Here is a 144,179-nt window from a genome sequence, read left to right as displayed (position 1 = left end):
TACAAGAATTTCATGGTAAAAAATTAAAGATACCTATAGCAGATAAGAGAATTAAGTTATTTAAACAAAGAGCTAAAAACATTCATTTTGATAAAAAAAATAAAATCTATTACAAGACATTGAGATGGAAGAAGAAGAACACATTGAAGATCAAGAATCTGACCAAGACAAAAAAAAAATACTCTATATCAACATATTGAAGAATCATTAATGCATGCTAGAAGATGCACAAGTTAAGCAGACGTAGATATCATGATATAACATGACTAATAGGTGAAAAGGGTAAAGAAATTATTATATTATAGAAGAACTTATTTCAAATATTATAACAAATTATCTTAAAAAATAGACAATAGTCCAAAAGAAAATAAAACTAAAGGTGTAAATACTATCTTTTTTAAAGTAGGCTTCTAATTACTTTGTAAGACCATGAATAAGGTAATACAAGATAGATTAAAAAAATAAAAAATATAAACATATGTAGATAGAATTTAGAAGTTGATTTTAGTAAAAATTAACTCAAAAAGATAAAATTTGATATCCACAAGATCAATTATCAACATGGGTCGAAATCAGACCCCAGGGTACAAAACTAGACACCTACAGTAACTTTGGGATTTTTTTTGCAAATTAGAGAGTAGAATTTGAAAGCAGACGGGATAGAATTTTTTTGGACATTGATTTTGAGTGATTTGAGTGTGCAATGACTTTGTAAGAGCTTTGCAAAGTTACAATTGTTTTAAATAATTTTAGAATTTGTGAAATAAAAAACATATTATATTTTAAAAAAATTCATGAATTTGATAGTAGATCTTTAGTTCAAATTTTTAAGACTTGTGTAAATAATTGTTTGAAGAATATGTTATAAGTTTGAGCTTAATCAAACGATTGAATTGAAGGTTATTGAATTTTAAGTAGCTTGAGGTCTTGGAAATTGGAAGTTAGGATTTCTAAGATCTTTAGCAATCTACCAGTTTGATTGGAGTGAAATTTATGTACAAAGATAATAGACTTGATTTGATACACATATGTAAAATTTGAGAACTATTAAATAGTTTGAAAAGAAGATATTGGTGTTAGAAATTCAACATTCAGATTGGAGTATAAGACCAGCCAACACCTTATTGGATTTTAGGTTTTTTCTTCTATTTGGTGAGTGTGATTATCTTCAAATATTTTATATTTATTCTTAACTTAGTTTTTAAAAAGCAGATAAAATTTTAAGTAATTTTGATAGTTTAATCAATAAATATTGAGGTTCTAAATTGTACTAAATTTAGATTGAATTGGTTAGATTTTTGTTAAGATTTGATTTAGGATTAGGATTGGATTAAGATTTAAGATTTGATTAAGATTTGGTTAGGATTTAGGATTAGAATAGGATTTAGGATTTGATTTAAAGTTAGCTTAGGATTTAGGATTGGCTTAAGATTAAGGTTTGATTAGGATTTAAAGTCAGATTAGGATTTAGGATTTATTTAAAATTTGTTTAGAATTTGTCTAAGATTTAGTTTAGAATTTAGGATTTATTTAAGATTTGATTTAAGATTTAGGATTTGTCTAGGATTTGATTTAGGATTTAAGATTTATTTAGAGTTTGATTTAGAATTTGAGATTTGCTTAGGATTTAGGATTTGGCCTAAGATTTGACTGAAATCCATTAGGATTTCAATTAGAATTAAATTAGGACGTGATTGAGATTTATTTAATATATATTTGTGATTATTCTAATATTTCTTTAAGATTTCTTTTAAACTCATTTAAGATTTCTTATTGTATCTTTTGTAATTTCTTTAAGATTTTTTTAAAAATTTGATTAGAACTTGGTTAGTATTTTTAAAGATTTAATTAGAGTTATTTAATATTCTATTAGAATTATGATTTTGTTGTTACAATTTCCATTCTACCTTCTATAGCTAGATGCATAGTGGATTCTTGAGCAAGACTTCATATAATACAATAATGTATGAGTTAAGGTTGTGGGTAGTACTACTCAGGCTAAGATTATGTGGTGCATGGTAATTCAATTGTTTGCAATTAGAAGATTTAAGATACTCAATCAACAAATCTAAGTCGAAGCTCTTATGACCAAATTATTGATGAGAGACTTAAAACCATGTTTTGAACCTTAAAAAATATTTTTACAACATAAAGCAAATCACTCAAGGATAATTGGATCAAGACAATGGCCTATAAGCTTACATTGGATTTTACATATAAAAAAGACTCTTCTAGCAGCAACCTTGTTGTAAAAAATAGTGATTCAATCTTAAACAAAAACTCAGACAGACCTACAATAAGTCAATCTAATAATATAAGTCTAAAAATTCCATCAATCTTTATTTCGCAATTCTTTTATCTACAAGTCAAATGGAGAACAATTAAGGTCCAAATTCAACTCGACTTTTGGAACATAGACATTAAATAAAGTATTTGCAATGAAGGATATATGGCAGAAAGACATACAAGATTAGAGGCCTATAGAAGAGCTTGTAGCCAAAACTAGATCAAAATTAATATAAAAATGAAATCCAATTATTAAAGTTAGATTGACGAATTTTGACCTTATCAATGACCAATAACTATAATTCAAAGATTAGATCATGACACAAATATTTGGTCCAATCACCTGAGTTTATTACCTCAAAGACAAAGTGGTTGATCTTGACTTGTAATTAACTACAAGAAATAAGGATTTGAAGAATTCAAAATTAATCATGATATACTAGTTCAACTACCAATAGGTCTACTACAATAAGTCAGAGTCATTTAAATAAGCGGATTAGCAAACACCATAGAAGGCTACAATCTAACAAATTCATTATGGCAAGAATCTAAAATTTGGCTATTTGAGACACAATTAAGTCACAATTTAGGTAGCAGACCTTATTTAGGACCGAAAAGATTGTAAGTAAAAAAAAACTAGGCACCATCAAAAAAAATTATTTCTTTGGATAGACTATCAAACAAGATACTCAATAGGCTTGAGAGAATAATTCAACATAATGTTAGGAATTACACATCTTTGTATTTAAGTGTATCAAAATCAATAGATCAAACAAATAATACAAAGAGTATGGCATTTGTAGCTACCAAGAAAAATATTTGCAATGATTTGGCTAACAATGGTAAGAGGATTACTAGTAGGAAAGTGAAGAAGCATAGCTAGAGAGGATAGTATGTGCAAACTTTATCCATTTGATGAGCTGGAGTTTGCCACGCATGCACTATATGCATATATATAAGTAAAAAAAGCTTAGACTTACTTACAAGCTCTCCAATAATTTACGCACCTCTCTAAGATATATGACACATGGTAGATTGTGCTAATAGAAATTACCAATATTGCAAGTATTAAAGACATTGAAAAATAATCCAAATGAGACTCAAAGAATTCTATGATCTCAACTAATATGGCATGGAAGATTTTGAGATGCAACTTACTATGGAACATCTGGGTTGCCAAATGAGTATAAGAATTCAATTAAAAGTATTTTAACCTTGGAAAAGTTTTGTATAATACATAAAAAATAATTATATGCATGAATGTAGAAATTAGGAATGAAATATTCAAGCATACTCAAAGTGAAGAACGGAAATCAAACATGATTATCAAATTCATGAAGATTTGAATTACAAAAGATATCTTTGCAATAAATAGATTAGAACCCAAATGGTACCTCACTCTATCAAACATATTTCTTCTATTACATCTAGTGATCTACAGCCTATTGATGTCAAAGACTCAACCCTTTCAAATACACCATCACATAGAAAGATAAAGCGTATTCATAAGATAACATGTCTAGAAGCACAAAAGATACAATAGTCATGCAAAATTTGGATGGAGTTATCGACACCTTATTCTAAGAGGTGTGGCTAGAACTAAGAGGTTAGCAACAACTTGAAAATATAACAAAAAAACCATCCCTAGAAGCATCTCACTGCAAAACAAAATAAGATGTGAAAAATAATTTATACTATAACAAGAAGTAGTATCAACAACTGAACCTGACCATGAAGACAACAAGAGAATGGAATATCAAGGGCCAATCCTTGATAGAGGGATGACAATAATACAACTACATATGGACATAAAACAACAAATATAAGATACAAATATTTACATAGAACAAGCAGAGCAAATCATATCACAACAAGTAGCAATACCACCAAGCGAAGACTATGATGGAGAAGAATATTGAGGACCAATCCTTGATCAATCACAACACTATATAGACATAAGATAGCAATAATTGGAGCAACATAGGCAACTGCACTATATAGACATAAGATAGCAACAATTGGAGCAACATAGGCAATTTCTTGCCCAAATCAGCCAAAGACATCCAAAATCTCAACTGATCAGACAATCTAGTTTGTACACTATTGAGTTCTTTAATATAGTATTATAGAATGAAATAGATGATCTACTAGTTGCAGTAGATGCCAACAGCTACAGAAAAGCAGAAATAGAGAATAAGAACACAACAGAAGTCGAACAAAATACAATAGAGATAACAAACCTTGCCACATACACACATGAGGATTTGAAAAGACTACTGCATAGTAGACAAAACATATAGGGTAGTAGGGTGGTCTTCAAGGTCCACATATATTATATGGTGAAGATCATAGAAGATGGACTACAATACTTTAATTTAGGACAGAGGCACCCTAGATAGACAAATGGTAAGAAGTAAAGTATTTTTCTTAAACGATACAGCCGAGGGCCTTGTAAACCAATGATGCAGAACACACACTTGCGTTTTTTCACCTTTTTTTAACCCGACACCCCCACCTTTTGTTTTTCCTTTGCCTGCTTGCGTCTCACCAACTTCTCGATCACTGCATTGCTATTCGATCAGACTATTCGCTCAGGAAACAGCTATGAAAGCAACCACAGCACATGCACTGCATATCCCAACCGTTGGTGTGCTGTTTACAGACGAAGGACTCAGTCATTCACATCTTCACGTCAGTTAACTTCGGGGAGGTCTTACTAACATTTTGATGATTTTATGGAGAAAAGTTTAAAGCAAGTGGTGTGTCCTGCATGTGAATAGTGGCTTACTGGTACCGCTCCTTGTAGAACTTGATGTATTGAGGGCAAATGGGATCGTGAGAGTTCAAATAGAAGCGAGGTACCCAATCCCGAAGCTTCTGAAAGTCCTCCTACTCTGCCTTCAGTTTTGACGAGCTCTTTGTGCCCACATCTCCAACAAGGTCTGTGGCTTTCGTGCCAACCGAAGAGGGCTCCTCATTCGTAACCTGCGGAGGGCGAAACTTCCTTGCTATAAAGCTAGCAAGCGTCAGCTTATGAGGGTTGAAGAGAAGGGTCTCATTGTGGATATCGTGCTTGGATTTTGAAATGGATGCCGGTCAGAAGTGCAATCTCCGTCCCGAGGGGGAGCCCTGTTAAGCGGATCTGTTCAATTCTTCCACCCTCACATCGGATTTTTTGGATCACTTCCAGAACCAGAGCCTGAATTTCCTGTACCCACTTGCTTTGGTGATTCCCAAGTCTAATTCGTATGTCTGCAATCACATCAAGCAAGTAACGCAGCACGGTACCCCTGAAAGCAATGACATAGCGCGGAGCGCTCGCGTTTCGATCAGGGTAAACGCGGTAGTAAACTTCTGCACCAAGTCCAGCGGCTTTAGGAAATCCCACCCTCTTCCAGTGTTGGTTGACATACTTCTCAGCCTCTTCATTTCTATCTGACTCCGACAGCGTAAACAGAATCTATAAGCATCGCACATATCTTCTGTTCATAACTAGGGTCATTTTGATTACAAAATAACCGTCTTGCGCCTCCCGCCGCCATTCTGGTGCAGTGATCGTGGCAAGGCAACGTCAACGCTTGAAAGGCATGATGTTTTTCATTCCTTTTTTTTCTGGCAGGGAGTGCTGAATAATGCAAGTTTTCCATAAGCAAAATGAATTAAAAGGCTCATGTGCAACATAACTAGATTCATAATGGTCATAGGATCTTCGTAGCTCCTATCGTAGATGTCACAAGTAAGAGAATCTGTTGCTAGTCTGCTTCCCATAATGCCAAATCTACTCAGCACAGAGGAGCCCTGCTCAAATTCACTATTAATTAATTTTATTATTAATTAATAATTTATAGTCCTGAGTAAAATTAATTAATAGTGAATTGAATTGTGAAAATTTATTTCTGTGCTGAGTCAAATTAATTAATAGAGAAAAGAAACAGCAGAACAGATGAGAGATGCAAACAATTAACCTTCAATTTAATGAAGAGAAAAAAATCACATCATTTTCACATCTATTGTAGATTCTTTCACACTTTTCTTTTCTTTTCTTTTCTTTTCTCTTTTAATTTCTCTATTCTTTGCAAAGATTTATTACACATGTAGTATAAAGATTAAGGCTCTATTGAACTACGAAAATCAAAGAAAATTATTAATGACTTTAAAAATGCATTAAAGTCTAGCCATTACCTATAATTTTATACTTTACATTTGAAGAACATAAAAGTAGTAATAAATATAATATGGAATTGAAGATCTATAATTTTTTAAAATTATTATCTAATATCATATAATAAATTTTTATTATTTCTTCTAAATAAATAAATCTAAAATATATTACCTTTTATATAAAAGATTTTTTTTAACCACCTAAAATCATTCAAAAATACAAGATTTGATAGAAACTATTTATGATAACAACATATAAGACCTTTATTTGATATTGTAGTAAAACAAACTACTCAATCATCTATAATATGCTATTGGTATTATAAACCAAGGTACAAATTACTTACATGATATAAAAATAGAATTAAAAAAAATACATATAATTTATCTAAATCCTAATGTATTGATTTTTTCTTTCATTTGTTTGCTATATTGATATTGGATTTCTCTAATAATCGTTGGTATTTATAATCTAAAGCTATATTTTATATATCTTAGATTCATAAATTTTCCTATAAATGTTCTTTATATAATTCTTTAATAAATTTTTTTAATAATAATTTTTCTTATTTGATATAAGAAGTTAGAATTCTTAATTGAGATAATGTATTAAATTGGTGAATTTCTAAAAAATAATATAACTTTTTAATTTAAAATAATTCTACTTTTAAACTATTTTTTTTCTTCTACTTAGTCTATTATAAGCTATAAATAATTATTTTTTCATGGATATAATTTTAATGGTTTCTTAAGATTAAATTAAGATCCAATTTGTAATTATTTATAGTTATTAATAAAAAATATTAATTTTTTTAAAAAATATTTTTCTATCAATTTTAATGTCTTCTCTTTTCTTCCATATTATTAAAAAAAAACTTAAATGTTTTATATCTATCAATTGGATATAATATAATTATTTTAAAAAATATTATAAATATATATATAAGAATTTTTATTAATTTAAAAGAAGCATGAGGTAAGCCAATTACTTTAATTCTTTTGTGTTTTAAAAAACTCTTTAAATCCATTATAATCTCTTTGATGAATTTTGGTGATATACACTTGTAACATACATAAGGTATGATTTTTTATTTATTTATCATATAATATAATATATGACAAATTTCAGTCTATTACATTGAAATAATTTAGGATTTTATAGTAGATGAGATAAACGTTAAGGTTGGAGACATTTTTTGAGACTTTTGGAAACTAAAGCATTAAGAAAAAGGGTGGTCCTTCAAAATTAAATGGTTGTAGAAGGTGTTGTTAATCCAAGGCTAAGGTGCTTGTTAAATCCTACAAAAACTACTATAAAGAAAAGTGGTCTTTCACTTTATTCCTAAATATCTTGATAGTAATTGAAATAAGTTCTAAATTAGTAGAATTAATGTTGGGACTTTACATTAATTCTTAAATCTTTGTCAAACTCTGGAATAATCACTCTACAAGAAGAACAACTAAATATTAGTATAATATAAATATTATTAATCAAGAGATTAGCTTCAAGTTTATATCACAGTAAATTTTATAGCTTTGAATACACCATAGAGATTTTAAATGGTGGTAGAGAGAAAATATTAAGTGTGGTTTGATTATATAGAATGAATATACCACAAAATAAGTCTTTCAACATAAGTGGCAGTCTATGCTTAATAATTAATTTCCTATTAAGAAAGAAATCCAAGAAAGAAAATTAATTAAGGATTTCAAAGGTGATATTTAAAAAACATGGAGGCTAATCTTAAGATGTATGAAGGATATCTAAGGCTAGTTCTTTATAGTGTTTATAAAGGTTATTACAAAGAAATAACTTAGGATATTAATAAAGATTATAATACTTGTATTAAATTATATTTTTAATATATAGGTGATAATTAAGGAGTAGTAGATAAATAAAAGGCTATTAAATGCAATAAAATTAGCTCTTTTAAATAGCTATATACAAAAGACATCAAAGATTGTAATTTAGTAAATAATATACTTTATATTTTTCTTCCAATGAACATAGTGATGACATTGGAAGAAATATTAAAAAAAATATACATATATATATATATATATATATATATATATATTCTAAGAAGAATCTTCAAAAAATATGTTTCAAAGCTAAGCTCTAAAAGCCTTTAAATTAAATATGTAGATTAACATCTAAAATTTAATTTATAATTGAAAATACTTAAGCTTATATATTTTTATAAATTAAGAGCTTAAATGTAGAAAAAAAAAAAGATGTTAGCAATTAAAATTAATTGAACATCTTATAATGTAATGTTTTAGGCCTTCATCTTTTATTAAGACATAAACTAAGGTGAATGTGCTAAAAACTTTATTAGAATTTGGCAAAGCTAGAAAGTCCAAAGAAATTAATTTAAAAGATTGATATCTATTGTAATGTCCAGAATCAATATAAAGAAGATAAGATTTTAATCTTAGTGACTTTTTTAAACCATGATTTTTAATGGTAATTATATAAGAAGAAGCAAGAATAGTAATTAATAGAAAATTTGATATGGATTATAATTAAGAAATATTAAGGCAAAAAAATTCTAAAATTTATCCTTATACTAAGAATTAGTCTACATATTTAATTAATCTACATTAAGGAAACACTTAAATGTATAAGGATGAAAATATAATTTTCTTTTCACCGATATAAGAATTTAAAATAAGTTTAAAATAGTTAAGCTATCAAATTAATTTAATAATCTAGAGGGTTCAAACTTTAAAATTTTCTTAAAGAAATTAGCCATATTAATAAAATAATATTTTAAAATAATTATATAAATTTATTTGAAATAAAAAAATGGAGAAATACTATAGGTAGAATGTGATCTAGAAACAAATTTAGTGAAAAGAATAGCTTTTGTTATCAAAAAAAGTTTACACTTCAAAATTGTGTGACTTCTAGATCTTCATAATATTCATTAGAAGCAAAGTTTGATTATTTCACTTACTACATAATATGGATCTATTGATAATAAAAATATATTGAAAGGTTTTTATTAATAAATCTAATTTTGAGTATTTTTTACAAAAACCATTAAGTAATTAGTTTGCTTAAACATCTCTCAAATTACAACTATTTGATGAATATAATCTAGTAAAATTTCATTGATAGGTCTAATCATCTACCTACCACTCATTGGACATAGTAGAATATGTATTCAAATATTCTAGAACATGTATTAGTTTTTAGTACTAAATTTTTTTTTTTAAAAAAAAAACAAAACAAAACAAAATAAAAAAAACAAAAACAAAAACAAAAAAAATAATTATGGCTCTTTTTATAAGAATATTTTCATCCACTCTAGATTCTTAATCTTTTTCTAATTTTTTATAAATAATATATAAATATACAGTGACAAACAAAACCGAGTACAAAATTTGAACACTCATAGTTCATTGATCCTTCCAACTGACACATAAGTCAATTGATAGAATTACTTCTTTATTATGTATATTCATCCAGTCTTCTATATGGATGAAAAATCTCATTATCATTTGAGGTAGGGTTTATGAGAAAAGTGTTGTAGAAGCACATAGATGTGCGTACTCAGTTTTGGTTGCTTCTTCTTGCTGAATTTCGAAATTTTAATGTACACTCCTTGTTGCAAGATTTGAGGGCATTTTTTTTTTGTTGTGTTGCTCTTGTTGTGTACTATCTATAGTGAAAGTTGATTTGTCAATTGTATCTCTATGCCTCGGTTGTGTGAATCATTGAAGCATCAAGCATTGATGCAGCTTAGGAGTGGTGTTTCTACAAGAAAAGTTGCAGACTCACTTGGAATGAGTTAGTCTTCAGTAGCTCATCTGAGGAGGGAGATTAGTGGTGAAATAGAAAAGCAAAGAGGAGGACGTCCAAAGGTTTTAGGAGAGCAAGAGAAGCAACTTGGTGTGCACCTTGTCACTGCTGGTTGTCTCAAAACGGCAAGTGCAGCTGCAAAACAACTTCGAGAAAAAACAAGTAAACACTTCTCAGACATCACCTTGAAGCGTGGTTTGAGAGAAGCTGGTTTGGGTGCTCGTGTGCAACAAAAGAAGCCTCTACTTGCCAAAAGACATGTTCTTGCAAGGTTGAGTTTTGCTCATAAATACAAAAATTGGACCGTTGATGATTGGAGACGGGTTATTTTCAGTGATGAGACAAAGATTAACCTAATCAACTCAGATGGTAGGTCTTGGTGTTGGTTGAGAGAAGGAGAACGACCTGGACCTAAACATGTTAGTCAAACTGTCAAACATGGTGGTGGTTCAATTATGATTTGGGGTTGTATGACTGCTTTTGGGCCGGGTGCTTGGTATTAAATTGAAGGTAGAATGGAGCAACACTTGTACAAAAAAATTTTAGAAACCTACTTGCAAAGTACCACACAAAATTACAACTTAGATCCTACTAAGGTGGTTTTTCAACATGATAATGATCCCAAACATACCGCAAAAAGTGTTCAGTTTTGGCTCTCTTCACAGCCATTTCAGCTCCTTCGATGGCCAGCTCAATCTCCAGATTTGAATCCAATGGAACATTTTTGGGCCCTTCTCAAACAGCATTTAAGCCAAGTCACTCCAAGGCCAAGAGATGTTCAAGAATTGTGGGAGAATGTTTGTAGTATTTACCCTAGTTTTGATGCAAAAGATTGTGAGAAACTATACAAAAGTATGCCAAGAAGGATTTCAGCTGTTTTGGAAGCAAAAGGTTATTGGATTAAATATTGAAGTTTGAAGATTTTCTTTGAACAATACTGAGTACAAGACATAGTTGTTGATTTGACTTTGTAGAAGGATGTTTAGTTATCAATTTGATGTGCAACTTTGTACATGTGTACAAGACTGTGTGTATTATTCCATGTAACTTTCAGATTTATAAAGCAATCATTGAAATTTCTGTAATTGCTCTTGAAAGTTAGCACTTCAGATTTTGTACTCGGTTTTGTTTGTCACTGTATATGCATATATTTAAAAAAAGCCCACATCTTTAATTCTATACTTTTTTTTCTAATATTTTAATGACTTCTAATATTTGGTTGCTTATTAGTAAGTTGCTTACAAAATTTGAAGCAACTATCTGTCATTTATGTCTTTGGGTACGTAAGAATGTTGGATGGATGAAATAAAAACATTAGAGTAGAAGATAACTACAAATTTTGTAAAACTGCCACTGATTACCTATCTATTTTTTATTTCTTATCTTTAGTAATAAGCAAGGAATAAATAAAATTTTGTCTCAAAAATATGCATATTTATTTAAAATTCATTAGAATATTAGTAGAAAATAATTCTGATGCGAACAAAGCTCAGAGAATGCTGAATGGTTTGAGGGGATTCATTGACTAGAAAACTCTTCAAGTTGCGGCACTGCACATGCACACATCGACGGATTGTGGGTACAGCTGCAACATGAAAAATGTGGTTGATTTACAGTGCGCACGCGTTCTATTATTGTGCAACAGATGTTTCTTCCCTAGGGACACGATTCGGTGGTTGAATCTGGAGACCGTTGATACTGCAAATCAGCAGCTAATGATGGCTTGTGATATGCAGAATTGATTTTCATGTAACACCACCATTGTTAGATGATTGTCGCGTCCAAGCCTGAACAGATTAGCTCATCGCGCCCTGGAGGATTCTTTCTGAATAATAGTCGGATGTGGGAAGAGAGACGGTCGAATATCATGCAATGAAGGATGCATTCATCCACTATTTATTGTGCGCAATTTCGGTATTCACCAGGACACCGCTTGAAAAGATCCGTTAAGTAATGCGGTTCAAGGTGAAACTATGAGTAGCCTCATACAAATGGCTGAACCTTACACGGTTGTATATACAAAAGTTAGTCTTATTCACGGCCTTCACGTTGTGCACTATCAGCTCAATACCTCTATGGAACAACACGGAGTTCTACGCGATTCGCATCACTCCAACCCCTGAAGCGATGGGACTTGCGAAATCATGATCTATGCGTAAAATTTCAAAAACCCGAAGCTTATTCACAGAACAATATCCGACCCCTCGCGCCTCTCAACTTGTATATTTTTCACCAGGCAGGAGGCAGATGTCTTTGCCCGCGGCAGCCTTCGAATTCGGGTAAATGGTGACCAGAATACCCTTTCCACCCTCACATCTTTTCGAAGTGATCTTAACCGTCGCCCTGATAGTGATTTTCTTCAGATCAGCCTTTGACACGACGAAAGTAACTCCTTTGATCTCAACATTGAAAAACTGCAGATCCGGATTGAAATTCGCTCCGTCCACTTGCAGTGTTACCTTCCCGTTCCTGTCGATCGTCACACCCGGCCGAAATCTGCACACTGCCGGGCAGAGGCAATTCGGATTATGCACCGGGCATACACAGGGTGCGCAAATGGGAGGCACGAAGACGACGACCTTGCATCCTGAATGGTTGACAACCTCCAGAGCTTGTGAGCTTCCTACCGACAACAACAATAACAGTGCTGCTAGGAATGAGGCCACGAAAACACGACCCCAGTAGGCCATCTCGAACGATGAGCAATGCAAAAGATCAACTGCGAAGTGTCAAACATGGATAACTGCTGCTGGTTATATACAAGAGAGACAAGTGCCACCAGAAAGATCAAAAGCAGTACGTGTGGTGGATAAGACAACATGCATGTCACATGCTATTGGGATCTGGTTCGAACATGCCTGCTGCTTTTTCTATTAATAGTCAAAGTCTGACTCAGCTGCGATATCAAACTCCTGCTGGCAAAGTTTAGGGGACCTGTTACAGCCGACGCTTTCAAATTCTGAGCTCATGCATGGAATTTCTAATTGCAGGGGGTCGAAGAAAAAAGTATTACGACAATATAAGGTGGGACGAACTCAAACTTGGGGATCGTTATGTTAGCCACCAGTACCGCTAAGTCTGCTCTGTACAACCCACGAGAAGCAAGCTCGTGTGCCCCATACCAAACGAATCAAGTTCACATTACAAGCTCCCAGAATAACTAATTGCGATGTTTTTTTTTAAAAAAACTTGAAAGACTTGTCTAGAATATGTCAAATCTAATTAATATGAATGAATTTTTGAAGCTCTTTTGAGAAGCCATATGAGTATACATCCTCTGAAGAATCAGACACATAATTTTGACCACCAGTATTCAATCAAAAACAACCTTAACACAGGATCTGATGTGCTAATTAAAGACGAAATAAAGCTGTAGACTGCGCTCCTTTCACTTGCTACAGGCTCGTGAGAGTTTATCCTCTAGTCCTCTTAGAAGCGGCTCTAGCTAACTTGATCAAGTTTCTCTTTAAATTTGTCAATCCCCTAAAAATTCACCCGTCTGTCTCAAATTCCGAGAATTTAAAACTGTGACGTTCACATTCTTCTGGCATATATCAGACAATGGAGATGTCAGACATGAAAGATGACAAAGTTCTCTTCAAGTTTCTGGAGTTAAATGCTTCTCAGAACAACAATGAGACAATAAGTTTGGCTACCAATTTGAAGGATCAAAACATTGGCCCACCAAGTTTTGTAAGAGTGAAGCGTACCACTTACCGGGGGTAGCACAGACAATTTGTATTAGGACTAGGTGAATCTGAGAATGATCGAAAAACTTGTAATTAATTGTTTAATAAAATGTGTGTACATTGTTTATCCTGTCGAGGAAGGAGCGACTGAAAAGATCGTGCCTCTTCGACAGGGTGCGCCGTTTCACTCTTACTTGACTGTTACAGATGGGTTGGTTACTTGAAATCTAGATTCCAATACGGCCGCTTAACCAAGTCATCCCAAGGGTGGAATTTCTCCTCCAAGCAATGGTAAGTGTTGGGCAAGCTTCTGCCAGAGGAATTTGGTAAAAATATCTGCTCGCATATTGTGGGTAGGACAATACTAGAATGGCACTTTTGGTGAGCTACAAGTTGGCGGATGAAATGATAGCGAATGGAAATGTGTTTCGTCTTCGAGTAAAACTTGGTTGTATCTACTAATGCCAACATGGATTGATTGTCGCAATAAATGAAGGTAGGTTTTTTTAGGGTTTTGGTGCAGTGGAGGTAGTGGAGCAACAGCAAAAGCCGCACAAGTTCAAACATAGTAATTGCTTTGGCAATGTACTCTGCTTAGGTGTTAGACAGAGGGTGGACTTCTGGTCTGCAAAGGCCTAGCTGATGGTGCTGTTATGAGTAGAGATTTTTCATGTCATCAACAATTAAGATCATCTGAATTAGTCATGTGAAAGTTAACTCAGGACAACCTAACTAACTTGAGGTGATCTGATTTTGAAGATTGCTTCTTGATCCTAGACATGAGGCACAATCCTCAAGGCAAGGGGAGTGGATCATGGCAAGAACTCACCAGTTCACCTGATTAGTGATCAGTTTGCTTATTAAGGCAATAGATATAAATTTGGCAGTGGACCATGTGCTCCATGGTAAGAGTTGTAGCATTCATGTAAACATGAGTCCCTTGTATCACCTTTGCTTAATAAAGATAGATTTTAGTTCTTGAGTATGGTCAAGGTATTTAATTGAAAATGATCCTTGTGAAACTTGGGATTATTCATGTATGTTGGATTGCTGGTTAATGGATGGATAAAGTCAAGAGCTGATGAGACCAATGGGATAAGGTTTTCTTTTAAAGTAGTCAATCTCAAATGAGTTCCAAGAAACTAAAATGCATTGCATCTTTGGTTCCATTGACAGGACATAAATTTATCTTTGTCTTGGGAGAGTCAATGATATAGATAGGAATAATTTTGATCTTATAAGGACATCCATAATTAGATGTTGATATCAAACAATGAAAAGAAGTTTGGTCAAGTGTCTAGATGCTTCTCTATAGTGTGGTTTCAAGAAAGCATAGCTTGCATGACTTGGTATTATTAAGATTACAATTGTTTCATTTTAGAGAAAAAAATAGGAAGCAAAGATCTTATTTCTTTTGTATGTTTAAAGTGGTCAAAACTAAAACTTAGTCAATAAAGGATCATAAGGAGTTTGAAAAATCAGAAGAATTAGCATGTGATTTGAAAAGAAAAATAAGTGAAGATTGGCATTAGTTACTTTGTTACATTTGTAATAGAAAATTTACTCCAATAGAAATAACAAACATTAAGTTTATTGGATGTGAAAATTATTTGATAGGTTGGTCATAAGAATCTAATGTTAAGTAGGCTAGTACTTTTCTATCTTACTACCCTTGTTGATGTAAGTAATTTTTAAAGTTTGTGTACCATGTTCCAAGAAAGTTTAAACAACTTTTGAATCAAATTGACTTGAGAACTATAAGATAGTGAAGTAAGAATTCTCTATATAGTGAAATGTTTGGAGTAATAGTAACATATGATAATCTAAGTGACAAGATTAGATACATAATTGTTAAAGCTCATAAAAGGTTACAATCAATAAAGATAAATGATAATATAATAGTAGATAATAAAATACTATTTAAAAAATATAGTGGCAAAATTGAGAATGATGCATAGGACTTAAATCTTTCTTAAAGAAATAGACTATAGTCTAAGTGATGGAATGGATTCTTATTTATGGAATCTACATTTTGACAGATCAAGTTGTAGAAAGTATAGATTGGATATACATGTAGTTTTATAGAGACCTTAGGATAAAAGACATATGATATAATAAAATTAGAAGAAAATACATTTCTAATCAGGCCAAATATAATACTTTGGCATGTAGATTAGAGATAGTCCAATAGATTAGTGTCAAAAATATATTAGTAGAAGAGGATTTAAAATTAGTCTACAACTATGTGATTGAAAATTAGGAAGTTAAGTTTGATGGCTTACAACCACTACATCCAATTGTTAAGTAGCCAAAATTAAACTTTGAAGTATAATTGAAACATTTTAAAATTTGAAAACAATCTCTTAGAAAGAATAGCAAAAAAGTAGTTTATAACTTTGTAAGAAAAGTTGTAGCACCTACATCAATATTAAACAAAAAACAAAGTGTAATAGTGGCAATTCTAGTGTATTATAGGGAGGATCATGAAGATCTTAAATCATATCTCTATGAATTTAAAGGAGCATGTGTGGCAAATCAAGACATGTACAAGGAGTCTTGGTTATTGTTGTTTCTTGATTTTTTAGAATATATAGTTGAAAAGTGGTATAAGAAGTAGACAAAGGCAATTTATCCAAATTAAGGTGAGTTGAAAAAAGAGTTTATCATTGAATTTAAACATATATATATATATATATATATATATATAATATATATATATATATAAATATATATATATATAAATATATATATATATAAATATATATATATATATATAAATATATATATATATAAATATATATATATATAAACCTATTAGGATCCTTAAGTTTAATGATAAAATTACTTCAAGAAAGTGTACATGACTTAAAGTAAAAGAATGTGCAAATTGTAGATAATGTTTAAATGATATATTTTAGGAATCTTTATGATAGAAGTAGATTTTGAGATAGTAGATATGATACGTGTATACTTAGAGATTAATAAATTATTACTTATAAGTTTTATCTATGGACTATTGTCTAGTATTCAAGAGATTGTGTCATTTTAGAAATCAACTATTTCTGATGAATTATTGTAGCTAGCTCAATGTAAAGAAAAAAGTCTTAGAGGTATGATCCAACCTCTTATAATAATCATATCAATATCTCAAATATATTTCTTATCAATATATCCCACCTTAATTCAAATAGAAATACAATAAAAATTCTAAAAGGTTCCAAAGAGACCTTCTTTAATATTTACTATATCTTTAGTTGTATTGATTTTAAAATAGGATTACAACTAGCTCAAGAATGATGTACAAGACTTGAAGTTAAATATTTTATAAAGGCATAGATCAATGAGTAGGGACACAAGATACCATCATAGACCACCTTTGCATATTGAATGTCATAAGTGTGGCCAAAAAGACCACTTACAATATAATTTCACTCTAAAAGAATAAAATGGCCTATCTTTCGATACAAAGAGAAAGTTAGTCAAAATAAACTTGATAGATATTTTTTCCAATAAAAAGACTAAGATCATGGTTACAAAAAGATAAAGAATCAAGACATGGAGTTTCTAAAAAATATAGACACAAAAACTCTCAATCATAAAAAATAAAAATAAAACTTGTAGACTTAGAAGGAAGATCAAAATTCATGACTTGCTATTAATCAAGGAACATCATGAATATTCAAAAGTAGCCATATTAGGCCATTAAAATGCTAATATTATAGTTGGTTAGTTGGTTGAAAAATATCCATTATTCCATAGAGAATTGAGAGCATATATTAGTACTCAAAAGCCAAAAAAAATCAGTGTTGATGATTTCAAACATAAGAGATCTTTAGGCAATCTATATTTATTATAAAAAAATGCCACTATAAATGGATATATAGTGAAGGACTATTTGATAGATGGAGGCACAACAATCAATATGTAGCTAGTTTATAAGAGAAGCAAGATTAAAATTGATCCAACCATCATTGATATGGCTTAAGGTAGTGGATCAAAGAAGTTTTAAATTCTTAGATTTAATTGCCAATCTCCTAATAACCGTAAATAATCTAATTGTTAATATAGAATTTCATGTTTTTGAGATCATTAATTTAAATAAAGGTTATATAATAATATTAAGTTGAACCTAGATAATCAAGATCAAAGTAATTAACTACTGAAAGCTTGGCAAATGAAAATTGGCTAGAGGCATAATTATGTAAATATCAGAGTAATGAAATAGTCTTTTAATAACACCAATTTTGAAGGTAAATTTCACCTCTCAACTCAAATTATAAGATGTCCTTAACTAAAAAATTCTTGTAATTGGTGGTATAAAATAGAAGTAGCAAGAACAAAAGAAGTACAATACAAAATAAGTAAAACAAGTACAATCAAGCAACTGTACACCACAAAACTAGTCATAGTTTATTTATTATATTTTTATCTAATAAAAAATAAAAATAAAAAATATTTTTAATTTTTAATTTTTTTTCAATGGTATAAGAAATATATAAATCTAAATTATTATGAGTAAGTTATGAAGTTTTAAAAATAACAAGTAAATAAATAAAAAAACTAAGTGGAAATATTTTATTTTAGAATAATTTGTTTATAAATTAAGAATTTGAGCCTTACTAAGGCTCACATATAGTGTGTATAGGTTTCTAAAAGATGCCACAAGGCCTTAGTCTTATCTTCTTAATTACTTTCAAGGTGCTACAATCCATATCGGACTTAAGTACTTCTCTTCTTTCAATGACTATATTGTGTTGTTTCTCCTATTTTCTACTAATAAAATCAAATTTTTTGTATTTTTGACTTTACCATGGTATTTAAAAACATCCAATTATCCTAAGAATCTTGCATGGCCTTCAAATCTTGCTCCATTTCTTCATAATGGCTCACAAAGTGGTAAAACTCATTTTTACCAAAGTCTTAAAAATTACTCTAAAACTCCTAAATGAATTTTAAATAAATCCTCAAAAATCTTAAAATAGTTTTATAATAATAATATAAATTTGAGGCTATAATTTTTTATATTGATAAATTTTTATATTAATAAAATTAATTTAAATCCACTATAAATCTTACTTTTTACATAACTAATTAAATTGATATGAGGTTCTTTTTCATGCTTCTTTTAACTATTTACTAATATTTATAGTTTTTTAATAAATAATACATATAGATATAAGGCCAATATAGATATTTATCTTAATATTAATCCTTAATACTCAATAATAAATAAAAATACTAAATAAATTAAGATAATTATCTCTAAGACTTATTGAGACTCCATTTCTATAATTAACATTATAATTTTCTATTTGTTTTACGATTTTTACACTACTCATCATATATTTTGATTTTAAATACTCTAAATATATCTATTTTATTCTAAAATAATTAGTAAATTTATTTAATCACTCACACTAATGACTTGTCTTCTTTAGAAGAATCATCTAATAAATCTAATTGGCCATTATAAAGTTCGAATTATACCACTAGCTCTAGTAAAGAATTCATAGCTTTACTTTAAAGCTAATTGCAACCTTGGCCAAAATGTAAGAAGTAAGACACCTAATTTGATTGGTATGAATTTTGACATAGCTAAAAAAAAACAAGTTTAATTCTTTGGCCAAAGACATCTTCACTTTGTTTATCATTGGCTATTTAGATTTACTTGCTATTAATTTAGAGTTGTATACTATAGAGCTAGAAATAAGAGCCAAGTTAGTTGGAAGCAAATGGAATTAAATAAAATGGCCATTCTTAAATTTGAGCTTAATCAACTTTTGAAAGGAGGATTTATTATTCCAATGAATAATACACAATGGATGTTACTTGTTGTCATTGTGATGAAGCATGGTGGTAAATAGAAAATCTATATATTATAAAGTACTAAATTAAATAATCAAAAAAGATAGAATATCCATTTTTTTATAAATCAATTGCTGAATGGAATTTTGAGGCATGATATGGTATCTTTTTGCAATGATTATGTAGGATATCATCGAGTAGTAATTAAAGAAGAAGACATGTTAAAGACTACATTCACTACTCCTTACAATACATTTGCCTATAAAAGAATGACATTTTATTTGTGCAATGCAAGAAGGATATTTCAATGGATACAAACAAAAATCTTTGCTCTTCTAGTTGGAAAGTTGCTTAGAGTATACTTGAATAATTTTTGAATATACAATCCTATGAGCAAATATGTGGGATAGCTTAGACAAGTTTTTTAAAGGCTTGGCAAACATAAAAGAAGTTTAAGCTGAAATAAAGTATCAATTTGATTATAAAGAAGGAATTCTATTAAGACATATTATTTTTAAAGAAAGAATTCACATCAATGAAGATAAAGACAAGAAGATACTCAAATTCCATGGATATTTGAATTAAGCAAAGGTCCACAAACTCTAGGGAATGATAAACTATAATAAAATATTTATTGATAATTTAATAGGCAAGAAAAGGCCAATAACACACTTATTCTTAACTAAGTTAGATTTTGATTGAAGAAAGGAATGCAAAGATGTACTAGCATATATCAAACAAAATTTGAGTAGAAGATTGATAATATAAAATACCAATTGGACCAAAGCTTTTATCATTAATACCTCTTCTAACACCAATTTGGTGGCTTGTATATTCATCAAAAATAATAAAAAGGGAGAGGAGACATCAAGTATATTATATTAGTTGTGTGCTAAGTTCAATCAAGATATATTAAATAAAATCTAAAAATCTCATGATGTCTTTGTTGTTTACATGGATGAAATTTAAATACTATTTATTGTTAAGAAAAATATTATAAATTTTCAATGCTCCTATGAAGGAATAAAATAATTGATAATAGAAACTTATCCTATAAGTAAGATATCTTGTTTGTTGATAACTTTGTAATAGTTTGATTTAATGATTAAGAGAATAAAAAGATAATGCACTTTATAATCAAAGGTTCTTTTAGAGTTGGCTCAACAACAAAAAATTCATGAGGATAGCTTGTTTAATGATACCAAATGCTACACCTTAGAAGAAATCATATCCAATGCAAAAGTCTTGAGTCAATTCAATGATATAATCTTGTACTAGAAAAATATGGTTTTTTTTTTTGACTCTACAATGCATTTAAGAAGAAAAAAATGATGCTAAAATATGCAATATATTTTGATCAATGACATATTGTATTAAATAAGGTGTGACAAAATCTTACAAAAAATTGTAAGACCTACAAAGACAAAATTAATCCTATAGTAGTATTGTGATGGAACATGTGGAGGGGACTTTATAGAAAATAGCATAGTTAAAAAGATATTCATAGTATGATATTTTTGGCTATAGATATTTTAAGATAATAAAAATCATTGCCAATCTTATTATTTATATCAAACCTATAGTTAGCAATAATTTTTACATACCAAATTTGACCCTATTATGCTAATTGGAGTTTTAAAAAAATAGATAATGGATTTTATGGGACCCTTATCTATCTCCACAAAGCATCATCAATATGTCATTATAGCAATGGATTACTTATCTAAATGGTGTGAGGTGATAGCCGTAAAAAAGTGCATCCATGAGGTATGAACTGACTTCATTTTCAATAAGTTGTGTGTAGATATGGGTGTCTACATGAGATTGTAAATGAAAAAGGCTCCCATTTTATTAATATATTAGTCTCTAATCTACTTCAAAAGATGTCCATTAAATACAAGAGGCCCAACTCTTATTATCTCAGGCTAATGAATTGATTGAGAGAGCAAATGGTATAATATATGATATCATAGCAAAAGTGATATTGGATAAATAAAGATTATAGGATGTTCATGCTGATAAGGCTTTTTAGGCCTATAAAATAGCTTACAAAAACATCACAAGATTTTTTCCATTCTACTTGGCCTTTGGTTTTAAGATCATCATATTCATAAAATTAAAAATTTCATCCATATAGCTTATATTAGCACACAGATTGAAAAAATAAAAGAATTTCAAACTAAGATTATTATAATTGGAAAGGCTCAAAGAAGGACAATAGTAAACAATACTTTCAAATCACATAATTCAATGAAGAAGAAAACTCATACATGATACAAAGTCTAAAGTCATAGAATTTTAAGTCAAAGCCTTAGTTCTATTGATTGATAGATAGTTAATGAAGTAAAAAGAAAAAAAAATTTAAGTCTAATTGGAAAGAATTATTTCAGTTATATACGAAATTTGAGAATGGGACTTATGAACTTATCTCTTTGGATAGATAGAAGATTGATTAACATGTCAATGAATCAAAGCTTAAGATATATTAGCTCCAATTACAACTTTTTTCTGCATAAGTCTTAGGTCTCCAATTCATGACCTATATTTTGGAAGGAGATGTCATAAGTAGAGATTTTTCATCCCATCAGCAATCAAAATTATGTGAATTAGTCATGTAAAAGTTAGTTCAAGATGACTTAACTAACTTAGAATGATTTAATTCTAAAGATTGTTTCTTGATCCTTGAAATGAGGTATGAACTTCATGGCAAGAATTCACCACTTCACCTAATCAATGATTAGCTTGCTTATTAAAATAATAGATATAAATTTAAGATTTCATAATAAAAGTTTTATCATTCAAGTAAATATATATTTTTTGTATTTAATTTTCTTAAAAAAGATAGATTCTCACTATTAAATATAATCAAGGTATTTAATTAAGAATGATTGTTGTAAAACTTGTGATAGTTTATATATGTTGGATCAAAGATTAATAGGTGGATGAAAACAAGAGTTAATGAGATCAATAGATTAAGATTTTTTTTAAAGCAATTAATTCTAAATGAGTATTAAAAAACTAAAACACGTTGCAATGCTATTAAAAAATAGATAGACATAGCCAAACATAGAGTAGCATTCATCAATTTTGTTTACTTAATTGGCATAGCTAAAATTGTGAAGGAAGTATAAAATAAAAAAAGACTTATAATATTTCAAAAAAAACCCACAATACCATGAAGATATCAAAAAGTATATTTATCAACATGTTTATGTATTTGTCTAAGATTATGCATGTATTGGATAAGGATATTGATGGAGAAGGAAATTTTTGAGTGAGTACACAAGCTAGCCTAGTATAATGAATCAATAACATTTGCATAAGAAAACTTAGCATGAAGTAGTTTTTTGGTGGAATTAAAGAAACAATTTGTAATAAAGAAGTATATTCTAAAAGCAATCAAAGTTAAAATTAGCTTAGAATCCAAAAAGCCAAACTTTACAAGTTTTTGTTGAATATAGAGAGCGTAGGTTATTTGCACTGAGATAGTATTAAGATTACAAATTACTTCTAAGCTCAAGAGGTTGTAAACTTCATCAAGGCCAAAAATTGTGCATAAAATTGAATCTTCATTGTGTATAGCAATATAAGATAATTGGCCATAATTAACATATTATTAATATAAAAATTGAGTATTAAAAATATCAAGCCTTTTAATAAGTAGTAAACTTTGCTTGTTATTGTATTTTGTGAAGTTTATTTTGTGAATTTTTATCTTCAATAAATCCTAATAAAAATCTAAATAAATCTTAATTAAATCCTTAAAAAATCTTAATAAAATACTAAATTAATCTTAAATAAATTTTAAATCCTAATCAAATCTTAAATCAAATCTTAATTAAATTCTAAACCAAATTTTAATCATTTTTAATCAAATCTTAACCAAATCCTAATCAAATCCTATAGTAGATTAAAACTTAAAAAACTAATGATTGAATTATTGATATTAATTTAAAATTTGTACAATTGAGCTCGTAACAAGTACAAGAAAAAAGAAATCAATCTCACTTATCAATTGAGAGAAATGTAAGATAATTCATTTTAGTATAGAGTTTATAGTGCCAATATCTCCTTGAATTGTTGAATTGCATTCAAAATTTATACAAGTATTAAAAATCAAGTCTACTATCTACACAAATAATTTTTATTTCAATCTAGCTAGCTGATTGCTAAAGATCTTAAAAACTCTTACTAATCTTTTAACTCCAATTCTTAAGATCTCAATCCACTTGAATTTTAATTACCTTCAACCTAACTATTTCACTAAGATTAGATTTATAACACACATTGAACATAGCCATACTCACAAATTACAAAGTTTCACTTATAGATTTATTATAAAACTTACAAAATTGTCCAAAATGTCAATTCTAAATTATTTCATAGAAACCAAAGTCATCCAAAACAACCACGATTTGGCAAAGCTATTACATTTTCATTTCAAACTTAAATTCTTCAAAATTAATGGTCAAAGAAGCTTAATTATGTTTGCTTTCAAATTCCATTATTTGATTGGCCAAAGGATTTTAAAAACAACATAGATGCTTGGTTTTGTACCTCAAGGTCTGATTTTAACCATGTTTGGCAATCAGTATTGTATTGTGTATGTACTTGATTGAGAATGCACCAAGTGCCTAATTCTAGAAGGTAAGTAGAAATACAAGAATAATTGTACCAAATCTAATAAAATCTTAAATAACCTTAATTAGATCTTAATAATCCTAATCAAACTTTAACCAATCCAAAATAAATTTAAAAGAAGTTATAAAAGAAACACAAAGAAGTTTCAAATTAATCCTAAAGAAAAATAATAAGAAATCTTAAAAATATATATATAAATAATCTTTAAAATAAATTAAAAAAATACTATAAATAATAACCTCTATAAATAATATTGTATAGTAATATGACCATTAGGTGAAAGAAAAAAATATTATAGAAGATCCTAATTAAAAAGATATAATAAAATAATATAAAAAAAAACAAATAGTAAAATCTTATAGTATTAGAATTGTCTTTTATCAAAATGGATTCTACTTACTTTGTAAAACTATAAATAAGTTAAAACAAGGTAGATTAGAAAAATAAAGAATATAAATATATATAAGAGGAAGTGCATGAAGGTTTTTGTAGATTAGATATTTGCAAGACCCTCTATGGATTGAAGTAGTCATCTCATAAGACATTGTTATATTACATAAATTCTACTTGAGAATGTATTAGACTCTTGATTGTGGAAAGAAAAATGGAACTTGGATTAAGACAAATTTAACAACTCTAATAGAATCCTAAAAAAAATTAAATTAAATTATAAAAATATTAATCAATTTTTAATTAAATCCAAAAAGAATTTCAAGAACTTTCAAAAGAAATATAAAAAATCACAAATTAATCTTAATAAAATATATATAATAAAAAAATCTTGTAGAGGTTTAAAAAGTAGAAATTTTAATTGAATTTTAATCAAATTCTAATGTAATCTCCAAAAAATCCTAATGAAATTGTAAACCAATTCCAACCAAACTTTAATGAAATCATAAATTTTAAATAAATCTTAATCAATTCTTAAATAAATCCTAATAATATCCTAAATAAATTTTAAATCCTAATCTTAGGCCAAATGCTATCAAATCCTTAAAAAATCCTAATCAATTCTTAAATAAATTCTAATCAAATTCTAAAAAAATCTTAAACTTTAATTCTTGATCACACCCTAATAAAATCCTAAATCATAAATAATTAAAAAAATCTCAAGTAAATTTTAATTAATTACTATAGCAATTTGAAACCTTAATAAATATTAATTAAACTATAGATCTTAATCAAAATTTCACCTACACTTCTATCAACAAGCAATTAACAATCATACAAAATTTGATAAGAATTTGATTTACCAATTGCAAGAAAAGCTCTTAAAACCTCTTAGTTGTTGACCACCCTCCTTCTTCAACTTGAATGTTGATCTTTCAATACCAATTTCTCCTTGGCAAACCATTCAATTACTCTAATACTTAGATTATGTGTAGATATTTAAGTCTTAATTGCTCTCACTAAATTTCACTTCAATCCAACCAGGAAATATTGCTAAATTTTAGAATCACTCATAGATCCTAAATTTCAAATTTTCGAAACCATAACCTACAAAAACCCTCATGTACTTCAAATTAATCCTTCAATTGATTTTAAATTTTTCATATACATTTAAAAAAATCAAAAAAAAATTATTCAATTTTCACTTATAAATAAACTATGAAACATACAAAATCTTGAAATTTGTAAACTTATTTTTATTTTATAAAATCCAAATCCACCAAGTACGTTATTAACTTTGAAAATACTTCAAAATTTTAATATTAATCCAAATGATATAAAATTAATACTTAAAAAATCTTTTTTCAAGTTTTCTCTCATATTCTACTCTTTGAATTACAAAAGAATCTTATAGTTACTATATTTTTATAATTTTATATCTTAGACTCTAATTTTGATTTAAGTTACAACTAGTCTTCTTTGGGTATCAATTTTTGATAATTTGAGGTAATTTTTACTTTAATCTATTATTAAATACTTTTTTAAATATGCCTATATTAATTTATTTTTTCATTTATTTTGATTTGGCTCATTTATGCTTTTACAAAGTAAGTAGAAATTTCTTCTATAAAAAAGTAGCATTAAGACTTAAGTTTTTACTACCTTCTTATTATTTATCTTTATTTTTTATTATATCTTTCTATTAGGCTCTTCTATAATAACATCTATATTTTTATTTTTCACCATTTAGCTATGTTACTACATGACAGTGTGCCTTCTATAAGACAAAGAAAGAAGTTATCCTCAAAAATCCACATATAGATTTTTTTGTGCAAGACTATGTTGAAAAAAGTCGTCTTCATGTTCATTTGATGAATGTGAAGATCCAATTAAATTGTGATAGTAACTATGAATCAAATCAATTAGATTCTTATAATTGGAGAGAGTATTTTGTGATAATATAAACCTAAAATGTAATTAAATTCAAGAGCCACAAGGCGTATTTTTTAGCAATTCACAAAACTCCTATTATTTAGTTTTAATTTTAAAATCTACTTGCATGTGATTCATTTATAATAAACAAGAAGACTTGTAAATATCAATGTTTAATTAATCACATGGAAATTTAGTTCTTTGACTATGGCGGACTACTATTGAATGATTTCATTACTTTGGTATAGGAGGTAGATTTTAATAGAATAGTAGCCAAGGTAAGGAAAGCACGCTTTATTAAAAAAGAGAAAATTGATAGATATTACAAGCAAAGTGATCATAGATTGTAGAATGGATCATGCAAAAGTTATACACCCTTGTAAATACAAGAAGACTATTGAACTAGCATTTGAAAGAAACCGACCAATGAAGAATCAAAGGCATGAGCATCAAAAAGGTAATTATGAGCATGAGCATCAAAAAGGTAATTATGAGCATGAGCATGAACATGATGCTTCAAGTGTAGCATGAGGGTCAATTCAGTTAGAGACGTGATACATGGCATAGAAAGAGCTTACATTAAATAGAATTATAAATAATATGGCTAATAAAAGAGGTGATTGCATAATATATGGATTTATTAGAAAAGACCTAACATATAAAAGGAGCATTATTTCAACAGTGGCCAAATAAAATATTAGATCATTGGAAGCTAATAAAGAACAAATAGCTTGGAGTGGATTTTGTAAGTAAAAAGACATTATTGGAGAAGTAAGACTAGTAGTTAGAGATTGTGTAATAGTAAGAGCAGTCGGATTAGAGGTGTGTAGTATGAAAAGAAATGCTATTGCCAAAGATGAAGGCAGTGATGGAATGGCTCCAACATACAAAAGTGGTGGTAGGATAGAAAGAGCAAAGAAGAATGACTTACTGAACTAAAAAAAGCTCAGATTGGCTTGAAAGATAATATCATGGAAATGATTGAATAGAACATGAATTTGGCAAGAAGTAGTCTCTTTTTAGAATATAATATCCTTCAAAATAAGAATGGCACTAGTAGTATCTTATTGTACTTTATAGTTCGTATTGATTGGACTATATTAAAAAAAAATACATTACTAGATTTTTCCATAAATTTTGACTCAAAATAGATTAAGAATCTTTGTAAAAAATCAACTTTCAAATACATGAATATGCACTATATCAATTTTTTTTTATTTTTTTATTATTTTTATTTTTTTTATGTCATAATTCAAGTGGTGTGATATGAGAAGGAATTCTTCTTATTGAAAGTTGATTTTGAAATTAAGTTGCACAAATGATTGCTTCGCTCTAATATGATAAATGAGCCTTGTAAAGCACGCACTTGATAGTATTGAGAAGAGTTTGATTTTTACATTTAACAACATTATTTTGGCATGGTATATAAGCTGTGATAGGTTGTCGCATAATTTTGTATGCTATTAAATATTAATCAAACTTGGAATAGAGATACTCTCTTCTTTGATTAAAAAAAAGAATACATATCTTATAATTAGTTTGATTTTCATCCCATGTATGAAAGATTTTGAATATGTGTATATATTTATTTTTTTGATATATGAATTGTAGTACCATGTACCTTAAAAATTATTTATAAATATAATATAGTATTTATAGTTAAATTTTTTTGACATTGCTATATAATTACTCAAATCAAGATGGATTATTTCAAGTTGTTTTAAAATATTTGTAGTCAAATATTTACTATAGAAGCATGTAGAGCAAATATGATGGGATACAATCTTAATATTTCATCCAATGATAGCAGATTTCTCGATGAGTTGCTTAACATGGTCATTACTAGGATAACCAAGTTGACAAAGACAAAAACAGATTTGAAAGGATGGTAGTAGCATGTGACTTGGTAGATATTGTCATGGTCAAATTTAAATTTTTGGAAAGATTAGCCATAATATTCAACTAATTAAGCAAAGTTGAAGCTTCTATTGAATTTTTATTGGTGAATACTAGCTGATTTGATAAGATGGAGGATACTTGTAGTAAAATTGGCGATGGAATAATATATTGACCATAGTGATATTGATAAGGCTAAAAAGTATGAATACCAAGTAGAAATGATAGTTATGATACAACATAAAGAAGAACAATATGTGGTGATTTGTTAGGGACATATTCCTTAGAACTTTCTAGAGAGAAGTTTCCAGAACCTTCTAGAAAACTAGCCTTTGGAACCTTCTAGAAGAGAAGCCTCTGGAACCTTTTAGAGAGAAGTTTCTAGAAGCTTCTAGAAAGGAAGTCTCAAGAACCTTCTAGAAGAGAAGTTTCTAGAAGCTTCTAGAAAAGAATCCCCTGGAACTTTCTAGAAGCTTCCTAGTTAATAGAAGTAGCTCGAGAAGTTTCTAGAACCTTTTAGAAAGGAAGCCTCTGGAACCTTCTAGAAGATTCTTAGTTAATAGAAGTAGCTCGAGAAGCTTCCTAAGTAGGAGTATATATAGGGATCGAGGCTGAAGAGTTCTTCAGTCTCGACAAGACATCTCTTGGAGTTCTAGCTCACCTTTCTGGTGTTGTTCTTGTACTCATCTGTTTAATCTAGTTCTGCCACTTCTTCTTGAACTTCTTGTTAGATTTCAAGTCTGTATTTTGTGTCCATGACAGTTTGTCGAGACTACACTAACTTGAGATATCAGAGCTAGTTCTTTCTTAGTAGAGTGTGGATTACCCCTCTACTTGAAGGTATACTAGCATTTTTTAGAGGTTACGGATTACCCTCCTCTAAACTGATACTTCTTCTGTTACAATATTGGAGTCTTATTCTTCTTGGAGAGAGTGGATTACCCCTCTTCTTGAAATTCTTAAGGCGTTTTATAGGTTGTGGATTACCCTCCTATAAACCAATATTGCCTCTTATAGGGTCATTTTTGTCCTTCTTTTAGAATGGCCGGAGGTCAAGACATTAGTATGACAGAAAGTTCGGAGTCTAAGTTAGATGCTATTATGAATATCCTCGCTACGTTATCACAAAGAACTGTAGAGATTGAAGGAGTGGTGGCAAGGCTTCATAATGATGGAGTATCTGGGATAGCACAATCTAAACTACACCAGCCTCAAATTTCGGCACTTGAAGAAACAACTTTACCTCAGATTCGACAAGAACCACTAGTTCTACAACATAAGGAGCCTCGAGTTAGCCTTCCAGATAAGTTTGATGGAACACGTTCCAAGTTTCAAGGATTCGTCAATCAAATCAGGTTGATAACAGTTTTATAGCCCGAACGATATCCAACGGAGGAGTCACGTATTGGCCTTGTTGGAACCTTACTTACGGGACAAGCTCTATCATGGTTTGCTCCTTTGTTTGAGAAACGATCATCCATATTAAACAACTTCGAAACCTTTTTGGAAGCATTTGCGGAAGCATTTGGTGAACACGATAAGGTTCGATGGGCTACAACAAAGATCTGGTCGCTATGACAAGGGATGCGTTCTACATCAGTCTATGCTTCGGATTTCAGGCAATTAGTATGCGACATCAATTGGGATGAAGAAGCGTTGATGAGTCAATTCTATTGGGGTTTAAGAGATGATGTGAAGGATTTGCTGTTAACTCTTCCTGATCCACGAACGCTCAATGAAGCCATTAGCCAGGCTGTGAAGTGCGATAATTGCCTATTCCAACGTCGCCAAGACCAACGCTCAAGACAACATATAATTCGCCATGCTCCAACTATGTCGGCAAGTGGTGTGAATTTGCATTCAGAGGTGGAAGACATGCAAATTGATGCGGTACGTATCAAATCTCTTACTATAGAAGAAAAAAAAGCGACGTATGAAGGAAAATTTATGCTTGTATTGCGGTGGAGAAGGCCACAAAGTCGGAAACTGCCCCAAAAAGCAAAATCGAGGCATAGTCAAGACTAGGGGAGTATTTGTTCAGGAAAACGAGGATGCCCAGCCACAGTAGGAACCGTGCGGCTGGACAATGAAATATCCCAACAACAATCAGGTTCCTTTCTTTCTGCCCAACCTGCACTTTGTTTTACAATCCCTCTGTTTATCGACCCTCAAAAACTGAGAACCTTAGCACTACTAGACTCAGGAGCATCTGCTTGTTTTTTAGACGAAGAATTTGCAAAGTGTCATAAGATCCCTTTAGTACAAAAATCAAAACCTGTTCATGTTGAGGTCATAGATGGGCGACCTTTATTGTCTGGTAGCATCACCTATGAATCAAAACCTATAGAAGTAACGTTTTAAGACCATAGTAGTCATATTATTTTTAATATTATTAAAACCCCATCAAATCCTATTATTCTTGGTCTTTCTTGGTTGGAAAAACATAATCCATTGATAGATTGGAGGTTGCGGTGTCGTGTTGTAACACGAGTATACAGTGAAAATAAAAAGAAAGGGGAATTTTATTAATATTCAGTTACCTCGAATATTGGGAGCATCAACCAACTCCAGTACAAATATTGAGTGGTCAAGTTCAGTCACTCCGTTACAGTCAGCCGGGGCATACTGAAATGCTCCATTCGATTCCAATAACGGGAGTCAGCAGGAAGAGAAGGACCAATTCACACGATGGATTCGAGGAGCCAATTGGATCCAATTTCGATAATCCAATCCAGGTCTTCTTATCCAATATGAGACCTGAATTGGCCAGTCAACCCAATGCAGTCTAATTACGGAAAATCCAGGTCTTACTACGGGTCTTAGCCAATCTGACGCGAGGACCAATTTGATCCAATTACGGGAACATCCAGGTTACTACGGGCATCTTTCCCAATATAGGACCTGAATTGGTCGGGCGACTCAATGTGGTCCCGATTACGGGGTTCGATTCTGTTTCAGGCTGTCCTGTTCTCTGTGCCATTTCAGGGAACGTTGTTTTCTGTAAATGGATTTCTTAAAGGTAAAAACGGAGGAGAAAGCTTGACGGCGAGAGCCAATTTCGGATCCAAGCTTGAGGTGGGAGCCAATTTCGGATCTAAGACGGAAGATTGAAGAAATTTAGAGGATAAGGTTAGGGGGGGATATAGTTTTGAGGGGGGAGGTTTTTTTTTCGGGGGAATCGGTGGGGAGAGCGAGTTTTCAAGCTTTTGCAAGGTTACCAGTTCGGTTTTTCATTGGAGGTTTTTGAAAGATCAAGGGAATTAGAGAGAGGAGCTTCATGCTTCGGGTCGGGGAAGGAAAGACATAGAATTTGGATTTTTCTTCTTCGTAGAGTTTTGGGAAGACTGAGGCAATCGCTGTTGAAGTCAGTATTGTAATGGTGAATCGGGATTTTTAAATGAAGTGGGTTTGAATACTCTTGACTGTTTTGTAAAATCGAGTTACGTCTGTGATTGAAGGATTAAAGGGATGTCTATAGGATTGAGTATGCGAAGTGAATGAAATTTATTGGGTTAATCTAACAGGACAGTCAGTGGATACAAGATCGTAAGTACAAAGGAGTATTGAAGATTAACAGTTTGGGTTGTTCGGGGTTCTCTGTAACGTCTAAAGACCTATCGGCTGGAAAAAAAAAAAAAAAAAAAAAAAAAAAAAAAGACTTCGACAAGCAGTCGAAGAGCATCCGTATAGATTTACGGTATATTGTTGCAGTCGTTTATATTCCAGCAGTCAAAAACTGATAGACTGCTTGACTATCGGCAAATCTCTATACTACCTTCTACAGCTAGACGCCCGGCGCGTTCTCGAGCAGGAAAGCACGTAATACGACATAAGTGGTGAACCCGACGTGAAAGCTTGAGGTAGAAGGTATTGGATTTCGGTTGATTTTATCTTTATTTTTATGGAAAACGAAAATAAAAATTTTGAAGGATTTTTGGGAGAAGTTTCTGGTGGGGAGTCTTCTAAAGGACAAGGTATGCACATGGATCTATCTATTGCTAGTTTGTTTCAAGCCTTCTCATTGTCAATGCAGCAACAACAAAGCAATGATCGAAAGGAAGCTTTGGCAACCAAAGCATTGCAAGCAGTGGTCAATAAAATTGATCAATTTTATGGGAGGAATATTTCAAGCTATTTAAGATGTTATGTTCGTGAAATGGAATTAAATCGGGTTTCTGAGAAGAAAATGGTTGCACTATTTGGACTTGCCACGATACCGGAGATAAGGGACCACATTACATCGATTACGGATCGTTGTGGGAATTCATGGAAGGATTTTTTTACATGCATTGAAAGACGAATATTTCTTGGAAGATGCTGATCGCGTTACTAAGAAGCTGTTTCTGGAATGGATTGAACGGCCCAATAAGAATTTGCAAGCAACAGAGCTACTAAGGGAATTTGAGAGGCAGTACTCTCAATTATCGAAGGTAGAAAAATTGACATTGGAGCCGAACAAAGTTGATCTATTTCTTCAAGCTGTTGATGGAGAATTGCAAGAGAAATTAGAACCCCTTCTTGAAGACAAAGAAGAAGATGAAGGATTGACAACGAAGTGGAAGAACGTTGAAGATGCGGTGGGGTTGCTTACAAAAAAAGAAAGGAGGAAGGATAGGAGCAATATCTCGAAAACAGTACAAGCACCCAAAGCTCCAGTACGTACAATACCACCGACAATGCCTACAGTTCAACCTTCGACATCCTTGTCAAAGAAAGCAGATATGGGTATGGAAGAAATTATACGAGGAATGCGAGATCTTCAAATCAAATTGGCAAGACTTGAAGAGAATACTTCTATAAATAATTCGAAGAATGTTTTAAAACAAGGATATGTACAAAGATGCATTTGGTGTGATGATGCTTTACACACTAGAAAAGATTGCAATGAATTTAATAATATGATACGGCAAGGAATTATTTACTGGAAAGATGGGAAGATAGCATTGAAAGATAGGGAGGATCTTCTTCAAACCAATTTTGGCAAGGGAGGAATGAGAGCATTGGTTCAAGATTACTTAAAAGAGCATGAAACAATAGTACGAGAAAGTGCAAGTTATGGTGCTAGAGTAGATGATGAAATTGGTGGAAGTACGGAAACTAGTGAGTTTTGGGCTTCTGCCGTTTCTACAATGCAAGAAGGGAAATTACCTCGAGAAGCGTTATTGAGAACTGCAGCTACAATACGAGGAAGAATAGGTTGGGAGGATCCTGTTGAGTCTCTTTCAGTTCATGCATATATTGCTAAGAGCCAACATGAAGCTTTGATGGAAGAAAAAAGACGAGGAAATTTTGATGATACTAGAGAAGGAAATTCTTTTAAGAGGCAAACTCGAGGAGACAAGGCTCGAGAGGCAGCTTCACAAGAATTGCTTGTAAAGTATACCTCAGCATCATTGGGAGAAAAAACAATGGAGACAAAAGATAAGGGCAAATCAATTGCTTATAAGCTACTTTCTGATATTGAAGCGGCAACAAATTTGAAAGGGGTGTTGGAAGAACGTATATTAAACGCTAAGGTGGAATTCACATTGAAAGAAGTCTTGGGAATTGCAAAGAAGGAGTTTCATGATGTTATCATTGACAGCATTAAGCGAAAGAGGCAATTAATGAGCGAAACTGGAATGAGTCATGCTATTGATGCAAGAATATGTAGAGATGAAGAAGAGGTTGATATTGGTTACAAGAAACCAACAAATGAAAAGAATGGGTATAATCAGCGAGTACGTTTCGAAGATTCTAGTGACAAGGAAATGGAAACTTTGAGCCATTATACTCGAAAGCATTGGACAAGGGCAACTACTGAGGTATTGGTGAAGGTAGGAGATATAGAAGAACCAATAGTTGCCTTGGTGGACCATGGTTCTGAAATAAATCTCATGTCTAAAGGTCTTTATAAGAAGCAAAAATGACCAATTGATATGGAACATAGATGGACAATACAAGCAGCTAATAACACACGAGGCGAATTATATGGAGCTTGTCCAGATGTCAAAATTCGGATTGGGGATGTTGCGACGGAGCAACATTTCTTCGTTCAAGATACAACGTCTTATCCGTTGATTTTAGGACAACCTTATATCACGGCAACACAGATGGAAACAAAGGTACTTGACGATGGTTCTGCTTATGCAAGGGTACGGAGCGAAGATGGGAGGAAAGCTGTACAATTTCTAACAGTACCTCTTAACCATGAACGGAATCGAGATAGGTTGAGGGAGAAACCATTGCCAAAGATTCTTGAAGGATTTAAGGATTTTGGGGAGGTACTACTGTAAAGCGAGATTATGGAGGTACAAAAGAGGAGGTACTCTCGCGAGATGAAGGTGCCTTTGATGCGAGTTTTATTGGTATATTGGAGAATGGAAATATTATGTATAAGAAAGTTGATGATTTTAAAAGAAAAGAAAGAAAAAGATTATATGATATTGAAGGACAGTTATGCAAGATAGGTACATTGCAAGATGATGAGAGGATTTTGGGTGTTTATGAAGAAAATGGGCTGGAAGATTCATTGGAATTGATTACATCTATTGGGTTAGGGGATAATGATAAGATTGTTGAGATTCATTCGAGAGAGGTTTATACCATGCTTGAATCTTTTCAAGCACCAGAAGTCACAGTAGAGACGAGATATAAAACGGCAGATAAGAAGGTAAAGCCTGTTGCCGGACCATTACCAGAGGATTCTAAAGAACAAATGGGAGAAGCATCAAAAAAAACAAGTTTAAGAGATCCAATGAGTATTAGACATCAGTTTACTGAAGAGACTTTTGAAGAATTGAAGATTGGTTCTGATGGTTCTTTATTGCCGGAGGAAATTACTTGCTTCAAAAAGATGTTGGCTAAACAAGGTAGATCGTTTGCCTTCGAATCTCATGAAATTGGGTGTGTGGATCCAAATATTATAACACCTATGGTTATCTTCAGTGTACCGCATGTACCTTGGAATCTAAGACAGATTCCAGTACCGAGGGCACATTTACCTAAATTGGTCGAACTATTGAAAGAAAAGATAAAGATGAAAATATTAGAATCTTCATTTGCACCATATTCTAGTCGATGGTTTACGGTACCTAAGAAGAATGGGTCACTACGGTTTATTCAAGATATGCAGCCGGTGAATGCTGTAACTGTCAGGAATGCAGGAATTGGACCTATTGTGGATGAATTTGCTGAGGCGTTTGCTAGAAGGGCGATCTATTCAATGGGTGATTTGTATTCAGGTTATGATCAATTTCAACTTGCCGAAGGAAGTAGAGATATGACAACGATGAGGACACCGCTTGGATTGGTTAGAATGTGCACTCTTCTTCAAGGCGCGACCAACTCGGTTGCGCATATGATGAATGGGATGAATAAGGTATTGAGAGATTTTATTCCGGAAAAGACTATGCCTTTTCTGGATGATGTTCCTATAAAAGGGTGTAGAGAAGGAGATAAGGATGAAACTTTAGATACGAGGGGGTGTCGCAAATATGTTGTTGATCATATACAAGATTGTGAAAAGATTTTAACTCGGCTTGGAGAAGTTCATCTTACATTATCGGGTATGAAGTCCGTATTTGGAGTACGAGAGGTTGTAATTGTTGGACATTTATGCGGATCTTACGGAAGAAAACCAGATCCGACTAAAGTTGATGCAATTGGAAGGATGAAAGAGGATTGTGGTTCTTTAACAGAGGTTTGCAGGTTTTTGGGTGCATGTGTATTTTAGCGAATCTGGATCCCTCATTTTGCTCACATATATGAATCCATTATATGAACTGTTATGCAAGGACTACCGATTTGAATGGAAAGAAAGGCATATTCAGGCAATGTAAAGATTGAAGAAATTATTGATGTCACCTCCAATATTGAGGAAGGTTGATTATAAGTGCAATAAACCAGTGATTCTTACTATAGATGCTAGTCCAATTGCCATTGGATGGGCGGTGGGTCAAAATGATTCGAATGGAAGTAGATTTGCAGTTCGATTTGGGACTAAAGTTTTAAGTATTTGTCAGCGTGCATATTCGCAAGTCAAAAGAGAACTTTGGGGAGTTGTTTCGACTATGAAAGCTCAAAAAGGACTATTTGATTGGGGCAGTAGTAGTAATTGAAACAGATTACTTGCCATTGCTTGGAATGATTATTAACTGTTCAACGCCAGATATTGCAATGTTGAGATGGATTGCTTATATTAAGTCACTAAATCCAGAATTTAAGCATATCACTGGAAAGGACAATTTAGTAGCAGACATGCTATCTCGAGTAAGATACGAGAGGGAGGACAAAATGGTTGAAGACATTGATGATGTCGGATTGAAATTCTATTCAATATCGAATCTCAACAGAGAAGACAAGCTATTTCTTGAAGAATCTTATGAAGGAGAATTATTGGATATTGGTCATTATTTGAATACCTTGTCTAAGCAGGGGAATTGGTCTACAGAAAAATTCAAACAAATAAGAAAAAAAGCATATGGATTTTTACTTCGAGATGGATTCTTATGGAAGAGACCGAAGAAAGGAATTGGGATGCCACAACGAGTGATAGGCAAAAGGGAAGAAAAACTAAAATTATTAAAGGAGTTTCATGATAGTTTATGGACAAGGCATAGAGGAATCTGGGCTACTTTTGCTAAACTCAAGGAACGATATTGGTGGAAAAATATGTATCGAGATGTGCTCTCATTTGTAGAGTCATGTGAAATCTGTCAATCGTATTCTAATATCCGACATCGAGATGGTCTTCATCCTATGTATCCTCTAGCTATTCATTTTAAATGGGTTGTTGATTTGGTTATTATGCCGGTTGGGTTATGGCAGATGAGATATTTGGTTTTAGCTCGTGAAGATTTATCAAATCTAGTAGAAGGAAGAGCATTGAGGACAAAATCTACAGAGGAGATTTGTAGGTTTTTGCTTGAAGATGTCATTTGCCGTTACGGGTGCGTAGGAAAAATCACTGCAGATCGTGGAGAATTGAATGCACAAAAAGCTCATAAGTTCTTTGAAAAATGTGGAGTTAAACTATCACTGACTACTGCTTATAATCCGGAAGGGAATGTGAAAAGCGAACGCGGTCACCCGCCGATTGTGAAAGCATTGGTTAAAGCTTGTAATGGGAAGGTTAAAGAGTGGCCACGGCTTTTGTCATTTGCATTATGGGCTGATCGAACAACACATAGTTCGGTGACAGGATATATGCCAGTAGAACTTATGACAGGTCAAAAACCAATTATGCCGATTGAAGAAAAGGTATTTACTTGGAGTATGCTACCATGGGAAGATGGATTGACAAGAGAAGAACTTCTGGCTATTAGGATTCGATAATTGGAGCAAAGAACGGAAGATGTCCAGATAGCATTGGAAAGGTTAAAAAGAGCAAGGTTACAAAACAAGGCGTGATTCGATAAGCAACATCGATTGAGACCAAAGGCAATCGAGGAAGGTGACTGGGTACTTGTTTATGACAATAGTGTAGATAATCAACATAGTACTTTGTGGAAATTTTCAAAACGTTGGTTTGGACCATATGTTATAACAACTGTTCATGATAATGCGACTTACTCATTACGGGAGTTAGATGGTATAAAATTAAAAATAGCAATTGCAGGGAAGCGAGTAAAAATATTTAAACGAAGATACGCAGAGATGAATATGGAAGACCTTAATGAAGGTACAGAGATTCCGCAGCAAGAAGATGAAAGTGATATGGATAATGAAGGTGACGAAGACGAACTGGACAAAGACTTAGGGGATATATTCTGAATCAAACAGCAATTGGGTAAATTGGTGCATACCGGAAGATGCACAGGTTCAGAGGGGGTGGATGTCGTGTTGTAACACGAGTATACAGTGAAAATAAAAAGAAAGGGGAATTTTATTAATATTCAATTACCTCGAATATTGGGAGCATGAACCAACTCCTGTACAAATACTGAGTGGTCAAGTTCAGTCACTCCGGTACAGTCAGCCGGGGCATACTGAAATGCTCCATTCGATTCCAATAACGGGAGTCAGCAGGAAGAGAAGGACCAATTCACACGACGGGTTCGAGGAGCCAATTGGATCCAATTTCGATAATCCAATCTGGGTCCTCTTATCCAATATGAGACCTGAATTGGCCGGTCAACCCAATGCAGTCTAATTACGGAAAATCCAGGTCTTACTACGGGTCTTAGCCAATCTGACGCGAGGACCAATTTGACCCAATTACGGGAACATCAAGGTTACTATGGGCATCTTTCCCAATATAGGACCTGAATTGGTCGGGCGACTCAATGTGGTCCCGATTATGGGGTTCGATTCTGTTTCACGCTGTCCTGTTCTCTGTGCCATTTCAGGGAACGTTGTTTTCGGTAAATGGATTTCTTAAAGGTAAAAACGGAGGAGAAAGCTTGACGGCGAGAGCCAATTTCGGATCCAAGCTTGAGGTGGGAGCCAATTCCGGATCTAAGAAGGAAGATTGAAGAAATTCAGAGGATAAGGTTAGGGGGGGATATAGTTTTGAGGGGGGAGGTTTTTTTTTCGGGGGAATCGGTGGGGAGAGCGAGTTTTCAAGCTTTTGCAAGGTTACCAGTTCGGTTTTTCATTGGAGGTTTTTGAAAGATCAAGGGAATTAGAGAGAGGAGCTTCATGCTTCGGGTCGGGGAAGGAAAGACATAGAATTTGGATTTTTCTTCTTCGTAGAGTTTTGGGAAGACTGAGGCAATCGCTGTTGAAGTCAGTATTGTAATGGTGAATCGGGATTTTTAAATGAAGTGGGTTTGAATACTCTTGACTGTTTTGTAAAATCGAGTTACGTCTGTGATTGAAGGATTAAAGGGATGTCTATAGGATTGAGTATGCGGAGTGAATGAAATTTATTGGGTTAATCTAACAGGACAGTCAGTGGATACAAGATCGTAAGTACAAAGGGGTATTGAAGATTAACAGTTTGGGTTGTTCGGGGTTCTCTGTAACGTCTAAAGACCTATCGGCTGGAAAAAAAAAAAAAAAAAAAAAAAAAAAAAAAAAAAAAAAAAAAAAAAAAAAAAAAAAAAAAAAAAAAAAAAAAAAAAAGAGACTTCGACAAGCAGTCGAAGAGCATCCGTATAGATTTACAGTACATTGTTGCAGTCATTTATATTCCAGCAGTCAAAAACTGATAGACTGCTTGACTATCGGCAAATCTCCATACTACCTTCTACAGCCAGACGCCCGGCGCGTTCACAAGCAGGAAAGCACGTAATACGACAGCGGAAGATGACTTTTCCTACAAAACCACCCAAAAAAAAACCTAGTAAAAAACCTCGAAAAAAGAAATCCTTATTCATTGGAGCAAGAGCGTTTATAAGATCATCTAAGGAAGGCACTCCATTTTTCATTTATGCGGCTCCAACTACCGAGGAGAAGATCCCAACAGCAAGTATACCGGAGCAATATAAAGATTTTGAAGACGTGTTTCAAAAGAAGAACGCCAACATACTACCGAAACACCGACCATATGATTGTACCATAGACTTGCAAGAAGGAGCACAACCACCTTTTGGCCCAATCTACAATCTATCGCAAACGGAGTTGGCAGAGTTACAAAAGTACATCGACAAAAATCTAGCCAAGAACTTCATTCGTCATTCAAAATCATCAATTGGAGCACCCATCTTATTTGTTAAGAAGAAAAATGGATCATTACGGATGTGTGTGGACTATCGAGGCCTCAACAAGGTAACAAAGAAAAATCGTTACCCATTACCCTTGATTTCTAGTCTCTTAGAACAACTTGGACGTGCAAAGATCTTTACAAAAATTGATCTAAGGGGAGCTTATAATCTCGTACGAATCAAGGAAGGAGATGAGTGGAAGACAGCATTCCGTACAAGGTATGGTCATTTCGAATATAATGTCATGCCTTTTGGTCTTACCAATGCTCCAGCGGTTTTTCAACATATGATGAATGACATCTTTCGAGAACACCTTGATGATTTTGTTGTCATCTACTTGGACGATATTCTAATATTCTCTAAAAATGAGGAAGAGCATGAGGAGCATGTTCGTTTGGTCGTGGAGAAACTACGCAAGCGAGGACTATATGCCAAATTAGAAAAGTGTTTATTTCACCAGACGGAGATGGAATTTTTGGGGTTCATTGCGACTACAGAAGGTTTGAAGATGGACCCCAAAAAAGTAGAAGCAATCATGTCTTGGGAGGTTCCAAAGACGGTTAGAGACGTACAATGCTTTCTTGATTTTGCTAACTTCTATCGGATCTTCATCAAGAATTATTCTCAAGTTACTGCTCCTCTCACTCGATTAACATGCAAGGATAAGTTGGAATGGGGACCTTTAGCGGAGAAGGCGTTTCAAGATTTGAAGACAGCATTTACTACAGCTCCAATTTTGGTACATCCAGACTTTACAAAGGCCTTCTATTTAGAAACTGATGCTTCAGGTTTTGCTTTGGGAGCTGTGCTTTCATAAATGAGTGAAGATAAGAAGCTCCATCCAGTTGCATTCTATTCTCGGAAGTTCTCTGCTGCTGAAATCAATTATGAGATCCACGATAAGGAACTTCTTGCTATAGTGGATTCTTTCGAAGAATGGCGTCACTTTCTTGAAGGAGCTGCACATCCAGTAACCGTATATACGGATCACAAGAATTTGGAATATTTCATGACGGCTCGAGTTTTAAATCGGCGTCAAGCTCGGTGGAATATGTCGCTATCTAGATTCGATTTTGTTATCACTTATCGACCTGGAAGGCAGCAAGGACTATCCGATGCTTTATCAAGGAGATCGTATCTTACACCAAAGGCTGGAGAAGCAGCGTTTGATCAACAATGTACAACGTTATTGAAGCCAGAGAGATTTCAACTTTGTGCTACTATTGTATCATTTGATGCTAACTTCTTAAACCAAGTATGTGCTATGACCATTAAAGATTCAGTAGCCATTGATATCAAGCAACGTACCAATGATGACAAGTTCAAGGTGGAGGGAGATCTTTTATACTTTGAAGAGCGATTGTACATTCCAAAAAGACTAGCACGACTCCGAGTTCTTCAATCTCGCCATGATTTTCTAGCTATGGGACATTTTGGATTAAACAAGACCTTGGAGCTTATTTCTCGAGATTTTTGGTGGCCCCAAATGTGGAAGGATGTGAAAGATTTTGTCTTCTCTTGTGACATCTGTTTAAGATCTAAGAATCCTCGGCATCGCCCTTATGGACTTCTACAGCCATTGCCAATTCCACATCGACCATGGTCTTCAATTTCTATGGACTTCATCACGGACTTGCCATCATCAAACTCATTTGACAGCATCTTTATCGTGGTAGATCGGCTTACGAAGATGGCATACTTTATTCCTTGTAAGAAGACATCGTCCAGTGAAGTCACAGCAAGACTCTTTCTCGATAATGTGTATCGATATCATGGACTATCAGATGATATCATATCAGATCGAGGTACCCAGTTCGTGTCAAAGTTTTGGAGATCTCTCTTTGGGATATTGAAGGTGGATATCAAGCTTTCTTCAGCTTTTCATCCTCAAACTAATGGCCAAACGGAACGGGTGAACCAAGTCTTGGAGCAGTACTTACGATGCAGCATCAACTATCAACAAGACGATTGGACTGCATATCTACTGCTAGCCGAGTTTGCATATAACAACACCCTCCATGCGTCGACTCAACAAACACCATTCTTTTCCAACTATGGGTATCATCCGAAGCTTGATTTATTCAGTCCGTCAACAAATAACAATCCAACAGCTTAAGAATTTGCGAAGCAACTATCAGAGCTTCAAACTATGTTGAATCTTCAATTACAATCCGCTCAAGAATCCTATAAGACGTCTGTAGATAGATTTCGGAATCCAGCACCTACTTTCAAAGTTGGAGACAAAGCCTGGCTTCTTCGATGAAATATCAAGACCAAGCGACCATGTGATAAGTTGGACTATCAAAGATTGGGACCATTTATCATCCAGAAGCAAATTAATCCAGTGGCATACCGGCTGGAGTTACCGGCTTCTATGAAGGTACATCCAGTCTTTCATGTTTCTCTGTTGGAACCTTATCGAGAGTCATCTTTTCTTGGAAGAGTGCAATGTCCGCCACCTAGTATTGAAATCGAGAACCACGAAGAATACGAGGTTGAAAAGGTATTGGATTCACGGCGAAGGTGGGAAAAGTTAGAATATCTTGTTCATTGGTGCGGCTATGACATTAATGAGCGAACGTGGGAGCCAGCTGAAAATCTTGCGAATGCGCCACAAAAGGTACAGGAGTTTCATCAACGACATCCCGATAAACTTAAATCAATTCGATGATAGCTTCTTTCTGAAGCTTGTTCTCCCAACAATATAAGAAAAGAGAAGAGCACCAACAAAATTCATAGTTGATGTAGTTATTTTCTCCAAGATAGATCGTAGTTTGGTCTTTTGATATGGATAGCCAAGAGATAGATACTATGCCAGTCAGAATATCGCAACCGAGTAGCTCACGAAGGCGACCCCGAGATGAAGAACTACATGTATCACGACGACGATGGAGGATACCGAGTAATCGATCACTGGTGATCGTATTTGAGATCGAGCCTACTTACGATGGTCAACCAGAAGGCGTGTTTGCAAGACAATTTCACAATGAGGACATGGAAGTTCATGCTTGGTCAGAAGTCGAAGGCGTGGGCCACTACCATTGGCCTCAAGGGTCGATGAACCACTTGTCTCGTGAACAACAGTTGGGGTTCATAGTAGAAGTTTGAGACAGATCTTCATTTTCTTGCGTTGGTACTGATCAACAACATTGCTTCTCAGAGACCTCGAAGCTAAAGGAGGGGGTGATGTTAGGGACATATTTCTTAGAACTTTCTAGAGAGAAGTTTCTAGAACCTTCTAGAAAACAAGCCTTTAGAATCTTCTAGAAGAGAAGCCTCTGGAACCTTCTAGAAGAGAAGTTTCTAGAAGCTTCTAGAAAGGAATCCCCTGGAACTTTCTAGAAGCTTCTAGAAAGGAATCCCCTGGAACTTTCTAGAAGCTTCCTAGTTAATAGAAGTAGCTCGAGAAGTTTCTAAAAGCTTCTAGAAAGGAAGCCTCTGGAACCTTCTAGAAGCTTCCTAGTTAATAGAAGTAGCTCGAGAAGCTTCCTAAGTAGGAGTATATAAGGATCGAGGCTGAAGAGTTCTTCAGTCTCGACAACACATCTCTTGGAGTTCTAGCTCACCTTTCTGGTATTGTTCTTATACTCATCTGTTTAATCTAGTTCTGCCACTTCTTCTTGAACTTCTTGTTAGATTTCAAGTCTGTATTTTGTGTCCGTGACATGATTTGAGTAGGGGCATTTCAACACCATGGTTGTTGAATGTGGAAGGGAAAGTCGAGCTAATTATCTAATAAGCTTTATCATACACAATGACAAAGAATCTCAATTATGATAGAAGCAATATTGATGAAGACAAATGTGTTGTAGTTGTGCCACTAGGATGGTGGTAGTTATATAAGGAGGTAATTGAAACTATTTTAATGTCAACAATAAGAAACAATAGATAAGTAAAAGAAGATGATGATATAGATAGAAAAATTAAAATAGGCAAAGACCATAGAGCTTTCATTATGTTGGTATGAACCTCCACTCTTTGTTGTTGTACTTTTTTGGATCTAAATTAATAGAGATTGGCTTGAAAAAGATATGAAGAAAAGATAATATTATCTCTTGTAAAGAAATGATAAGTTTGATATTTAATTAAAATACCTCTTTTTTCTAGATTGTAATTACATATTAAGAATAAATTTTTATGTAAATCTAGTATATATATTGTGTTAAAGAGACAAAGTCTTTTATCATTAATTATAGAAATTTCTACTTTTTTTTGTGATAGATGGATAATATTGTCTCCTTACTAAGATAGATCTTATCTTTATTATATAAAAATGATTTATAGTTGATAAATTGTTTTTTTTATCATCAATCAAGTAATGTATATCTCTTGTAATAATAAACCAGTAGATGTCTTTTGTGGTTTGAAGTTTAAGAAAATTTTCCAAGCAAAAGACTTATGTGAAATACACATGAGTATAGAAAGCGGAAGATAATTCTTTAACTTGTTCTTGCTTCTATATTTATTTTTTCTAGTTTCATTTTTTATTTTTGCTAAATTTTTAGCAACTTTGATTTTATTTTTAAAACACTTGGATCCTCTATGTCTCATTTTCTTATAATAGAAGAAAGAAATAGTGGGTTTATTATAAAGTTTTAAAATCTATGGTCTTTTTGGATTGATTTATAACATTGCCATTTGTTCTTTCTTTTGAATTTTAAAAATCTAAAAAGGAGCCTTTTGTGATTATTTTTTTTTATAAGAGGATTGCAAATAATTTTAAAAGTGTTAAAATCTCTATTGTATAAAGTATTTGGATTATAATACTATATTAGAATAGCATAGACTTCATGAAAGCAATGATTTTTATTTGAGAGGATATGATAACTCCTATAGATTAGCATTCTTAAAGAAGATTCTTGAAATTATATATATGTTAGAATATTAAATCTTTGGCTTTCATATTTTGTATGATGAATTTTTCTTGTAGATAGGCTTTAATGATTATGTATGATAGACATGTATATTTATTCTAATATTTACCTATATGATTAAATAAAAGTAGATAAATATAAATTTATTTCATAACATTTTTTAGAAAAGTTTTCTAAAAGCTTCATAGATGTTGCTTTGACTTTGTATGTGTGTGTAATTAATTGGTAGATTAGAAACTTAGTCAACAAATTAACAATGTATTGATAGCTTGCAAAATAAGCTAATTATGTACTACAAATATAGAAAACTTGCCTTGCAATTTAACATACATGTCTTAAAAAGTCAACATGTTTTGAAGGTCCTATAGGACATTGCCACATATCTCTTAATTAAGAGTATATATGGAGGTAAGAGTGAAGCCTTCTTCAATCTTGTCAATGCCTTTCTAGTCCTTAGTCTTATTTCAAGACTTTTTAATCTTCTTGTGTTTGGCAATAGCTATTCTATTTTAATACTAAATCATCTTTGAATAATTTTTTAGTCTTTTTTAGTAATATAAGAGTATATTGAAGTTTTCTTTCTTTCAGATTCATGTCCTTAATAGTTTGATTAGAGTGCATTAATTGTTTTTATCTTATTTTAGAAGTAAGTAGATTATCTCACTTCTATTGTTGTATTTTGAAGATTGTGAATTATCCATCTTTAAAAAAATTATTTAGTTTTCTAACATTGATATTTTTCTTAAGAAGAGAAAATTATTCTTTTTTGTGGAAATTTTCATTTGATATTAGAAATTACAGATAAACTTCCTCTAATTTGACTTGCAGATTTGTTAATTTATTTGAAATAGAAGAAAAAATTATAGATGCTATACTTAACAAAAGTGAGAATAGATTTGCAATAATTGATGATCTTCACAAATTTGTCAACAGTCTTAGGATAAAAAATTTAGGCATTGTAAGTACCAACCACAGAAATACTACTCTTATATCTATAGAAGAAGTTCAAAGTCTATGTCAAGAAGTTGCATAGTTGAAGGAAGCAAGTAAATCAACCTCACAACCAAATTTATGAAGTTTTGCTTCTACAAGTATAATATGGACAAGAATTGATATGCTCAAGAAGTTTGATAGAACAAGATTAAAATTTTGAAGATTTTTGTAATAAGTCAATCTCTACTTAAAATTACATTTCTTCCAATATCCTAATGGATTTATTTAAGTTGGATTCATACATACACTTCTATGTGGAAGTGTTTTCTCATGGTTTATACTTTTGATAGAAAAAGATTTACAACTCTTTTACAATTTGAATTCATTCCTAGAAATTTTTACAACCACATTCAAAGAAAGTGATAGAAAAAGAATAATACACCTCTAACTCTTATTTTTACAACAAGAATCACAATTAGATACCATATATACTACTGAATTCTAAAACCTTACTTACAACATAGATTGAAATGATAAAATCCTTATCAATCAATTTTCATATGAATTAAAGGATAAAGTCAAAGATTTATTATTGACAATGCCAAAAAAAAAATTCTTTAGAATAATTTACTACTAGAGCTATTGCATACAATAATTTCTTGATAGTTTAAATGTTAAATATTTAATTACATTTCTTTGTAGTTTTATCCAAAATTTTATTAGTCAAGTAAAAATACATAAGCCTATTATATCTAAACCTTTACTATTACATGCAAAAGCTTTTATTAATGCAGCAAAAGAAAGATCATCTTTTGCTATATATGATATGCCTATTTTTGATGGTACAAAGATATTAAGTAATATTCTTAGCTAGTACTAAGATTTCTATGATTTTTTCTGAAAAGAAGAATGCAAATATTTTTTTAAAGCATTGATTCTATGATTATTCAATTGATTTGTAAGAAAGAGCTCAACCACTATTTGGACTAATCTATAGCATATCACAAAATGAGTTGGCTATATTCTAGGAATACATTCTTAAAAATTTGGCTAAAAACTTCATATGCTATTCAAAATCTCTAATAAGAACTCCTATCTTATTTGTGAAGAAAAAAGATGGATCTTTATAGATGTGCATAGACTATTAATGACTTTATAAGATCACTATCAAAAATAGACATCTCCTATTTCTACTTTTAGAACTTCTTTATCAACTCAAACAAGCAATGATCTATATAAAAATAGATCTATGAGGAGCATACAATTTAGTATGTACCAAAAAAGTAGATGAATAAAAGACTTCTTTTAAAACTAAGTATGGGCATTTTGAATACAATGTCATACCATTTGGACTCACAAATGCACCAATTGCTTTTTAACATCTCATGTATGATATTTTTTGTGAATTTTTTAATGATTTTATGTTTTTTATTTAGTTAATATTCTAATTTATTCTATGAACATAAAAGAGCATAAATTTCATGTTTGTTCTATATTAAAAAAATTTAAAGATATAAGATTGTATTTTAAGATAAAAAAGTATATATTCTATACTATTCAAGTTGAGTTCTTAGGATACATCATTTTCAATGAAAGGCTTATGATGGATATAAAGAAATTTCAAACTATCATGGATTGGAAGATTTTAAAAATAATTAAAAATATGCAATGTTTTTTGAGATACTTTCAAGTTTAAATTCAAAAATAATATATTTTATTTTGAAGGATAATTATAAATTTTTGAAAGCAAAGTACAATTACATGTTCTTCAAGTTCATTATGATTTTTTAGCAATTAGACATTTTGGATACAACAAGACTTAGGAGCTAATATTGAAAGATTTTTGGTGGCTTCAAATATGAAAGACAAGTAAAGTCTTTGTACAATCATGTGATATTTATTCAAGATTCAAAACTCCTTGTCATTGATCTTATAGACTTTTGTAGCCATTACCTATTCTAAAATAACTATGGTCTTTTATTTCCATGAATTTCATCACAAAATTTCTTATCTTAGTTTTGTATAATTCTATATTTATTGTAGTAGATCCTTTTACTAAGATGGCATATTTAGTATCATTTACAAAATCTATTACAGATAAAAAAAAATATGGCTAAGCTTTTTCTTAATAACACTATTGCTATCATAGATTGTCTAAAGATATTATATCAAATAGAAGGATTTAATTTATATTAAGATTTTAAAGGTAGATATAAAGCTTTCTTTGGAATTTTATTCTCAAATTAATGAGTAAACAAAATAGGAGAATCAAGTTATAAAGTAGTATTTAAAGTATATTATCAATTATCATCAATCTGATTAAACAACTCTTTTGCCATTGGCAAAGTTTGCATATAATAATTTGATACACTCTTCTATTCAATAAATACCTTTTTTTACCAATTATGATTATCATTCACAACTTGATACCTTTGACTTTTCAAAAGTTGATAATCTTGCAGCAAAAGATTTAAAAAATTGTTATTAAAGCTTTATACAACAATGAAGGTGTAATTAAAGGAAGCTCAAGAAGAAAAAAAGATCAATGCAGATACTTATTGCAAGGAAAAACCACAATTTAATATAGATGAGAAGATAAGATTATTTTGCAACAATATCAAGACTACTTGTCCTTGTGACAAGTTGAAATGTCATAGGTTTGAACCTTTTTTTATTTTTAAACAAGTCAATTTTTTTGCTTATCGATTACATCTACTAGAGTTTATGAAGATTCATTTTATATTCTATATGTTTCTTCTTAAGCCATACAAGATAAATATATTAGAAAAAAGTCAAATGCTACATCTTTCTATAGAAGTAGATAATAATCAAGAATTTGAGGTAGAAGAAGTCTTAGATTCAAGACGACATCAAAATAGATTAAAATATCTTATTCATTGGTATAGATATGATATTAGTAAACACACATAAAAGCCAACAAATAATCTTGCAAATGCAATAAAAAATGTTGAAGCTTTTTAACAACAACATCCATCAAAATCAAGTTAAAAAAAACAATAAATCTTTGATATAAAAGAAATAAGATCTATAGATGATAATATTCTACTTTCTACTCTTATTTGTAACTTTTGTATATTTGTGATACTAAAAAGATGGAAAACCAACAACCAACAGATTCAACTAAAAAAAATTACTTATTGACTTATTAGATAAGATTTTGCAATTGTCACAACTTTCAAGACAATGTAATTAAAATAAAGAACTTCAAGAATGATATGTCTTTCTTCAAATAGATAGTAAGATACAACCTGTTTGATATCAAAACCTTGAAAGAGACTCTTGATGGTTGGTGATTTTATTAAAAATAGGAATAATTCTTGATATAATTTCAAATATTTTATTTGAAGGAAGTTAGGAAGGCCTCAACAATAATTAAATAATAGGATAGTCTTTGCACCTTAGTATGAGACATTATTAATGGCTAAAAGGACCTATCAACTATCTCCAAATAGAACAAAGATCAAAGTATGTGACAAACATAATTTATCACAGCTTAGATTTTTTTAAAATATGATAATCACTCTTCATAGAACTCATCTTTAAAAGATGAATAATATCACATATATATATATATATATATATATATATATATATATATATATATATATATTATTTTAATATTTATCTATATAATTAAATAAAAATAGATAAATATAAATTTATTTTATAATATTTTTTAGAAAAGCTTTTTAGAAGCTTCATAGGTGCTCTTTTGATTTTATATGTATTTGTAATTGATTAATAGGTTAAAAACTTAGTCAAAAAGTTAATCATGTATTAATAGTTTATAAAATAAACTCACTATGTAGTAGACATATAGAAATCTTGCTTTGAAAATTAAGATATATATCTTTCAAAGTCAACATATTTTGGAGGTCTTATAGGACATTGCCATGAAGCTCATAATTAAGATTATATATAGAAGCAAGAGTAAAGCCTTCTTCACTCTTATTAATGCCTTTTTAGTCCTTATTCTTGTTTCAAGACTTTCTAATCTTCTTGTCATTAACAATAGGTATTCTAATTTCATACTATATCATCTTTGAGTGATTTTTTTACTCATTTTGAATAACACAAGAGTATATTGAAGTTTTTTTTTCTTTGAGATTCATGTCTTTAACACTATATCACTTACGAAGTATGTATTTTAAGGATCATCTATGCTTCATTGATTGTCTTGAATGCTTTGTCATAAGAAAAAATCAATTTTTTTATACAATTTCAAATTGTTGCTAAAAAAACATGATCTTATTTTTTGATAAGGTTTTTACTTTGAATGGTTAGTGGTGATGTTATTGTATCCACTTTTTGAATTAGTGTTGGTTCTTTTTTCTTTTCTTGAAGCTACATCCTAATTATTATTTATTTCAAACTTTGTCTCAATCTTTTTCTTCCAAATAGAGTATTACAAGCCATCAAATTTGGGATATTTTTTTGTAACAAGGTTGCTTGTAGCTAAATTTCTTTTTAAGAAAAAAAAAATATTTGTTGATGCTCCAACTTTCTATACATAATGTCTTCTATAAATTATCTTTTTTTTTTTCATTTTTATTATTTTTTTGAGTTTTTTTTCAAAAACATTTCTCAAGATTATATTTTAATATCATATTAGGAGTAGGTGAATTTAATAATGATTAAAAAAAATTATTTATTTATTTAATAAAATGTGTGTACATTGTTTATCTTATTAAGGAAGGAATAATTAAAAAGGTCGCTCTTCTTTGGTAGGATGCACCACTTCATACTTTCTTCATCATTACAAATAGATTGGTTATTTGTAATGTGGATTCCAATAATTTGTAACATTCATATGAATAACACTTATGTGATTTTGGAATTAAAAATATGAATACTTATATAAATAAAAGATGAAAATATATAAGATATGAATGGCATTATATATCTAAACATAATAGAAGAATAAATCTAAAGTAATTTGATGAAATTCTTATGCAATTCAAGATCATATTTTCTTTTAAAGTTTTCAAATGCTTAAGATGAAAAATATAACACGAATGGATCTTTGTTCCAATAATTGTTTCAAGGTTATTAATACACTTTCAATGTCTTTGAATCTTTTTCTTTCTACCACCACATCACCCATTTGCATATTATTTATTTTTTAATAGATTCATTGTTGATTGTATTGTCTCTTCCATCAAGCATACATATAATTTTTCCTTCAATAAGTATGGAAGGATTGTTTAGATAAAATTCCAATGAATAATTAATAAACTCATGTACATTCATAGTGGATCCAATTTCACTCTCTATAGATACTAGTTGTTCTAGTAAGGTAGTAACTTCTTCCAAATTTGTCTTATGTATTCCTTCTTGAGATTCTCTATCTTTCATTAATGCCTCCTTTGCCTCTATATTGTCAAAAAGAACCAAAAAAATATGTCTATATTTCCAAAAATTTATGATTCTTGATGTGGGAATTTCAGTACACCAAGTATTCTCTAGCATGGTCACAAATTGATATACATCAATATCTTTGCACTTATTTTCTATAAGAGAATCAACTGCTTGCAGTATTGACCTTTGGAATAATTGAATAATTCTTGCATCTATGGGTTGAAATCTGCCTGGGGTGTTTGGAGGCATGAATTCAAGTCTCCTGTATTGCGAGCGAGTTTCAAGGATCTAGTTTTGGCACCTGAGATCGATTGTCATCGATTGTCGTCTTGCGGCGACCATGCTCACCAACGAGGCGGATAGCCAGGTGCGTGCACATCGTGGTGAGACGTATTTCTCGATCAACTTGGAATGAGAGCGGTTTGACAGGAAGGTATGCGTACAGACTCCATCAGCATTGGCGAGATTCTCGCTTCCAAGCCTCGACGCCGAGCTAAAAAGAGCACCCAGGTGCCAAAAAATCTTCACTTTATCGAATTTGATTCCATGTTTGTGGCACGTAGTGCGCTAAATTGTCATTCATCCGAGTCAAAATGCCGTCGTTACGATAAATGTGTTTGTTTGAACCCAGGTTTCTCTGTGAGGCCATCTTTCATGCAAAAACCGACAGTGTTGGCATCAACAGCGTAATGTGCATGGATGTCCGAGATTTTTCCGAGCTTTATCCAGACAATCGAAGACAAATGTTACAATTATGGTGTAGCTGAAGCAAGTCGACTCGAATAGCAAGATCCCAGCACCATAGCCAACCTCAGATTTCTTGACGTGAGAGCAGGGTTTTGCATGCACCGGTTCCAAGTGAGAGCTGCTGACGTTAACCTTTAGGCGGTATTTATCTTTTATTTTTTATATTTAACTGCTATCTGCTGACAAGCAGATAAAGTGAGTGAAAAAATGAGCTTAAGGTAGGTGGGTCAAGACCGATTTGGACGAACAGGACCTAGACTCTGCCCCTTAGTTCCAAAACCATGCCTTGATTGAATATAGTATTCAGAAGTTTCTGAACCAGTTTCTTTCTTTGCAGTGTTGTTCAAGTTTGTTCTTCACTCCTCAACTCTGTCCACATTTAAGGAGAAAGGAGCATTCTTCTTCAAATTCCAGTTGTATAGCACCCTGCCCCTCTCTCATTTCAACCATGTTTCACTTAGAATTTGTTAACACCTACAAATGATTACCTTAGAAAATCTTTCCTCACTTTTCTATCTTGTTTTTGGTTTCAATTGATCTTGTAATTTGATCTATACCTGTAAATCTATGTTCCACACTTGCAATTCCACATGTTATTTCTATCTTTTATCACACAATTAAGAACTTGTATTAACATGTATACTTATCTTCTTTTTTTTTTTTTGCTCACATGGCTTTGCCCTTTGTGGCTTGTTTGTTTGATCTTCTTAATCTATCACATTTTGGCATAGAGTTTCTTTTGTCATTTCTACATATTCATAACAAACTCACTACATAATTTTAATTTCTTCTATTTTTCTCATCTCTTATTGTGCAACTAAGCATTTGCAATATTATGCCATTGCTTCTCCTTATTTCTCTATGAATGCATTGTTTCATAAGAAGCAAAAAAAAAAATTCTAATTATTGCAAGAAGTATTAATATATTTTAAAATTAAAACTTAGGAAGATTGTTTAGACAATAACAAGCTTTAGACTAAAAATTTGGCATTGAAAGAAAATATCAATATATACTTAAATATTTTTGTGAATTATTTTTATTGATAAAGAACTATTTTGATGAATTTTAAATATATGTAGGTATATATGAGGTAATTTTGATGTTCAAATACAAAGTGTGTATATAATATAATAAAAATAAAGATATAACCATGAAAGCATCATATTTTATAGATATAAATAAAATAAAATCTTTATGCAATAATAATATATGATATTAAAATACTTAAATTAAGATCTATTTAACAAGTTATAGAAAGAAATTAGAAAAAATAACTAAAGAGTAATTATAATAGATAATCATATTTTTTTAATATATTTATTTAAATAAATAGGATTAAGTGGAAGTTAATAATAGATTAAATTATTGATATCTTATTTGAAAACTTCTTAGAAGCTTTATAGACTTAATATATATTTATAAGTAATTGACAAGTTAAAAAATTGGCCAATTAGTTGGCTAAATATTGTACATTATCCACTTTGTATTTTAAGTTGGTCTTATAAGACACATGTCAAAAACTTGCCATACAAATTGTACATGTGTCTTTTTGTCAAGGACAAGAATTCAATGAATGCAAATAAACACGTGAGATGTTTTTCAAAGAAAGATGAAAAATATATATATATATATATATATATATATATATAGAAATTAGAATAGTTGTTGCCAAAAGATAAGAAAATTAGAGATCCTTGAAATTAGACTAGAAGCAAAAAAGAAATTAACAAGAGCGAAGAAGGTCTTACTCTTGCTTTTATATATATTCTCTAATTAGGAACTACATAAAAATGTTTTATAAGACCTCTAACATGTCTCCAACTTATAAGACATGTGTTTAATTTACATGATAAGTTTGCTATATATGAGCCATATCTTCAACTTATACCACAAGTTACCAACATGTACAACATGTGGCTAATTTGTTAGTTAAGTTTGCAATCTATCAATCACTTATAAATACCTATTTAGGAAAATTCATGTTTATAAAGCTTCTAAGAAGTTACTCTATAAGATATTATTAAATTTATTTACTTTTATTAATTCATATTATTTAGGTAATTATTAGAATAAATATGAATACAAGTTATATTATTCCTCTTTTTAGAGACAAGTTCTATAAGAAATAATGATCACATGTTGAGGACGTCTAAGATGCATTAAATTATATTTGTTACATATTCTAATCTTTATTTTTTTTGAAGGTAATTTATAGGATTTCTAAGCCATTAATAGTACTCAATACAAAAAATGAAGACCACTTTGATATTTAATTATTATTCAAATCTTTATAATTTTTTTAAAATAAAATATTTAAAATACTATTATAAGTGGTTTCTATCTTGATTAATATATCCAAACATTAAGAATCTCTTCTAAAATTATAATACCAAATGCATTATATCTTGCCATCTACTCCAAGAAGAACATATCATTTTTTAAAGTCTTTATCTCTATTATGTTGTCGTAAAGGTAGTGATAATTATAATATCTTGTCTACTAATTCTACAAGTAATAGTTATTGAGTTGAATTCACTAGTTATTAATTTTCTATCTTTTCAGTAATACAAAAAAAAAAAAAAAAAAAAAAAAAAACCCACAATCAAAGATAGAAAATAAAATATAAGCTTCTTTGAACCATTTTTTTTATATATAACAAAAAATTGCTTAATTAATTATTTTGATTTTGATGGATGTTATTAATGAAATTCTTTGATTTTTTCTATTTTATTTGTGAGATACTTGGCTAGCTTCTACATGCACTTAGTAGTATCAAATTTATACCAATGAATAAGATATTTCAACCTAAGCTGGTGCCACCTTCAATCTATGATTTCTTCTATCTTAAACTCTTGATTATTTTCTATTTCTATAGGAGGCTGTGGCATTTGTCTTCTTCTAAATAAATCTATTTTCTTGTATGATTCAAAAAAAGACATATAAAATATATGATTGATCTTAGTAGATTCCATTAGATATAATTAAAATGCAACAAGATTAATCTGTTCACAAATAAGAAATGATCTAAGTATATAGTAATCCAACTTGTCATAAGAGTGGCTAATATTGATATTATGACAAAGTAACTATACTTTATTGATAACATAAAATAAATTTTGTTCTTTGCAATAGGTATCTACATTGATTTTTTATCATTCTTGAATTTCTTTTAATTATGCTTTTATTATTATATATAACTCTAATAAATAATTTATTAAATCTTTTATTGTAGGATTATTAACTTTTAAAAATTCAAAGATATTAAGTTATAGATGATAACCATAACTAGCATAAAAAAGTATTTATTGAGTAAAAAAATATAATATGTTATGAAAAAAAATTACCGATAGCAAAAGAGTTATTTCATCAACTTAATAGTAGTTGATGGTATATTACAAATATTAGTCCAAAACTTGATTCACTTGTACATTAGACCATAATAAAAGTAGTATTTAAAAGAGAGTGAAAGTAATGAATTTAAATCATTTTTTATTGTATTCAATACTTCATCATTGGATAGAAGTCTCAAAATAGAATAATACTACCAATTATTAAGTATTGACTTGATGAGGAAACTATTTTGTATAAATTACACATAATATTGAATAAAGCTAAAAATCAACTATAAGAAAGAGACTTGATTTTATAATATTTGAAAGAAATTAATTACAAGAATAAAACTAAAGATATTATATTTTATTTATTAAGAGATTTTATTGTACATGAAAAAATAATGATTGCAAGTTGAACAGTAATAAAAGATGTATTGTGTGGGAGAATAAAATCTAATAATTTTTTTAAAAAAAATCAAAAGTAAGAGACAAAAGAGAGAAGAAGTCTTAAAAAAATAATATAAAGGCTAGTTGGTACTACCATATGGTATCAAAGTCATAAATCTTGAAGAATAAAAATTCAATATACTCTTATTATGAAGGATATGAATCTCAAAGAAAAAAAATCTCAAAGAAAGAAAACTCAATATACTCTTGTGTTACTTTAAAAGATTAGAAAGACACTCAAAGATGGTAATATATTAAATTTGAATAGCTATTACTAAAGATAAGAAGACTACAAAGTCTTGAAACTAGACTAAGGACTAGAAATGTATAGAAAAGAATGAAGAAGGCTTTATTTTTGCCTCCATATATACTCTCTAACTAGAAATTATGTCGTAATATTCTATAAAATCTTTAATATGTGTTGACTTTGGAAGACATGTATCTTAACTTGCAAGACAAGTTTTCTATATATATACCACATAGTTAACTTTTTTCATAAGCTACCAATATATGTGACATGTGATTAACTTATTGATCAAATTTCTAACCTATCAATCAATTAGAAACATGTGTAAATTCAAAACCACATCTATAAAACTTTTAAGAAGCTTCTCTAGAATATGTTATGAAATTAATCTACTTCTCTCTAATCATATAGGTAATTATTGAAGCAAATATATATGTTTGTGATATTATTCTTCCTTTTAAGGATAAGTTTCATAAAGGGCGGCCATCATCTTTCATAAATCTTGTTATTCTTCATCTTAATTTTGATGGATGTTATCAACAAAAAGCTTCAACTCTTTTTGTTGCATTTGCAAGATTCTTTAATAGCTTCTATGTGCATCCACTAATGTCATATCTACATTAATAAATAAGGCATTTCAACTAATTTTGGTGTCACTTTGAATTTAAGACTTCTTCCAATTTGAACTTTTAATTATTATCTACTTTTTTTGAAAGAAGTAATATTTATCTTCTTTTTGAGATATTCAGTCTTATATGGCTTATGAAGAGACACAAAGAATATAGGATTGATCTTCATATACTCCAATAGATGTAATTAATAAGTAATAGGATTGACTTGTTCACAAATAGAAAAAGGTCTAAGTCTACAATAGTTCAACTTTTCATAAGAATAAGTAATCTTCATACTGCAACAAAATAATCATCTCTATCACCTTTGGTAAATTTTGGTTGTTTCTTATGATAAGCATCTATATTGATCTTTTATCATTCTTGAACTTCTTTTAATTGCACCTTCATTTTTGCATGTAACTCTAACAAATAATTTATCAAATCTTCTAACAAAAGATTATCAACTTTTGAAAAGTCAAAAATATCAAATTATAAATGATAACCATAGTTAGTAAAAAAAAATATATTGAATAGAAAAATATAGCAAATTTTTATATATAAATTATCAATGGTAAAAGGATTTTCTAATTATCTTAATGATAGTTGATGGTACATCTAAAATACTACTCTAAAACTTGATTCATCTATTCTATTTGCCTATCAATCTAAAAACAAAAAGCCAAAGAGAGTTTAATATCTATCTTTAAAATCTTAAAGATGTTTCTTCAAAATTTTAATAAAAATTGAGTCTTTTTATTTGATATAATAACTTTGGACAATCTTTAATAGTAATAGATGTTGTTAAAAAAAAACTTATTCATTTTGTCACTTGTAACAGATATTGTACATAATACAAAATATGCCATCTTGATAAAATTATCTACCATTATCTCAGGTAAAATCTTAGATAAAATCTTAGATAAAATTTGATGCATTTATTTTTATAAAAAAATACCTTAAAAAAATCAACGCAATATAAGATTGATGCAAAAGTAAATTCTTTCTTCAAAGCCTCAAACAATGCTTACACTTCTCTATTCTATTTAAGTTTGTCTTTACATCTCAAATAAGTGGAGTTGCAACTTGAAAAAAGTTCTTGATGAAGATGTGTTGTTAGAAAAGAATATAAACTTCATGTTTATTGTGTGTTTCAAAGACTACAACTTGAGAAAAGTTTTTAATAAAGACTAAGAACTAGAAAGGTATTAATAAGAGTAAAGAAAGCTTTCTCTTGTCTTTATATAGATTCTCTAACTAGGACCTATGTGACAATATTTTATAAATCTTTTAACATGTGTTGATTTTGTAAGATCCGTATCTTAATTTAAAAGGCAAGTTTTCTATATGTATGCCACATAGTTAACTTGTTCTATAAGCTATCAATACATGTGATACATGGTTAATTTATTGACTAAGTTTTTAATCTATCAATAAACTACAAATATGTATAAAGTCAAATCTATGTCTATCAAGCTATTACAAAGCTTCTCTAAAAGATGTTATGAAATTAATCTACTTCAATATAATCATATAGATAATTATTCGAATAAATATGTATATTCATGATATATGGCTATAATATCACTAAAAAATTATTAATAGTATAATAAAGAACTTATCTAATTGGTACAAATTAATCCTAATCACAATTTAAAAACAAAAACCTAAAATAATGATGTTTTAAAAAAAGTCCCAACTCAATAATGTCATTGTATTATATTGGATTCTTATTATAATAGCAGAGATGGATGAAAAATATTTTTATAATTTACTCTAAAAGACGGAATTGTATATAACCTTTTGTTTAGAATTATGAAGATGCCTATATATTCTCCCTCCTTCCTTTGATCTCTTCTTAATATTCAATTATCAAGTCTAGAAGGAAGGTTTTGGCAAGTCAAAGAGCAAAGAGATGATCATATTCGACCAACAACAAAAGATATTATCAATAAATAAGTAGAATGACTACCATTGCCAATGCTTAAGTAAAAAAAATAATAATAATCCAAGTTCACTTCTTTTTTAAAGAAACAAAGATTAAAAATAAATAAATAAATAAATAAATAAATACATTGCTAAAAGAGACTAATAAGCGAGGTAAATTTCTAGAATTTGACTTGACTTACAAAGTAGTCACAATCTAAGGTGTATAAAATCTTAGGATGGATGAGCTTTTGGAGTCAAAGAACTTGAGGTATCTTAAGAAATTCGGAGGTGCTATAACCATACAAGAAAGAAACTTGATTAAAATTAGATATTAAATTAAAAGTAGAAAAAAAAAAAAAAAAAAAAAAAAACATGATTATTTTTCATTGTCCTTAACTCTCTCAACTAGCTTAAAAAAACAAGTGTCTTTTTATTATGATTAGAGACAACAAAAAATAGGAGTTGTAATAATAGATTTTTTTTTAATTTAATAAATCAAATCATTGAAGGAATGGTCTAGTGTCATTATTGGATGTATTGGCTTTATAGTTGGCATAATCAAAGAGATCTTGTCAAGGTAAAAAGTAAAATCTACTAAAAAAAAAGGACTTTTAAAGTAAATTAGCATAGAATAGATTCAAAATCACTAAAGAAGTGATGGCCCAATCAAAAATCTTAAATTAAACTTTATTTAATCCAAGATAAAGAAACTAAATCAAACCATTTTAAATACTAAAAATCACAAAGAATCCACGGAAAAATCAGTAGTAAATCAATATTAGAAAATAAGCCAATTAAAAGTAATGAAGAATTTACAACATAATTTATTGTGAGATTTCTATTAGAATGATTTTTACTCTAGAAATTGCCACTTGCTTATACAATTGCAACAAAAAAAGAGTGAAAAATACAAAAGCAAGCACTTCTTCATTATATCAATAATAAATAGACAAAAATAGAAATTATGAAAAAAATTGGAATGATTGCTATAAAATTAAAAAATCACATCAACTTGAGAAGCATCCAAATATTAATAAATTGATTGAGGATTAGCAAAAATATATTAATTAATAAGAAAGTCTATAAAGTTAAAATAGATAATTAGTATAAATTCTTAGGACTTAAAATTTGAGTTTGTTGATAGATGAAAAAGTCTAAATTCAATGCAAAGTTTGTTTTGAAGAACATTTAGCCTAAGACTTTAGAAGACAAGAAAGTAAGAACCAAGCATTGATTACAAAACTTTGCTTGATTTCTTATAGAGTTTATAAAAGAGATGATTATAAAAAAAATAAAAAAAATCTTTGGTATGAGAAATTCAATTTGGAGCAAAACTACAAAGTAGAATCTATTCTTTAGACTAAAATCTACAGATTTAAGAACAAAGAGAGTAGACTCTTGCAATAAAGCAAATACTTGATTATAGGGACCATGATCATGTTTTAAAAAGATTTCTATAATATTTGGAAGAATTAGAAGTATCATTGCATTTAGGATGTAAAGAAAAGAAAAACCGTTGAATTCTTCATTCATGTCTTTAGTCCTAACTATTTCAATTGCATCAACAAGATATGAGTGGCAGTTATCTTTGAAGCTTTAGCAAATATCCAAACAATGAACTAGATAGTGTTGTTTTTTGATACCATCCAACGATATGCCTTTGAGATTAGAAAAACTTGATTCACTTGGATTTGCTTTTTTTTTTTATTTTGTTTATGAAGTATGCAACTTATTATTAACTAACAAAAAAAAACAAATGGTATAGTATGATGCTTTCTAGTACTACAAAATAGCTGAGATTTGAATAGCTAAAGATAAGTCAAATACATATTTAACAAAGAAAAAAGATAAAAAAAAAATTGAAATTATCTTCGATGGATCTTGAATTATCAATTATGAGGCTTGAGTAATAACTTAAAAACTTAATGAAATCTTAACATTCAATAAAGATTCTACTAATAGATTTTGAAATAAATCTCTTATCAAATACTTTTATAAAAATATATTGAATGAATTCATTCATTTAACTTTCTTTATGCAAATCAATTATCAAATCACTATATATTAATTAATTTAGCATAATAAATAAATTAGTCTTTTATTGAATATTTCTTAAAAATATATGGTTGTATAATAATGCTCATAGCATTTCAAATTTAGATTGTATAAAGTAGCTCAAAGCGCTTTTACATAGATTTATATAATGTATATATATGATGAATTTTTGCATTTACTTGTGATGACTCAATAAAATTCAACAAATCATGGGCCTCTATAATACTAACGCTTTGTAGAAAAGAAGTCTTTTTGAACTAATCTAAATTTTTTGCTGAGACATTTTTTATCAACAAAAATTGCAAAGTGTTGATATGTTTTTTTCTTATTATCTTATATCAACACATATTCACTAATTTCAATTTTTTGTTAACTTTTACTATTTTTTCTAATTTTTTTTTAATTACATGTTAGTTTCTTTAATTAATTGTTTAAACTTTTTTTTTAATTACTTACAATACTTATTTTGTAAATTCTTTTTTAATTCTTTATTTATTTCTTTTTTAATAAATAGTTTTATTTATTAATATTATTTTAATTCTTTTTTATTTCTTTTTTTAAAAATATTTACGAATATAATGGAAAAGCAAGAAAAATTAAGATTAAGAGTAGGTTTTAGAATTTAGGATTTGGCATCAATTAAATTAGCAACACCCTAATGTAAATACAAAGTATTCAAACAATCTTTTTGATAACCATAAGCATGTACAAACTCTAATTATTTTGTTACTTTTATTCTTTTGCAACTTATAAATTTTTCTTATAAACCAAAATCCTAGTTAGCGAACTTTAATAAAGCATATTTCTTAATTTGATTGTTTAAATAGTGTAAAATATAGTACACTAATATTGCTATAAGCTTTCTATATTTCTATTTAAATTCAGCCCAATCCAACTTATAAATTGTGTGGAAAGTCAAAATACTATACTAATTTTTCTCGGCTGCCAGCTTGAAAGTTGATAAAGAAGTTTTAGAAGCAATTTCTACTTTTTCAATTATTAATTTTACTTCAAAAAATTGGTTTGTAGTTTGGTCATGAAGGCTTGTAATTAAATGCCAAGTTTTATCTCATTCCAAACTAATAGAGCTTTAGATATTGCAAATCCTAAAATACCTTAGATATGGTATATCTTTGTACTTATGATTAGATATCTCCTATTTGCTCCATTATAATGGCATGGATTTTTATACACATCTAATAAATGCAATTAATTATATGTTTAAGAAATTCCAATAGTAGATGCTCCTCAATATGCATAAATTAGATAAGGAAGCCAGTGTTAATATTATTTTATAAAATCCTAATTGCCAATACAAATACTAAATTTGAATTGCTTATTTAAATTTATTATATAAGCAAAAAAAACATCTCTATTAATTCAAAATTTATTCTAATTCACAACAAATGAATTAATTATGTGATTTTATCTATTGCATTTATTATTAAAATCTTAATTTAAATCACTCTCTAACTTCTTAAAATTAATCCAATTAATGAAATAAAATCTTCACTACAATTCATACTTATAATATGAAGTTATCCACCCACTTTCATGCATTGAGATTTATTTTTTTATTTTTTTATGTATATTATTTTATTTTATTTGCTATTAAAATTCATTCATTAATAAAATTTCATCCAAGAATGAAAACTCATCCTTGAATAATATTTCATCCATAATAAAATTTATCCACAAAATTCATTTGCAATATATAATCATCCTTGTTTAATAATTTCATCCAATTTGGATTCCTTCAACCCTAACCTAACTTCATCCCAACCCTAGCATCCCCTAGTCAATTGTTGTTTAATAGAATCAATTATCTTACGTGGAAATATTCCTTGTACTTGAAGGAATATTTCCACGTAACGATCCTACTTGAAGTTGGTGTTTGTTCCCTATACTCCGACCAAGCAGCTCCTCCCTTCGAAGCTCCACTCCAACAGTTGTTCCTTCTGGATTTGAAAACCTCTATGTCTTGAATATCCTTTTTCCAGCCACCTTTAAGGTTCTATGTTACCACTAACAACACTGATGCCACTCTATATTTCCAAAATATGGAAGCGACTTCATTCAACATCAACCATAAGTTTTGCGCAAGTAATCGTTGAGAAGAGACTGCCACAGAAATTAAGGGAATGTTGATCACCGCTGCTACTTCACAGGAGCAGGACAGATTGCTGCACGCTGTCGGACACAGTGCGGAAGAGGAAAAGAGATCAATTAAAGGAGAGTTTGACCGCAGCTCGCCGACTTGGACCATCCCCAACTCAACAGGTCCTCGACCACGTGATGCCGCACCTCCCACTCTAGTACAGAAAAAACTGGAATTTCTTGTTGCACAGCACTCGCACCCAGCAGCGGCACAAACTGAAGAGCAGCATCAGTTTGTCAACAACCACTACACCTCGCCGCTCCGCAAGAAAAAACTAGACAAAAGAAACCACCGTCGATGCGGCCAGTACCGCTAGACTGAAACAGCCAACGAAGAGAAGCAACACCAACGAGAGACCTTCCGTACTAGAATATTACCACCAACAACAACACACAATCATAACAAAATGGGCAGCACCACCGCTGAAGGAAGAACCTGACGCCGTCGACGGGATCAGCAACGGCAACACCGACACCCGCACACTGCAGCAAGGAATTTGCTTCACCGCAAGAGAGCGCCGCACCACAGCATCTCACTCAGGAGCAGAGAAAATGTAGAAGGAAGCCTCGAATTTTCAGAACTTAGGAACACAGTACCAAGGAAAAAATGAGAGAGAGAGGGAGGAATAAGACTAGGCTGCGCAATTTGCCAGGCCCCGATAGCTCCATCTTTAAAACTCGGATCAACATCCATATTTAGAAAAATCCAGGAAGGTAAGGAAGTCACTTCCTTTTCTCTTTTTTTTTTCTTTTTTTTTTTTTTTTTTTTTTTTTTTCTCCCGTCTTTTCTTTAAGCTTCTTTTTTCTTTTCTCTACTTTTTTGTTTTCTCTTCTTTTTTTTCTTTTCTCTTCCTACTAGTTCTTTACCTTCTCTCAAACATTTTTTCTTTTTCTATTCAACTATTTTTATTCTATTTTATTTGTTAAAAGATATTAATATTTTTTCTTTTTCTTTTTGGATTTTTTAAAATCCAATATTCCTTTGTAATTTTCTATTCTAATAAAAAATCAATGACATTAAAAACTACCATTATTAGACTATAATCTAATATAAGCTAAATTGAGAAAAAAATCTTTTCATCTTAAAAATCCATATTAAGAAATTCAACTATACATTGTATTTTAGTACTTGTATTTATAAAAAAAATTTTCTATTTATTTAAGAGTTCCTTGACTAATTCACTAATTTTGTGATTTTGAACACTATAAGTGCATTTTTTGTATTAAACATACAAATGAATCAATTCCATGACTCACACATTATAAACTCCAATGAAATAAGTCTTTTACTTCTAGAATAAGCTCAAAGTTAGCTTGTCAATCCTTTATGCAAATTTCCAAAAGCCCACACATTTTGCCCTAAGCAACCATTCTACTTATTGAGATTTGATTTTCACTATGATTAAAATGGACATCTTTTAGGTATCAATTTAAATAATTTAAGGATTTTTTTGGTATGATCCTATATTTGGCTTAATTTTATAGTCAATCATATCATTGATTTATCTAATCTACTTTATTTTTACTATTTGAGAGCCATTTTAATGCAATAGAAGCATTTTTATTAAAAAACGCAACCTTGAAGAAAAAATTGCTAACTTCAAACTATAAGATATTGAAAAAAAAAATAAAGTAAAAAGCTTTCATAAAGCCTTCTTTAAATGTCTTGAATTCTTATTAAATTGAGATAATAGAGATATTACCATCGACATGTATTTATTGTAATTATTATCTAGGTAATATAAATAGATAGAAGTAGGTAAAAATAGATTAATTTTATAATATTTTCTAGGAAAGCTTCTTAGAAGCTTCTTAAATGTTGTTTTGATTTTATATGTAATTGTAATTGATTGATAAGTTAGAAACTTGGTTTGTCTAGGATTTGTCTTGGATTTTATTAAGATTTGTGTGAGATTTGATTAGGATTTAATTTTTATAATTTATTTAAAAGTTTAATTGAACTTGATCAATATTTGATTATATTTGTTAAGCCATAATTACAATTTATATATGATTATATTATAATTATTAGATTTTATTATTGTAATTTTTTTATCTTTCACAATTAGGTATCTGATGTTTTTTCAAATAAGACTTCACATAATATGACACCATACAATTCATAGACACAAATTTTGATGTTCCTCAATAGGTCTACTTGCAACATCAAATAAAAATACTACCTCTACAACCAATGATACCTCACTTAAAGAATTTACAATTATGAGCGTTGAATAACCTTCATCAAATATGGCAATAGCTTCAGTTACAAGCTTTGCTTATAACCTAGCTAAATCTTTTTGAATTAAAGGCTTTGTAACTACTTGAGTTCCATCTAACAATAGCATAGGTACTTTCCCTTTCAATATTTTACTAGCCAATAGAAAGATTCCTAGTAGTTTAAATTCTAAAATCAACAATCAACACTAGAAAATACAACCATATTCAACACTTTATATATCAAAATATATACTATATTTTTGATACTAGTATCTTCATCTTGTATTGAACTTGAAATAGAAGGCTATACTACAAAATTAATATCTTATCATGGACATACTCATGTAAGCTAGTAATTACATATACAAATAGGTGGAAGTAAGTAAAAATATATAAAAGTAAGTTAATTCTATAGTATTTAATATGGAAGCTTCCTAAAAGCTTCATAGACGCTGCTTTGACTTCATAGGTGTCTTTAATTGACTTTTTGGATTAGAAACGTTATCAACAAGTTGGCCATGTGCCACACATGTTGTTAGCTTGAAGATCAAGCTAACTATGTGGCCCACACATAGAAAAACTTGCCTTGTAAGTCAAGGCATGTGTCCTACAAAGTCAACACATATTGGAGGTCCTATAGAATGTCACCACATAGCCCCTAATTAGATAGTATATATAGAGACAAGAGTGAAGCCTTCTTCACTCTTGTCAACTCCTTTCTTGCTTCCAGTCTAGTTTCAAGGGTCTCTAGTTTTCTTGTCTTTTGGCCATAGCAATTCCAGTTGCTCTTTCAATATACATACTTGTTTATTTATATTTTGTTATCTTTCTTTGAGTGAAGGCTCACTTGTATGAATTACTTTTTCATCGAGTTCTTGTCCTTGACAGATTGACAAGAGTACACCTCCAATATCAGAGCTTTGTCTAATCTTGATTAAGAGTAGATTACCCCTTTTTTTTGATAAGATATAAGCATATTAGAAGTTGCGGATTACCCTCTTGTAAACTGATATTGTCTTTAGTATTTTCTTTGTTCTCAAATTCTCTCTTCTATTTGTCTTGAGCAATATTAGACATCTTCTCTTTTCTAAGTGTTATCACGGCAGAACTTATTGAAATGAAGAGTGCAATGGCACAAATGCAAGAGCAATTGAGGGAGTTAATACTTGCGATGCATCAACTCAATTTACCACCACAAGGAACAACAAGATTGGCGGGAAGTAAAGATATAGAAATGGTTGGAGCTGCTTCAACATCTGCACCAAATCATATCCTTTCTCCTATAGTGGAACGCCTTTTCAGTGTTAGAGAACCAAGAATTGTCCTACCCGAGAAGTTTGATGGCACCAGATCCAAGTTTCAAGGATTTATCAATCAAGTGTAACTTGTGATTGAACTTCAACCCCAAAGCTATCCAACTCCAGGATCGCAAGTTGGATTCATTGATATGCTTCTTTTAGGTTCAGCACTATCATGGTTTTCATCTTTTCTTGAACGACGAGATCCAATATTGGATAATCTAGAGGCTTTTCTAACGAAGTTTCAATCCATGTATGGAGAACATGATGTAATTCGTGTTGCAATCAATAAGATCTGTATTTTACGACAAGACAATCAATCAATAATATTGTACACTTTATAATTTTGACAACTTATAACTGATATCAAGTAGGATGATGCTGCACTTATTATTCAATTTTTCTACGGATGTTAGGGACATAGTCCTTAGAACCTTCTAGAGACAAGTTTCTAGAACCTTCTAGAAGCAAGTCTCTAGAATCTTCCAGAAGCTTCATAGTTGATAGAAGTTGCTTGAGAAGCTTCTTAAATAGGAGTATATATTAGAATCAAGACTAAAGAGTTCTTCAGTCTCGACAATACATCTCTTGAAGCTCTAGCTCACCTCTTTGGTGTGATTTTTGTATTCATCTGATTAATCTAGTTCTTGCCAGTTCTTCTTGAACTTCTTGTTAGATCTCGAGCCTGTATTTTTGTGTCCATGACAGTTTGTCGAGATTGCACTCACCTCAGATATCAGAGCTAGTTTCTTTGTCGTTAGAGTATGGATTGTCCCTCTGCTTGAAGGTGTACTAGCATTTTAGAGGTTGCGGATTACCCTCTTCTAAATTGATACTTCTTTTGTTATAATATTGGAGTCTTATTCTTCTTGGAGAGAGTGGATTACCCCTTTTCTTGAAGCTCTTAAGGCGTTTTAGATGTTGCGGAGTACCCTCCTCTAAACCAATATTGTCTTCTTATAGAGTCATTTCTGTCCTTTACTTAGAACGGTCGGAGGCCAAGACATTAGTATGACGGAAAGTTCAGAGTCTAAGTTGGATGCTATTATGAATGCCCTTGCTACGTTATTACAAAGAACTATAGAGATTACAGGAGTCGTGGCAAGGCTTCATAATGATGGAGCATCTGGGATGGCACAATCTAGGTTGCACCAGCTTCAAACTTCTACACTTAGAGAAGCAACTTTGCCTCAGGTTCAACAAGCACCGTTGGTTCTACAACATAAGGAGCGCCAAGTTAGCCTTCCGGATAAGTTCGATGGTACGCGTTCCAAGTTTCGAGGATTCGTCAATGAAATCAAGTTGATAATAGTTTTACAGCCTGAATGTTATCTAACGAAGGAGTCACGTATTAAGCTTGTTGGAACCTTATTTATAAGGCAAGCTCTATCATGGTTTGCTCCTTTATTTGAGAAATGATCGTCCATACTAAACAACTTTGAAACCTTTTTGGAGGCATTTATGAAAGCATTTGGTAAATACGACAAGGTTCGATGGACTACAACAAAGATCCAGTCACTACGACAAGAGATGCACTCTATATCAGTCTATGTATCGAATTTTAGGCAATTAGCATGTGACATCAATTGGGACAAAGAAGCATTGATGAATCAATTCTATTGGGATTTAAGGGACGATGTGAAGGATTTGCTATTAACTCTTCTTGATCCACGAACGCTCAACGATGCTATTAGTCAAGCTGTGAAGTCCGATAATCGCCTATTCCAATGTTACCAAGACCAATGCTCAAGACAACATACGGTTCGTTACGCCCCAACTATGTCAGCAAGCAGCATGAATTCACATTCAGAGGTAGAAGACATGCAAATTGATGAGGTACATGTCAAATCGCTTACTCTAGAAGAAAAAAAGCGGCGTATGGAGGAAGGTCTATGCTTATATTGCGGCGAAGAAGGCCACAAAGTTGAAAACTATCCCAAGAAGTAAAATCGACGCATTGTCAGGACCATATGCGCGTTTGTTCAGGAAAACGAAGATGCTTAGCCACAATAAGAACCGTGCAGCTAGACAGTGAAATATCGTAACAACAACTAGGTTCCTTTCTTTTCGCTCAACTTGTCCTTTGTTTTACAATCCCTTTGTTTATTGGCCCTCAGAAATTGAGAACCTTAGCATTATTAGATTGAAGAGCATCTGCTTGTTTCTTAGACAAAGAATTTGCAAAGAGTCATAAGATCCCTTTAGTACAAAAATCCAGACCTATTTACATTGAGGTCATAGATGGGCGACCTTTATTGTCTGGTAGTGTCACCCATGAATCAGAACATATAGAAGAGACGTTTAAGGGCCATAGTAGTCATATTATTTTCAATATTATTAGAACTCCATCAAATCCTATTATTCTTGGTCTTTCCTGGTTGGAAAATCATAACTCATCCATAGATTGGAAGTTGCGGAAGATGACCTTTCCCACAAAACTACCTAAGAGCAAGCCTAGTAGAAAACCCCGCATAGAGAAATCTTTATTCATTAGAGCAAAAACGTTTGTAAGATCATCCAATGAAGGTTTAATGTTTGTCATTTATATGGCTCCAATTACTAGGGAGAAGATCTCGACAGCAAGTATATTAGAGCAATATAAAGATTTTGAAGACGTGTTTCAAAAGAAGAACGTCGACATACTACCGGAACACCGACCATATGATTGTGCCATAGACTTGCAGGAAGGAGCACAACCACCTTTTGGCCCAATCTACAATCTATTGCAGATGGAATTGGCAGAGTTGCGGAAGTACATTGACGAGAATCTAGCCAAGAACTTCATCCGTCATTCAAAATCGTCAATTGGAGCATCCATCTTATTTGTGAAGAAAAAACATGGCTCGTTGAAGATGTGCATAGACTATTGAGGCCTCAACAAGATAACAAAGAAGAATCGTTACCCGTTACCTTTGATTTCTAATCTCTTAGAACAACTTGGATGTGCAAGGATCTTTACAAAAATTGATCGAAGGGGAGCTTACAAGCTCGTATGAATCAAGGAAGGAGATGAGTGGAAGACAGCGTTCCGTACAAGGTATGGCCATTTTGATTATAATGTCATGCCCTTTGGTCTTACCAATACTCCAGTGGTCTTCCAACATATGATGAATGATGTTTTTTGGGAGCACCTTGACGATTTTGTTGTCATCTATTTGGATGATATTTTGATATTCTCCAAAAATAAAAAAGAGCATAAAAAGCACGTTCGTTTGGTCATAGTGAAACTACGCGAGCGAGGACTATATGCCAAGTTGGAGAAGTGTTTATTTCACTAAATAGAGATGGAGTTTTTGGGATTCATTGTGACTACGGAAGGCTTGAAGATAGACCCCAAGAAGGTGGAAGCAATCGTGTCCTGAGAGGTTCCGAAGACGGTTAGAGACGTATAATGCTTTCTTAGCTTTGTTAACTTCTATCAGATCTTCATCAAGAATTACTCTCAAGTTGTTGCTTCTCTTACTTGGTTGACATACAAGGATAAGCTAGAATGGGGACCTCTAGTGGAGAAGGCGTTTCAAGACTTGAAAACGGCATTTACTACGACTCCAATCTTTGTACATCCAGACTTTACAAAGGCCTTCTATTTAGAAACTGATGCTTTGGATTTTGCTTTGGGAGTTGTACTTTCACAAATGGAAGAAGACAAGAAGCTCCATCCGGTTGCATTCTATTCTCGAAAGTTCTCTTTTGCTAAAATATATTATGAGATCTACGATAAGGAACTTCTTGCTATAGTAGATTCTTTCCAAGAATGGCGTCACTTTCTTGAAGGAACTACATGCCCAATGACCATATATACGGATCACAAGAATTTGGAGTATTTTATGTCGACTTGAGTTCTAAATCGATGTCAAGCTCGGTGGAATATGTCGCTATCTAGGTTCAATTTTGTTATCACTTATCGACCTGGAAAGTAGCAAGGACTATCCGATGCATTATCGAGGAGATTATATCTTGTATTAAAGGCTGGAGAATGAGTATTTGATTAACAATGTACGACGTTATTGAAGCTAGAGTAATTTCAGCTTTGTGTTACTATTGTGCCAATTGATGCTGACTTCCTGAACCAGGTACGTGCCGTGACCATTGAAGATTCAGTAGCCATTGATATCAAGCAGCATGCCAATGATGATAAGTTCAAGGTAGAAGGAGATCTTTTATACTTTCAAGAGCGATTGTATATTCCAAAAGGACCAACACGACTCCGAGTTCTTCAATCTCGCCACAATTTTCTAGCTGTAGGATATTTTGGATTCAACAAGACCTTAGAGCTTATTTCTCGAGATTTCTGGTGGCCCCAAATGTGGAAGGATGTGAAAGATTTTGTCCCCTCCTGCAATATTTGTTCAAGATCCAAGAATCCTCGGTAAGCCTTTATGGACTTCTACAGCCATTATCGATTCTATGTCGACTATGGTCTTCAGTTTCCATGGACTTCATCATGGACCTACCATCATGAAACTCATTTGACAGCATCTTTGTCGTAGTAGATTGGCTTACAAAAATGGCACACTTTGTCCTTTGCAAGAAGACATCGTCCAGTAAAGTCATAACAAGGCTCTTTCTCGATAATGTATATCAATATCATGGACTACCAAATGATATCGTATCAGATCAAGGAACCCAATTCATATCAAAGTTTTGGAGATCTTTCTTTTAGATACTGAACGTAGATATCAAGCTTTCTTCAGCTTTTCATCCTCAAATTGACGACCAAACAGAATGGGTGAACGAAGTCTTGGAACAATACTTACGATGCAGCATCAACTATCAGCAAGACGATTGGACCACATATCTACCGCTAGCCGAATTTGCATACAACAACACCCTCCATGCGTCGACCTAATATACACCATTCTTTTCCAACTATGGGTATCATTCGAAGCTTGATTTATTGAGTCCGTCAACAAATAACAATCCAGCAGCTGAAGGATTTGCAAAGCAACTATCAGAGCTTCAAACTACATTGAAGCTTCAATTACAATCCGCTCAAGAATCCTACAAGGCGTCTGTAGATAGATTTTGGAATCAAGCACCTACTTTCAAAATTGGAGATAAAGCATGGCTTCTTTGATGGAATATCAAGACCAAGCGACGATGTGATAAGTTGGACTATTGAAGATTGGTACCATTTACCATCCAGAAGCAAATCAATGTAGTGGCATATCGTCTGGAATTATCGGCTTCTATGAAGGTACATCCAGTCTTTCATATTTCTCTGTTGGAGCCTTATCGAGAGTTGTCTTTTCCTGGAAGAGTGCAATGTCTGCCACTTAGTATTGAGATCAAGAACCATGAGGAATACAAGGTCAAAAAGGTGCTAGATTCACGGTGAAGGTGGGGCAAGTTGGAGTATCTTGTTCATTGGTGCGGCTACGACATTAATGAGCGAACGTGGAAGCCAGTTGAAAATCTCACCAATGCGCTACAAAGGGTATAGGAGTTTCATCAACAACATCCTCATAAACCTAAGCCAGTTCGACGATAGCTTCCTTCTGAAGCTTGCTCACCCAAGAATATAAGAAAGGGGGAGAGCACCACCAAAATTCGTAGTTGATGTAGTTATTTTCTTCAAGAAAAAGTAGAATTTTTTCAGTAGCCATAGTTTGATCTTCTGATATGGATAGTCAAGAGATAGATACAATGCCAGTCAGATTATCTCAACTGATTAGCTCACAAAGGCGACCCCGAGATGAAGAACTGCCTACACCATGACGACAACGGAGGATACCGAATAATCGATCATTGATGATTGTATTGGAGATCGAGCCTACTTATGATGGTCAGCTAGAAGGCATGTTTGCAGGACAATTTCACAATGAGGATACAAAATTTCATGCTTGATTAGAAGTTGAAGGCGTGAGCCACTACTGTTGGTTTCAAGGGTCGATGAACCACTTGCCTCGTGAACAACAGTTGGAGTTCATAGCAGACGTTATGTAACAGATTTTCATTTTCTTGTGTTGGTATTGATTAACAACAACATTGCTTCTCAGAGACCTCGAAGCTAAAGGAGGGGATGATGTTAGGGACATAGTCCTTAGAACCTTCTAGAAACAAGTTTCTAAAACCTTCTAGAAGCAAGTCTCTGGAATCTTCTAGAAGCTTTCTAGTTGATGGAAGTTGCTTGAGAAGCTTTTTAGTTGGTAGAGTATGTTAGGGACATAGTCTTTAGAACCTTCTAGAGACAAGTTTCTAGAACCTTCTAGAAGCAAGTCTCTGGAACCTTCTAGAAGCTTCTTAGTTGGTAGAAGATGTTTGGGACATAGTCCTTAGAACCTTCTAGAGATAAGTTTCTAGAACCTTCTAGAGATAAGTTTCTAGAACCTTCTAGAAGTAAGTCTCTGGAACCTTCTAGAAGCTTTCTAGTTAGTAGAAGTTGCTTGAAAAACTTCCTAAATAGGAGTATATATTGGAATCAAGACTGAAGAGTTCTTCAGTCTCGACAATACATGTCTTGGAGCTCTAGCTCACCTCTTTGGTGTTGTTCTTGTATTCATCTGATTAATCTACTTCTTGCCAGTTCTTCTTGAACTTCTTGTTAGATCTCAAGCCTATATTTTTGTATCCGTGACAACAGATTATAATATGAGGTAAAAAAATTAATGCTCAATTTACCTAATCCTGAAATATTGAGTCAAGCAATTGACTTTGCTGTGAAGTGCGACAATCACCTTTTTGAATTTTGATCTGAGAACCGTACAAGTAGATCTCAACGTTAGTATAATTCAATGGCAACACCAACACCTCTTCAACACATACATTTGGAGTAGAAGATATGCAAATTAATGTAGTACGTTTCAAACCTCTTACTGAGCAAGAAAAGACTTATCGTCATCAAGAAGGATTATGTTTATATTGTGGAGAACCAAAGCATAGTGCTCAACATTGTCCAAAAAAAATGATGCAATCACAAAATGAAGAGTATGATTGTAAAAGAAAACAATATGTCAGAAAACGAGTTTGTTCAACTACAATAGGGACCGTGTGGTTGAAATCTTGGACAACATCTAGTAAAAGTCCTATTCTCTCTTCAGAGCCCTCTCTTTGTTTTACATTAAATATTATTTTAGGACCTAAATATTACAAAACCTCTGCCTTGTTAGATTCAGGAGCCTCGACATATTTCTTAGATGAAGAATTTACTAAAAGACATAGCATATCTTTAGTAAAGAAAACTAAACTTGTTCATGTAGAAGTCATAGATGGTCGTCCATTATCTTCGAGAGATATTACTCACAAAACCCTCCCTATAGAAGTAATAATAGCTTTGTAGTATTTAATATCATTAGATCTCTTTCTAATCCAGTCATTTTAGGTTTATCATGGTTAGAAAAATAAAACCCTCAAATAGATTGGATTTCCTGAACTCTTACTTTCTCTAAAAGTATAACTAACAATGTAGTTAATCAAATAGAGAGTCATAAGTCCAGTTCAATTAAACTCGTATTTATAGGTGTAAAAGCTTTCTTGCATACTGCTATGAAAGAATCTCCATATATTATTTATGCCACACCTGTTTCTATTAGTGGAAAGACTTCAAGTGGCATTCCAATTCAATATCAAGAATTTCAAGATGTATTTGAAAAAAAGAATGCGGATACACTCCCGGAACATCGTCTCTATGATTACTCAATTGACCTTCAAGAAAGAGTACAATCGCTATTTGGACTAATCTACAGTTTATCACAAAATGAGTTGACTAAACTCAAGGAGTATATTGAAGAAAATCTAGCCAAGAATTTCATACGCCATTCTAAATCTCCGATAGGAGCTCCAATTCTATTTGTGAAGAAAAAAGATAGATCATTGTGGATGTGTGTTGATTATCGAGGACTCAACAAGATTACCATTAAGAACAGGTATCCAATACCTTTAATATTTGGACTTCTTGATCAAGTGAATCAAATTAAGATCTATACAAAAATAGATCTCGAAGGAGCATACAATCTAGTACTCATCAAAGAAAGAGATGAATAGAAGACTGTGTTTCGAACTAGGTATGGATATTTTGAATACAATGTCATGCCTTTTGGACTTATAAATGCACCAACAGCTTTTCAACATCTAATGAATGATGTCTTTCGAGAGTTTTTGGACGATTTTGTGGTCTGTTATCTAGACGACATCTTAATCTATTCTAAGAATCTAGAAGAACATGAACTTCATGTTCGTCGTGTGTTACAAAAATTAAGAGATGCAAGACTCTATGCCAAGATAAAAAAGAATGTATTCCATACTACTCAAGTCGATTTCTTAGGTTACATCATTTCAAATGATGGACTTATAATAGATCCTAAGAAAATTCAAACTATTATACATTGAAAGATCTCAAAAATGATAAGAAATGTCCAATGCTTTTTGCTATTGCATCTTCATCAAGGACTTCTCTCGAGTTGCAGCTCCACTTACACGTTTGACTTGTAAAGATAAATTCCAATGGAATCAAGAAGCGGAAGTTGCTTTTGAATCTTTGAAGACAGAGTTTGTTTTTGCACCAATCTTGTATTGTGTTGATTTTTTCAAAGCATTCTTTATAGAAATAGATGAATCAGACTTTGTTCTAGGTACGATTTTATCACAAATGGGAACAGATGACAAACTTCATCCAGTAGCCTTTCATTCAAAAAAATTCTTAGCAGCAGAAAGCAATTATGAGATCCATGACAAAGAACTTCTTGCAATTGTGGATTCTTTTCAAGAATGGCGTCATTATCTAGAAGGCGCTTCTAGTCCAGTCATCATATATATGGATCACAAGAACCTCGAGTATTTTATATCAATACGCGTATTAAATCGTCGTCAAGCTCGTTTGAGTATGTCTTTATCAAGATTCAAATTCATCATCACTTATCAGCCAGGATAACAACAAGGTTTGTCTGATGCCTTGTCTAGACATTCTTATCTTGCACCAAAAGAAGGAGATGCAGCTTTTGAGCAACAAAGAACGGTTCTCTTGAAGTCGGAGTAATTTCATCTTCGAGTAATAAAATCAACATTGAATGTTGATTTAATTTTTCTTAAGCAAGTCCAATTAAGTATGTCTTCAGACCCTCTTGTTCATGATATCAAGAATAATTCTTCTAAATCTCATGATCCCTCTAAATTTGAATTTAAGAACAATCTATTCTATTTCGAAGGATGCTTATATATTCCAAAAGAAGAAGCATGTTTACATATTCTTCAAGCTCGTCACGACTTTTCAGTAGTAGGACATTTTGGATATAATAAGACTTTGGAGCTGATATCCAGGGATTTTTGGTGGCCTCAAATGTGGAAGGCAGTTAAAGATTTTATACAATCATGTGATGTTTGCTCAAGATCAAAAACTCCTCGTCATCGACCTTTTCGACTTCTTCAGCCATTATCCATTCCAGAACAACCATGGTCTTCTATTTCTATGGACTTCATCACGGATCTTCCAATCTCAGGTTCTTATGACTATATTTGTGATAGTAGATTGTTTTACCAAGATGGCACATTTTGTACCATGTACAAAATCTATCACAGGTGAAGAAACAGCTAAGCTCTTTCTTGATAATATCTTTCGCTATCATGGATTATCCAAGGATATTATATCAGATAGGAGAACTCAATTTGTATCAAGATTTTGGTGGACTCTTTTCAAGATTCTAAAAGTAGATATAAAACTAAATTTGACATTCCATCCTCAAACTGATGGACAAACGAAGCGTATTAATCAAGTTTTGGAGCAATATTTAAGATGTACCATTAACTACCAACAAGATGATTGGACAACTCTTTTACCATTGGCAAAGTTTTCTTACAGTAACACGATACATTCTTCTACAAAAAAAATACCTTTCTTTGCTAATTATGGTTATCATCTACGACTTGATATTTTTGACTTTTCAAAAGTTAATAATCCTGTTGCAAAAGATTTAGTGATTCATTTATCAGAGCTACATGCAACGATGAAGGCACAGTTAAAAGAGGCTCAAAAAGAACAAAAGGTCAATGCGGATGTCTATCGAAAGGAACAACCACCATTCCTCTTGGGTGATAAGGTATGGCTACTTCGTCACAATATCAAGACCACTCGTCCTTGTGACAAGTTGGACTATCGAAGGCTGGGACCATTTTCTATTTCTGCACAAATCAATCCAGTTTCATATTCTTTATATCTACTAGAGTCAATGAAAATCCATCCAGTATTCTACGTGTCTCTTCTTGAACCATACAAGACAGTGGACATACCAAGAAGACGACAAGCTCCACCTCCTCCTATACAAGTAGACAATAATGAAGAGTTTGAAGTAGAAGAAGTCTTAGATTCAAGGCGACGTCGAAATAAATTGGAATATCTTGTCTATTGGCATAGATATGATATTAGTAAACGCACATGGGAGCCAATAAAGAATCTTACAAATGCAGCAAAGGCGGTGGAGGCTTTTCATCAATGACATCCATCAAAATCAAGAAAAAAATCTTTTTTATAAAAAAAACAACATCTAGGCAAGATAACATTCTACTTTCAATCCTTGTTTATAGCTTCTTTGTAGTTGTGACGCTTAGGAGATGGAGAACCAACAACAGGTGAATTTGATTCAAGAGCCTTCATTTGCTGACCTGCTAGACGAGACATTACGATTATCACAACCTTCAAGACGATGCAATCAAGATGAAGATCTTCAAGAACAACATGTTCTTCCTCGAATAGATGATGAGATACAATGCGTTTGGTATCACGATTTAGAAAGGGACTCTCGATGTTTGGTGATTTTGCTAGAGATAGGAACAATTCCTGATGGTGTTCCAAATGTCCTATTCAAAGGAAGTTATGAAGGCCTCAACAATGATCAAGTAACTGGGTGCTCTTCCTGTGCTGGTATGGAATACTACCGATGGTTGAGAGGCCCTATCAATCATCTTCAAAGAGAACAAAGATCAGAGTATGTAGCGAATATAATTCGTCGCATCATAGATTTTTTCAACATATGATGACCACTTCTCATGGAACTCATTCATAAAAAGCGGGATAATGTCACGGACATACTCATGTAAGCTAGTAATTACATATACAAATAGCTGGAAGTAAGTAAAAATAGGTAAAAGTAAGTTAATTCTATAGTATTTAATATGGAAGCTTCTTAAAAGCTTCATAGATGCTGCTTTGACTTCATAGGTGTCTTTAATTGATTTTTTGGATTAGAAACGTAGTCAACAAGTTGGCCATGTACCACACATGTTGTTAGCTTAAAGATCAAGCTAATTATGTTGCCCACACATAGAAAAACTTGCCTTATAAGTCAAGGCATGTGTCCTACAAAGTCAACACATATTGGAGGTCCTATAGAACGTTGCCACGTAGCCCCTAATTAGATAGTATATATAGAGACAAGAGTGAAGCCTTCTTCACTCTTGTCAAATCCTTTCTTGCTTCTAGTCTAGTTTCAAGGGTCTCTAGTTTTCTTGTCTTTTGGCAATAGCCATTCTAGTTGCTCTTTCAATATACATACTTGTTTATTTATATTTTGTTATCTTTCTTTGAGTGAAGGCTCACTTGTCTGAATTACTTTTTCATCGAGTTCTTATCCTTGACTTATTTGCAAAGCTAATTAATAAAGGCAATTGCTCATAAATATTAGGATATCCATAATTATTTGGTGTTATAGACATACACATGTAAGCTAGTAATTATGTGTATAAATAGGTAGATGTAAGTAGAAGTAAGTAAAAGTAAGTTAATTCTATAATATCTTCTACAAAAGCTTTCTAGAAGCTTCATAGACATTGCTTTGACTTTATAAGTATCTATAATTGACTTTTTGGATTAGAAAAGTGATCAACAAGTTGGCCATGTGCCACAGATATTGTTAGCTTCAAGACCAAGCTAACTATATGGCCCATACATAGAAAAATTTGCCTTGAAAGTCAAGGCATGTATTCTATAAAGTCAACACATATTGGAGGTCTTATAGAACATGGCCATATAGTCCCTATTTAGATGGTATATATAAAAACAAGAGTGAAGCCATCTTTACTCTTATTAATTCTTTTCTTGCTTCTAGTCTAATTTTAAGAATCTCAAGTTTTCTTGTCTTTTGGCAATAAGCCATTGCAGTTTCTTTTTAATATACATACTTCCTTATTTCTATTTTGTTACTCTTTCTTTGATATAGATTTCATTGGTTTATGCTTCATCTTTTAGTTCATGTCTTTGACAGATTGACAAGAGTAACAAAATAGATTGACTTTCTCAAAGCTAATAATCCTACAGTGGAAGATTTGGCAAATCATTTGTCAAAGCTACATGCAACAATGATGGAGCACTTAAAAGAAGTTTAAGAATAACAAAAGATCAATACAGATGTCTATCAAAAAGAACAACTATCATTCCACATGGGTGACAAGGTATGATTACTTCATTACAATATCAAGACCACTCATCCTTGTGACAAGTTATACTATTGTACGCTTGTACTATTTTCTTTTTCTACTTAAATCAATCTAGTTGTATATCATTTACATGTCACGGACACAGAATACAGAGTTGATATCTACCAGGAAGTTCAAGAAGAACTGGCAAGAAATAGATTAATCAGATGAATACAAGAACAACACCAGAGAGGTGAGCTAGAGCTCCAAGAGATGTGTTGTCGAGATTGAAGAACTCTTCAGCCTCGATTCCAATATATACTCCTATTTAGGAAGCTTCTCAAGTAACTTCTACTAACTAGGAAGCTTCTAGAAGGTTCCAGAGACTTGCTTCTAGAAGGTTCTAGAAACTTATCTCTAGAAGGTTCTAAGGACTATGTCCCAAACATCTTCTATCAACTAAGAAGCTTCTAGAAGATTCCAGAGACTTGCTTCTAGAAGGTTCTAGAAGCTTGTCTCTAGAAGGTTCTAGAAACTTGTCTCTAGAAGGTTCTAAGGACTATGTCCCTAACATCACCCCTTCCTTTAGCTTCGAGGTCTCTGAGAAGCAATGTTGTTATCAATCAGTACCAACGCAAGAAAATGAAGATCTGTCGCATAACGTCTGCTATGAACTCCAACTATTGTTCACGAGGTAAGTGGTTCATCGGCCCTTGAAGCCAACGGTAGTGGCCCACTCTTTCAACTTCTGACCAAGCATGAACTTCCGTGTCCTCATTGTGAAATTGTCCTGCAAATATGCCTTCTGGTTGACCATCGTAAGTAGGGTCGGACTCAAATACAATCACCAGTGATCGGTTACTTGGTATCCTCTGTCGTCGTCGTGGTGCAGGTGGTTCTTCATCTCGGGGTCGCCTTCGTAAACTAGTTGGTTGAGATAATCTGAGTGGCATAGTATCTATCTCTTGGCTATCCATATCAGAAGACCAAACTATGGCTACTGAAAAAATTCTATTTTATCTTGGAGAAAATAACTACATCAACTATGAATTTTGGTGGTACTCTCTCCCTTTCTTATATTCTTGGGTGAACAAGCTTCAGAAAGAAGCTATTGTCGAACCGACTTAGGTTTATGAGGATGTTGTTGATGAAATTCCTGTACCTTTTATGGCGCATTGGTCAGATTTTCAGCTGGCTCCCACGTTCGCTCATTAATGTCATAGCCGCACCAATGAACAAGATACTCCAACTTGTCCCACCTTCACCGAGAATCCAGCACCTTTTCAACCTCGTATTCCTCGTGGTTCTCGATCTCAATACTAGGTGGCGGACAATGCACTCTTCCAGGAAAAGATGACTCTCGATAAGGCTCCAACAAAGAAACATGAAAGATTGGATGTACCTTCATAGAAGCCGGTAATTCCAGACGGTACGCCACTACATTGATTTGCTTTTGGATGATAAATGGTCCCAATCTTCGATAGCCCAACTTATCACATGGTCGCTTGGTCTTGATATTCCGTCGAAGAAGCCATGCTTTATCTCCAATTTTGAAAGTAGGTGCTTGATTCCGAAATCTATCTGCAGACGCCTTGTAGGATTCTTGAGCGGATTGTAATTGAAGCTTCAACGTATTTTGAAGCTCTGATAGTTGTTTCCCAAATCCTTCAGCTGTTGGATTGTTATTTGTTGATGGACTCAATAAATCAAGCTTTGGATGATACCCATAGTTGGAAAAGAATGGTGTGTATTGAGTCGACGCATGGAGGGTGTTGTTATATGCAAACTCGGCTAGTGGTAGATATGTAGTCCAATCGTCTTGCTGATAGTTGATGCTGCATCGTAAGTATTGTTCCATGACTTGGTTCACCCGTTCCGTTTGATCGTCAGTTTGAGGATGAAAAGCTGAAGAAAGCTTGATATCCACCTTCAGTATCTCAAAGAGAGATCTCCAAAACTTCCATACGAACTGGGTTCCTCGATCTGATATGATATCATCTAGTAGTCCATGATATCGATACATATTATCGAGAAAGAGCCTTGCTATGACTTCACTGGACGATGTCTTCTTGCAAAGGACAAAGTGTGCTATTTTTGTAAGCCGATCTACCACGACAAAGATGCTGTCAAATGAGTTCGATGATGGTAGGTCCATGATGAAGTCCATGGAAATTGAAGACCATAGTCGACGTAGAATCGACAATGGCTGTAGGAGTCCATAAAGGCGATGCCGAGGATTCTTGGATCTTGAACAGATGTCGCAGGAGAGGACAAAATCTTTCACATCCTTCCACATTTGGGGCCACCAAAAATCTTGAGAAATAAGCTCCAAGATCTTGTTGAATCCAAAATGTCCCGCAGCTCGAAAATCGTGGCGAGATTGAAGAACTCGAAGTCGTGTTCGTCCTTTTGGGATATATAATCGCTCTTCAAAGTATAAAAGATCATCCTCCACCTTGAACTTGTCGTCATTGGCATGCTGCTTAATATCAATGGCTACTGAATCTTCAATGGTTACGGCATGTACCTGATTCAGGAAGTTAGCATCAATTGGCATAATAGTAGCGCAAAGCTGAAATTGCTCTAGCTTCAACAATGTCGTACATTGTTGATCAAACGCTGCTTCTCCAGCCTTTGGTACAAGATATGATCTCCTCGATAAGGCATCAGATAGTCCTTGCTCCTTTCCAGGTCGATAAGTGATAATAAAATCGAACCTAGATAGCAACATACTCCATCGAGCTTGACGTCGATTTAGAACTCGAGCCGACATAAAATACTCCAAATTCTTGTGATCTGTGTATACGATCACTGGATGTGCAGCTCCTTCAAGAAAGTGACGCCATTCTTGGAAAGAATCCACTATAACAAGAAGTTCCTTATCGTGGATCTCATAATTGATTTCAGCAGCAGAGAATTTTCGAGAATAGAATGCAACCAGATGGAGCTTCTTTTCTTCTCCCATTTGTGAAAGTACAGCTCCCAAAGCAAAATCCGAAGCATCAGTTTCTAAATAGAAGGCCTTTGTAAAGTCTGGATGTACCAAGATTGGAGCCGTAATAAATGCGGTCTTGAGGTTTGGAAATGCCTTCTCTGCTAGAGGTCCCCATTCCAGCTTATCCTTGCATGTCAACCGAGTGAGAGGAGCAGCAACTTGAGAGTAATTCTTGATAAAGATCCGATAGAAGTTAAAAAAACCAAGAAAGTATTGTACGTCTCTAACCGTCTACGGAACCTCCCAAGACACAATTGCTTCCACCTTCTTGGGGTCCATCTTCAAGCCTTTCGTAGTCGCAACAAACCCCAAAAACTCCATCTCTATTTGGTGAAATAAACACTTCTCGAACTTGGCATATAGTCCTCGCTCGCGTAGTTTCTCCAATACCAAACGAACGTATTTTTCATGCTCTTCCTCATTTCTGGAGAATATCAAAATATCATCCAAATAGATGACAACAAAATCATCAAGGTACTCTCGGAAAATATTATTCATCATATGTTGAAAGACCGCTGGAGCATTGGTAAGACCAAATGGCATGACATTATATTCAAAATGGCCATACCTTGTACGGAACGCTGTCTTACACTCATCTCGTTCCTTGATTCGTATGAGGTTGTAGCTCCCCTTAGATCAATTTTTGTAAAGATCCTTGCACATCCAAGTTGTTCTAAGAGACCAGAAATCAAGGGTAACGAGTAACGATTCTTCTTTGTTATCTTGTTGAGGCCTCGATAGTCCATGCACATCCGCAACGAGCCATCTTTCTTCTTCACAAATAAGATGGGTGCTCGAGCTGATGATTTTGAATGACGGATGAAGTTCTTGGCTAGATTCTCGTCGATGTACTTCCGCAACTCTGCCAACTCCATCTGCGATAGATTGTAGATTGGACCAAAAGGCGGTTGTGCTCCTTCCTGTAAGTCTATGGCGCAATCATATGGTCTGTGTTTCGATAGCATGTCGGCATTTTTCTTTTGAAACACGTCTTTAAAATCTTTATATTGCTCCGGTATACTTGCTGTCGAGATCTTCTCCCCGGTAGTTGGAGCCGCATAAATGACAAACGGTGTGCCTCCCTTGGACAATCTTATAAACGCTCTTGCTCCAATAAATAAGGATTTCTCTATTCGGGGTTTTCTACTAGGCTTGCTCTTGGGTGGTTTTGTGGGAAAGGTCATCTTCCGCAACTTCCAATCTATAGATGGGTTATGCTTTTCCAACCAGGAAAGACCAAGAATAACAGGATTTGATGGAGTTCTAATAATATTGAAAATAATATGACTACTATGGTCCTTAAACGTCACTTCTATAGGTTCTGATTCATGGGTGACACTACCAGACAATAAAGGTCGTCCATCTATGACCTCAACGTGAATAGGTTTGGATTTTTGTACTAAAGGGATCTTATGATGCCTTACGAATTCTTCGTCTAAGAAACAAGCAGATGCTCTTGAATGTAATAATGCTAAGGTTCTCAGTTTCTGAGGGCCAATAAACAAAGGGATTGTAAAACAAAGGGCAGGTTGAGCGGAAAGAAAGGAACCTGGTTGTTGTTGCGATATTTCACTGTCCAGCCGCACGGTTCCTATTGTGGCTGGGCATCTTTGTTTTCCTGAATAAACACACCCCTAGTCTTGATAATACGTCGATTTTGCTTCTTGGGGCAGTTTCCAACTTTGTGGCCTTCTTCACCGCAATACAAGCATAGACCTTCCTCCATACGCCGCTTTTTTTCTTTTAGAGTAAGAGATTTGACACGTATCGCATCAATTTGCATGTCTTCTACCTCAGAATGTGAATTCACGCTGCTTGCCAACATAGTTGGGGTGTGGCGAACCGTATGTTGTCTTGAACGTTGGTCTTGGCAACATTGGAATAGGTGATTATACCACTTCACAGCTTGGCTAATAGCTTCGTTGAGCATTTGTGGATCAGGAAGAGTTAACAGCAAATCCTTCACATCGTCCCTTAAATCCCAATAGAATTGATTCATCAACGCTTCTTCATCTCAATTGATGTCGCATACTAATTGCCTGAAGTCCGATGCATAGACTGATGTAGAACGCATCCCTTGTCGTAGTGACAGGATCTTTGTTGTAGCCCATCGAACCTTGTCGTGTTCACCAAATGCTTCCGCAAATGCCTCCAAAAAGGTTTCAAAGTTGTTTAGTATGGACGATCGTTTCTCAAACAAAGGAGCAAACCATGATTGAGCTTGTCCTGTAAGTAAGGTTCCAACAAGTCCAACACATGACTCCTCCGTTGGATAGCATTCGGGCTGTAAAATTGTTATCAACTTGATTTGGTTGATGAATCCTCGAAACTTGGAACGTGTACCATCGAACTTGTCCGGAAGGCTAACTCGGGGTTCCTTATGTTGTAGAACCAACGGTGCTTGTTGAACCTGAGGCAAAGTTGCTTCTCCAAGTGTAGAAGTTTGAAGCTGGTGCAACCTAAATTGTGCCATTCCAGATGCTCCATCATTATGAAGCCTTGCCATGACTCCTTCAATCTCTGCAGTTCTTTGTGATAACGTAGCGAGGGCATTCATGATAGCATCTAACTTGGACTCTGAACTTTCCATCATACTAATGTCTTGGTCCCCGACCATTCTAAGAGAAGGACAGGAATGACTCTACAAGAAGACAATATTGGTTTAGAGGACGGTACTCCACAACCTCTAAAATGCCTTAAGAGCTTCAAGAAAAGGGATAATCCACTCTCTCCAAGAAGAATAAGACTCCAATATTGTAACAAAAGAAGTATCAGTTTAGAGGAGGGTAATCTGCAACCTCTAAAGTACTAGTACACTTCGAAGCAGAGGGGTAATCCACACTCTAACAAAGAAGAAACTAGCTCTGATATCTGAGGTGAGTAAAGTCTCGACAAACTATCACAGACACAGAATACAGACTTGATATCTACCAAGAAGTTCAAGAAGAACTGGCAAGAACTAGATTAATCAGATGAATACAAGAACAACACCAGAGAGGTGAGCTAGAGCTCCAAGAGATGTGTTGTCGAGATTGAAGAACTCTTCAGCCTCGATTCCAATATTTACTCCTATTTAGGAAGCTTCTCAAGCAACTTCTACCAACTAGGAAGCTTCTAGAAGGTTCCAAAGACTTGCTTCTAGAAGGTTTTAGAAACTTATCTCTAGAAGGTTTTAAGGACTATGTCCCAAACATCTTCTACTAACTAAGAAGCTTCTAGAAGGTTCCAGAGACTTGCTTCTAGAAGGTTCTAGAAGCTTGTCTCTAGAAGGTTCTAGAAACTTGTCTCTAGAAGGTTCTAAGGATTATGTCCCTAACATTACACTTACCAGAGTCAATGAAATTCCATCTAATATTCTACATATCTCTTTTTGAACCATGCTAGACACTAGACATACTAAGAAGAAGACAAGCTTCACCTCCTCCTATAGAAGTCGATAATAATGAAGAGTTCAAAGTCAAAGAAGTCTTAGATTCAAGGTAGCACCAAAATAAATTTAAATATCTTGTCCATTAGCGAGGATATGATATTTGTGTATGTACATGGGAGCTAATAAAGAATCTTGTAAATGCAACAAAGGTCGTGGAGGCTTTTCATCGACGACATCCATCAAAATCAAGATAAAAACCTTTTCTATAAAAGAAACAAAATCTAGACAAAATAACATTCTACTTTCAATCTTTGTTTGTAGCTTCTTTGTAGTTGTGATACTAAGAAGATGGAGAATCAACAACCAATAGATTCGACTAAAGAGCCTTTATTTGCTGACTTATCAGATGAGATATTGTAATTGTCACAACCTTTAAGATGACGTAATCAAAATGAAGATCTTCAAGAATAACATGTTTTTTCTTGAATAGATGACAAGATATAATGCATTTGGTATCACAACCTTAGAAGAGACTCCCAATGTTTGGTAATTTTATTAGAGGTAGGAACAATTCTTAATGGTATTTTAAATATTTTATTTAAAGAAAGTTACAAAGGCCTCAATAATAATCAAATAAGAGGGTAGTCTTTTCGTCCTTGTATGAGACATTATCAATGGTTGAGAGGTCCTATCAACCATCTTCAAAGAGAACAAAGATCTGAATATGTAGCAAATATAATTTGTTGCATTATAGATTTTCTCAACATATGAGGACCGCTCTTTGTGGAACTTGTCTCTAGAAGGGAGAATAATATCACGAACATAAACATGTAAGCTAGTAATTACTTGTATAAATAAGTAGATGTAAATAGAAGTAAGTAAAATTGAGTTAATTCTATAATATCTTCTATAGAAGCTTCCTAAAAGCTTCATAGACACTACTTTGACTTTATAGGTATCTATAATTGACTTTTTGGATTAAAAAAGTGATCAACAAGTTGGCCATGTACCATAGATGTTGTTAGCTTCAAGACCAAGCTAACTATATAGCTTAAATATAGAAAAAATTGCCTTAAAAGTCAAGGCATGTATCCTATAAAGTCAACACATATTAGAGGTCTTATAGAATATTGCCACGTAGCTCCTAGTTAGATAGTATATATAAAAACAAGACTGAAGTTCCCTTCACTCTTGTCAATTATTTTCTTGCTTCTAGTCTAGTTTCAAGAATTTCAATTTTTCTTGTCTTTTGGGAATAAGCTATTCTAATTTCTTTTTAATATACGTGTTTTCTTATTTTTATTTTGTTATTCTTTCTTTGACATGGATTTCATTAGTTTATGCATCATCTTTTACTTTATGTCTTTGATATTTGTATAGCTAAACTAAAATTCTAATACTTCACTTGTTATAGGTACCATATTCCTAGTTGTTGTTTAAGCACATGTGGCAATTATAACTATCATTTGTCTCCATGTACCAAACATATAATGTTTTTTGAAGAAAAACTTGTTTCAATTCTAGAAGTCACATGAAATCCAATCATTTGGCTTAATAAGGCCAAATTATTGAATCTCTTTTCTACCTTAGCAATTTTAGCTTCTACTGCCTTTTTCTTATCCAAAACAAGCCATAAGTATGGATATAATATGGAACAATTTTCTTCATTGTAATTAAGCTTACCACAATGAAGTCTTTTCAAGTTGAATTTCAGCCAAGCTACTTGTGGTAGTTGCCATCTTCTTAGGCTTAAAACACACCTACTATCCAATCTATTATGTAAGTAGCATGATATTGATAAAATGCCTTATTACATTTTTTAATTTTAACAAATGATTATATCAATGTTGCCTTGCCATCATAATTGAGAATCTATTTCTCAATCTAAAAGTCTCTTATTAATCTTCGATAAGAAAATCTTAATAAGTTGGTTCTCAGCAAATACACCTTCTAATTCTACTACAAACCAAATCAAATAAGTATACATAATACATGAAGTATCTTTTTATTCATAGTGGAAGTCTTGAATGCATTGCATTTGATTTTGTTTTAAATTTCCATACTTGAGCTCTAAGTGTTTAATAAATATTTGAAGAGGTTCAAATAATGGTACCTCTTTCATTTCAAATAAAAATATCATCATTTCTTGAGCCATATGAAACAAAATAGTTGGAGTATTGATTAAGGAAGTAGCTACATTTTTTTCTCTAGTATCTCTTAAAGATATATCAATTTTTTCTTGGATTGGATCTTCTTCTTTTATTGTAGATATGAAGCTTAAGATATCACCACTTAAGAGGTGAAATAAGCTCTATGTATGCCTTCCAATAACATTCCACTTCATACAGCTCTAATGAGTGTTCCTCACTCCATTTTTCATAAGTTTAGAATACTTCATGCTCCAAGTATTGTGATAAAAGCTCAAAGACATACCACTCATTAAAAGTGGGTGACCTTTGATGCTTCTCCTTCATTAATGTTTGAAATCAAAGTCTCCAATCTAACAAAGAAATGCCCTAAGCTCTTTTTAAGAATCTATCTATTACCATGTCATAAGGATCATCTTTTATCTTATAAAATATATCCACCTTTGACATCCAAAGCCTTTGAATAGTATCTAATGTTGAAACAAGCTAAAAATTCTCATTAGTATCCACATCTAGTTCAAAGTCCTCAATGTAGTCACTATTCAAGTAGACTAGTGAAAGTGATTGATAATATTAACTCCTAATATGCACTATAAAAGAGACTACTTGAATACTTACAACTATTGAAAGGCTAAAAGGACAACATATGCCTGCAAAACCACCAAGATTTATAATTTATTAGCCATCACCTCCAGATCACTATAAGTTCAACAAACCTACAAATAAAAAGATCTTGCCGACCATCAACTCAACCTCATTCCTATAATTCACCTATTAATACAAACTAGTAGAAATATAAAATAAAATAACTACAAAAAATCTCTAAAAAAATATCCAAAAATAAGAAAAGATACTAAAAATAAAATCTAAAAATCGGTACTAGATCTTCATCTTTGACAACACAAAAGCAAAAATCAAAAGTGAACCAATGAAACTAGCATCTGCCTATAATTGATGGTCACAAATCATAGAACATGTGATAATATAAGATAATTGCAATAAAATAAAATATGGAGAAGTGAAAAAAAAATCAAAGCTTATTTAGAAAGTAATTGACATTTAGTGAATGCCACTTCAATGCTCCAAATGACCGCCACTTTAATAATTAAGCATGCTAATAAACTTCTTAGGTCTCTTTTATATAAAATTGACTAAAAAATAATCAAATTCAGACTCCATATGTATTTAGAATGAGTATCTAAACTTGATACTTAAAAATTCTAGACAACATTTTTTTTTTTTTTTTTTTTTTTTTTTTTCCTATAATTTCCTACTAGGTCTATGATTGCGGAACCTTGTGATTTTCATCCTATTATCATAGATTCTTTTAATTGTGGTATCCTATCACTATGGTCTTATGATCGCGATGATTCTTTGACTACAATATCTTATCATTGTGGTCTTATGATTGCAATGTCTTATCATCATGACTTACCTAAGATTATAGATTGATATCTTAAGCCATAAAAGTCAAGAGCTATTGTTAATCCCTGCTAGTTACTGTTTGTTTTTGTTGTTTTTATAGTAATTTGTATCAAATTATTGCATTGTATTTCTTATGCAAAGCGTTATCATGTTATAACATGATTATATAATAAAAATATGATTAAAAATGATTTTTTTAATTAATATTCTATTATATTAATTCAACAAGAATTCATAATATTTTAATAAGGCTTTTATAAAAGTTTCTTAGCCTATTTTCTTGTCTTACTAGCAAGTAGATAAAAGTTAATTAGTAATTTACCTTCTAGGATATAGAAACTCTTTTACTGCCTTAAAAGGCTATAAATTGATAAAATCAAAATAGAAGAAGTAAATGATTAATATGATTGATACTAGAATCAAGTCAAGGGTAGGACTAGGCTAAAAAATCCTTATGATAGGTTAGATTGATACCTGGGGATCAATTATTTGTGAGATAGGGTCGAAATTAGACCTCTAGTCACTAAAACGACTGCCTAGGGCAAAGTAGGAGGCTTTTGTAGATTGGAGACTAGGATTTGATAACAGACTAGATAGGATTTCTATAACCATTATTTTTTTATGATTTGGATTTGTAATGATTTTGTAAGAGCTTTAGAAAGTCAAGTTTATTTTGGATGACTTGGATTTTTGTGAAATAAAATAGGGTTGACGTTTTGGGCGTTTTTGAGAGTTCTATAATAGATCTATAAGTGAAATTTTGTAAGTTAATGGTTATAGTTGTACTTAATATGTGCTATAAATTAGAGCTTGATCAAAAGATTGGATTGAAGGTTATTAAGGTTTTTGTAGGTTATGATCTCAGAATTTAGGATTTTAAAGACTAGTAAAGATTTCTAAGATATCTTGCAATCTATCAGTTGGATTGGAATGAAAGTTAAGTTTTTAGATAGTAGACTTATTTTCCTTTGTATGTAAGAATTTTAAAATTGATTGAATGGTTTGATAAGAAGAAATTGGTACTGAAAATTCAACATTTAGATTGGAGAAGAAGACCAATCCACACCCAAGTACATTTTTGTAATTATCATCCATTTGAAGTTAAGAATATTATCTTATGCTTCAAAAATTTTGAGCTCAATCCAACAGTTGAATTTAAAGAAATTGAATGCTAAAGTTTTGTATTTTTGAAGGATATTAGTTATTACTATTGGATATTAGTTATTACTATTGAAAATTGGTTATTGCTATTCGATATTGGTTATTGCTACTAAATATTGGTTTTTGCTACTGGATATTAATTATTGCTACTAGATATTGGTTATTGCTATTGGATATTGATTATTGCTATTGGAAATTGGTTATTACTATTGGATATTGATTTTTGCTACTGGATATTGGTTATTGCTACTGAAAATTGATTATTGCTATTGGATATTGATTTTTGCTATTGGATATTGGTTATAATTATTAGATATTGATTATTGCTACTGGATATTGGTTTTTGCTACTAATTATTGGCTACTACTACTAGATATTGATTAATGCTATTGGATATTGATTATTGCTATTGGTTATTGGCTACTATTACTAATTATTGATTACTGCTATTGATTATTGGTCACTGTTATTGATTATTGGTTGCTACTATTGATTACTATTACTAAAGCTGATACTATTGATTACTATTACTGTTATTGATTATTTGTTGTTGTAGTTTTTCCTTTATCTTCCATATCCAAGTACCCAGTCCATTCTTAAGCTAAACATGATGTAATATGACAACACTTTGTTAAATAACCTCGACATTGCTTCCAATGCCAAAAATACAAAAATAAAAATTGTTCAAGCTTGATCTTTGTGATTTTGATCTTGCTCTTTTGTACAATTTCAATACATTGTGACTAAATCCTATTTCTTTTAGCAATATTCTTTGTAAGCTTTGTGATCCTCGTCTATACAATAAACTTGTGACCTAGATTTTCCATGAATTGCAACTTCTTGCAACTTTATGCTCCTAGATTGTAACTTGTTATTGTTTAGTGTCGTGACTCTAATTTTGCTTTTATACATGCTATTCTTTATAATCAAACTTCGTGACTTGCATTAGCCACTTTAATTGTATTCAAAAACTCATCGCTACTTTTTAGCACCTCAACTTAGTCTTGCCTCACAATATTTTGCCTTACAAAATCTAGCATTGCAACCTTGCACTTTTGCAACACTACTTTGATCATGTGCTCTAGCACTCTGTATTAATATTTCACATAGTAAATATAGTACCTATATCACACTACATTCTAATAAAGCAGCTCAAGTGGATTTTGGTGCCCAACACAACAATGCTTAGATCTTAGCAGCAAAAATAAATAAAAAAAAAATGGATTTTTTAATTTATTTTTTAAAATTTTAAATCTACTTCATTTTAACTTGCTATACTATAATTTGAAGGAAAAGAAAGATTCTTGTCATGTAAAAGATTAGAAATCTATACCAAACTAAGTCAAGTTATCTCTCACACCACAAAGAAGGAATCCAATAATGCAAGTATGAAAATAAGAGAAATCCTAAAGCTTTACTAAAATGGCTAAAACACCATAGTCAAATAAACCTTTACAATAAGTTCTTTCATTCTCAAAATCACTTGCAAGACAAGAACATTAAGTTAAGGATTTTTTTTCCACTTAAGTACTCAAATCCTAATTGATATGAACAAAGTAAACTAATAAAAAAAACTATCAATGGATGAAAAACCACTAATCAAACTAAACTACGTACATTCAATGGAATTTGGCACCCAATGCCATATCACATGACATTCTAGTTTTACAACAAAAAAATTTGAGAATAAGAAAATTTCACTAGTTTATTAGAAATTTTCCATAAAAAAATATGAATAAACAAGGTTGATCCAAAGATTCATTCAATAAAAACCATTTCAAATATGTTATTGTTATTATATTATGTTTTTAAAATCATTTTCATTACCATAAGTACCTCAAATAAAATCTGACAAGAATTGACCTTGAAAAGTTTTATTCATCACACTCAAATATGTCCACCATTATTATATTAAAAAAAATATATATGAAAAGTTATGATACAATAAAATAAATAAATAAAATAAAACAAAACTTTCCATGCTTTCTAGGACGAAAAATTTGTCAATATAATTTTGTAGAATTAAAACACAAAGAATTGAGAGCATCTGTAGGCCACATTGTTTTATTTTTTTTCTAGAAACTAATCTTCTATTTCTATGCTTTTAATAGGCGGTTCACACGATCGTGATATTTCGCTCGAGCAAGAGTTTATGCCCTGTGACACACTTTTCAAAACGACTGTAGAGGTCAGTGCCACATCCGGGTACTATTCAGGATATAAATCAGGGTATTTGTCTTAGTATACATTGGGATATAAATAGGAATATATATCCGGGCATACGATTCTTTGTTGTCGCCGGACCGCCGCCGGGTCTCACTCGAGAGGAGAGCACAAGTCTCAGGGAGTCCCACGCAGCTCATTGCTTTGGCCCGCCTCATCTCGTCACGAAGAGTCTCCCTGTCAGGGTTTTCATGAGCCTGTATCGTGCGCTCGCTATCAATTTGCTGCATCTCACTCTGCGTAGCACTGGATAGCTTCATTAATACTCGTCAAGGAATGCCGCCGCTGCTTCTCGGTGCCGTTTCCGCCGAGCAGTGGCATTGCGTGCCGACTTTAACTTATACTAACAGTGCCTGCAATTGATCGGTTGCAGCTCAACTTATGACTTAATGCTTCCATGCTGCTTGTTGGGAAGGCTGTTGTAATTAGGTAGTCTTCTGGGTAGATTCTCAATTTTGCACTGCAGGGTATGAAACGAACCATCAAGTCTGATGCAACTGTTTTGTAGTTGATGATGAGTTAGGTCTTCATGTGTATGTAGCTAATCAGAGGAAGGATCGAGAGTGTATGGATTGAGCAGCTAGTAGTTCGGAGATTTTCCATTCAGTGGAGTTGAATTATCTACTAAAAAGGTTAGTTAAGATTCTGTGGAGAGATGGGAGTTCACGGTTTGTGGGAGCTTCTAGCTCCCGTTGGGCGACGAGTTTCCGTGGAGTCTCTTGGAAGTCGAAAGCTTGCTATAGGTGTGTATCCATTATTTTGACTAAATCCCAGACAGTTCGTAGATTGCTTGTAATACTTGACTCTTCGCATTTTAGGGTGCGTGCAATTTGCTGTGAATCTGTCTTTGAATCATATGAAGTAGCAAGACGGTGAATTTCGATCAATTTCTTGAGGGATGATGGATGTGTGGAATGATGATGATGATGATGTGGCTAATTGGAACATTTGCGTGTGGATGCAACAGACGCAAGTATATGGATCATCCAATTTATGAAGGCAATGCGTGATGATCGTGGAGATATGATCCGCAATGCTCACTTGTTGGGGTTCTTCCGCCGAATTTGCAAGCTCCTTTTTCTGCGAGTAAAGCCAGTCTTTGTGTTTGATGGAGGTACTCCTGCTCTGAAGAGGCGGACCGTAATTGCTCGCCGGAGGCAGCGAGAGCAAGCTCAGTCCAGAATTCGGAAGACTGCCGAGAAGCTGCTTTTGAATCATGTGAGCTTGATTGGTCTCTTCCTACCTGGAGATATTTCTTATTTCCTTTAAAAATTGAATAGCCTACATGTCAGGATTTTTTAAGAACCCACGAACTCTTTGCTGGGACTGTATAGTTGCCATTGCACTCCATGGGTTTAGGGTTTATGGCCAGACTAATTTTCATAATTTTAGTTTTGAATCAATATCTCGTCACCAACGCTACACACTCTATCTCTGCTGACATTGCATCATGTCTTGAACAGCTACGGACTAGGAAGTTGGAAGAAATTGCTGGTAGAGGTGGCACGCAGAATAAATCGTCCATGAGGAATAACATCGACAATGGCAATGACGTTGCTGCAGTCGATAGTGGGATGAATGGCACTGAAGGGTTTCCTTCCTCTTCTGGTGCAACTTCACATAGTGATGTGCTTAAGCAGGAAGCTAGTGATGATTTGTAAGTTTCCTCGCTGAGCCTTAAGCAGTATGACTTCCTTCATGCGGCTAACATAGGTGTGACAAAAGTGAAGGAAAATGGAAACGGTAAGTTTATTAACTGAATTTCGATCGTGTGACCTGATAAATGTGTCAGGCTGGTAACTTCAATGATAGGACATAAGAAGGAAGACAATGAGGACACTGAAATACCAGAACATGAAGTGCAAGGACTGAACGGGTGGGACGAGGTTGAGAAACAGGACTTGGATGAGGATGATGAGGAAGAGCTTGTGTACCTTGTAAGTATATTTCTCATCCTTTATATGCTCATGTCGTTTGAATGAAAAAAATCTGTAGCATGAAAAAGAACAATACCGAGACATATTAAACACATGCTCTCCGCACATATCTGAGTTATCTGCTGGCCTTGTCGTTTGTTCACTTGATTTTGGATTGGTTCTTTAGATCCAGAAGATGCAGTAAGAATACTCTTGGCCGACAATTTCGAGTCCTTTGAGCGTGTCGTTTGATATTGGTTACAGGTCAAATCTTTTCTTTCTTAGTTCTTGAATATCTTTGCTGGTATTAGATATGTAGATGATGAATTTTTATTTATTTTATTATAAATAACTTTGTCTAAGCCTCAGATTTACCATTGGCGAGGTTCTTAGATTGGGAACCTTGTTTGGATGTTACAGGGTTCAGTGATACCTCTCAAAACTTTCAAGAGGTAGTTAAGGTCATGTTAATACCATGTCTCATTTGCCGACTGATACAAATGTACGTGATCGTGCAGCCATCAACGGAAGGAAAGTTGGATCCAGAGGTTTTGGCATCTCTGCCTGCTTCAGTGCAGCTGGAACTTTTAGTGCAGGTATGATTAGTTCATATTTGATTGTGTGTATTGGTTGGTGTGATGGTCAAGAATGATACAACTGTGACCGTAGTTGACGAATACGTATTTACAATTACGTTGCCTTAGCTTGAAGTTTGAATGATTCATGGTGATTCATGAGTATTCGCCCACCTTTTCGGTGTCAGTAATTGATTTGTATTTTTCTGCAGATGAGAGAGCAGCTTGTGGCTGAAAATCGACATAAGTTTCAGAAGGTTGCCAAGGTTGAGCATCCATCCCTGTCGCAAAACATTATCTGATTCACAGGAGATATGCTACTTTTAATCTCAAGGATCTAGGTAACCTTCATAGATTGGTACAAATGTCCTGTCTAAGCAGACTTGAGTATTTTCAATTCTAAAGTACAACCGTTCCCGTAGGTTACGTATCACTATTGGTTTTGAGCGGGTTCAATATTTATGCTGCTATTGATATTAGAGATGCAACCTAACACTTGGTTTTGAGAAAATGTGTGCAGGTTCCATCTTCTTTTTCTCAACTACAAATAGATGCTTATTTGAAGACAGTAGCATTTCGCAGAGGAATTCAGGATGCACAAAAAGCTGCTGCTGTAAAGGGTGTGGGAGGTGTACCTGTCACTCGTATTGCATCTGAGACAAATCGGGAGTTCGTCTTCACTACTTCTTATCAAGGAGACAAAACGTAAGCTTTCTGTTTGTATATAGTGCAGGGTGTTTTAGCCATCATAATTTTGAAAGAGCCTTTTTTCCTTCTGTTGATGAGAGGCATGTATTTTAGGATATGTAAGAGGTCGGTTAATATGTGAGTGCGAAAGGATAGAAGTTAACTAATTACGTTTTGGTCAATCAGCCTTCAATGTGCAGGCTAGGTATCACTTTAGTGTAACAAGTCATTTTGTTTATATAACCTGAGTGAGCTTTGTTAATGAGACTATTATGTAGGTTTTTTACTCTGAAGTTTCAACTCATATTGAAGTTGACAGGGCATTGACTGGAGAAGGTGGTGGTAACTCAATACTGACCTCGTTGAAACCTCCTCAACCGAAAGTGCAACCACCTGCATCTACTTCATCGTCACTTCTATGTACCAATTTCACGTACGTTTCTTGAGCATTCAGGTTTAAGGTTGGATAATAACGTGCCGGGAGTTTCTCCTTGTAATTTCTTGTAAAATGTCTCATTCATTAGATTACCGATTGTGGGTACAGTTCTGCTTTGTGCATGCGCGATGAGGATGATTTTCTTTAGCAGCTGTGAATTAGCATAAGATTCAAACCTTTTTTCTATTTAGTATTTGTATCAAGTCTAAGTTATTTTTAGTTTTGAATTTATTCGCGTGCAGGTCACTGCCAATCAATGGAGGAGCATTAAGCACAGATTCGGATGTTATCAAGAATTCAGATAGCACCGTGCAAACATATGTGGACGAAAAAGGGAGGACGCGAGTGAGTAGAGTTCGGGGCATGGGTGTCCTTATGACTAGAGATTTGCAGTGGAATCTCTATCTTATGAAGGATGTGGAGAAGCGGCAAGCACTCGAAGAATTGAAGGATGACAATGTGTCGGCCTTTGCAGAGAGTGCAGTCAATAGTGGAGATGGCGAGGTGTTTCAGAAGCTCATAATGGGAGACAATCCTAGTATTTCCGAGTCTCTCTCAGGAAGGCCTCCCACCAGTCCCGGTGTGCTAGTTCAAGTAGATGCTGATCAATTTATACACGATGACGTATCTGCAGGTGTAGGGCCTAAGGTAGCTTCTAATCCAGATGGTATGCCGCATGTGCCAAGCATCCAAATCACCTTTAACAGCAATGAAGATGACGAGGACGAAGACTTAGATCTATTCAAGAATTTAGTCAGAGATGGACCCCAGGGCTCCCTTGAAAAGCCACTAGTACAGAGCACTGCCTCGGCGCTGGTGCCTGTTGCAGAAGAGAATGACGACGATGACTGTGAATGGGAAGATGGCGATTTACAAGGTGCACAAGAACCTAGTCCTGGTTTGAAGAGTAGCAATGGAGTTCAAGAGCTCGACCATCGTAAAAGCATTCTTTCAGAATCACACATTCAAACTCCAGCTGGAAATATTTTGACTCTTGGCGGTGATAGTGATGCAGAGATGGCCCTTGCAATTCAGCAGAGCTTAGCGGAACATGATAGACTCCGATCTGCTCAACCTGGGGTTTATCCTGACTCTGAAGATACAGGACTGAGTGATGACAGTGACACAGGGGAGAGTGGTGAAAGTGAAGTAGAGTGGGAGGATGGCAGCGGTGCAGTTGCAGTACCAGCAGCTGGGTTTACTGTCGCAGCAGGTCCGGTTCCACTTGCTGCTACATTTATCCTATTTCCAGTGGTTGCGTTGGTCAAACCTTTGCAAATCCGCACGCTTCTTTCGTTACTTCTAAGTTTCTTTTCGACGTTGTTTTATCCTCTCCGTCTTTTTTGTATTGTATGATGTATTGCTTGTGTAGTATGATTGTTGTTTTCCATTGTTTATGGGTCTCTGTTGTGAAGGGGTTATCATGAATGAAGCAAGGAAGCCATGTTTCAGTGCTTTTTCTTTTTCTGAAATTTGTTTTTGGATTTTTCAGGCTTGGGGCTGACTCAAGAGGATATTGAGGTTCAAGAAGCTACACGCCGGAGTTTAAATGATGTGTGGAGAGCGCCCGTGCGGGCTCTCCCTCAGCTAGTCATCCGAGAACCTGTTGAGGGTGGTGCTAAAGCGTCGCCTGGGGGTGTATCCAGAGTTGAAGAGCAGGAGTCTCTTGCCACCGTTGATAAGGGTCTTAATGTAGACTCAGAAGAAGCTCGAATTGCACGAGAGCGGGCGAGGAAGGGAAAGGCTGTTGCTGAAGATCTAATAATTTCATCTCCTGCTGGTGTGATTAGAGCAGCTGCTGAGGTCCGACAGCAATTTCAAGAGATTCCTTCAACGGATGAAACACAAGTCAGTTCCGTTGTCGCATTTAACAACAATCCACGTCAGGACCCATCGAAATATGATGACGAAAAAGAAGAAAAATCCCGTCTGAATAATCTGGCGAATGTGAATGTTGGTGTTGCAGGATTCGCAATTGATGATCTTGTAAACAGAGAAGTTGGTTCTGATCAGAATTTAAAAGCACTACTGAATGGGACAAAGAGCAATGCAGAAATTAGTGTTGATGTTGAAACTGACGTTCCTGAGAATCCTGAAAGAATCGAGAAGGCAGATATCCTTAAAGAAGTGGAGTCAGTGCATGATGCCGTGAACAATTGCCCAAAGGGAAGCTCACCCACGCCCGATCAGCATGATAATTTATCGTCAGGTACTGTTTGTCAATGCTTGCACGCATCCAATTTTGTGTTGGATGTCTAAGAACATTAAGAATAAAGTATTACTGTGAGTTTTCGACATCTTAGAAGTTAAATCGTACATCTGATGTCTTCATACTAGCCATCCTTCAATGCATTGGCCTCTTATATGGACACTGGAGAATGCTTTGGTAAGAGCAGGGTTTTATTTGATTCGAGATTTTGCTGATGCATGTTCTGGATTCACGTAAAATTTTAAGATTCTGCTCCTCATGTGTAGTGGTGGGTTGAATACAGTTGTGAAGCCTAATTTTGCCAAACCCGGCTCAGAAAGTGTGTTACCAATGGAAGAAATGCTGAAAGACGCTGAAGACATGGATCTGGCGAAGGACCGGGAAGAAATGCTGATGCATGAGGCCGGTTTATTGGCAGAGCGTGAGGCACTTTCAAGAGATGAAGCTGAATTGCAGGCTGTATTTGAGAAGGAACAAGAAGAACTACTTGCAGGGATAGATAAAGAACGTGAGCTCCTTCTAGAAGAAGAAGCTGAGCTCCGCGAATTGCAGAAAAAGAACGAGCGCAATGCAGATTCTGTTACTTCGGAGATGTTTGCAGAGTGCCAAGTAAGTAATGACCGCTAAAATTTTCCAAGGGTTCGGGTATGATTAATGAGTGAAAATACTTTGCCTCGAATTAGAACTAGGTCCTTAACTCTTGCTTGTTGCCACACAAGTGTAGTGACATTTATGTATTGTGCAGGAGCTGTTGCAAATGTTTGGGTTGCCTTATGTGATTGCTCCCATGGAAGCAGAAGCACAATGTGCGTTTCTAGATGCAGAGAAGTTAGTTGATGGTGTAGTGACCGATGATGTTGATGTCTTCCTGTTTGGAGGCCGCAATGTGTACAAGAATATCTTCGATGACCGTAAATACGTGGAAACGTACTACATGAAGGTAATATACAATTTTTGATGAATGTTAAAGTCTGCATGCATAGGTTCCATTTCTTCTTATGGTCATGATCGTTGATTTGATTTTGGGTTACTCGTGTTCAGTTGTGCAGCGCAGTTCGTAGTCATTCACTCATGTTAAAACGTGCATTGTCTGGTGGCAGGATGTTGAGACTGAGTTGGGGTTGGATCGAGATAAGCTCATACGAATGGCTCTATTACTTGGAAGTGACTACACGGAAGGCGTCAGGTTGAAATCCTAGTTCAGATAGCTGAATTTGTATTAAAAAAGAAGAGTTGTCGACGAGGTCAACGAAACACACAATTTTATTTTTTACGGTTGCGTGTGAAAGGGAGAGTGAATTTGTGTTGGATTAGGGTTTTATTGTTTACACAGAAAGGTATTGGTGTATCACAATTTTTTATGAGGTTATTATTTTTGACGTCTTTTTGAAGTTCACTAGCAACTCCGTTTAAATTGCTCGCATCTGTGCAGTGGCATTGGCATAGTTAATGCTATCGAGGTAGTTAATGCATTTGACGAGGACGATGGGCTTAAAAACTTCAAAGAGATGGTGGAGTCTGTAGATTTGTCTCTTCTTGAACTTGGAGGTAATGGATTTAAAAGAAAGGGTTCACGGAGCAAAGCTAAGGACAAAAAGGAAAAAGCAGACGATATGGGTGAAGATGATGCCACTAATGAAGCTGCAGAAACCAGCAATGGAGATGATCAGGATGATGCTGCCAGAGAGCTCCGCCAGCAAGCATTTATGGAGAGTCATGTGAGTGGGAAGATCATTAAGCATTGCCCTTTTTTGATGGCTAACAATCATGTTTCCGAGCTGCCCGTTGGTATCTGCTTCAGTATATTTGTAAGTTTCTGCGTTGGAGCAGATTGGCCACTTGTGGAATATATGAAGATGAAACGCTGGTCTCCCGATCCAAGGATAACATCTGATTGTTGCAGAGGGCTGTAAGCAAAAATTGGAAAATCCCAGAATCCTTTCCAAGTGAAGCAGTTGTGGCGGAATATAAAAGTCCTCGTGTAGAGAAATCAAAACAAGGTTTCTCATGGGGTCGACCAGACCTTGAGGCTCTTCGAAAGTAATTCCAGCTTCCCCATTGTGAAAGCGGTTTTTTTAGGGAATATTTTCTTACGAGTATCTGAGACTTACTTTTAGATGGCTTGATTATTATGCTTTCCTATGTTGTGGTATTCAAGGATGGTTTTATTGCTCGCAAGTACAGTTTTTCTTTTATTGCTGAAGTAACTCCATGTTGTATTGCAGGTTTTGTCTTGAGCGGTTTTCTTGGCCCAAAGAGAAAGCAGATGAATTGCTCTTGTCCGTTTTGAAGGAGTATGATCGGCAAGAGGTATTGTTTGTGTTTAGTTCAGAAATTAATGTCGTCTCTGCCCATCTTATGCTTGTAATCTTATACTGCTGTTCGATTCTGCAGACACAACTTCGCATGGATGCCTTCTACGCTTTCAATCAAAGGTTTGCTAAAGTCAGGAGTGCTCGCATTCAAAAGGCCCTTCGGGGAACCACAGGTCGATTATCTAAAGAGTTGGTGGACGTTTCCTCTTTGGATGGTCCCCCTGCTAAGAAACAGAAGCAGAGAAAGGGCTCTAGCAAAAAGTCAGTTGAAAAAATAGCAACCGAACTTGTGGAAGAAGCAGACTTGAACAGTGTGCAAGGAAATATAACAGGTACAACTCAGTCATGAGAATAACCAACTTGAAACTGAGTATTTGAATTTGTGTATGACAACTGCATATCCCTCAATAATCACTAAAGTTGATATGATGTGGATGTTGCAGAAGGCCTCCCAGATTCGGAAGATCTTACTTCAGGTCACGCAAACAGGAGAGGGAGGGGAAGAAGGAATAGAAAGAACAACAAAGAGGCTGTTAAAACAAGGGGAAGGGGAAGAGGAAGAGGAAGTAGAGGAGGTAGAATTTCTGACGTTACTAAAGCAGACGAGGATAGCGCCTCCACTGCTTCTAGTGAAAGTGACCATGACGACACAGTAATCGAGATGAAAACGAAACGAGGCAGACCAAAAAGGAAAGCGGAAGACCAACTTTTGCCAATTCGTAGGGTGAGTAGTACTAATATTTTTGTATTAGTATAATATGAATTCTATGCTCGAGGGTCGGCATTTTTACTTATTCTAATACCGCACAACTGTTTTTATTTTTTTGCAGTCTAGCAGAGCTCGCAAGAATGAAGCTAATTATAATGAGCCAGCAGGTTCTGATGACGCAGCGGATAACCCCGAGAATGAAGATGATGTTTCTACTGGGAGCCAAACTTCGAATCCAAGCAGAGAAGACCACGCTGAAGAGATTATTGATCACCGCAATTTTGTTCAATCCAGTTCTGCTGAATATCAGGCAGGAGCTGGAGCAGGCCACCTTAGGGACGATGGGGACGTCCATAGAGATAGAGAGACGGGAGCTGTTGCAGCTGAAACGGGGAGCGTGCCAACGCCCTCGTATCTTTTTAGTGGCGGAGGTTTCTGTGTACCTGAGGAAGATGTCGTTCCAGGTCTCGAAGGTCATCACGAGCAGAACGACAACATTCAGCCTGAACAGGATGTAACTGAGCCATGTGATCCCAATGAGCTGGTCAGTGGTCAAGTGGATGCGGATATTACGCCAGATTTATCGAATGTAGACCAGGAATTAATCCAGACGGCAACCCAAGTAGCCATTGAAGAAATGCATACTAGTGCGAGCAGTGGATTTCGGGCACTGCCTTTCCTTCGCAGAAAACGGCCTTCGAAGCAACCCTAAGCTATGTTCACACTCAGCTGGTAAGATTTGGCATTCATCACATGGACATGCTTGTGAGTAACAATTCAATATTGGTGTTGGCAGCGTGGGTTTCAGCTCTCATAAATATACATACTTCTTCCAGTGGTTCTGCTTTCAAAGTACCACACTCGCTGACAGTGATACCCGTTGGAGCAGCTTGACTTGCGTAGAAATTGTTGCAACTTCCAAACACGGCTAGAACTGTTATATTGAAATATATTGGACCCTTGTACGTATTTGATTCGTTCATTCGACTACGGTGGACAGAGCGAGTGTGCAGTGGTAATTACTGATACTGACCAGTCATGGCCCCGGTTTATCAAAAGTGTCGGTTGTTTACGATTGAATATTGAATTGTTACTCACAATTCAGTATTGGATGTCACTAGAGTTACCTGTGCTGATGAACTTGGCCTTTGAAAAGGTTTCTCCGATTTATTATCATCTGCAAGGCCCACTTCTGGAATGGGGGAGGATCTCATTACGACTTCATGATTGCTCTCTGAGGCTTATTATTTGACTTGGTTGTGCCACGACCAGTGCTGTGTATTTCTTTGGTAAGAACATTCGTGATATATTGACATTTCCATCATTCTTGAGTCTTACCCTCGTCAACCAAGGTGAAGAAAACGGCTGGAGCGATCTTAACCAAAAAGGAGTTTAGCTTGGTTTGTCGTCACTTGAACTCTTCATTTCGTATTGCTGTAAGAAGTGCGAGGCCGCCACGGGGACCTTCGTGGCTGCCTCCTTGTATGAACAGCGCACGGGCTGGTGCTACTATTGACGTATATCATGGTATTCACTTTTGGCGAGATGTAGCATTTCCTTGCAACTATGCGCACGAGCGTATTTGCAGCTAATCAGAAGGGCATCCAGTAGATTTTTCAGTGCTTAGCATCGAATGCCATTTATGATACAGGGTATCAACACGACGCATTCAGAACAATTCTGACCTCAGGATGAACGAGCAATGTGGTCATTGCGGCACTGACTAGTAATCACCAAACGGGTATGGAAAGCGGCCCTCATGTCAGAAACATTACAGAGAAATCGTTACATCAGTTTAAATTAACATCATTGACTCCCACTCTAGTAACTTAGTCAATTCGCAACTTCTCACGTGGTGGGCCAACTGGAAGAGACTTTCTGTGCAGATGGTGCAGTTGGGCAAGCGGGTCCAAACGATACATGCTATGATCAACGTATGTCAAGCTCTTAATGCTCGCGAAATGCTCATATATGATAGCACCTCTGAAGCTCAGGGGCTCGCCATCGTATAACTCCGTCCACGTTAGAATCTGACAATTATATATCTGGCAACCAAGCAAGCAGTATGGAATCATGGATGCGTTCTTATGCAGCCAGCGTTCCGAAGCACAAGCGGAGAGCACACTATCTTTTCCTTTTTGCACAATGATGTTGAGTTAGTCATACTCGTAGTAATCAATGACCAGAGATAGCGATATGCGTATGCTTAGCTTATTACTCACTAACGACCTAAGACCACAGGCGAAACGATAAGAACTCTGAGTCCTGGATGCCAGAATTTGAAAAATGAGCTTGCCTGGTTTGGGACTATCTCAGTTTGTCGGTGAATACGATTCAGAAAGCATGATTCGTCGCAGCATCCGGAGATATTATGGACTTATGAGTTTGGCCGAAGCACAGCTTTCAATCTCTTTTCATTAATACGATGATAACAAATTTTGTAGGTTGTTCTTTTTTTTAGAATAGAATAGTTAAATCCTACTCTTCTTAATGAAATGGCTACGTTGAACCCTCCAATAAGGTCTAATCCACGACATTACGAAATTCAGTGTGAAAATATACTCGGCAGTTTAGTACTTATCCATTGTATCGTTTGGTTGTCATACAATGTCGCAGGTTACTACCTATCATTTGTCATCTGTATTACAATATTATATGCATATTTTGGTACTTATGAAAATTTTGGTCCGCATTGTCCAATCAACGTGTACACACAGTGAGAACCTAATTGAATACAAACTCAATATGTGTGAACAATTGACTAGGAAAACTTGAGTGCAACAAGATTGCATAGGGACATGGACCATCGAGTAGAAGTACACAATATACGCGTAACATTCTGGTTAAACAGAATTATTTGCATTTGATAATCATCTTATGGTACCAATCCTCATGAAAGCAATTTGCAAAAAAAGTGATAAGGATCCGATTAAATGCAACTTGTCAATACGCAGTGCAAGTGATGGCAGAAGTGGCGATGTGCATCAGAGCGACGCAGATGTGCGGGGCACCGATCGAACAAGTGTGTCATGCATGAGCGCAGAAATGCCCAAATTGAGCAGCACAGCGAAGTCGAGTTGCTGTTGAGGGCCTCACAAGCGGCGGTGAGCTCGAGGGAAGTGACGACCGCCGCTGACGACGATTCTACACTTCACTCTACGTCTTGATTTGCCGTTTAGGTCCTCCTGTAATCGCTCGGATCGAAATGTCGGCATCCTTCTTGAAGTCCACCGAATATCCGGAAGGATTCCACCTTGAATTCTCGGAATTCCATTCATGTTTCGCCTAGAAAGGTGCAATTATACCCGTGTCATCCGGATGATGGCATTGCGTTTAATCTCGAGCTGTCGACTCTGTCGTCACATGAAGTCGCCATCAGTTTCGCTTAGGAAATCCTAAAAACTCAGCACATTGCGCTCGTGTAGAAACAGAACGCAGGATTTTATTGAGGGGCGTAGGAATGGACATGCAGTCGCGGTTGGTCTCATTCTTGGTGGTTGCTGGAGAGCGGCATTTGCTGAAGAGGATGGAATTTCGAGGTATTTCTCTTGTTGTTGGGTCCACCATTACGTTGAAGGATGGCTTTTGCCTCTAAATTTGTGGGACAGTCCACCACATGTTTCAATTATTTTTCATTCTTGGTGTGATAACTCTCGTCCAAGTTGTTCAGTACAGACTAGCGACTTCGGGATAAGTCACAACCCTCCCAGCCTTATCGTGAGTCGCATGGTTGTGGAGTTTCGGCGTGACATGGAAGAATCTCTGTGATTTGTTGGTTTTAGTTTCTAACACAAAGTGATCGGAAGTTCAGTGAGTCCGTTTGAGAAATCATACTATCCGATTGAGGGTTCGTGGATTTACCCAAAACAGAGAAAGAAATTGGAATTTGCACGCCTGATAAGAAGAGAGGAGGCATGAAAGGAAGCGGTGATGTCATAACCCTTCAGCAGGTTCAACCGATCCTCTTTTCGGAAAGATGGGCGGATTTACAGGAAAATCCACTAGATACTTTGGAGAATCCAACAGTAAATTCTTTCTGGAAAGTAACTCACTGTCTGAAAATTTAAACTGGCGTTGTCGGATTCATGCACCGACATCACATGTTCCAAAGCATAGTTGACTTTTATGCAGACAATGTCTGTACAAGCATCGAATTTGCGTCTAGCAGCACTTCGTGTGGTTTCGGGACACAGAAAGAGCTTCATGTATTCTGTTCATAGCGGATCGAGGAGGTTATGGAGTTTAGCAGTGTGTTGGCGACGGAGGTGTTTGGACTCGCGTGCTTATGATCGATCTGAGGGTTTGGTTTTGCGTCCCTTGGCTAGACTTGGCGGAGGTTGAATCAGCAGAGACGGAACAGGGTCGAATTCAACATACAATTGTGCGGTGTAAAGAGACGTCAGACTTCAAGGTAGGAATGCATTTTTTAGGTGGATTTTCAAAGTTGTGTGGGTGGGTGGGTTACGTTTCCTGATCACTGGAGCTAATTGTCGTTCTTCGCCTTTGTTGAAGCTCTAGGTATGTACCTTACGCAACTCACGAATGCATTAAAAAGAAACAGAATACTAGGTCAGCATCGTCGTAGAAGAAATTTGTTCAAAGATGTGAAAGCATATCTTGCTGATTCGTGCTCATCTTTATTTCTTTGCAGAGGACTCCGCTTCTTTCAATTCTGTAAAGTTTGCGATGTCACTGTAGTTGGCGTCATGTGTGGTGAGGCTAGACATTGTGCCTTCAGAATCTGCTGTGGTGGATTTTGTTGGGCCTGGTTTATGCTGGGTGAGAACTGCGTGGAGTTTGAGGGGTTGTTTTCGTAGCGGTAATCTGCCGTATCATTATCCCTGCACCTAATTCCGAGTAGCTGGCTATTTTTCTTGTCTACAACGCTCTTTCAGTTTCCAGCTTAAGAATTTGTTTCCCGTTTGTTTACTGTCTCAATTTAAAAGGACGTGGATTTGACACATGTAAACATTTAAGCAATTGACTACATAGACAAGCCTAAGTGAACAAGGGAGACAGATTAGGTAGACGTGTGAAGTTTCAGGCACGTTTTCAGCGTTATTGAGTTCTTGTTTGCGTTATTGTCTATTTGGTTAGGTACTTGTCGCCTCGTTTTCATAATTTATTTGTTTGCCTCATGCCAAGGGATGTGAAGGTGCCGTGTGAATTGTCCTACTTGTTAACATAAGTCTGTCTCTTAGGTTTGAGGTATGATGCTAAATACCCACAATATTTCTGTTTATAGAGCGCAAATTATCACCATTGTATGTGGTTTTTATTAACATCAACACTGTGGAGCTGTGAGGAGAAAAGCACCGACTTCACGGTATGGCATTTCCTACGTCTTCGGATCCAGGTAAGATATGAATTAATTTTCTCTTTCCTTTTTACTTACACATGTACGTATATATATAATTTCATTTTATTTCTTTTGACAAGCCTGCCGTATTCCAACTCAATGGGTCAACTAAGTTGCAACAAGGGTATCGCAAGCTCTTTTTATCAGGTAGATTTTTGGTGTTGTCTTGCAAATTCGACTCGCAATGTGTTGTAATTTATTGGAATGCATAAATGACGATGAAGAGGGGCAACATGGTTTTGTAATCTTCAGTTGCATCCGCTAGTGAACATCTAAGATAACCGAAATTGTCACATTGGGAAGTGTAACAGCCAGTCAACTTCTCCTTACATGCAACAAATTTTGGGAACGTTTTCTTAGCGATCAACCTGGCATCGTAATGTATGTGGTTCAAGCTAGTTGACAGACATGATCCCTTTCTAAAAACAGATTTCTCTCTTCACACAGATTCTGGTTGGGAAATGGTCGATGAGCCAATTGATCAAGTCCGACAAGCCTTGGCAATTATTGCGAATGTTCGGAAAATCTCCGAAACTGTATGGGTGAACAAGCGCCAGTGCAAGCGCGTTGCAGATCGTTACTTTGCCATAAGTGAGTTACTGAATAACATGAGCTGCGACAAATATTCTACTGTTGGCAAAGCATTTGGTGGTGGCAGCAGCAGCAGCAACAAGGACTATCCTGCCTTTGACGATCTTCTCACAGTGCTATTGAAGGGGCAGAGTTTGGTATCGTACTATGAGGATCCTAAAGGAATTAGCATTGTTATTAGCCGGACTGATAATCGAGAGGCATTTAAGGAGATTCATGAAGAACTCGACACCATGAAGGCGCAGTTTGACTTTGAGGGCTTGACGGAAGTCTTCGAGTCCACATCGGTCCAGACGAGGATCAATATACTGACAGCAGATGCCGAAGCGGACAAGAAAGAGATGCAGGAGATTTTTACTAACATTCAGGAGTTGAGTCGAACAACGGATATGGGTATGGATGCGGAGAAGATAGCACACGTAGTTCTGGAGAAGAACGAGCATGCAAAGGGCAGTGACGAGTTGCCGAGTTATCTTAAAATTAATTTGGCGGCTATAGAAATCAACAGCCCTGTGCGCGAGTATAGGAGACAAAGTACGCGAGATCCAAAGGAGATGGATGGTTGGGTGCTTGTATTTTCCGGTAAATGGCTTGGCTGCGATTTTGCCGTTAAAGTATTCAAAGCTGGTGCAGTTGGTGGTGCAATGTGGAACAAGCAACAATTGTTGAAGGAGGTTGGCTGTTTGGAAGGATTGAGGCACCCTCATATTACCCGCCTTGTTGGTTTTGGTCAGGACAATGAAAAATCTATTTTCTTGATGGAGTTAATGGACGGAGATTTAAGAGACTTCATGAGACAGAAATTGCAGTTTGCTCCGACACCAAATTCTCGGCCCTTTAATCGGAGTGAAGAACTCGATATCATTACACAGATTGCGAAAGGCATGTACTATATGCACCAACAGGGATATGTACACGGAGATCTCAAGTGCTCTAATCTTTTGGTTAAGAATTGTGATCAATACCTTGAAGTCAAAATCTCTGATCTCAGGGGGTCTCAGAAACTCGACAAAGAGTGGGATCCTGTAGCATTCAAACAAGCAAGTTTGACAAGACGGCCTCGATGGACTGCACCTGAGGCCATTGCAGAGTATGGTGGATTACAGCCTTCGAAGGAGTCATTGAAGAAGAGCGATGTTTACAGTTTTGGAATGACTTGCTATGAAATTGTGACAGGAAAATACCCCTTCGATGGAATAAAAGATGATCACCTTCTAAAACAGATCGAAGAAGGCTTTAGGCCAGAGTTGCCTGAGGACTTAGACAAGTCTCTCAAGGGGCTAATTACAACGTGCTGGGATAAAGAACCTAGGATCCGGCCGAGTTTTGAAAATATCTGTCATCTTTTAGGAGTAACAAGGTCCAAAAAGCCTCCTGTTACAATTACTTCGCCTGGGAAAGACGTGTTGGGTGTTTTCAGGGGCATATCCATAGTTCGGGAGGCAGTCTTCGGCTTGATTGGAAGGAAGCGAAAAATTCAAACACCAGAACAGTCGAGCACGTGGGAGGCGCAGGAAGAAGATAGTACCCATTTTCGTCGCAGTCCTAGTGAGCTTATGGTGCCTGAGTATTTGAGGATTCCGCCCGGGGAGCTCAAAAAAGTGAGATGTATTGGACACGGGAATTCTGCAAAAGTTTATGAGGCAACCTGGTTAGGCTGCACCTTCGCTGTGAAGAGGTTTAAAACAGGCTCATCTCATCGAGACCTGCAGCATGAAGTGGATTTTTTGATCAACCTAAGTCGTCACCCTTGCATAGTGCAGATGGTAGGTTTATCTGTGGACTCAAAAGATAAGTGCTCAATTGTGATGGAGTACATGAAAGGCAATCTGCATGAGTTGATTTACAGTCGGATGCAGAAAAAAATCTCAGAGGCGACAGGACAGAAGATTCCTGCTTGTGATGTTGTGCCCTTTGACATCCATGAGGCTGTGTTCATCATCACCAGAATTGCATTAGGTATGGCCTATCTGCACTTTAAGGGGGTGATGCACAGAGACTTGAAGCCCGTCAATGTGCTCGCTCAGGAACATGCTGGAAGTCTAGACGTGAAAATTGTGGACTTCGGCATCTCTCACCTCGAACTGCCTTCGGATTCAAGCCAAGCACGAGGACCTTACATGAATGCAGGCACTGGGTTTTGGCGGGCACCTGAAATACTCCCAGGCTGCGATGAAACACGAGGAAAGCTTGATCTTAAGGCAACAGATGTTTACAGTTTCGCGATTACATCGTACGAGATCTTGACAGGAATAACTCCTTTCTTGGATATAAAACGAAAAGATTACCACAGAGTGAGAGAAGGGCTTCGACCGAAGCTCCCTGCAGATCTGAACTCAGAGTTGAAGGAGCTCATCGAGCAATGCTGGCACACAAATCCTTTGAAAAGACCAGCCTTTCCAGAGATTTGTGAAAGACTAGAGAGAATTCAGAGGATGCTGCCGAGATCTACTTCATAAGGGTATCGAGTCTCCAAACCCTAAACCCCAAACCCTCAAATCCTGACTCGACCCCTTCAGTGAAGAGTGAAGGATGTGAAAGCATTAGAGGCACGTCATCTTGCAGCATTTTAAAGTTTTGAGATAGTTTTTCTCTTTATCCTGCATTGTTTATTGGTGTAAATAACTTTCTGTATTTCTACTCAGATATGCTCCGATTTTGTTTTGTTTTATTTTTTTGGGTGTTGTTTTTCATGAGTTCGAATAATTCGTATTTGCAATTGATATTAAGACTTTGATAAAAACAGTGGCAATTGATGTTAAGACTTTGATAAAAACAGTGGGTACCCATCAATAAGGTGAAGTTAAAAAAGAACCAACAAGATCTATTTACATGGTTTTCAACGGAAGGATGTAATTTGATAGAATGTGGGAAGAATATTTTGAAAGAATATTTGCTTTCAAGGTAGTTAATGTTGTCAATGTTTGTAAAATATTGTGGAGTTTAATGACTTTGTGACAAATATTTCTTTGGTTATTGAGGTTTGCATACAGAAAATCAAAATGTTTTATTGGCAATGTAGTAAAATAATGTAGAGTATACATGAATCAACAAAATGGACTACGTTTGTATTTTTTGTCAATTTGACTTCTATTGGCGTTGTTATATGTGGTTAGCAAGGTCTATCACTGTTCTATAAATAATGTGAAAAAAAAAGTTGAGAGAAAGTACAATGAACTAATAAAAAATAAAACTATCTAAGCCACACTACAAAATTTGGAATGCAAATATGCAAGAAGAAGCATATAAGGGGTATGTGTTTAAAATTTAAAATAAATAAATCAATCAATCAATCAAGATATCATATTTTTATTTTATTGATGATGTAAAATTATCATTTTCATCTATCTTATTGTAGCGGATTGTTTTAAATCTACAAAGTAATAAAATCTACTTTTTGACACAACTCATGTGTATTGTAGAACAATTCCAACTTTTCAAATTAAAATATATATATGTTGTCGCAGTATTTCAGTACATGTTTGCAACAAAAAACATGCTTGTCATCATAAAGCATAAAACTCAAACTACAAGAGTAATAAGCGTCTTCGGATCTTTAAAACATTGAATACAGGACAAATTCCAACTCGCACAGAAACATGCAAAAAGAAACGGGTCCATTCTCAGATCTGCAGACAAGCGGCGACGACGAAGTGATATGGATACGTAGACCTACATCACCTCTTTAGATCCTCTACCAGAGACAATAGATCGGACAGTGCTCATCGAATACAATGCTGAAGCACCAAATCCAACAGTTTTCCAACTACTCGAGGAATCAACAGCTTCTTCAAAGGTGATGATCAAGGATCACTCCAGCGACATCGTCACGTCTGAGGCAGAAAAGAAGATCATATATATATATATATATATGTGTGTTTGTGAGTATTTGAATATAAAAAAGAAAAAATGCTCCAGATGTTACAGAAAATTTGTACGTAGCATATGCAGTATAGACCAGCAATTTAGGTGCTATTGTGACAATACGATCGACGTTCATTCTGTGATAAATGTTCCTTGTCCATAGAAGGTTGTGCGACCTTGGAGCTTACAGAGATCTGTTAAGGCTATTTTTTTCATATTGTTGCATGCTATACATTTGTGCTAACAACATAACAAGCAATGTCGAGCTCAAGTGTACAAAGCAACAAGAGCAGTGCCGCGATGCATGAGTATAGGAATATACCAACGGCTTCAGCAATCAGGTTGCACAAACCTGCGCAATAGGCTGCAAAAAGTAGCTCCGTTCACCTTGCCAAGCACTTCACTATCAAAATAAGCCTGAGTATCGAACGATTGTGTCAGATATAAAGCCTCTCATCCCATGTAGCAAGATCAATTAAGAGCAACATGTGTAATCAACAGTTTGCTCTTCCACAGAATAATCGTGCACTCTGAATCATTACAAATTCTTCCAATCGCATGTTGCTGTGCCACAGACAAATAACCTCTAGGGTCAGAAATTAAGACATTCCAGAGAAAAAATGAAGATCTGATGAATTGTCATTTTGGCAATGCCAAATCAAACAGCTCGTTGTAAGGCGATACGTGCGCATCGACAGCATTCACAGAATACCTCCCCCAGAGAACCCTGAATTAGGCGGTCGTACATCAGGAAATTCGAATATCTGGTGTACGAGCAGACAGAGACTGCAAAGGCGCTGAACACACCACAGAATGAAGGCATCGTCTGCGTTTCTTAAAGTAAACCAAGCTCCACGCAGTGAAATCGTCTCGCCGCTAATCCAGCCCGCCGTTTGATAACTCGCACAGGCCTCATGTCGCTCCCAACGACGTTACCAAGAGAGCGTCCATATGGTGAAAGCTCCGATCCCGAAGGACCTTGGCTTTCCAATTCCATCTTCGATCTCATCCCTGAGCCCTCTTGTTCGATCCTCTACGCATTCCTCGGCAGCTCCTCCTCATCACAACAGATCCGATCCAGAACATGTCAGAATCCTCATGTTCCTGTCTGCCGAATTCTTTCGTTGTGGAAGAGTTAACCTAAGAAAGCAAAGTAAAGATGAACTAACCTACAGTGCTTCTTTTTTTTCTTTTTTTTCTTTTTTCTTTTCATATTCAATGTGCATTGGATCTTACACGCATATGGATAAATATACAACACGCACACACAAACGCACGCACGCTAGCAAGCACTCTATTCCATTCGTGTAAAGGAAATTTTACATATACATAAATGAAATGTGTAAAATCGCCCGCTCGTGGCCATGTTTGGGAACACCACCATGTGAGTTGTGCTATTTAGATCCGAAAAGGCAACGGGGAACGATGTGAAGAGGCTCCGAAATAAGTGTGGGCCATAGCTACTGGACCCTTTGGTAGTACACAAGCGGTGATGGGTGCAGGTCATAAAGGGGCGGGTCCCGGTGATAGGGGCTCAAGACCCTGAAAGCGAGTTTCTTCCCAGGGGTTTGAATTCGGGTTCTGTGGTCACGCCCAAGTGCATTCAATGCAGATAGTGCTCTTTCTGAAACACACCGATCTTGTCCATTAATATTCCGCCACGTGTCATCATTCCCAGTTAAGGGAACGGCGGGCGCTCGATTGGTTAATGCGTGTCTTTCTCTTGGCCAATCTTCGCGTCCAAGCGTTTCTCTCATTGGTTACGACTCCCGAAATTTGCTGACTTGGACTCTACCATTTAAATGAGGTCCGTGCTCTGATGCCAAGTCAGCTTCTGGGAAGTGCGAATCCCACTCCCCCTTCCGGGTTAGGAAATTTCTACGCCCGTGACGTGGATTGCCATGTGAAATAGAAGCACATTCCTGCGAATAGGATCAAGCCACGTGGCGCCCGAGGTTCTTCGGGGTCGGGTGTGGACTAGTGCATACGGGTCTATTTTCCCCCCTTCTCTTCGTGGTGTAAAGTTTAATGGTGCGTGATGATAATGTTTTTTCATTTGACCCATGTTTTGTAATTGCAAATCAAATTCCCCATTGGGTTTAATCATCATCCTCCCATCAATTCAAAGCTTTTACTTGCTCTCAGTTCCTTCGTTTTAATACGGATGAATAGGGGATACTCCTGCTTTAAAGTAGAATTATGTGCTGAAAAAACCAGGTTGTTTGGGTTGAGAGTCAAGAATTTCATTGTGGAACTGTTTATTATTTTGGTGTCGTATATCTACATTCATTCTTTTCAACTCGATAATAAAAATGTAAAGATAAAAAACTTGTATATGTTTCTGTAATACCTTGGATAATTGGAGGGATTGCATATTTCATATGTTTCTACTTTTGCTTGTTCAAATGGGTCTTAAACAAAACTTGTAATTTTTTTACAATGGTGATATGTATAGACTAAGACAAGTATTGTATAGGGATACGTATGCTACTAGAAACATGTGTCGTGGAGCACACGAGTAGTACTAATATACTACCCAGATCATGTAAATAATAAAATAATAAACGCTCTTCCAATTGCATCCACTTTAACTCTTAGAATAAATTCATGTTGTTGAGAGCAGTAGAAAAAGTTATCAATTTTATAGATTCATACAAAAGTAAATAATTAAAGTTATATCTAACAAATTGTTAGTTTAATAAAAACCATAAAAAAGCATTTTAATAACCATGATCACTTTATTTGTTACTAATAAACAAACTTTAGAATTTATTGATTTTAGTATTCACTGATGTGCATGCATGTTTCAATATATATATATATATATATATAAAAACATATAGTAAGTTTTAAAAGGTATTACATGATACAATTAAATAGCAGTATATTGATTCCTTGATTATATTTAATTGCTGTAATGTGAAACTTTCCTTGATGTAATGTGAAACTTTCCTTTATTATCAACATTTTTAGTTATGTGAATATTTAACTCTTTTACTGAATTAGAAACACAAAATCAAAAGATTTTATTTTTTATTTTTTATGGTTTTTTTCTCTCATGTATGAATATTATTATTTTAAATAACATGCTCTGATGTAAAAACTGAATATTTGAAAACAAAGCTGCAATCTTATCGTCATCACAAATATTAAATAAATAAAATAATAAATAAAAGTCGTTGGTAAATATTTCAAATCATTTGATATTTATGTGTAATTGATTGCAATTGTGTTTAAAAAAAACCATTTTGGTTAATCTATAAAAGAGCAATTCTGTGTCTCAGTGATTTAGGTTTAAAAAAAAAAAAATGCAAAAATGCAAAAATGCAAAAATAACAAGCCATACTCAAATCTATCTCAAACCACTTTCAAAAAGATGCACTTAAAATAATGATTCAACATCATACTCTTAATTCTCAATGCACTGTTGATTTTTCTGTGTTGTATTAGAATTTGACTTTAAAAACAAAATAAATCAAAAATAGAAATAAAAATGCCATTAAATGTATGCATAAAATCGTGTCTATTCAACACATTTAATTTTGACAACTAATGGATTAGACATTAAATTTAAAATACTAAGAATAATTTTAATATATATATATTAATGATACGAGTTTTAATTCTAAAATTGTAGACATGTTTACTTCAGTTTTGGCACACATATATGTATACATAGAGAAGTGGTTCATATTCATTACCAGCAGTCTCAGGATTATACACTGGGCTATGACTATATACTCAAAAAAGCAGTGTTAGAATTAGGTGGGTCTTAAAACATTTGAAAATGTATGAGGTGTACAGCTACAGCTACTTACATGTCAATGATAAATTATAATTTTTTTAGTTTAAAAATAATTCAGTCAATAAATAATGGCACATGATTGAATTAGTTCTTTATAACCACAACAAATTGTGCAATTGGAACTAGTTTCTATTTATGAATGACCAATACGAGTGTTTATTTATTTTATTTATATTTTTCTGATAATCCATGATGTGAAACCCACTTCTAAAGTTCCTAGAAACTAAAACCAAACGATCTTAAATTTGATCAAATCTCAATCACACCGATTCTGAAACCTTTGCACAGGCAGCGGTCTGTCTGTCGAATGAGAAAACAGCTAAAAAAAAACTGTCGACGAGGCGTAGAAACCGAGGCCAAAAAAAAAATAAAAAAACACTTCGACGGAAGTAGCGAGAGAGAGAGAGAGAGAGAGAGAGGGAGCGATGAGAGGATCGTGATGGACGGCGCTTCGACCAAAAATTATCGAAGCACAGATTGGTGCTTTCAGGTGCCGTGGATCGTCCAGGGCCAGGGAGGAGGAGGACTATGAATGAGCAGTAAGTAGTAACGAGAGCGGAATCATTCGATCGATCGATCAATTTGCAATAGCAACAGCAATGGCGCAGCAACAATCGGTGGGAGCCATTCGCAGACACTGGAGAGGTAGCGTGAAGTCGGTCGGTGGGTGAGAGGGCTGGGGAAGCTACTCGAGGAGGAGATCACTGTGCGGGGGGGGGGGGGGAGGGGGAGATCGCAAGAAGAAGTGACAGAAAAGAGCAACCGAAACAACAAATGTGAGTAAACAGAGAAGCAGCTTGCTAAATCCGGCGGAAATGGTCGAAGCACGAACGACTTGATGGTGGAGGCTCGCTCCGGGAACGCCGCAACGCCCCAGATGATGCCAGAGATGGTAAGTCTGGGCTCGCCGAGGAGGAATGAATCCACCCAATTCAATAAGTTAGCCTGCACGGGATGGACAGCCAGTGACCAGTCCCCGATCCACTAGTGGAGGGGCCGAATCCCCGGAATGGGGCCGTTATTAGCAAGCGCTCGTCCTGGCACCGCAACATGGGGGGATCTACCCAACCTAGACATGCAGTAGGGTGGGGCTGAGTGGAATTCACAAGGCGATGGGGTGGAAATGAAGCGGCAACGCGGAATTGTGCAATTCCGGCACTATCCCACACGTTGTCGTCGCGCGCTTCCAAGATTGCAGTCGTCGTCATCTTGCGCAGGGCTCCTGTGCTGGAGGTGCATGAGCAGCACGACTTTCATCACTGGGGAAACGAATCTTAGTTTCGCGGATGTGACGAGTTGGCTAATCTTGTCAATTCGTCCATCCTCTCTCGTAGGGTGGTGGGTTTCAACTCGCCAGCAGGAATCGAGCTGCACCCTGACCTAGGCGTGGTATGAAGTCACCATCGGTGGAGTGGCTTGGGGTCTGGTGGTGTGTTGCAGCTTCGGAGGTGAGGGAGCGATGAGAGCTTAAACCCTGATTGCGCCGAATCGATTCGGCTGCGGGGATTTGCTTCCGGGCCAGCGGTTTGTGTGGAATTGTGTGAATGCGCCAGGGTGATTGGGCAGCCTGGCGAAAGCAGAGCTCGAGCTCGACTTCCACGAGAGATTTGTTTGGTGCAGCAGAGAGACTGTGGGAGGAGGGAGGGAGGTGCGGGGGGGGGTGGGGGGGGGGAGGGGAAATTTATCTGAATGACTTCAGCGTTGAGGTTTTTGTGCTGTGGGGCAAAATGCCTCGGGAGTTCCGCCAAGCCTGGAAAGGAAACTGGCTCCAAGAAGGCCATCACGGGATCAAAATCAAAGAAGAGTGGTAACTCAGGAGCACTGAAGCCTGCGGACTCGACCTTTTATGGCCCAAGAATCTTCACGTACAGGGAGCTGTCGCAGGCGACGAAGCAGTTCAGCGCAGATGAGCTCCTTGGGCGAGGTGCCTTCGGGAGTGTGTTCAAGGGGACGTTGAGCGATGGATCTATCGTGGCCGTGAAACAGATCGCGCACGATTCCAATCAAGGAGAGCGGGAGTTTCTCGCTGAGGTGTCCATCATCAGCCGCATTCGTCACAGGAACCTCGTACAGCTCCAGGGATGGTGCCACGAGAAGGGCAATCTGCTCCTGGTCTACGACTACATGCCCAATGGCTCCCTGGACAAGCTCCTCGACGGCACCAACACGAACGCTAAATTCGCAGGATGGGACATGCGCCACTCGGTTTTGCGAGGAGTGGCGTGCGCGTTGTCGTATCTCCACGAAGAATGCCAACAATGCGTTCTCCACCGTGACGTGAAACCCAGCAATGTTCTTCTCGATGAGAATTTCAACCCGCATCTCGCAGACTTCGGACTCGCCCGCCTGATACATCACACTACCGACAACGTCCAGACGACCATTATCGCCGGGACGCGGGGTTACTTAGCCCCAGAGCTCTCGCAGGTGGGAAAAGCATCAACGAAATCCGATGTGTTCAGTTTCGGGGTTTTGGCTCTGGAGGTTGCGACGGGAAGGAAGGCGCTCGACAAGAACTTGCCCGAGAATCAGAACGTGAGCTTGGTCGACCAGGTATGGCGAGCCCACGAGCAGCACACGCTGCTATCAATTGTGGATCCGAAGCTCGACGGCTCACACGACCCCGAGAAGATGACCACATTGCTGCAGATGGGCTTATTCTGCTGCCACCCTGATCCAGAAGCCCGCCCCCCGATGAGCTTCATCCGCCAGTGGTTCATTCAAGAGGTCCCGCTCCCCGCCCTACCGCCCGTGAAACCCCGCGTCAACTACGTCCTCACCCCGCCATCGCCCCCCAAGCTCGCGCTTCCCGCACCCGAGCCCAAGCTCGCAATTGAAGGCCCTCCGTCGACAGGCCCACAAAAGATGAGCAACGGCACGAGCACATCCGCCAGCCCAATTCATCCTCGCAGCCCCGCGCTTCGGAGTCCCAACACGCGCAGCCCCACGCCCCAGAGCCCGACGAACTCCAGAGAGCACGCCAAATCCAATGGCGTAAGCTCACATCCTCCTCCGACGACAGAGCACAGTCCCGCTGCAAACGGTAAATAGGTATGAAATCAAAAAAATACTGAACCCGCATTGCACAATTTTCCATGTGGGTTGGTATAATTATCCATGTGGGTTGGTATAATTATCCATGTTAGGGGGTTTAGAGCTGTAGAAGTGGGGGATGCGGTCGCTTATACTAGGCACTTTGTATCTATCTACCAAGGGATTCAAATTGAGTACATAGTTGAGAGTGGGATTACGTGATTGATGCGGATATCGTCATGTTCACTTGTCGAGGGATGCTTGCCCATTGATATCTCCGGGTGTGCAATATTTTTTGTAATTCATATATTTTTTCCTCTAAAACAGATTTATACCTTTAGAGGGGATTGGAATAAGGTAGTCTTCTTCCTTCGAAGTTGCACTCTTTTTGTCATCGTGTTTTTGCATTCCATTGCGTCTCTGTTTTTCTCTTCTGCACTGTGTTGCATTGCAAATTTTTCACACACTTGGTCCTTTTTGGTTTTCGTGTGTGAGAAGCGTGTGTGTATCCCATGTCATGGTTTCTCGTGGGATTTTGGTCGCTGTGGGGGAGCTGTTCGCTTTGTGATTTCTTTCAGTTTCTGATGCATTCGAATACATTTTTTTAGTCTGCGCGTTCGTGCTTCGAAGTTTGGATTAAGCTCTGAGGACCTCTCTCCCCCCCCCCCCCCCCCCCCCATTAACAACTTGGCGGAGTTCCCGATGCCACCACACTCGGGAGAGAGAGAGAGAGAGAGGGAGAAGGGAGCCTCTTCCAAGGAATGGAAACAAAGCGGAACTGTGTTGTGCGACGCGGGCGGAGTGACCGAGGCTGGGGGATCACTCAATTGTTTGAATGGGGGAACCAAAATCAGAATTGTGGGGATGTGGGTTGATCATTTATTGCTCCTCGAAGGAAAAAAGCTCCCTTGGATCATTCATTCATGTGGATCAAAGCCCCAGCAAGTGCCTTGCTTGAATTCCATGTTCGGATGGTGCCACAAGCTTTTCGTTTGGCAAAGATGCCACCTTTGGGTTTGGATGACGCTGAAAAGGGCACCCAAACTTGAGCCCCCGGTATGACAGATTGTATTCGGTGCCACTTTGGTATATATATATATATATATATACGTGTGTGTGTGTGTGTATGTATGTATGTATACAGCATGTTAGTTCTGTTAATATCTTTTTTGAAAGAACCCATTTTTTCGTTTTCAATGTTGGTGTGTAGAAAGATTGCAGGAGAGTATGAATGAATGTTGGGTAGAAAAAGTATAAAAGTAATGCTACTGAAAGACATGTAGCGTCGGTAACATTTGTTGCATGCGCTTCTTAGAATATGTCTTTTATTGCATGGACCCCCCCCCCCTTCCATACCACACATCTTTGAACACACATAATAAAACTCATATTTACATTAAATAGCTATTGGATAATTTTTTAAGACAATGTGCATGCAGTAGTTTCTGGGATTTTAGTTATTTATTCATTTATATTTGAGTTAACAAAATTTCATAATATATTTCGTATAATTCTTTCTTTCAATTTAAAAACCTTATTAATTTCATTTTGAGAATATTTTCTTCTAAATTTGACTACAAATTGTGAGTGTAAATAAGAGCTTTGTTGTTTGTATGTAGGGGTGCATGACACAAGGGGGAGGTTTGTCAATGCAATAAAAGGGGAGTGTCTACCTAATGGTTTCCTTTATTCTCATGTATTTTTCATGTTACTTATTAAGTAAGATAACCATGGACAAATATATTTCAGTGTTGATGTATTAAAAAAATTGTATAGAATATATCATTAGTAATGATGTAATTATCTATGGTACTGTTAAGAAAAAATACATATTTATACATGAGTTTAAAATATAATTGATATATATATATATATATATATATAAGAAATAGTTATTAACTATCAATAAGTAAGAATATTAGAGCAATTTAATTTAATTTATTAAATTCTAATAACAATAATTCTAATATGGTTTTAGTATATATATATATATATATATATATATATATATGTTGTATGTTTTTTAATATACAATACCATTATTATTTGAAACATTTAAAACATTTAAATTTTTTAATAATTTATAAAAGATAATTTACTTCAAATGATAGTGTTTTTTGGCCATAGTAAATTTTTATTGATAAAACACCAAATGAATGCTTTGTATTTTTTTTAGCATATATTTTAACCACTCAAACTTAATATGTCTATCTTGCCTAAATTTCTTTGATACAACATATTATTTTAACCACTTTAATAATTCAATATATCTTTTTCATTATATTGTACATTTTAATTGTTACAATTATAGATGATTATTTACTACTATTTCTTAAGACTATCTAAAAGCACTTATTTTGCCAAACTTGAATTTTAAATTTACCATAATATGAATAAACAAAGATGGAGCAATTTAGATAAATGTTTAAAATATCTCTTGAATGTCATAACTCTAATAAATAAAATTTTAGATTTTAGTAAACATAAACTCTAACCAACTAAATATCAATGTAAAATTTTAAAAATATAACATAAAAAATTTAAAATACAACAACTACAAAAAAAAATAAAAAAAAATAAAAAAAATTGAACAAAATTAATTTTAAACAATCTACATTTTAGATTATTTTATTTTAGTTTAGATGTTTTTATATACAAATGGCACATATTACAAGGCTATTATTTCAAAAATGGATGTCTAACTACTAATAAATTTTAATAATTATTAAAATTTTAAATTATTTTTAATAAAAATCTATATTATATAAAAAGAAATAATAATTTTATAAGAAATTAAAGAATAACTTATAATTTTAATTTTTTAAAATTCTAATATTTAAAAATTCTATAATAGTATTTTTTAAAACAATAACAAAATAAAAAATCAATAACTTTGTATTGTTACGTTTAAAATGTTAAAAATAGATTATGATCATTAGTATTTAATCAATCTTAAAACTATGATATTACTTTAGTAATATATATATATATATATATATATATATATATATATATATTTTAAATCATCAAGGACATGAATCTTAAAGGACTTAAAGATCAACACACTCTTGTATTATTCAAAAAGACTAAAAAATCATTCAAAGATGGCATTTTAATCATTTTAAATTAGAATGGTCATTGCCAAAGACAAGAAGATTAGAAAGTCTTGAAAGAAGACTAAAGCTTACAAAGGCATAGATACGTATGAAAAAGGCTTCACTCTTGTCTCCATGTATACTATCTAATTAGAAGTTATGCATCAACATTCTGTAAGATCTTTGACATATGTCCAATTTGTGAATCACATGTTTTAACTTGCAAGGCAAGTTTCCTACATGTGTGCCAAATTGTTAGGTTTTACCACAAGCAACTAACACATGCTAATTTATTAGCTATGTTTTTAATCTATTAATCAACTATAAACATGTATAAAGCCAAATATACATCTATAAATCTTCTAAGAAGCTTTGCTATAAGATAATATCATATCTACTTATATTTACATTCTACCTACTACTTTTTAATTAAATAAAAATATATATTTGTGATATTTCTTTTCCTTTTAGAAACAAATTCTACAAAGAGAAATCATCAAATATTGAAGAAGTTCAAAATGCAATGAAATGTGTTTATCATATTTTTTTTTCTATTTGAAGGTGATTTCAATCATTAATAAGTGTCCTATATCAAGGCAAAAAAACCATCTTGTTATTTGATCATTATTAATGTCTTTGTAACATCTTTCAAATAAAACATTTGAAATACCGTTAGGAGTCATTTCTATCTCTAATAAAATCACCAAAAATCAAAAGTCTTTTCTAAGGTCATGATATCAAATATGTTATATCTTGTCATTCATTGGAGGAAGGACATGTCATTTTTGAAGGTCTTTGTATCTATGATGTCAACTTGAAGATTATAACAATCACAATATTTTGTCTTGTAAATCAATAAATGATAGCTCTTGAATTAAATTTACTAACTATTGATTTTTTAGCTCTTTATTACAACAAATACACAAAAATTACAAACAATGATGTAATCTTTTCAAAATTACATTTCTTTAATAAAAAAGATTTGTTATTCTTCATCTTGATTGTGATAGATATCGTTGATGAAAAGAATCAATTTTTTGTGGTGTATTTGTAAGATTCTTCACAAACTTTCATGTATGTTTACTAATATCATATTTATGCTAATAAACAAGATATTTCAACTTATTTCAGTGCCACCAAGTGTCTAAGACTTCTTCAATTTTGAACTCTTCATTATGATCTACTTTTATAAGGTGAAGTGGCATTTGTCTTTTTTGTAAAATATTCATTATTCTATATGGCTCAAAAAAAATATGTGGAATACAAAATAGATCATTATAGACTCTCATAATCAATAATCAATAAGTGATTGAATCGATTTGTTTACAAATAGGAAATGGTTCAAGCCTACAATAATCTAACTTGTCATAATAGTGGCTAGTCTTAATATTGTGACAAAGTAATCATACCTTTTGCCAACATAGAATTGAGGTTGCTCCTTAGAATAGACATTCAAATTGGTCTTTTGTTGTTCTTGAATTTCTTTTAGATGTGGCTTCATAGTTTTATGTACCTTATATAAACAATTTGTCAAATCTTTTTCTATAAGATTATTAACTTTTGAATCATCAAAAACATGAAGTCATGGATAATAATCATAATTAATAAAGAAAGATAATTGTTGTATAGAAGATTGTATTGTATTATTATAAACAAACTCTATCAATGATAAAAAAAAAATTATCCAATCACCTTATTGGTAGTTGATGATAAATCTCAAATATTACTTTAAAACTTACTTTACATATTTTGTTTGTCCATTAATTTGAAGATAAAATCTAGAGATAGTCTTAAATTTATTTTTAGAATTAAAAAAAAAATCTCCAAAATTTTGATACAAAGTAAGTCATTCTATCTAATATAATATTTTTGATTAATCTATAATAGCAATAGATGTTATTAATAAAAAGCTTAGTTGTTTCTTTATATATGATAGATTTTGTACATGATACAAAATATGTCATCTTAATAAAACAATCTACTATCATGAACATAAAATCATAAGAATCTAAAACTAAAAGATTCATGATCAAATCTATTGAAACAGAAGACAATAATTATTTTGGAACAGATAATGATTAAAGAAGTATATATGATAGATGATGTAGAGTTTTTAATTTTGAACAAATGTCATATGATTTTATAAAGCCATCCATATTTGAGACTTCTAAAAATTTCTAGCTATTTTTTTTTAAATATATAATTTTTTCTTATAATAAAGTAGATTATTTTAAAACTTAAACTTAAATATATTATGATATTTAAAATAATTATTTTTAATATCTCGAATAAGAGAATCATAGGACATACTTGATTGAACTTACTTGAGAAAGATTGAATCATTAATCAATGTTGATTTCATTTCTTAAAGAAGAAAATGCTCCAACTTCAAGAAAATTATTCTTTGTTGATTAAAGGTTGTATCTTCTTTTTTAAGTATAAGATGAAAATTTCTAGAAATGGTATCTAATAAATCTTGTTTTTTTTCAAGTCAATAAGTGATTTAAGAATCAAATTTTAATAAAAACATCCTCTAACAAGCTTTACAACAATTCAAAGTACAATCTATCATAAAATACTCGAGGTTCTTATGATCAATATACATAGTGACTAAAATAGAAGTGCCTTGTAGCTAATGATTGCATTCTTGAAATGAATCTATAATTGAAAGAAGTTCTTTTTCATGGATCTCGTAGTTGATTTTGGCTATTGAAATATTTTTAGAATAGAATGCTATCAAGTAGAACTTGTCATCTGCTCTCATTTAGACCAACATTGCATCTATAACAAAGTCTAATGCATATGTTTTCATATAGAATGCCTTCAAAAAATCAAAGCAATACAAAATTGGTGGAATGATAAATATTTTCTTCAAAGCTTTAAAAGATGCCTCAATTTCTTTATTCTACTTAAGTTTGTCTTTACATATCAAATGTATAAGAAAAGCTACAACTTGAGAAAAGTTCATCATGAAGATTTAGTAGTAATTGACAAATCTTAAAAAACACTGCAAATCTTTGATTATTTTCAAGATCTTTCAATCCACGATAGTTGAGATATTTTTAAGATCCATTATGAGGCCATTGTTTAAAATAATGTATTCTAAAAAGTCAACTTGAGTAGGATAAAATAGACACTTTTTCATCTTGACATGTTATATCTCTCAATTTTTACAACAAACATGAAGTTCATCCTCTTCTATGTTCTTAGAATAGATAAAAGTGTTGTTTCAATAACATACAAAAAAATCACCAAGAAACTCACAAAAGACATCATTCATTAGATGTTGAAAAGTAGTTGGTACATTTATAAGTCCAAATGATATGAAATTATATTCAAAATTTTCATATTTAGTTCAAAACATAATTTTCCATTCATCTCTTTTTTTAATTAGTTTCAAGTAATATACTTCTTGTAGCTCTATTTTTGTATAGTTCTATGCTTAATTGAATTGATCAAAAAGTCTTGAAATCAAAAATAAAGGATATCAATTTTTAATGGTGATCATTTTGAATTTTCAATAGTCTATACATATCTACAAAGATCATTCTTTTTTCTTTACAAATAAGATAAAAGTCCTTGTCAGAGATTTAGAATGGCATATAAAATTATTAGCCAAGTTCTTCTCACTGTATTTCTTCAACATAGTCAATTTATTTTGCAATAAATAATAGGTTGGTTCAAATGGTAGTTGAACTCAATCTTGAAGATTAATTGAACAATCATAGGAGCAATGTTTCAAAAGAGTATTTACATTTTTCTTTTGAAGAATATCTTAATAATCTTAATAATAGCTTAAAATACCACATAAAGTCTATTTTCCATCAAAAATAGTTATTGCATATATAAAAAAAAATGACTCTTATCTTGTACCATGCATAAAAGTTCATGCACCTACCAATAAAATTTTGGTTATATTAGAATTATATTTTTCTACTTGACTAATAAAATCTTGAGCTAAACTATATAAATAATAATAATAATAATAATAATAATAATAATAATAAGGTTATGATAAATCAAATTTATTTGAAGATTATACTTCTCTAGCCACAATAATCCTAAAATAATTGGATTAGAAGGAGATCTAATGATATTAAATATTATTAAATTATTATGATTTTTAGTTGCTATATTTTAAAAAATTATTTCATAGATAATATTTCTAAAAGATAATAAACAACTATCTATAATTTCTATATGTATTGGTTTAATTTTTTTCAACTACAAATCTTTCTTATTTTTTAATAAAGTATGAAGCTTCTCAAGTAGATATTATGAAATTAATCTATTTATATCTATTTATATCTAATTATATAGGTAATTATTGGAATAAATATGTATGTCTATGATACTACCAATATATGTGATATGTGGCTAATTTGTTAGTCAAGTTTTTAACTTACCAATCAATTACAAATATGTATGAAGTTAAATACACTTCTATAAAGCTTCTAAGAAGCTTTGCCATAAGATAATATTAAATATACTTATATTTGCCTTCAATTCAACACTTCTTATTTAAGTAAATATATATATGTATAATAAAAACTTGATGTTGCTAAGTAATTAAAAGAATTCTTTTGAAATTTATTATGCTGACTAGTCTTACCTTCATAACAATTATCATTCAAAAAAATTATTAATTAAAAATAAATACAACAATTGTTAAAAAGATAAATATTTTAAAATTTATTTAATATTAATGATTGCCAAAGATGTTTCTATCTAAATGCAATTATCATAATAGCTTACAAAATGAGAAAAGTATGTATATTTGTTTATTTTTTATTTTATTTATTTTCTTATCTCTTATTTTTATTTCTATTTAGACTAATACAAATGTTTAAATTATCAATTTATATATTATATAATTTTTATTTGTTTATTTTCTAAATATTCTTCTTATAAAAAATCAAATTATATGTTTGTGATGTAATATGTATTTAAAAAAAATATTGTGATAGAAATTAGAATATTCTAATATATTATATAACATTGTTAATTGAATTCACTACCACCTTTAACAACCCAAAACTTTCTTCTTTTATGTTCAATTGAATTGTTTTTTATAATTATCATAAATTTTTGTTTCCAAGGCTTAGCAAATACTACTTTATGTTTTCTAGCAAATATTACTTTATGCTAATGTAAAATCATTATGAACTTGATATAGCACATAAGTTACATGTGAATAACATGTATATGATTCTCCACCTAATGGTTCCTGTAGAAAAATGTAGAGATATAGTGGTGTTTTGAAGAAATATTTTCAATGATAGTGTTTAAAATAGAAGCAGCATTATTTTTATTTTTTTAGAAAATAAGTTTAAAGTAAAAAAAAAATTACATGTAATATTTACAATGATTATAATAATAATATCTAAACTTTTTCGTTAGAACATAATTTCATTCTTGCAATGTATTTTTATCTTAAAAAGACATATATATAATAGAACACAGAGAACCATCTTTTACATTTGTACTTCAGAAATCAATAAAAATTTACTAAACTTACTGAACTTAAATTTGTATACAATATATGTGTGAAAGTATCATCAAATGTTCTTCAAGAAAATATCACATTATTTGGTAGCATATTTTATAGATATTTATACTTTTATTTTTTAAAACAACATTTTTATATATATATATATATATATATATATATATTCCATTTAAATTGAACAAAGGGCTAATCTTCTCAATAACAAAGATGTTTCTAACCAATTGTTTCAAGATCCAGAAAACTTTTTCCAACCTATTCGTAATTCATAAAATTTCACTCATTTAATTATTTGTGAAAGAATCATTTGCTTCAGTTAATATAAATAAATAAATAAATGAATATATCATTCAATCAATCAATCAATCAATCAAAAGAAAATTAACCACTTGGCATTTTCGAAACAGTAAGGAATCGGAAATCCACGTGGCATTTTCGACTGCCACGTCGGAGAATGTAAGGCACGGTGTGAACGGGGCGGGTTCGGAGCCTCTATGAGAAAAGGTCGTCTGCCTCCCACTCACTTTGAAGTACCGGGTCGTGGCGGGAAAAGGAACTCTCACATCCGAGGTGGTCGAGCCTACGTGGCGAATTCCCCTCCAAGTGAACAATTTGGCTTGCGGGGAAGGGAAGAGAGAAGAGAGTACGCTCCCCAGATGGGACCCGTCACCGAAAGGTCTTGCCTATGACGGGGACACATGAGCGGGCATGGGACCTGGACCCTATGACCGACCCCTATTTGCTCTGACATCAGCTCACCCTGCCCCCCACTAGTCCACGTCCCTTGGCGCGGCTTTATACTTTTGAATCCCCCATTCGCCTTTATTTTTCTGATTAGTTTTTCGTCATTTCATGTTTTAAAAAAATAATAATGAAGTGCTTCCTTTGTGATATGCTCCACACTCCACTACATCAAAAAAAAAAAAAAAAAAAAAAAACGTTTTTCTCAATTCAACTAATTTATAAATTAAAACTACTTCTTAATGCTTATGTTTTTTATTTCAATTAATTTCTCTTACAATTTTTATATTACTCTTGTAGAATTTAGTCTAATTCTCTAACTACTTTGATTTGATTGTCTATTGCACTGCTATTCTATAAGAACAATATATAGGCATAACAATACAAAAAGAGTGATTGTATTCTGTACTCTGGTATATATATATATATATATATAGTTTGCACCATATGCCCAAATCAATTTACAACTCCCATCAAAATCATTTTATGCTACAAACTTTAAAACTTTCATTTTATTTTATTTTACATATATAGATATATAAATAATATGTGCATGAACCATGCAGCATGTAATTATATATGTATATCATGATATACAAAGAGCAACAATTCAATTTATCCCACAAGTTGTGATATTTTTGTGCTTTATGTTCCATGTACTAACATGCACAATTGTTGTGTCTTAAGTAAGTACTTGTATCTTTTACAAATCTATAAACAATTCAATGATCGAGTAAATATTTCAAGTACACAATTCATTAATTTTGTTACTAATATTTTTTGTATAATGGCTTGTCTTAACCACCAATATCCTTTACTCCCTAAACTCATAACCTCAAATTGGATTTGTATTTCTACTCTGAACTTGTAGTGCAGTGTCAAAAGAATTAATCATGTTGGCATTTTGGGCTTCCAAGGCTCAATTTTCAGCTTTCAACCTAAATGTCCCCTTGAATAAAGACTATTTTTATTCCTTGTATCTTGTTTTTAACACAATCCACCAATTTGCAAAACTTTGCCATACCTTTCATTATCAAAATCACATTATTTTTATTTTAAACCCTCTAGATTAGATTCATCTTCCCAGCTTTTAAACTTTTTCTAATTATACACGTTTTATTTTAATTAAGCAAGTTTGCATTATCAAAATGAAAAAAGAATGAATTTAGGAAACCACCAAGACTTTCTGATGAATGATAGCTAAACAATCAAGATGAAGCATTTTTCATGTTTTTTCTAAATTGGAATCAGGTTATACTGTTATTTCCTTTCTCTTATTTATTTATTTGACTTTATTAAAAATTCTTTTGAAATAATCTTACTTTTTGGTGGAGATTATTAATTGTGTAATCTAGCAAAGACAGTTTGTATACTTGTGAGCATAAGACCAGTATTAAACTTTCTTTGGTTGCATGCCAATCTCAAATACTTACCGTTGTTGTTAGTACTATTAAATTTGTTATTCAAATAGAACATTCTGTTATAAAACTTATTATAATATCATTTGATACCATTTCATTGACAACTGTAAACTGTTTATAATTTGAATGGTTACCCTACACAACAATAATAATAAAATGGCTTAAAACGAACTAAAAATACGTTACTCATTATCAATAATATTAGATTGGGATGCACATATATTTGTATGTATATATATATATATATATATACATACCAAAGTTATCATTTTTTAATAATAAACGACCTTTACAAATCCAAGGGAGCTCTGTGCTTAGGAGAGAAGGTGAGAGGTTGTAACTTTCAAAACTTGTAATTTGTTAACTCTTAATTTATTTTTACATGGCATGAATAGTGATATATATATATATATATATATATATATATATATTCCCCCTTCTGCAGTAGCATTTTAAAAAATTCAAGTAGTCAGGTTGAAAATCACTAGAACTTTTCATTATAAAACTTCATAATTGATTTTTATGCATTTGTATGAATTGTTATTATGAAGATACAACATGTCTTGTTTAGAAAACACTAATAATAGTAATAAACACAAAATTGGAGATGCCTTTCGAAGGAGCGTCTGGATGTAAAAATCCTTTTAGCAATGGCTTAATTGAGACGAAACTTTTAAGCACCGAATGAATGAGCAAAGCTGTTAATATTTTTTAAAAAAAATCACGAAAACACATTCACGTATTTTAATAAGTATTTTAATAAGTAATTCATCCACTATTTTATCCAAAGTCAGACATTCATCCAATCGTCGTCGTCCCATTCGCTGCCAACTACCACATTGTCAAGAATGAAGGGAACATCACCCAGCCCGTTGGTTCGAAGGCAACTATCGTGTGTTCCCAATCATGGGAACACGATCGAACAGCTATTATCAGAGACTGGGAATGTCACACGGTTCCCATACCGGTAGTACCCGCAACGCTGAGTACATGACCAGGCCCCATGGGTACGTGTCCCCCTTGGGAACGCAGAGACATCATTCATCCACATGCATCCAATCAGTCCTCATCCATATCTCCCTCACCCGTCCCCCACCCACCCACTCATCCCAGTTCCTGCCAAGGCGGCGACGATATTTATGCCACTGGGCTACGTGGCCCGCTGACTCACCAAAGACCGCTCACGAGCGTTGCATCGCCTACCGCCTCGGTGGTTACGCGCGTCTGGTGGCGTCTGATAACGGCGAGCGCGAGCGTGACGAGTCGAAGGAGCGGGGGTTTGGGAGCAGCCGCGAGCTTACGAGGCGCGGGCGCGGGGCGAGGGGGGAGGCGGGGCGAGGAGGCGTCGTCGTCGTCGTCGCCGCGCGTTGCCTGACACCGTCCGCGCGGCGAAGGGGTGCCACCGAGCTCCACTCGCTGCTGCATGAATCTCTCAAATCCCTCGCGCATCTGCGAGTCGCTCTGCATTGCACTGTGCCCGCAGCGCACCCCCCGCGACTCTCCTCGCGGATCTTCCCCATTGTGGCTCCTTATGGTGGCCCTGCATTAATCGTGCACAGGAAGGATAGCGAGGGACAGGCTCTTCTGGGATGTGGTGAAATCGCTGGGTAGATACCAAGACCCGTGGTGGTGGTAGTGATCTTGAGGGCAAGCGCGCTAGAGCGCCCTGCGTTGGGGTGTTCAGAAAGCGAGGAGGAGGGAAATCGATCCAGCATGGCTTCTGCTCTGGAGAAAATATGGCTGGTGAGTCTGTTGTTGGGTTGCGTGCCGCTGTTTTCTTACCTTTTTCCTGAGGTTTGTGAGCGGTGCGAAGACGCCAGTGGATGTCATCGTGGTGCCTGGTGGATGTTGTTCTGTTGCCTGCAGGTCCATTTTGAACGTCGGCCTGATTTGGATATGTGTGTGAATGTCAGCGTGTGAGGGTGTGGTTCAATGGGTGATTGAGTCGATGTGTTAGCCTACGTGCGTGGATTGATGGAGTGGGTTGTCAGGCGTTTTATGAAGTGGGAGCATTTTGCGGTGTGTAGCATTTGGTATTTTTCAGCAGTCGGTGCCCCGATTGCGGCAATGTGTGGGTGTATCGGTCGTGTAGAAGCTTGTTGGAGGAGGCGCAGTTGTCGTGAGAGGTTTTTCATTTCCCCGTAGAAATCGTGTTGGTGGGAAAGAACTGAAGCGTCCTTACATTATCAGACAATCGCCGATGTTCAGTGTTCCACGTATCTCTTCTCCATATCTTGGCTCTGAGATAACGTTGTGTCCTACGCAGTATCAGATCTTTAGTGTGAACGGTTACATTTAGAAACTTTCGACAAGTATCAGTTCGTGGTAGGGTAGATGTCGACATGCTCCACGCTTTCCCATTCAATTAACCGGTCCTGGAATTCAACGGTGGGAGAAGTTATGGAGTTGCTCCTCTGATCGTGAACCAGCTAATTCATCGCTTGCCGTGTACAGTCAGTTCCGTGCCACTGACGACAAATTTATCGGCCTTTTTACACAGGCTTTTTGAAAATTTCAACCCTAATTCGAAGTAGTGCCTTCCATGATGTGTTCTGCGACTTTGTTATGCACTTTTGTTGTCAGAGAATCTCCTTGATGAAGCGGATTTGGTTAGCGACAAACTCGGGCTCTGGTGCGGTGCTCTTTGTTTAAGGAAAGTGCACAATGAAATCAGTAAATAGTGGACGATGTATTAATTCTCTTTTCAGAAGCACGCTGGGTTCCATTAGAATATTAAACTACCTGTACGTAGTCACACCTGGGAACGTGGAGCAGAGATGTGTACGCTAATTGTGCATATTTGACAGAAAGGTTTTCCTCAGACTGCAATTCTGGTACAGAATTGGGATTTTGTTGATGATGATGCCATCAGATCTTATCGTCTCCGTGGTTAGACGCTTATGTGCCCGTTTCAGTTGACCAACTCTATGATCGAGCGAGGTGCTTCTTTTGCACGGGTTGTTATTACATATTCTACTACAGGCATTGTGATCGACTGCCGACATGTGCCGCTAGACACACATGGTTCTTTTGCTTGTCCAGGCGCAATGGTGCTGGCTTCTAGTTGGTTAGATTGATTTGCAACGCTGAAGTTGAGAGAAGGTATCATATTACATGGAAAGCTTTGCTTCCACGTCTGTTCGAGGAAGATCAGGATGACATCATAATGTTTTGTTGGTGCAGTACCTAATAAATAACTTCACCGACTTCCAGCTGGCATCAATTGGCAGCTTCATTATACACGAGAGTGTATTCTTTCTTTCTGGTCTTCCATTCATTGTTATGGAGAGGTTGGGATATCAACGGCAGTACAAGATACAGGTACAGCGAGCATGGCTAATGTGTTGTATTCTTAGCTTTCATACTAGTCTTCATTCTAAACTTGTATTATTTTACTTTGTTTTTTTATTCACCTCGTTTTGGATCTCACGCAAGCGGCTTTGTGTTCGCGCCTAACTGGAAGTCCTTCTCATTCAATGGAACAAAATAACGAAATGCATCTGAATGTTCTTCTGTATTTATTGAACAACAGGGAAAGGTGAACTCTGTTGCAGCGCAAGAAAAGTGTGTTATGAAGCTACTGCTTTACCACATCTGTGTCAACTTGCCCCTCATGATTGTATCATATCCCGTCTTCAAGTACATGGGCTTCACCAGTCAGTTACCTCTACCTTCCTGGTAAGACTGTCCATTTTGTAAGTTAGCAGCATGTGTTCTCTTAATTTGTGCGTGCTCACGCTTTCGTGGGTGTTTGCTGCTGAAAGATTCTCTGCCTCTCTCATTACTTTACCAGTCAACAATATCCAGGTGCTTCAGTGTTAGTGTACACCTTATGAATGAGGACGTTCTATGCAGGAATATTGTGTGCTTCCAGATCTTGTCCTACTTCATATTGGAAGATTTCATCTTCTACTGGGGTCACCGTCTTCTGCACACTAAGTGGCTCTACAAGAATGTTCACAGCGTCCATCACGAGTGTGTGCTCTCCTCCCTGAACCTGGATGCAAATCTTGTTATATGTCTTTCAGAATTAGTGCTTGTTGGATGTTCTACAGGTGGTCTATTTTATACATGCTATGTGATATCACATACGTTGTGTGAAGTGTGTGTGTTCAAGAGCATTGGAATGTAATTATTATACATGTTCATTGAAATGTTTCCAATCTCGACTGGAAAATGCTGTCGTTATTTACAACTCATCCTGTTTCGTATTCGGGGATATTCATCACATCCATCATTTAATAACAACAACACTATTAGTGAATTCTCACCTGTCGTCGTGCAGGTATGCAACTCCTTTCGGATTGACATCTGAGTACGCCCATCCTGCGGAGATTCTCTTCCTTGGATTTGCTACAATCTTTGGACCCGCAATTACTGGTCCTCATCTCCTTACTCTATGGATTTGGATGAGCCTGCGTGTAATTGAAACCGTGGAAGCCCATTGTGGTTATGATTTTCCATGGAGTCTCTCCAGATACTTGCCGATCTACGGGGGGTACGTTATTTCTAGTTTCTTGAAATTTGTCTTTGAGGCCCTAATTTTATCATCTTATCATCGTGGTCTTTCCTGTACAACTAGCTAACTTATGGATGTTGCCAAACAGTGCGGACTTCCATGATTATCACCACCGTCTTCTGTACACTAAGTCTGGAAATTACTCATCCACATTTACCTACATGGACTGGTAAGTTCTCTAGCCCGAACCTCCAGGTTCAGCACAATTAATGTTCCTGAAATTTCTATTCATCAATTCTCATCCATCTTAACTCGATCTAAGTAATGCTTTCTACCCATCACTCTCCTTGAGTGGGCATTTAAGTAAGTATTATTTGAACAGAAGTCTCCAAATAGCTGAAGCTGTGGCATCGGTTGATGCCGTGTATCATAGTCTGGCGTGATCATAATGTACATGCAGGGAGAACAGATTCGTCATGGTCGCTGGGTCACAACTAAACGGTGACGTGCAAATTGGAACAGAGATCTTTTGTGAACACCTGTGATTCTCGGATTTTCTCACCTGTTGGTTTTGTTCGCAACAGGATATTCGGCACAGACAAGGGATACAGGAAGCTGAAGGCATTGAAGGCTGCCGATCACGAATACGAATATGTGGAGGAGAAGGTTCCCAAGACGGACTGAAAAGAAGCGTGGATTTAATTAGTGAAGCGTCCCTGTAACTCTTTGAATTAGCAGTGGAGAGTGGTGAGACCCAGTTGGATTTCCAGAGCCTTGATTTCTGCTGCCTGTGTCTGGCCGTCTGTTGCGGTCACGGGTCGTCTGTATATGGGAGTGTAGAATCAGCAGCAATTCGTGGAGGAAAAGTTGGACCTATTGGTTGTTGGTGTTTCAAAGGCCATTGTAGAGTAGAAGAGTTGGGAAAAACTAGACAAGTCATTTTTTGAAAAGCTGAAATGCCACAGATGGTTCCATGCAAGATAAACAGAGAAAATTGTCACATGTTTGTACCTATAGCTAGGCTCCCTCAAATGAACTGGGTTCACACGAGAATAATTGTTGTCCATGTCTGCTTGATTATGCTTTATGTACTTTGTTTTGCTCCCCTTCGTGCTGGTGTCGCTTTATTTATAATTGGTTGTTGTGAACGCATCTAAACTTTTAGAAGACGTTAAACTAGTTTGGAGTGTGTAAAAAAACAAAGACGTGTGTTCGTTTACGTGATTTCTGCAGGATTTCAGGGCTTTGTTGCTGTTGGGCAACAACTGTAAATGGAGCTGGACAGGGCTTGGATGGCCCACTAAGATTGGAATATCAGGAATGAACTTGAGTTCCTACCACGTACCATGCATTGGTCCAATGTCTTTTTAAAGCCAATTGTAATCAAGAACGTCGAAATAGTTTAGAAAGGTGCTTGGCAAATATCTTGTTACTTGATAGAATTTTAATTCGCTGCCGGAAACAAGTTACGTAAGCATGATATAAGGAGAAATGAGCAAAAGACACTATTGTTGATCACTGAAATGAAAACACTTTCAAGTGACACGAACTCCCATGGTAAGAACGAGGAACTTGAAACGAGTAATTCAAACAATTGAGTCAAGTAATGATACAATCAATTGTGCTCTGTGAAGAAAATATAATTTTGGACGAAAAAGCAGACACGTGATTGTGTAGTGAAGAAATGATAATTGAAAAACAATGCCATCTTAGGTAAAATTGCGGTGAGAAAGAATTAAGTTCAATTGTAACGTACGAATCCATTCGGGAATAGACTGAATTATCAGATCCTGCAAATGGCGCATCATGTTTCAAAATATGTGAAACCCTAATTTGCTTTGTGAAATTGGCTCATCAAAAATGTGTTCATGTGATTTAGAACTCTGGTTAATCCCAGAAGATTGAATATCAAGTTCAAGTTACTTCTCTATTGTTTAGTGTATCTATATATATATATATATATATATGTACACGTACATGTGTACCTCTTCTAATTTACCTTGGTAGATGGAAATCTTATAAATTACATGAGGAATATTAATTTAAGGACAAAAGTTCATGACCTAGTAAAGTCCTCTGTTCTAGTAAATATTTTTAGGTGAGCAACAAATACATTAGGTAAGGGGTGTCATATAATGCAGGTACATCTGTATACATTTACTATTAAACCTAATAATTTTAGCTTTTTGAAGAAAGAAGAACTTTTGTATACATTTCACCTCTAAGAGTTCAATTCCAATTCTTGTTGCACTTAAAATCTCTTTGATTTGGTAATGTGATTATGTTAGGATTTCTATAACGTCACTTTCATGACTTTAAAATGGATAAGAAATATCTTTACACCTCAAAAATAGGTAACAATATAAAATGATATATAGATGTACCCAAATTATTTAATATCCGTCAAGTAATATTTCTTGCCTACTTGATAATATTTATTTAAATGGAGGTCCTTCCTAGATTGCAAACTTATATCCCTTAATTAATTTTCTTTATATAATTTATAAAATTTACATCCACTGCAGATATAAATTAGAGGAGGTTCATTTGAATATTTAAGAGTTGTAGAAATAAAAATAAAAAATTCTAAACGAGCACAAAAAAATATTATTGATTTTCATCTAAAGCTAAATACATCATATTGTTCCCAACATTATGCTCTAATTACATTCAACCATATTTAGAAAATATTTGTGCTTGGAAACCATGATTCTTGGTTTTAAAATAAGTTTCTTACATTGTTACTTAAACCCTTAAAAGATGAATCAAACATTCAAAGTTCATTTTTGATTTTTTATACATGCTCTTCACTCACTCATTATCTTAATCTTTACGTTGTTATTACATATTCCATTCCATAGTTTACTAATCTTTTCCTTCTCATGCCGAGATTACCACAAATAATTCACTTCTATTAACACAATCCAAACATATTTGTAGCACTTAAAACTTGGTGATAATCTTATTTAGGATTTATTTTACAAACAAAATTAAAAGAGCTATGGCACATGAGTAATACCTTTCTATACTACATTGCTTTGAAATCATTACATAATACTTTGAGGTGTTCTTAATGCAACCACAATTTTTGCTATTGCTGCAAAATATATTTTAATGAAACTTTTTATTTATTTATTTTACTAAAAATATAAATATTAGAAATATTAACAATTGTTCTTGATTGGGATTAAAAAGGCTATACAGTATGTTGAGTAGAAGGTAGGTTGTAGTGGCATTACTAAAAATTGTGGTTGTGTTACAAAAACCTTATTTTTTAAACAGTTTAAAAAAATTACAAACCATTTTTATTAAATATTTTAATTTAAAGAAAAATCTATTGTGCCTTGATTAATAGATGTTTTTTTCTATAATATATATATATATATATATATATATATATAGTACTAAGCAGCATCTAAGTGATTGACATTACTAGCCACTAAATTTTAAATATAACATATTACATTCTTAATATAGACAATAAATATATTCATCAAAATCAAAATTAAAATCTTACAATTTTTAAACTAGAAAATGATTACATTAAAAATAATCTAAAGTCAAATTATTATACAAATGTGTGCATTAGTCATGTATTTTATTTTTTCTAATTTGTTCTATTGAAATAATAATGTTATTACTATATGTTAAAAGATTGAATTTTTAAATTGAATATATATATATATATATATATATATATAATTTATTTAAAAAAAGCATAATATTCAACAACAAAATAATATAAAATAATAGATTCAAGTAATTTAGTGAAATCAAATTACATCAATATTACTTTTGTATTTTTGTAAGTTTTCTTCGAGGGTCATTTTTTCGACCTCTTTTCTATATGAATTTTTCTTCTCTGTGATGCTGAGGGAAAAACACCCTAATTTATAAGATGTAAAAAGCATGCTTCTACAAAAAAATATTATAGTTCAGTTTTTCTTAATTAAACTATACATTTATAGATACAACTTGGATATATTTTCAAATTTATTTTTCTATATATTTATTTTTATAAATACATATTAATCTATTTGAATATATATATATATATATATAGAGATAATTCAAATTAAAATTTAAAAATTAACTATTATAATTTTTTTATTTTTCTTGTAAGGAAATTAAAATCAATAATTTTTCAATAAAAATAGATAGCATTGCACAATACCAAATTTTGGACTAACAAGTATATTTCTTTAAAAAAGTCAAATAATAGCACAAAGCTTATACAGACTTTGTAAAAATGTGCTTCTGATTGGAACAATTTGTGGTCTTTTGGGTTAAAAGATATAAATATAAATTTAAATATCTTAAACAAATCATTTAATTTTGTGAATGTGCTTTTTAATTAGTTTGATATTATGTTTTAAATCAAAAATTTAATATTTTACTTGTTTAGATTGAAGATAAACCGTATGATTTTAAAAGTAATTTAAAACTTCTAACAACTTTTAAAAAATCGTAAATTTAATCTCTATTAATTAAATGAAAATCAAATGTATTGTTCTAATATTGTTATTTAAATTTTTATTATTTTTGTATTCCAAATAATAATCTTTTATTTTTTTGAAAGATTTTTCTATAATACGATTTTATAGTTGAAATTTAAAATGATATTTTTATATTTTAATTTTTTTAAAATTAATATAAAAATAAGTATTAAATTGTTTCTAAAATTTAAATTTGATTGATTATATATATATATATATATATATATATATAAAACTAAGACTTAACATTGATAAAAAATAATTATCTTGTAATTTTATTTTGAGTAATAAATGGAAGAAATTAAGTAAAATAATAAATAAAATTCATCTCTTAATAGTTTTTTAATTTTATGTAGATAATGTTTTTGTATATATATATATTTTAAATGTACCATTTTGATATGGTTTTTATAAGTTAATATAATTTTTGATGAATGAATTATAATTAATATGCAAGCAATGTGAAATTTTATAATTTTTTTAAAGAATCCTAAAAAAATTAAAAATTAAAATTAAATTCCTAATAATAACCGTCAAAAGTTTTTTTGTTAAATAAATACATATATGTATTTAAAATTTTTAAAATTTGTAACTCAAATATGCTTTAATTAAATTAGTTCATAGTACTTCGTATTCAAATCAATTTTTCTGTAACAAAAACTGTGATTTTGATTGCCAAAATTATCATTTATATTTAAGAAACTTTTAGTAACAAAGATCCATTATCTAACAAAAATGTATAGTCAAAGAAATAATGCACTGAATCAATAATAGATTTCTATTTACAAAAAAAGTGTTCTCTAAGGAAAATGTAATTAACATTTAAGTTGATAAATATTATTTATTAGTTGAAATACATGATTTTATTGGAAGTAGAAGCATTTGGTATTAATAGGTGTAGGGATAATAATATCTTGGGCTCTAAAATTAGTTAGTTAAGTGACGTAAATAAAAAAATAATAATGCATCCTAAAGTACTTGGATAATGCATTGACAATATTAAAGGCTTATTTAGAAGGTTCATTGTAACTTTAGTTTTTGTAGTTATTTCAACAAACTGTGATGCTTGTTACCAATTTTCAGGAAGAACAAGATAATAGTTATTGATAAATTGAATATACATGATAATTATTAATATATTTTAGCAAAATTCAATTTAAATTAAATCAAATAAAATTCTATTATATACTAATAATGTTATTTTAATAATCACATCTTTAAAATTAATATGATATTGTTTTTAAATATGTATTTTTAGATCTAGATTGAAATAGCTATAAATTTTATTAATATTTTAAAAACCTAATTTTTTTTTCTATTTCTCTCTAATAAATATAAGCACATTCTAATCATATGTGTGAAGAGACTATGAATAAGGAAAATGAATAGATTTACCAAAATATGTGTTTATATATATATATATATATATATATATATATATTTACTTATTTAAACAGAAAGAAAAATATTTTTCAAATAGGATAATAGAAATTTTACTAGACTAGAGCTTGATCTTTTAAGATGCAAATAGAAACTACAAAAGACTTACCTTGGTTAGAAGAGAATAGTTGTAACTATCATTATCATCCAAATCTAACATTTATAACTTTTCAATAGTTTTTCTTTAAATAAAAATTTGAAATAAATTATATATTTTTTTGGAATTTTTTTTAAAGTAATGTATAATCATGTAATTTTTTCATTATCATATTATATTATCAAAAGATCATGCCATTGTATATTTTTGTATTTTCCAAAAGCATATACATATTTTCCAAAATTTCTATTATTCTATTGTAATGACTACTATATATATATATATATATATATATATATGTCTTTGAGTTAGATTGATAATTTTCTAAATATGTTTTTATTTTATACTGAACAAAGATTAAGGACCATAGAATGTCTAATGATTACTAAATTGATATTTGATGCTTATTCTTTATTCTTGGATTAATTTGGTTTTTAATTTTTTTTTAAAGCATGAAAATGACAATTTCAGCCAATGTGTAATATAAAGAATATAATTTTTTGAATGCCATTACTTATTAAGGTTTTCCTTTAAATTATATAGTATTTTTTTTGAACCAATTCCTTTTCTAAAATGCCTTTTTAATAAGGCCAAAGCGATATAGTAGGATGTAATTCTATTTGGTGATTTAGCTAGGAGTAAGAGACTTATTATTATGTAGTAGGATTTTGCCTCTTTTAGAAATAAATTCGTATATAATACATAATCATGTGCATAAGAAGTTATTTAAGTCATACTCCAATTTGTAAAAATGTCCAAAATCAATCAAAAGAGATGTCTTTTTCTATTAAGGATCTTTTGCCATTTGACCATCTTACATTGTGTTAGATATATTTATGATAATAGTTATTATTAGACTATTTAATTACAATTATATATAAGTTTGATTGAAATACCTTGATGCAATATCTATATATTTTTTATTTTCACATTTATAATGTATAACTATAAATAAATATTAAATTTATTAAAAAGTTTGATTTTTTTATATATCTCAATTATTTATATTACTATTTTTTTTAAAAAGAAAATAATCATATGAGTAAGTTGAGAAACGTGCCCACCAATTCTTTGGCTTTATAAAGAGACAAATTGTGCTTTATTAAGTGCATCTATTGTGAAATGATATGTTTAATAATGAATTTTTATATTATAAAACTTAAACTTGTATAAGATTATTTCTTAATTTCATTTTATTTTTTAAATAATATTATTTTTTGAAGCACAATTTTTTTTGGTTTTTCTTAAATTAACTCTATGAAGTTTCCTAGCATGGGTTGTTGAGATCATAGGTCTAATTAATTGGAAGGATATCTTATATCATAGTAGAAAATGCAAAATAGGTTCTTATAATATATTTTTTTTAGTAGATATATTTTTACAACTTAAAAAAATTCCAATTCTTAAATATATCTCGGATCTTGTGGCAACTCTTATTGACTATCCAATGTCCATTCAAGTGCCATTGTTTTGAAGAAGTGTGTGTATTAGGCACAATATTTAAAAATTACAAAAAGATTACATTGACATAACGTAGGTACTTTCAAAATCCATATAAATGATAAGGTATTTAGGAATCGGTTAAAATCAAGAAGATTTAAGCCGCTTTTGGATATAGTTTAGCTAATAATATGCCATCTTATTATGATTTTAAACTTGATTTTTTTTACATGATATTCTTAACTATTTTTTAGATTATCTTTATAATTTTTAAAGTATTTAATAAATAATAATAATATAAAAATAAAAATTAATAATGTAAAAATAAAAATTAATATTTATTAAAAAATAAAACTATATGGAATTCCATAAGTTAATTTCTTTTAGACTTTTTTTTATCAAAAGTTTGCCAATGAGAGAAGAATTCTCTTCTTATCTAAGTAATATCACCAATGTTATGCTTGTATTTTGCTTTTGTTAGCCTATGTCTATTGATACTTGTTTATCTACTTTAATTAAAGTGTATTTGAATATTATATGGCTATTAATTTTTTAAAAATTTATGTTAAAATTTTAGGATGCAAAGTAAGTTTCCAATACCAATATGCTTGTGTTCACATTTGTTTTATTGTCCTTCAAGAAGATTGTTGAATTGCCATTATATTGACTACCAACTGAATGACTTTTAGTTCTAGATTGTTTTAGAGTTATCACAATTAATAGTTTTTAGACAAGTTTGATCTGAAATTTAATACCTCATTAATATTGATGTATAAATAGGGAATTAGTTGACACCCTTATATTACATCTTTTTAAAAGAAACAATTTAGAGATTTTTATATCGTTTATGTTTATTATTATTTTGGCACCACAAAATATATATATATATATATATATATATATATATATGGTGATTCTTATATAATTAGCTCCATATCCTAGTGCACCTATTGGTTTATACATAAAATCCTATTAAATACCGTTATACGCTTTAATAAAGTTTAATTTGATAAGAGACTGATTTTATTTTGTATTGTTTTTATTGTTTTTATGGTGAAATGTTTTCTTCTAATATGTAGTTCTCGAATTTAATATATAGCTTTGTCAACTAATGTTATATTGTAAATTATATATTGTACATGAAAGAATTTTAGACTTGATCAATTAGGTCAAATATGATAGTTTGGATTCTAAGTAGTAATAGTTTTATAAACATCTCCTAAGTGGTGTTTAGAAGAATAATTAGTATTTAATTTATGACTAGTCTTCTATCCTCTTTTTTGAAGACGAGACTTGAAAGGCCTCCAATAATTGATTAGAGTAGTTTTTCTAATAGTTTGATTATAAAATAATTGACCAAATAATTGACCTTATTCTTGACCAAATATATGATGCCTTTATGTCTTTATTTATTTATTTATTTATTTATTTATTTTAATTTATTTTTAAACTGTACTTCTTAGATAGAATTTATAGTTTTCGAATTAAATTTCTTTGGTTGTAATACTTTGACCGTATCTATAAAACAGAATATGTGATTGTTTATTTTTCTCTTCTTATACACTTTTGTAAAATATTCCAAGTTATTTTTTTAAATTTTATTAGTATTTTTTGTGCTTATATCATAATTGTTTAAAAGGCTAGACATTCATATGTTTAATCTCTTTTATTTCATTCTATAAATTAACTCTTTGGAACATAAATGTCTTTTAGCAATCCATTTTATTTTGGCTCTAATTCATTTCTAATTATTATTATTATCACTATTATTTATTTGTATATGTAACATGGTCTTGTAGAATTATAATCTTATTATTTTCATCTCTTAGTTGTTATAATATTTATAAAATTTACTAAAGATTACATATTTTTTATTTTTTATTTATTCTTAAAAAAGTGTTGGCTTTATTTCATCTAATTTAGAGTGGTAATTTTTTTTCTTGCAAAAGTGTCTATTATACAAAAAAAATAAAAAAAATTAGTTATAAAAATAATTATCATTATTTTTTGTTTTCTTGTTTTATATATATATATATATATATATATATATATTAATCTACAAATTCTAAATCGTAACTATATTTTGTTTTGTTTTGTTTTTGTTTTTCTTCCCTATCTAAGGATTTAATATTTAATTTTTATCTTAGTATAGATTTGTAGAATAAAGATAGTAATATATTAAAGTTAACTATGAAATATTTAGACAAATGATTTTTGTAGCCCGCATAAAATATAAATGCTAATAAATTTCACCAACACTTCAAGAAGATTAAGGCAACTGATCAATTTCTAATAATTTAAGCATTTTAGCATAATTGTTGCATGTGTACGAAATTGTTTTCTAAAAAATCTTGTGTAGGAAAATAGAAATCGGGGGGATTTAGGTATTTTCATATTATTCTGCTCAAAAATATATTTACTTTTAATGTTTTAGCTCAAGATCATATTTGACACAAATCCAACATATAGACCAACCTAATTCCAACCAGTGATTGGTTATAAAATCAAGAATGCTTGGTTTCCTGACAATTTTTTTTGAGTTTGCATGAAATTCTTAATTTCTTATTCAATGGAACCATAGAGTTGAGGTCAAATGTGAATTAAGTAATGTGAAACCATAAGATATCAAAATTGGTCATTATTATCATGTCAAGTTGATAAAAAATACACCACCCTATAGGTCAAAATGGAGGAGGTTGTTGAGAATAGGTTGCAGTACCTTAAAGCTTGCATGTTTGGTAGGCATGGTCGAATGATAAAAACAAAAATGCAGTGTAATATAAACATTTATCATGCCAATTATAATCATTCTCCTAACAAAATCCATACGTCAACACACTAAATACAAAAGAATAAAAATCTTTACAATATAATATAAATAAAAACATAAACCAACACATCAAATAAGGAATACAACAGTTCAGCAGAATAGACTTCCGCTCGTCTGACATAATACATCTTGAGAGAATGAATGAATGACGATATTAATATATATATATATATATATATGAATACTCGAATGCGTGAAACTGTGTTCGTGGGATGTACGTTCCCAGTCAGCAAACGGAACCTCCTCATCCGTCGTCACCGCCATCCATCGCTTCGTTCGTCCCCCCCCCCGTTCCGTCGGATCCCTCCCTCCCGCTCCGTCCGTCCTCTTCCATTATGTTCGTTCCCTTCCTTTCTGTCCGTCCCGTTCCGTCCCCTTTTTGCCGTTGCTGACGTAGTAGTTCAACGACAGTGACGATGGCGAGGATAAGTGGGCACCCCACAGCACATCGCAGCTGGCAGCAGTTGCACAGTCCCAAGTAGTGGACTGTCCGAAGCCAGCCGCGGAGCTGCGGAGATGCGGCTCCAACGGTTAACCGAACCAGACAAAACAAACCCGCCGATGTTCTCGAGACAGCACAAAACAGAAAGAAAAACGAGGAAGTAGATGGGCAGGCAGGCAGGAAGGCGATGTGGGCACTGCGACGTGTATGGCTTGCATCATCGCCACTAGCCCAGCCAGCCAGCCAGTCCGACGAGACCTGCGTTGCGGTTAACTGGGACAGACCCCTCAGACCATCGGACCATCGGACCATCCGACCATCACCTATCCTTCCGGCTACGAACTCCCCATCTTGCATCTCCGATGTGTGCCCCAAGTCCACCAGAAAGCTGGTTTATTTTCCTACTTAGAAGACGGTGGTGCAGGGGGTAGGCTTCGCTTCGGGGATCCATTTCAAGCCCGAGTCTCTACCGAATGCTGAAGCAAGGGAGAAAAGCCTGATTCCACGATGGTGTGTCCGATCTCTATTCTGCGCCTTGTGGCCTACTTAGGGGTGTGCTTCGGTTTCGTTTGTTTGTTTATTCTTGTA

At 33.5% G+C, this 144,179-nt stretch overlaps 4 protein-coding genes and 3 long non-coding RNA genes across 15 annotated transcripts; 4 read left to right on the top strand and 3 right to left on the bottom strand.

Annotated features, from left to right (window-relative positions):
- Positions 1-13,218: 13,218 nt before the first annotated feature.
- LOC141045899 (uncharacterized) lies at positions 13,219-14,476 on the bottom strand. The gene is made up of 2 exons (XR_012218449.1): positions 13,973-14,476; positions 13,219-13,799 (listed from the first exon to the last, which is right to left on the bottom strand). It is a non-coding gene; the product is annotated as an uncharacterized LOC141045899 (long non-coding RNA).
- Positions 14,477-62,487: 48,011 nt separating this feature from the next.
- Positions 62,488-63,580, bottom strand: LOC112288348 (uncharacterized). The gene is made up of 2 exons (XR_002971529.3): positions 63,381-63,580; positions 62,488-63,160 (listed from the first exon to the last, which is right to left on the bottom strand). It is a non-coding gene; the product is annotated as an uncharacterized LOC112288348 (long non-coding RNA).
- Positions 63,581-92,251: 28,671 nt separating this feature from the next.
- On the top strand, positions 92,252-102,309 carry LOC112288260 (DNA repair protein UVH3). Its single transcript, XM_024532277.3, has 19 exons — positions 92,252-92,868; positions 93,093-93,343; positions 93,589-93,782; positions 93,918-94,062; positions 94,560-94,637; positions 94,829-94,882; positions 95,137-95,321; positions 95,623-95,736; positions 95,982-96,952; positions 97,232-97,948; positions 98,232-98,557; positions 98,694-98,888; positions 99,049-99,134; positions 99,381-99,666; positions 99,852-99,988; positions 100,174-100,258; positions 100,343-100,595; positions 100,707-100,987; positions 101,094-102,309. The coding sequence occupies exons 1-19, from the start codon at positions 92,781-92,783 to the stop codon at positions 101,682-101,684; spliced, it is 5,037 nt and encodes a 1,678-aa protein (XP_024388045.1). The 5' UTR covers positions 92,252-92,780; the 3' UTR covers positions 101,685-102,309.
- Positions 102,310-103,970: 1,661 nt separating this feature from the next.
- LOC112288261 (uncharacterized) lies at positions 103,971-109,593 on the top strand. 5 transcript variants are annotated; one of them, XM_090254432.1, is made up of 5 exons: positions 103,972-104,511; positions 104,648-105,383; positions 105,624-105,791; positions 106,218-106,328; positions 106,779-109,593. In XM_090254432.1, the coding sequence occupies exons 4-5, from the start codon at positions 106,301-106,303 to the stop codon at positions 109,379-109,381; spliced, it is 2,631 nt and encodes an 876-aa protein (XP_090110558.1). In that variant the 5' UTR covers positions 103,972-104,511; positions 104,648-105,383; positions 105,624-105,791; positions 106,218-106,300; the 3' UTR covers positions 109,382-109,593. The 5 variants fall into 5 exon arrangements, with proteins under 5 accessions (XP_024388048.1, XP_090110559.1, XP_090110558.1 ...); XM_024532280.2 differs by having other exon boundaries at positions 103,971-105,383; positions 106,218-106,478; XM_024532279.3 differs by having other exon boundaries at positions 103,972-105,383.
- Positions 109,594-110,338: 745 nt separating this feature from the next.
- LOC112288263 (uncharacterized) lies at positions 110,339-112,386 on the bottom strand. Of its 3 annotated transcripts, none has more exons than XR_016505633.1 (3): positions 111,533-112,386; positions 111,109-111,203; positions 110,339-110,755 (listed from the first exon to the last, which is right to left on the bottom strand). It is a non-coding gene; the product is annotated as an uncharacterized LOC112288263 (long non-coding RNA). The 3 variants fall into 3 exon arrangements; XR_016505632.1 differs by having other exon boundaries at positions 111,594-112,384; XR_016505634.1 differs by having other exon boundaries at positions 111,139-111,203; positions 111,594-112,384.
- Positions 112,387-115,319: 2,933 nt separating this feature from the next.
- On the top strand, positions 115,320-118,018 carry LOC112288262 (putative L-type lectin-domain containing receptor kinase S.7). The gene has a single exon (XM_024532281.3). It carries the CDS (start codon positions 116,281-116,283, stop codon positions 117,640-117,642), a length of 1,362 nt encoding a protein of 453 aa, XP_024388049.1. The 5' UTR covers positions 115,320-116,280; the 3' UTR covers positions 117,643-118,018.
- An 11,844-nt stretch (positions 118,019-129,862) lies between these two features.
- On the top strand, positions 129,863-134,389 carry LOC112288272 (methylsterol monooxygenase 2-2). 3 transcript variants are annotated; one of them, XR_016505631.1, is made up of 8 exons: positions 129,863-130,130; positions 131,571-131,708; positions 131,920-132,065; positions 132,243-132,362; positions 132,673-132,885; positions 132,995-133,075; positions 133,431-133,593; positions 134,080-134,389. XR_016505631.1 is itself a non-coding variant. In XM_024532301.3 (7 exons), the coding sequence occupies exons 1-7, from the start codon at positions 130,101-130,103 to the stop codon at positions 133,528-133,530; spliced, it is 828 nt and encodes a 275-aa protein (XP_024388069.1). In that variant the 5' UTR covers positions 129,863-130,100; the 3' UTR covers positions 133,531-133,860. The 3 variants fall into 3 exon arrangements, 2 of the variants coding, with proteins under 2 accessions (XP_024388069.1, XP_090110557.1); XM_024532301.3 differs by lacking the exon at positions 134,080-134,389 and having other exon boundaries at positions 133,431-133,860; XM_090254431.1 differs by lacking the exon at positions 134,080-134,389 and having other exon boundaries at positions 130,254-131,708; positions 133,431-133,860.
- Positions 134,390-144,179: the final 9,790 nt, after the last annotated feature.

The sequence above is a fragment of the Physcomitrium patens genome, chromosome 11, assembly GCF_059467195.1.
Source record: "Physcomitrium patens ecotype Gransden chromosome 11, ASM5946719v1, whole genome shotgun sequence".
NCBI lineage: Eukaryota > Viridiplantae > Streptophyta > Bryopsida > Funariales > Funariaceae > Physcomitrium > Physcomitrium patens.
This window is presented reverse-complemented; position numbering and strand designations above follow the sequence as displayed.

What these genes read in the sequence shown, in the direction of transcription:
- LOC112288260 (XM_024532277.3), top strand. Translation starts at nt 92,781, where the DNA reads ATGGGAGTTCACGGTTTGTGGGAGCTTCTAGCTCCCGTTGGGCGACGA. An exon ending in AAGTCGAAAGCTTGCTATAG is followed by an intron (nt 92,869 to 93,092) that starts GTGTGTATCCAT and finishes TGGATGCAACAG; the next exon opens with ACGCAAGTATATGGATCATC. An exon ending in AGGAGTATGATCGGCAAGAG is followed by an intron (nt 100,259 to 100,342) that starts GTATTGTTTGTG and finishes TCGATTCTGCAG; the next exon opens with ACACAACTTCGCATGGATGC.
- LOC112288261 (XM_090254432.1), top strand. Translation starts at nt 106,301, where the DNA reads ATGGCATTTCCTACGTCTTCGGATCCAG. An exon ending in TCCTACGTCTTCGGATCCAG is followed by an intron (nt 106,329 to 106,778) that starts GTAAGATATGAA and finishes CTCTTCACACAG; the next exon opens with ATTCTGGTTGGGAAATGGTC.
- LOC112288262 (XM_024532281.3), top strand. Translation starts at nt 116,281, where the DNA reads ATGACTTCAGCGTTGAGGTTTTTGTGCTGTGGGGCAAAATGCCTCGGG.
- LOC112288272 (XM_024532301.3), top strand. Translation starts at nt 130,101, where the DNA reads ATGGCTTCTGCTCTGGAGAAAATATGGCTG. An exon ending in TACTTGCCGATCTACGGGGG is followed by an intron (nt 132,886 to 132,994) that starts GTACGTTATTTC and finishes GTTGCCAAACAG; the next exon opens with TGCGGACTTCCATGATTATC. An exon ending in ACATTTACCTACATGGACTG is followed by an intron (nt 133,076 to 133,430) that starts GTAAGTTCTCTA and finishes TGTTCGCAACAG; the next exon opens with GATATTCGGCACAGACAAGG.